The sequence below is a fragment of the Leptinotarsa decemlineata genome, unplaced genomic scaffold (assembly GCF_025532065.1).
Source record: "Leptinotarsa decemlineata unplaced genomic scaffold, Ldec_3_MD MMD2_P_RNA_scaffold_5, whole genome shotgun sequence".
Taxonomy (NCBI): domain Eukaryota; kingdom Metazoa; phylum Arthropoda; class Insecta; order Coleoptera; family Chrysomelidae; genus Leptinotarsa; species Leptinotarsa decemlineata.
Window position 1 is genome coordinate 720,856 of NW_027412532.1, and position 143,479 is coordinate 864,334.

The 143,479-nt window shown below is 36.5% G+C and overlaps 11 protein-coding genes across 25 annotated transcripts in view; 4 read left to right on the forward strand and 7 right to left on the reverse strand.

Annotated features, from left to right (window-relative positions):
- Positions 1-218: 218 nt before the first annotated feature.
- Positions 219-71,060, forward strand: LOC111517143 (laminin subunit alpha-2). Of its 7 annotated transcripts, none has more exons than XM_074186833.1 (25): positions 219-451; positions 3,159-3,964; positions 44,807-44,913; positions 46,286-46,466; positions 47,509-47,648; positions 47,934-48,161; positions 51,422-51,601; positions 51,771-52,069; positions 52,151-52,400; positions 53,447-53,612; positions 54,795-55,016; positions 55,181-56,129; positions 56,815-57,056; positions 57,117-57,395; positions 57,448-57,623; positions 57,828-58,069; positions 61,251-61,469; positions 61,523-61,679; positions 63,260-63,664; positions 66,626-67,023; positions 68,238-68,547; positions 68,791-69,069; positions 69,156-69,306; positions 69,959-70,318; positions 70,494-71,060. In XM_074186833.1, the coding sequence occupies exons 2-25, from the start codon at positions 3,286-3,288 to the stop codon at positions 70,640-70,642; spliced, it is 6,768 nt and encodes a 2,255-aa protein (XP_074042934.1). In that variant the 5' UTR covers positions 219-451; positions 3,159-3,285; the 3' UTR covers positions 70,643-71,060. The 7 variants fall into 7 exon arrangements, with proteins under 7 accessions (XP_074042934.1, XP_074042938.1, XP_074042936.1 ...); XM_074186837.1 differs by having other exon boundaries at positions 69,962-70,318; XM_074186835.1 differs by having other exon boundaries at positions 3,243-3,964.
- Positions 71,061-73,447: 2,387 nt separating this feature from the next.
- Positions 73,448-74,825, reverse strand: RpII33 (RNA polymerase III subunit RpII33). Its single transcript, XM_023173196.2, has 4 exons — positions 74,643-74,825; positions 74,398-74,569; positions 73,834-74,221; positions 73,448-73,683 (listed from the first exon to the last, which is right to left on the reverse strand). Exons 1-4 carry the CDS (start codon positions 74,726-74,728, stop codon positions 73,499-73,501), a joined length of 831 nt encoding a protein of 276 aa, XP_023028964.1. The 5' UTR covers positions 74,729-74,825; the 3' UTR covers positions 73,448-73,498.
- Positions 74,826-75,590: 765 nt separating this feature from the next.
- Positions 75,591-77,999, forward strand: LOC111517139 (uncharacterized). The gene is made up of 4 exons (XM_023173190.2): positions 75,591-75,871; positions 76,022-76,252; positions 76,395-76,583; positions 76,870-77,999. Exons 1-4 carry the CDS (start codon positions 75,827-75,829, stop codon positions 77,902-77,904), a joined length of 1,500 nt encoding a protein of 499 aa, XP_023028958.2. The 5' UTR covers positions 75,591-75,826; the 3' UTR covers positions 77,905-77,999.
- A 1,576-nt stretch (positions 78,000-79,575) lies between these two features.
- On the reverse strand, positions 79,576-104,977 carry LOC111517146 (uncharacterized). Its single transcript, XM_074186840.1, has 6 exons — positions 104,818-104,977; positions 83,714-86,275; positions 82,960-83,097; positions 80,661-80,862; positions 80,300-80,515; positions 79,576-80,064 (listed from the first exon to the last, which is right to left on the reverse strand). Exons 1-6 carry the CDS (start codon positions 104,902-104,904, stop codon positions 79,976-79,978), a joined length of 3,294 nt encoding a protein of 1,097 aa, XP_074042941.1. The 5' UTR covers positions 104,905-104,977; the 3' UTR covers positions 79,576-79,975.
- Positions 104,978-109,717: 4,740 nt separating this feature from the next.
- Positions 109,718-112,504, reverse strand: RpS18 (Ribosomal protein S18). Its single transcript, XM_023173176.2, has 3 exons — positions 112,347-112,504; positions 111,871-112,158; positions 109,718-109,926 (listed from the first exon to the last, which is right to left on the reverse strand). Exons 1-3 carry the CDS (start codon positions 112,347-112,349, stop codon positions 109,759-109,761), a joined length of 459 nt encoding a protein of 152 aa, XP_023028944.1. The 5' UTR covers positions 112,350-112,504; the 3' UTR covers positions 109,718-109,758.
- An 817-nt stretch (positions 112,505-113,321) lies between these two features.
- EndoB (SH3 domain containing GRB2 like, endophilin-B) lies at positions 113,322-118,812 on the forward strand. 4 transcript variants are annotated; one of them, XM_074169172.1, is made up of 7 exons: positions 113,327-113,530; positions 113,592-114,025; positions 114,114-114,177; positions 114,381-114,416; positions 114,652-114,842; positions 116,219-116,330; positions 116,914-118,812. In XM_074169172.1, exons 1-7 carry the CDS (start codon positions 113,468-113,470, stop codon positions 117,013-117,015), a joined length of 1,002 nt encoding a protein of 333 aa, XP_074025273.1. In that variant the 5' UTR covers positions 113,327-113,467; the 3' UTR covers positions 117,016-118,812. The 4 variants fall into 4 exon arrangements, with proteins under 4 accessions (XP_074025274.1, XP_074025275.1, XP_074025273.1 ...); XM_074169173.1 differs by lacking the exons at positions 116,219-116,330; positions 116,914-118,812 and adding an exon at positions 115,939-116,184 and having other exon boundaries at positions 113,322-113,530; XM_023173154.2 differs by lacking the exon at positions 114,381-114,416 and having other exon boundaries at positions 113,330-113,530.
- A 1,645-nt stretch (positions 118,813-120,457) lies between these two features.
- Positions 120,458-136,334, forward strand: LOC111517126 (acyl-coenzyme A thioesterase 9, mitochondrial). 5 transcript variants are annotated; one of them, XM_074169168.1, is made up of 7 exons: positions 120,489-120,599; positions 132,747-132,817; positions 133,168-133,413; positions 133,578-133,693; positions 133,758-134,027; positions 135,237-135,455; positions 135,607-136,334. In XM_074169168.1, exons 2-7 carry the CDS (start codon positions 132,772-132,774, stop codon positions 135,946-135,948), a joined length of 1,239 nt encoding a protein of 412 aa, XP_074025269.1. In that variant the 5' UTR covers positions 120,489-120,599; positions 132,747-132,771; the 3' UTR covers positions 135,949-136,334. The 5 variants fall into 5 exon arrangements, with proteins under 5 accessions (XP_074025270.1, XP_074025269.1, XP_074042942.1 ...); XM_074186841.1 differs by lacking the exon at positions 120,489-120,599 and adding an exon at positions 132,344-132,593; XM_074169170.1 differs by lacking the exon at positions 120,489-120,599 and adding an exon at positions 132,578-132,593 and having other exon boundaries at positions 133,173-133,413.
- On the reverse strand, positions 120,970-123,499 carry LOC111517110 (uncharacterized). Of its 2 annotated transcripts, none has more exons than XM_023173151.2 (4): positions 123,311-123,499; positions 123,118-123,232; positions 122,115-122,344; positions 120,970-121,535 (listed from the first exon to the last, which is right to left on the reverse strand). In XM_023173151.2, exons 1-4 carry the CDS (start codon positions 123,344-123,346, stop codon positions 121,143-121,145), a joined length of 774 nt encoding a protein of 257 aa, XP_023028919.2. In that variant the 5' UTR covers positions 123,347-123,499; the 3' UTR covers positions 120,970-121,142. The 2 variants fall into 2 exon arrangements, with proteins under 2 accessions (XP_023028919.2, XP_023028917.2); XM_023173149.2 differs by having other exon boundaries at positions 123,287-123,498.
- On the reverse strand, positions 124,342-127,978 carry LOC111517112 (dolichyldiphosphatase 1). Its single transcript, XM_023173152.2, has 5 exons — positions 127,791-127,978; positions 127,588-127,688; positions 127,361-127,539; positions 127,074-127,301; positions 124,342-126,888 (listed from the first exon to the last, which is right to left on the reverse strand). Exons 1-5 carry the CDS (start codon positions 127,888-127,890, stop codon positions 126,759-126,761), a joined length of 738 nt encoding a protein of 245 aa, XP_023028920.2. The 5' UTR covers positions 127,891-127,978; the 3' UTR covers positions 124,342-126,758.
- Positions 128,717-131,884, reverse strand: Vps52 (Vacuolar protein sorting 52). The gene is made up of 4 exons (XM_023173148.2): positions 130,826-131,884; positions 130,620-130,775; positions 130,324-130,563; positions 128,717-129,466 (listed from the first exon to the last, which is right to left on the reverse strand). Exons 1-4 carry the CDS (start codon positions 131,801-131,803, stop codon positions 128,837-128,839), a joined length of 2,004 nt encoding a protein of 667 aa, XP_023028916.2. The 5' UTR covers positions 131,804-131,884; the 3' UTR covers positions 128,717-128,836.
- Positions 136,335-137,968: 1,634 nt separating the features above from the next.
- Positions 137,969-143,479, reverse strand: part of Neurl4 (Neuralized E3 ubiquitin protein ligase 4) — a 12,496-nt gene continuing 6,985 nt past the window's right edge. Inside the window, exons 11-19 of the mRNA XM_074169190.1 lie at positions 142,709-143,044; positions 142,045-142,400; positions 141,258-141,487; positions 140,470-140,872; positions 139,972-140,157; positions 138,982-139,234; positions 138,832-138,924; positions 138,552-138,677; positions 137,969-138,494 (exon numbers count right to left, since the gene is read on the reverse strand). Of these exons, the coding sequence (XP_074025291.1) occupies positions 138,247-138,494; positions 138,552-138,677; positions 138,832-138,924; positions 138,982-139,234; positions 139,972-140,157; positions 140,470-140,872; positions 141,258-141,487; positions 142,045-142,400; positions 142,709-143,044 (2,231 nt within the window). The 3' untranslated portion in view covers positions 137,969-138,246. The remainder of the gene's footprint in view (positions 138,495-138,551; positions 138,678-138,831; positions 138,925-138,981; positions 139,235-139,971; positions 140,158-140,469; positions 140,873-141,257; positions 141,488-142,044; positions 142,401-142,708; positions 143,045-143,479) is intronic.

A 143,479-nucleotide genomic window follows, 5' to 3' on the forward strand; every position in this document is an offset into this window, starting at 1 on the left:
ACTCAACGCCCACCTAGTACCATAACACCGGGTACTATCCTAATGAACACATTTTCTCGAGCCCAATCAGTCCCAATTAGCCATGCTAATCATCCGTTTGGAAAAATCGCGTGCCCGCGACACCTACCTGTCGAAGTACCGCGTAGGTACAAAAACAGTACCCGCTCGCGGGATTGGACGAGATAAGGAGCCGCGAGTTCTTCGGTACACGCGATCCGCGGCTTAGTTGATTCTCGCGCTCGAAACTGTCTAGTCGATCGCGTATCGGGCCGGGATAAATCAAGTGTACACGCGAAAGTGCGAGTGACAGTTCGTGAGAACGTGAGGGGTGGTAGTACGGGGGCAAGTGGTTGGGGTAATTGTTGGCGTGAACGCCCTTACTATTGGTCGCTTGGTGGAGCAGCTCCTGAGGTCTTAAGTGGAGCATCGGAGGTTAGAACTATAAATTCCGGTACAAATATCAGTTGTTTTCTGAAACTAGTAATTTGTGGAGATGTAATTAATGATGTGCGAATCTATGAGAGCGAGTAGTTGACGTGAACATCTTTACTAATAGCTAAAACAGCCCCTGAGGTGTCAGATGAAGCATTAAAAGTATCCACTACTGAATGTTTGACTGGTACAAATAATAATATTTGCCAATAACTGAAAAATTGAAGAAGAAATGTCACAGCAAACGATAGAATAGAGGAAATGCTGTACATGAATATAAATTTGAATGTTCTTTCTAATAGTCGGGTGGAAAAAGAGCCCCTGGGGTGTTAGATGAAGCATCAAAAGTTGAAACTTTTGAATGCTCGCCTATAAATCGTGCCCTAGTAGAAGTTCTAGTACAATGGTTCACATGATATTCAACAGTTCTTTGAAATATTCCATCTTTCCACATTATTTATAAAACTGGATCACATAATAGCATTGAAAATCATCGAGCTATTTGAAATCAATCTGAACTACCTGGGTTGTTAGATAGTCTTATAATAAAAAAGCTATCATGTGGTATTAGACATATACTCATGAATCAGCAACATGGACTCAGTCGTGATAGATCTACTAGTACAAATCTGCTCATTTATCAACGCTTCATAATAAATGTATTCGAAAATTGACACCAGATCTATTTACACACATTTTTCGAAGACATTCGACCGAGTAAATTACAATCTGTTGTTGCATAAACTAAACGCTTTAGGTATTCAGAAAAACATTCTGAAATAGATTGAAAATTATCGTACCTGCAGAGTCCAATGTGTAAAACATAGTTACTCATCTGGTGTAACGCAGGGATCTCATTTGAGACCATTACTTTGCAACCTATTGAATGTTATTCTCTATGGTGAATTGTTTCTCTTTGCTGAAGGTCTGGAGGTGTTCAAAGTTACTCTTGACTCATATGATACTGAATTATAACTTTGTACTGGTGTGATATTAACTTATTGCAATTGAATATATACAAATATCTTGAATTTTCTTTTTCCGAAACAAAAATCTCATGGATAGTTTACATAAAATCAAGCAATCGGAACTGGAAACATCAAAAACAATCAAAAATTCAGAAATGAATTCAACATGTCTCTAAACAAGTTAGCATCATCAGGAGATGAGAAAAACTGAAACTTATAGATATGTTAATGTTTTTTATACATCTTGACGATACCCAATAATTTTCTGTTTTCTACCGGTATTTTTCACGTAAAAGAGTGTAACACAAAGAACTATTTCAAATGAGAGTTTTGCATCTCTAATTACACAAAAGCATCCAAAAGTCTGTTGTCATGTACTGGTCCTAGCAATTTGGAGCATTCCCTGCTCATTATATGAACGTTATTTGATGCATGTTGAGTGACATCAGACTCCTCTGGTCCATGGAACCGAATATGTGAAACATGTTCATGGTAACGAGTTTATTATAGTCCGCCTATATAGGAGCAGATTTTCCTGCCCAATTACAACATATGTTTTGAAATCTGGTATTTTGTTAAAATCACATTTAGCATTACATATGTTCTATTATTTGCCTCCCTTACAGTTTTATTGATCTGCTCGTTGTGAAGACTTCTGATTTCTTCACTTTATTACAAACATAACCAGAATAACAAATTCGGTAGCCCTTCTCAAAGGCGATAGCCTTTCCCAGAGGCGATAGTCTTTCCCAAAGGCGATAACCGTTCCCAAAGGCGATAGTCTTTCTCAAAGGCGATAGTCTTTTCCAAAAGCGACAGTCTTTTCCAAAGGCGATAGCCTTTCCCAGAGGCGATAGTCTTTCCCAAAGGCGATAGTCTTTCCCAAAGGGGATAGTCTTTCCCAAAGGCGATAGCCTTTCCCAAAGGCGATAGCCTTTCCCAAAGGCGATAGCCTTTCCCAGAGGCGATAGCCTTTCCCAAAGGCGATAAACTTTCCCAAAGGCGATAGCCTTTCCCAAAGGCGATAGTCTTTTCCAAAGGCGATAGCCTTTCCCAAAGGCGAGAGCCTTTGGTTATGTTCATATTCACTGAAATGGTACTTTTCAACATAGAATACGAGCTCTACAAAGTTTGACAGATCCAAATTTTTGCACCAAAAAAACCAAAATCACTTTCTCTGTAATAGTTTATCAGCATTTTTTCAGTAAAGGTGCACATAGTAAAATTGTAGAGAAAAGTGGTAATTTCCAGAAGGAAACAAAAACAAATCCCCCATAAATCCCTACTTAGAACTTAATTTTGATGATTAATGTGTTGGAAACATGAATTCTCGCCAAGCCAATCTGAAAGTTCATCAGAAATTTCAGTTTTCTGTGAAAACAGCAAACTAAAAATGTTATCATCAAGTGTGGAAGCAATATCAGCAGATTATTGCCAAATTGCGTAAATAATAATCGTCCTTGGCCCAACTAATATATTGATTTTGATCTCATAATTCAGTTAAATCCCTTGCCTTATCAATATTTGATTATCGATAAAAACAGACAAATAAAAACCCATCTTTCCTGATAAGTCATCAAAAAATAAATTGCTCTTTTTGGCACTTTATATGTGAAGCACTGAATTGGCTTCTCCTCATCATCGTTGAGAAATTAGTGAAAGCAAATCCTAAGAATAAACGAAGACTCGTAGTCATTTAAATTTTGAGTGACATTGGGTTCAATGAATTAGATGACAACTATCTCACTTTTTTTCCAGTTCCGTTTACCTTCACTTGGAATAATATTGAAAATTAGCTGAAAAATTTTCCAATAATCATTTGCTCCGGTACTAAAATCCCAGGCTTTCGTGCGATCAAATATGAACTTATCGTGACGAAGTGAAAATGAGAAAAAAACTCATTCTGGTGATCCTCACATCGTGGATGGTCACATGTGATGTACACACAGAAAACAAGAGTGCGGGAAATGCAACGAAAGAAGTTACGAGTCGCAATCGGATAAGAGATGACTATCCGTTCGGGTTATCTAGTGTGCCAAATAATTCCAGTACCTTCACGGACACCTACCACAAAACAGAGAAGCATAAGCGCAGAAGAAGACACCGGAGATGCCGGAGGGAGATAGAAAGCTTCTACAGAGTACCTAATTTCCAGCCGAATTATAACAGGCCCTACCAGGTGCCCCCGAACTACATACCACAAGAATATATACTGCCTTCCAGGTATATACCAACGAGGTGTCATAACTTTTGCAGGGTATGTCCCCTACCAAGCTGTGCTAGAAGATGCCCCGTGGTTACACCCACTTTTAGACCACACCCAACCAGCAGTAAGCGGCCTTGGCCTACTACAAGAACAACACCTAGAACGAGAACCACGCCCAGCACAGGTAGGACGAGAACCACAACTGCATCAAGGACCACTCCTAGTATCAAGACAACAACTACTAGGACCACTCCTAGTACTAGAACTACTGCAAGGGGTACGGTTAATGCTTCAAATAGTGTTAGGCCTAACGCTTTGATTAAACTGCCAAAGCCTCCTCTAATGCTTAACAAAAACCGTAAGTAGCACCTTTTTTGGCACTGGTGGCGGTTTTGAATGCATGCTGAATTAACACTTGACAAATATTTCACTGACCTCAACAATCAACAGTTCTTGATTCTTTTCGTGTTGTTTATTGTAAGCTCAACCTCAACACCCTCCCCTAATTCTGTTTCTTCCCCACCTAATTCGAAGAAACCCCATTGAAATCTCTGGTGTAAAATGTAAAGTAGAATTTCTCTATCTGGATCGTTGAATAATTTTTGTTCATAGTTACAATTCCACAATTTGTCTTATCCACAAAAAAGATTTTTCTAGATCGGTCAGACAGTTTTCTGATATTTGATAATGATAATATTAATAATAATGAACGAAAACATTATTATGCAGGTGGGAAACAAAAAGGAAAGACTTGGAATACAAATGAAAAAATCAAACTCGTTTCTTGAATTATTTTAGAAAGAAATGTAAGCAAAGCAATAAAACTCGACATCGCCAGCACTACAATCAGAATAAACTTTCATCTTATCACCTTTAGCAGCATGCCTAGATTTATATTGCGGAATAATTATGTCAAATAAGGTATTTTGTAACACATATTAGACGTGACATCATCTTCCTTTTATATTTCTACGAATTTTGATAACGTATATAGAAAGATAAGACGCTTTATAGAAGTTGTGCAACAGTTAAAGTTTTTCACTATATTTTAATTTCAATGACTCATATTGAATATTCGGGTCTCCCAACTGTATAGAATTAGATATCTGACCATGACTATATGATACAACTACAAAGTAACAGTTGAAAAGTTGAAAACGATTATAGCGATCATACAATTGTTCGATACTCAAAATAGGCCTCAGATTCGACGATTAACTCTTCATCAGCGCGAAATGTCTTTCCAGCTAACATTCGTTTGGGTCTGAGAACAGGAAAACTCGCTGGGGGGGGGCAGATTTGGAGAATATGGTGGATGCGAACGCAATTTGAAGCCCATTCCATGCAACTTTGCTATCGTTTTCATTGATTTGTAGCACTGTGCTTTGAAAAAATAATGAATAATAATAATAAATCGACTCTATTCATCTAAAGAAAGGAATGTGGGCACAAGTGCAAAAATAAATTAGATGAACAGGCGGATTATAAGATCCACAAACCCAAGTCTTTACTTTCAGAAGTGCCTTCTGGAAAATTCGAGGATCATCAGCGTAGTTATGAATAGTGCAAAATTTCATACTTTTACAGAAACTTGAGATATAGATGTTGAATGAAAAAGGTCCAAGGATGGGACCTTGTGGAACACCAAATTTGGTATTCATAACTGCTTATTTGGATTGATCAAGGCTGATACACTGAGTTCGGTGTTCCAAAAAGCGTTCAATAAGATCTACGGCACATTTATCCAAACCAAAGTGATTTAGTTTATTGCATAAAAGATGGAAAGATTGTCTTGATGAAACAGAACTTCCATTTTCTTGAAATGGAGCCGTTTTTCCGCCTTTTCATCCTTCAAACGCCCGAATAACGCAGTGTGATAGTCGCTCTTTTCAAGATAGTCGATTAATATTATAAAAGGCGTATCCCAAAACTTTTTTGATCTTTTTATCGGTAAAAGCTCATTTCACCTCGTTTAAACTCGGCAAATAACTTCTCTTGGTTACTTTTCCTGGTGTACTAGTAGCATCCATCAACAAAAAACTGATTATTAAAATATGTAAGATCGTCTTATCTATCTATCCGCACTCAGTCCCAAACATTATTTATTATAATCACCTGCAGAACGTAGATTCAATAGCGAATGTAATATGTGCAGACATTTTCATAATGAAAAACTTGAACTCACATCCTACTTTCTCAGTGTCCATACAGTATTTTTTGGTCCGCTAATGTCACATTGGACATAGATTAGATGCGGTCTATTTTGCTGTATGAATAATAGCTTCAAGTTGAGAATAAATTACCGGAGCTAAAGCTATATGGCGTTATTTATTTTGTAAATGTTATGTACAGAGTGGAGCGTTTTAGAAATCTGGAAGTTTATGACAGTTGGTGAAATCGTTTTGATTTTAAATTCATCAGCTCATTAGAAACGGTATACTCTACTGAAACTGGAAATCTGTTTGTCAGTCCTGAAACTGAGGAAAGTGAATTAGAGTATTTCTTGTCGTCTTTATACAGAAAAAATACCAGATATATTCCTATTTACTTCGATCACTATGTACAACAAAAACTGTTTAAAATCTGTCGCTGTCGCACCCCTACGAACGACAACCCTCAGAAGTCAGAGGAAGATCCTTCAAATATCACCAAGAAGATTGCACTGCAGCTGGAAGTCACCCCCAAAACTGTATAGACAGTTCCAAATAGAAACATTCTACATCCTTATCACATACAGCGGGTCCAAGCTACTGAACGTTTGGGTAGGAATGTTTGGTGACTATCTAATTGTCCGCTTCTTAATCTATTGTTGACAAATTAATTTGTAGGTAGTAGGTCCACTAGTTAATTACCGAAAAATCAATTAGGATAATCATCATTCAACAAACAAAGTCCACATCGGACCAAAAACCTTTAGGTATTGAAACAGCTAACCCTTGTCTTTAGATTCAGTATCAATTTGCTTCTCCTGAAGATGCTAACCTTGTTAGCGAAACGCGCGTCGAGTGCAAAAATATCAGTTTGGTGTTAGGGTAATTGATCTCTAGAAAACGTTATCGTAAATCGGTTTGCAAAACTACTCACTACCTCACCTAACCCCACGAACACACGGCACTGATGAAGAAATATTGTGAAACGGACAAAAAATTAGTATTCAGCCACTCCAGCTAGCCGAGCCTTTATTCCTCAACTATATTTGAAAGCAGGTTTACCAACTATCTGGATGACTAAGGGCCACAGGCAAGAAATGTTTATATCTGTACTCTTATTTTTATTGCCGTTCCAATTGGGAATGGATAGACTATACTCAATATTTCCAAAACCATTTCGATTGAATTGAATAGGTGTATATGTAATGGATTTTGAAATTTCCAATAATTAATGACACATTCCCAAACTTTTACTTCATAGTACCGTACTATAATGCCTCTAATAAATTCCTAGAGCGTTTAGTCGTTATATCACGGAGTGTTGTTGATTAGACCGTTTATAAATTAACCTCTGATTGTTCGTGAGAAATATGGCATGAATAAAACAGCAAAGAGTTCGACCCATACGGAACATTCAGCATACACATGAATAATTACATGGGTATGGATTCTTCGATGTCAGGCGAAATTCCATCTATGTGGTCTAGGTTACAAGCGTAGAATATGTTGAAGATTCCAATCTATAGCCAGAGATGTGTATATAAACTTGAAAGTGTTGGCGAAAGTATACTTTTCCATCTTCAAATGAAATGTTTTTCCTACTTAACAAGGCTTTTACGAGTTGTAAACATTTTTTCTGAATCAGAGTACAGTCACCGTATGCCACTGCCAATATTTCGAGTGTTTTTTAGTACTCAATTCTATTTTTCACACAAAATTTGATGCAAACTCTTTGAGTCATTTTTTTCTAAAGCATTAATTCGCCGAACACGCGAAATCATCTAACTTTTATGCCTCTCACGAATAATCTAAACATGCTAACCAGCTAAAACTGTAAATATATTTAGGAGATGGGTGTATCAACGTGAAAAAATAAACTCAATCATAAAAATATCGAAAATTCTAGGGTTGCCTGTATATTTTCATATTTGATATTCTAGGATCGCCATTGTTGAGAAACTGTAGGTGATGGTAAACATTTGAAAAACGCACTTCTTCAAATATGGGGCCCCATAAAGAATGCGTGATAAGATAAATTCAGGATTCTGATAAGGGATTTTTTCAACATTCAAGATCACAAAGGATTTTGTAGTGATCTCGTTTAATAGTTTTTTTTCTCATTTTGTGAACAATCAGTCTATTAAAAAATCAGATATCGTGTATTGAAATCAATTGAACAAAGAATATCATTCTATAAAAGACAACGACACAAAATTGTTGATTAGAATTTTTTTTTGGATTCGGTTTTTGTGATCGTTGTGAATATTGCGTATAAGGCGTATTTTTGTTACTACAAAACACACAATTTTGTTAATAATAACATAAAATAATATGTTAAGAAGCGGGTAGCTACAGTACAATAAAAATATAAACATAGAAACCTCATAGGTATTAACTAAGTTTATAGTATGAGTTGACACCTTTTTCTTCAGTTACTGAGTCGAATACGAAGCAGAAAATAATATTTATAATAATAATGGAATTCCCTGAACGTAATGCATATATACATACACAGGTAGACACACATATATACACATACACAATATAACTATACATTCAGACCTGCGTTGCATTTGATATACTAAGTAATCATAATTTCGTTGAAGGACATCTAAGAAGATGATTTATTACTTCAAAATCTGTGTTCAATAAAAAGTTTTTGAAACGTTTTATGAGAAGACGGTAAGAATTTATGTAGTGAATTTATAATTTGTAACGGGTGATTTTTAGAGGCAATTTGATTTTCAAAACAACACCAAAAATTTGAAAAAATTGATGAAATCTTCATTGGAATCTATAGAACGATCAATATGATTTGATGTTTGAAGGTGATTTCATGCAAATGTTGTCCGCGGCTCCGCTTTAGATGGCCCATGCGCAAGGTCCAATTTTGGCACACTCTCTCTAACATATCGACCGTTATTTCATGAATAAATGCTTCAATATTGACTTCCAGAGCGTCAGTCGTTGCTAGTCTATCACTGTAGGCATGAGCCTCAATATGACCCCACAAGAAATAATCCAAAGGCGTTAAATCACACGATCTAGGCGATCAATTTACGGGCTCCAAACGTGACATAAACTATTCACCGAACGCGGCTCTTAATTGGGCCATTGTTTCGTCGTGTGGCTTCAATTCTTGCACCAGCTGTATCTTATAAGGTTTTACACCCAAATCCTTTCGCAAAAGTTTCCACGTAGTGGAGTAACAGAAGCCCAATTGCTGCGAACGGCGGCGAATCGACGTTTCACGGTCATGACGAACACTGGCGGATACAGCTGCAATATTTTCTTCGCTCCTCACTCTACGTATGCGTGTTGGTGGTTCAATGTCTAATAATGTAAACTGGGTTCGGAATTTAATCACAAGCTTCCGATTAGCTCCCTCAGTAGGTCAACGAAACTACCCATGAATTGGAAGAAGTGCACGATGCACTTTCTTCACCGAGCATGAATTTTGATAATAAAATTCAATATTTGCAAGAGTTGTTCATTCGTAAGTCGATTCATGGTTAAATTATAGACCAAACTGAACAAGTTTGACAATGACACAAGACACGATTCACGCGTGATCTGTCAAAAACAGTGTTGCCAAAAAGATAACAGCAAAAAATCACTCATTACATCTTTAGTAGAAAATTGAAAATTTTGAGTGATATAGCGGCAAAACATGATCTATCAAAACTATATTCTTCTATCAAAGTCAATCTCATACAGCACTGGAGAAAAAAGAGTTTATTGTTTAATTCAATGTTCACATGACAGTATGTGTTTCGGTTTTGTATGAAAATAGAAAAGTAGAAAGCCAAAACATACCTTTCTTAAAAATAAATTTTCCCTGAAAATTTACAGTTTGCAATTCAATATATCTAAGAACTCCAAAATTGGAAATTTTTCAATCAACTTCATTTAAACGGGGTGAGTCAGGAATATGCAGGCACTCATGTTCATGTTTCAAAATCATGTTTCAAATATTCAAAGTTTTCCTAAAAAATGTGTATCAGATTTTTTTTTATATACAACACTCCATTTCATATTCAATTCACCAAGAGGATTTTCATCAAGTTTATCCACACTTAAATGCAGCGCTTTTTGGCTTTTTTTTCTCCATATTCATACAAAAATTGTAAGAAGATAGAGAAGGAGCAAGTCAAAAAACGTTTCCAAAGAAACTTATTTTGAAAACTTACCCCTTTCATTATGAGTCCTGTTCAGTTTCAAACATCAACATGTTAGTCCCATAAAAAATATAACTTTGAAATAGTATACTTTACAGGGACAACCTGTATATTTGAAGATACTTTTGAAACATGGCCTGAAGTTACCTGTATTGTGCCATGAAAATCCATTCAAAATTTGTCTAGTCTAGCTTCTAGTGACGACATCGTTAGTTGTGACTCACCCTGTATATATATATATATATATATATATATATATATATATATATATATATATATATATATATATTCATATTCGTCACGGACAAACTCTGTCTAACCATTATTCATTCGGCTCTTCACTTCTATCATACCTTTATTTGTCTAAATGATAATTCAATCCAATAAATCACAAATTTCTCAACACAATGGGCACTCGAATAATTTCATATTGATGGTGCTTCACATTTGAATGCCTTCCACATGGTCGTATATGACTTCGATTCACTATTGTTTGTTTTGTTGAATGCTCCTCGATTGCAACACACGAATTGTACCGTGGGATGACCGTTTCGGGACTTCCGTATACGTTTTGTTGAGTGCTCAGAATACAACGTGTCAAAAACTTCAATGGTGTTGCTCGATCCCATGTTTGATTAATACAGGCTGATGCAGAAGTTTTGGCCGTATTAGTGAGTCCACTTTGAACTATAATATCTCTTGCCAACGTAACACAAGTCCATTATTTCCGTCAGCATTAAAATTGGATGCTCGGGATTCGATGAAGACAACACTATCCTGAAACACATCAACAACGTAAGTCCTTCCATCACTTTAACAATGAAGAAGGAAGTCCAAAACGAATTGCCTTTCTGAGACGTTTTGGTGAAGAGGACCGACACTAAATGGGAAACATCAGTATATCGAAAACCCACTCACACAGGACAGTATCTGAACCAGAAATCCAACCACTATCAATCGACTAAGAGAGGAATCATCAGGACTCTACTAGACCGTGGTTTCGGGCTCTGTGATACAAAGGAAGGTCTCGAAAAGGAACTAGGCATCATCAAAAATGGCCTTCAACGGAATTGTTACTCCAGGGTGATAGTGGAACAGGCTTTAGCTAGAAGACAGCAAAAGCTCCACAAGGAAGAAAAGCCGCCACAATCAGTACTTGTACTTCCCTACATCAGAGGATTATCGGAAAGGATAAGAAGGATTGGGTCCAAGTACAACATCAGGATCTGCTTCAGATCTGGGATCACTATCCGTAGCAGCCTCACGAAAACTTTCGTTTATGTGTAGCACTTCCATCTGGGCTGGGTGAAAATTTAATTATCTTGTCAATTCTCAGCATTCAGCATCAGTAACGTCTCCGAACGTGATTCTAAAATGGGAAAAAGCTGATTCCCACGGAATCAGTACCGTAAATCGATAGCTCATGAGCATCGTCAAAAAGTAATCGGTCTATCCTCAAATAACCACCGTATCAACTGATCAAACTATAAAAGCCGAAAACATCCCATATCATCACTGCGATTTTGATCTTTCTCAAAGCCACCGCATCGATCGGTTACAACAAAGATCGATAATCGAGAATCCAGCATCGCATCCCAATGCATAGTGTATTCATACACTTCAATCAACTTTTTTGATTGCCCATACATGCCAAGCCTTGAGGTAGCCAGCGGGATGATAGCCGGGTCATCGAGGAAAAAATTGAGTCATTGCAAGGAGAAAACAATCCGTTGAAATCAGACATCTGTCAAGTGTCTAAAAGGAAAGTGTTGCCAACATATGAAATTTATTTACTTGTGTTGCACTGTTTGGAACCTTTGGTGTGGAAGAGGTGTGCAACAGGGATCTATTTTGGGGTCGTTGCTCTTCCTGTTCAACAATAATGATGTGCTCATGAACATAACCTATAAAAATATCTCAGTTATATTTGCTGATGATACAAGAATCGGTGTAAAAGTTCTGAATCAAGCTGAATCCCAGTTCAAATGCAATGACATGTTGCTTGTTGAGTGCAAAACTGTATTCTGGAACTCTGATATTAATATATGAACAGCAGACTATAGCACTGCAGAATATTATTGGAATTTTTTCCCAACCTTTAACACCTCGACATCTATTTCAAACAACAAGTGATCATCTTCAAGAGAAAGATCAAACTAACCAAACCAGTGCTCTTGAAATTTCAACTGAATATTCCAAGGTTTCAAAACAGATAAATTTCACAGTTTCCGTAGCATTTTTGAACTGTCTGGCACACTAAACAATTTGGAAATTGTTCCTCGGCCACCAATAAAAAGACCAATGACTCATTTACCATCAGTTTCATATTCCTCTTTGAAAAGAATTCAATGGTTGGTCCATAGATTCCTTTCTGCCTGTGTCAACTTCAGCAGGTTGAGAATTACCCTTTTTCGAATCTTATTGTTGTATCCAATATAAATGCTATAATGTCCATTATTCTAATGCTACCATTGGAATCTGTACCAACAGTTGACTTCCTCATAAACTTCAAATTTAGCAGATAATGTTGTGGCTATTAGGTAACGAATGGTGTAGTGTCTACTGTTTATGAGAAGTGGACCAAATGGACAAGATCCCAAGACGTGAAAAAGGGTTTCAGTCTCAGTACAATATCTGGGTTCCGTCATGGAGTTTACCGGGTATTCCTCTTAGGTTCGCTACACATCCTATCTACTATCCCAGGGGATAACTACAGTTATCCGCTAGGAACATACACATCCGTCTTTCAGGCGGAAGTATATGCTATCTTGCAGTATGACATGAAAACTGGTATGGGAATGCCATAAAGAACTGAATGAACTTGCAAATAGGAACAAATTAACTTCGTACTGGGTGCCAGGGCATTCAGAAATCACAGGTAATGATAAAGCTGATGAATGCGCTAGACACGGATCATCAACTTCATATATAGGTCCTGAACCAGCTCTGGGGGTACCAAAATCACTGGTACGAAACCAGATTAGGACATGGACCAATAAGAAGCACACAGAGTACTTGACGAAAGTACCTGGCAACAAACACAGTAGAACCTTCATTAGGGAACCGTCCGAGAAATAGAAGTTTGGCACAACGACGAGGCATGCTTTCCACCAACTTTCTAGTTATTTGTTGTGGTAACTGCTCGTAAATCGTCAAAAAAGAGCATCTGCAACTTGGTTCAGATTTTGGAAGGGTTGATGATCCTCCAAACGTCTTTCCAGTTCATGCCAGAGCTGCTCAATAGGATTTAAATCCGGACTAATAGCTGGCCATCTCCTGACATTAATATTGTGCTCCTGTAGGAAATTTCTCACGTGTTCTCGTAGCTTCTATAAGGCGATTTTGCATTGTTCTATCAGAATCGGTGCGACCCCTAATTGCCAAAGTCGTAACAAACGATCTTCTTCACAGGTTGTTGTTCTTTGTCGATTGAGATAAGGGGTTCTTTTTACTATGCCGTAAATTTGGTAGCGATTCCAAGCTCTGGAAACCGCAGAATGAGTCACATTAAGCATTTAGGCTACACGACGCCTTGAATACCCTACTTCGATCAATGCCAATGTTCTAGCAACTTGAAATTCGTTGAGGTACACCTTCATATCCTCCTTCTAGCCAATACATCAACATTCATTGTTTAAATTTCAAAATTTAGTATGGAGTACACACGAGAAGTTTTTATCATGAAATAATACATATTTTTTTACTTATTGGATTTCAAGGATGTGTCTCTATTTTCATTTTGAGTAGTTTATTTCGTCCAATCGTTCACAGCCATCTCTGGCTCGTTATCTCTAAGCAAAGTGAAGTGGGCAGTAAATATGAACGCTCGTTATGTAACTCAGAATTACGCACAGACGTACGATATTTCATTGAGAATTATTAGGTTTCGATGTAGTATTATATTAAGCGGTCGATAAACATCTAGAAGAAAGTCAATAAAAAAAGAAGCCGTTGCATTCAGGTAATAAATCTGTGGCCTGCATCACGGTGGCCAGAACGAACAATTTTTCATTTTTATAGATCACCATTCGTCTTCTTCTTTTCTATTTAGAATGGGCATAAAAGGTTATACCTCTTAGCAATAATGACCTGCCTGTATATTTCAAGTAAACGATATAGTGCAATCTACCTTCCAACAGTTAATTTTTTATAATATAGTTAGGGAACTCACTAATTTCGTTATTTCGTGTATATATATATACTTCACTATATATATATCTATATATATATATACACTTCACTATTCTCTGTTTCTCTGTTTCACTATCAGTGTCGTCATTTAAATCAATAATGAATTTATTTCCACCATTAATATGGAAATGTCCAAATTCATATAGTCTTTTTCAACTGAAATTACTTTTTTAATCTTTTTCTGCCAGTCTTCTTCGGTAATTTTAGACACTTCATCTTTAGGTAGCCCTATTACCTTCTTATCAAATTTTGGAAAATTATTTTCACGCCTGGTGCTTTGTTTCAATTTTTCCCAAATCAACTCGATAGGATTGAAAACACAAAAATAGGGGGAAAGTCTCAGTATGGTGTACATGCTTTTCAGCAATACCCCCAAATGTTTTTGTCTGTAAAACTTCAAGTAGTTGGTTTTTGGTATACTAATCTTCAAAATACAAATTGTTATCCATTGAAAAACTTTGTATTTCATCCTCCCACTAATTTTTATTCGGTACTTTGATGAGTTGTCGCAAAAGATAGAAAGCGTTGTCAAGAACTATTACACTATTGGCATCCAAATTTGGAATCAATGTGTTTTCAAACCGTTCCATGTTCTTATGATAGTCAACATTGCAGATCTCAAGTTTTTTCCACATAATTTCAAAGAATTCTTCCTCCACAATGCACAATGATTAGTCGTGATCCTTTGTTTGCAGGCATGTTAGGCGTACACGTTCTCGAACCATCAGTCCACCCTTTCGTAACTGTGTCGTGAGTGTCTTACAAAGTTTCGTCCAAAAAGAAAATTTGCCGTTGTTCTTGTCTATATTTAGTTATTTGTTCTAAGGATTTGTCACGCAATTCCACTATTCTTCTGCTTCCCATAACTGCTTGACGTTCGTTTATTATTTTAAATGTAAATCCTAGTTTCTTTATCAAATTCTGAAGATTTTTGTCACAGCAGCTCACGTTATGGTAGGAAGTAATCAAGGTCTTCCTTATGATTTCAGTTGTAGGAATCCCATTGCTTTTGTAACAGTCGTAATTTGTTTTTTTCAATGATTTTCTTAGATGAACATCTAAAGGTTTTGATAATCCTGTATCCATTAGGTGAATTATAATCGTATATATTATTAACATTTATTTACTTTAGAAATATGTATATTTTACGATTTTGGTATCTGTTCGATATGTTCCATATTGGTTCTTGGGCAATGTTCATATTTTTAACCAACCTCGTATATCTACGACTGGAAGATTACCGAAGGTTAGCAGAACTTCTTATGATGAATAACTCTTTCCCTAAATTCAATACTGAAAACTTTTTTCATTTTGTCCTAATTCACTAAAACATATTTCGTTAAAAAACTAATGAATTCGTCAAAAAAACAACTGATTTTGACATCTAATGAATATTTCTTCAATAAAAAGTTAGCTGTTGTAGTGAATCAAAGTGACTTTTGATTTCTTACTATTAATTTGCTTCTAAAATTCAATTTAAATTCACCGTAGTTAAGTATGCGTTTGCTTCGCTTCCCCAGACAAAAAATTCTCCATAAATCCTGACATTTTTCATCCTGCAATCCCAACTCGTTTCCTGAAACGCTTCTCAACATCAAACGTCCGCGTACTCTCCATTAAAACCGGTAAAAAACAAAAAGTACAAGACAGCATTTCTACATTTTCACGTGTTTATATCATATTATATTCCGAGAACACGGAAATTCAACATTAAATATAGCAGAGCATGTTTCACTAGACACAAGCGTTCGAAGTACATTATGTGGTCAAATGTACGTAAAATATCGTGAGTGTGGTATACAGGGTGATTCGACCTCCTGTAACACTGCATGAGATTGCTTTGTGGAGGATAAATCACTCACAATCAGTTCTATGGATCACTTGTATGATCGCCAATACTGAAATATGTGGTTTAATTTTTGGAAGTGAAAGTTTTTGGCTTTCTACTACAGCATTTTCATACAAAAAAATGCGAAGAAGTAAGTTTCAGACACAAACTGGAAGAAAAAACCCTCCTGAAACAGCTACTTTCATATAAACAGTGAATTACATGAAAGAAAAATTCTTTCCAAACAAATACTTTTATATGAATACTGCATTATACAAAAATAGGCTTTTCTCTACTCAGTTTGTATTCCAAACATTCGTTATGGAGCTAAATCCGATATCATTCACAGGATTTCTACAAAGTTTCATAACGAATGTTTGGAACACAAAGTGAATAGACAAAATCTGTTATCTTTAAAGAATAGAAGAATTATTTTAGATGTATGTTTTTTAAACAAAATTTCAACTGACAACATCAACTGGGAGGAGATTTGATCTTTAATATATTTGAATAAAAACAGACAGACCAGAGTCAGTACCGAAATACTCGAAATACCGTTCCACTCCACAAATTATGTTTTTTTCTCTCCTGTCACTCGAATGCTCACTTTGATGTATAAACATTTCAAAGTATCATGGCGTTGCTTGTGACGTCACGTTCGAGTAGACTACATATAAATACTAGAAGCTTTTCCATTAATTTGGTGATATTTGGGAATATTGCCCAGTACTCAGCTTTATTTTCATAAAGAACACTTTGACGTGCGTATTTACCTATATTTGTAGATTATAAACTAGTATTACTTTGTCTAGGATTGGATTCAATGATAAACAAACTTTTTTCAGGTTAGGTTTCACCTCTCGTATCTTTCACCTTTGTTATTTTACTTCAAATTTTCTTTTCTCTTCAGGAAATATTCATATCTCTTTCCTTTTTTTATTACTTTCCGAATAAATTTAAGTAAATTCCGTCAAGTAATTAAAAATCAAATAATAATTACAATTTGGGTCACTCTGTATTCGAGACGATATGGAGGTCATTAATTTATATTATCGATTCCTTAAAAGCTTCATATCCCATAAATTCACGGATATGAGTAAATAGAGAAGATAAAAAATGATGTAACTATTTCGGGCAGATAAAGCAATAAATAGGTTTATTGTGGTCTTTGACCTAATTTCTCTCGAACAGCAAGAAGCTAGAAACATTAATAATCATCATCGCTCAATATTTTTTATAGCCTAATGATCTTTTTTTCGAGTAATTGGTTATATTTTGTTTTCGATGTATCTTCTGTAAGTCAATGATTCCATTATTCAAGTAATTGATTTCGTTGCTTTCGATGGATCGAATGGTTTAATTTATTTGAAAAAATTAAGTAATTGTTACTGTGGAAATTATTATTTGGTCGGAGTTCACTAAAAGAACTGAGGTGATTCCCTTATGAAATTTAGGGCATGGTTTGAATATGTCGATTTTAAAAAAAGTTTTTATTTGGAACGAAACGAAAACAAAAATTCGACAGTTATACTTCAAATCATTCATTCTGAGATCAGAAAACGGATGGAAAAGAATCATAAGTTCACAAGTGAACCAGAATTTTTTTTTTCATTCAGTGACGAACAGAAATACAACAAATCATGTACAAAAAATAATAAAATGGAAATTTGTTTCACGAACAACTAAGAAATGAATAACAACGATGTACGCATACATGGATGAAGATCAAGACTGGAGAAGAAAAACTGGACAGATGAAAAAGGAAAATGATACGAGCAATATAAGGGAGCAATATAGAAAAGGATTAGAGAAGAAGAACTAATAAAGAATTGGAATCTATGATAGTGATTTGAATATTTTCCTTGAGTTCGAGGCTCACATTATTGGACCTAGATGTCGCTACCACTCATGGTTCTTCCGAATACTTATCCTGGTTTTTCCCAGGGTTTCCCCTTACATGAGCTGAAGGGGATTCCGTGACGTGATTTGAGAAAAATGAATTTGAGCATAACGGTGATTCTGAATAATGCTTAGTTATTCAAAAGTAATAGGTCAATATTGGATTATTTTTGAATAATAAATCATTCGTTTACTGTAGAATTTTCTTCAATGATGAATGATTTAAGGCCTTTTATGTTTCGTGCCTTCAATGTTCGTAGTATTCATTGTGCATCTGGTATAATTTATAATAGCAATGTTGAATATATAAAAAAGATGATGCAAATCCTTACCCAAAATCACCATTAAAATGTATGCGTGTAGTGAACACGTATCGTAGTTTTGTGAACCATCTATAGTGAATGTCATCAACGTACTTCAGCATTCTACCACAGTGGCGCGAAGCGCATATCAATGTTCACATTTGGGAACGATTCTTGTTTCTTCTATCAAGATGTGTGTGCAGAATCGAAACAATCTCAATTCTCACGTCGGGAGTTTTCGACAAAACCAAAGGCGAACGGATAAAAACACCAGACTGTCTATACGTCTTTTTCAACTAACTCTGGGTACAATCTCAGTTTCATGTTGACACTGGCGCTACCTGGCGGTAATGGTCCTGTCGAATATCGCACACCAGTTTCGTCTTCTTCTTTTTTTCCATTACCTCGTCGTGACTGGCTCGGTTCCCAATAATTTCCCATTCATCACCCGGTAGGTGTAGACACTTATCCGCCGGATAGTCTGCCGTTGAAGATTTATTCCGGGGCAAAAACGTTATGAAGAAATCAATCAAAGACATGAGAACCGGGCTCGTTAAAATAAAATCTTCGCATGGACTGCACTCACCCGTGAAAACGATTTCGCCAAATGGAGCAAACCGAGTTAATGAATTCAACCTTTCATAAATCACCTCGTAGTTCGATTAGTAAAATAAGGTGGTGACAACACCGCAGTAAATAACGCTCAAAGTGGCTTCGCAACTCCTTCGCAATCACTTCCTTATTTCTAGTCTGTGGTTTATCTGGGTCCTTCCCTATTCACAGAATAACCTGAAATTAGCTGGTGTACGATAGACCAGGTATTCGATTTAGTTCAAGAGGATTCTGAGTTCTTGGAAAACCAGGGGCGTACTGTAATCGTTCTCAAAGGGTTTTTACACGAGGTAAGACCTCGCACAAGTTTCGACTTCTGAGGGTTGTCTTTCGTAGGGGTGCGGCAGCTGATTAACGGAAAAACAGATTTTTAAACAGATTTAAACAGATTCTTCTTTAGAATTATCAAACAACAAAAATGAAAGTTGATATCTGAAGAGGAACCTAAGAAGAATTAATATTAATTAGGAATCTGTCTTGATGTGAAGTTGAAAAGAACTTAGAGTTTTGAATCGAAGAAAAACACCGACCTTTCATGGGTCTCTTCAATCTTAGGAACAGGAAAAAGTATCAGGGAGCTACATCTGGAAAATATGGTGGCTGATGTATGACTAACATTTTTCACTGCCTAAAAGAAACGTTTTAGCGGCTTATCCTGACTGACTCACTGACTTACTGACCAACCGAATGAATCTCTGACCGACTGATTCACCGACTAACTCAGCAACTGACTGACTAACTCACTGAGTCAATGAGTGACTCACCTACTGACTGACTTAAATACTGATTGACTGACTCACTGACCGACCTGGTGAGTGACTGACTGAGTCACCGATTGACTGACTTACTGACTGACTGACTCACTCACTCACTGGGAGATCCACTGATTGACAAACTGACGAGTTGACCGACTTACTAACTGACCGACTGACACTATGACCGACCTACTCCCCTACTGACTCACTGAATGACTAACTCACCGAGAGACTCACTAATTAGCTCACCAAATGACTCACTGACCAAATGACGGAATAATTAACTCACAGATGAGCTGACCGAATTACACACCGACTGACTTATTCACTAACCCACTTACCCACCGTCCGACTGACTCACCGACTGACTGACTGACTCTTCGTCTGATTAACTAACTCATCGACTGGCCCACTTACTGATTGGCGGCTTATCCTTCATATTTTTCATCTTTTCATTGGTTCGAAATAGACCAAAAAGATAAGGGATAATCTCCGGTGTACTTGAATTTCAAATATGTGTTTTGGCGATTCTGGGTCCATAGGAAAGTGAGAGGACTTTGTGCCAACTTTTAAAGGTTTCCTGGAATTCTGAAGTTTCGTTTTGAAAGCTATTACTACGTATAACAGAACAAGAAGTATATTTTTGAATAGCAATCTCTCTCATAAGTTGGGAACGCCACTTTCTTTCCGCACCCTGTAAGAATATCTTCTTCAGTCGGAATCTGAGATCAAAGCACCGGATCCGAAAATGAATAATAATAAAACATTACTCCGAAATCGATACTCAATAAGAAACGGTTTCGTTGCCATAATAGGAATAATAGTTTGTCAGTATTTCTTACACTGATGTCGGCATAAATCGGTTTCGTTCTATTCTCATGATGAATGTGTATTCTTATCGAAAACTGAACGGTTGTTAATCGAAGGCGGAACTTTGGAAACGATCCGAGAGCTCCGTATACAGGGTGATGAGGTTTTGTTGGATTGTTGTTTCGTATGGAAAGTTTAAAGTCAATTTATATGAGCTTCTGTCAAGTCGGTACAAAATATTTGTTTTAAATGTCATTGGCGACATATACCTTCAGATGGTAATTATATTTCCATAATACACGTTTTTCTATTGTCGTACATTTCTTTGCTTGAGGAGAACTTGACTAGTCCATGGCTACAAAGATCAGAACCTTGTGGTACCCCAGACGTAACTACGTACTGAGCCGATGTGAAAAATTCATAGTCGACGAATTGTTTTCTGTTAACTAGATATGATTCAATTAGAGCGAGAGTTGGTTAGAGAGTCCCAATTTTGTCAATTTGCTGAGAAGAACATAATGGTCTATTTGATCGAAGGCTTTTTGAAAGTGTAAATGAACAACATCGACTTGTTTTTGCTTGTCCAGGTACGTACAGAGATATTGATTTAAACATGCAAGATTTGTCATACATGATCTTTGTTGTACGAAACCATGCTGAGTAGAAGAAATAACTTTTTAAATATGGGGGTACGTAACATTCTGCACACATATCTCGAAGAGTTCAGAAAAGTTAGATAAAATTGAAATTGCCCTGTAGTTTGTGATATCGCTAGAGTCGCCTTTTTTAATATCGGTCAAATTCTGCTCAGGGAAGGCACAAGTTGATAGAATTAGATTGAATATGCCTATTAGAGGTATAGACAGAACGTCCTTACAGTCCTTCATCACAAGACTAGGAACATTGTCAAGCCTGCGGTGAGTTTATTTCTTCATTTTTTTGAAGCAGTAGGTGGACAAAGGCTCTCACGGCTCAAAACATTGATTCAATCAACTCTTCGAAAAGTATAGCAGTCAAAATTCAAAGCATAAACCCTCCTTTACATAAAGGCCCACCCTGTCAATCTTCAGCTTCCATTCGGGATACCAAAACTCTGATAATCGTCAGCGCAACTTCTGTTCATCATCCATCAAAATCACTCTTCATCTACCTCAAAGACTGATTTACATTCAGACACTTCCTCACACGTGAGTACATCAACAAACTAAATATAATGAATGGTCGCACACGTTCGTTTGCTTGTTTTTTAAACGCCACACTGCCAACTGTTTCTATTTCGACTTTTCTATTGTTAGGAGTCCGTTGTCACTATCAGGAACATTACGTAAAAATCTTGGGCACTTGTTCTCTCATCATGTTTTCGAAACGGACACGGATGTATGTAGCTATTAATCATGTCGGCCGGAGATATAATCTCTTCTACCTATTCTGAAATTCTTCAACTTCTGGGGCCGACAGTAAGTCTTAAATGGTACTATTGAGCAGATAATGTGAATGTTTGGGAGGCTGAGGATGGCAGATGTGAAACATCAAATTATTTTGTACAAGTAAATACGCATGAAAAAACAGAGTATGGTGAAAACCATTTTACCATAATAATACTGAATTTTTCCAGAGAATGGTGTTTGTTTATTCGATAAACATTTATTTTCAACAAATACAAATATTAAAAATTCAAACATTCATTTCAAATTGTGACAAATAACTAACTAACTGACTGACTGTCTCACTGACTCATATACTGACTGACTGACTCACTCACTGGCAGACTCATGACTTACTGGTCAACCGAATGACTATCTGGCCAACTGACTCACCGACTAACTCAACAACTGACTGACTCACTGAGTAACTCACCTACTGACCGATTCACCGACTGACTGACTTAAACACTGATTGACTGACTCACTTGACTCACTGACCGACCTGGTGACTGACTGACTCAGTTACCGATTGACTGACTCCCTGACTGACTGAGTGACTCACTTACTGACAGATCCACTGACTGACTCACTGACGAGTTGACTGGCTTACTGACTGACTGACTGACTCTGATCGACCAACTCACTGACTGACTCACCGGCTGGCATACTCAATGATTAACTCACCTACTGACTCACTGAATGAATAACTTACCGACAAACTCACTAATTAGCTCACCGAATTACACACCGACTGACTCATTCACTAACCGACTTACCCACCGTCCGACTGACTCACCGACTGACTGACTCTCCGTCTGATCAACTAACTCATCGACTAGCCCACTTGCTGATTGACTCACTGACTGACTCTTCGGCGAGTTGACCAACTTACTCACTGACAGGCTGACTCTCTGACCGACTGATTCACTTTGACTCTCTGACTGACTAACCACTGACAGACTCACTAAATGAATCACTGTCTAAGTAGCTGACTAACTGTCTTACTGATGAGCTGACCGAATTGCACACCGATTGACTTATTCACTAACCGACTTACCCACCGTCCGACTGACTCACCGACTGACTGAATGACTCTTCGTCTGATTGACCAACTCATCGACTGTCCTACTGACTGAATGACTGACTCACGTACTGTCTGACTGACTCGCTTGCTGACTGACCCACTTACTGATTGACTGACTCACTGACTCACCGGTGAGTTGACAGACTTACTCACTGACACACTGACTTTGACCGACCAACTCACTGACTGAGTCACCGACTAACAGACTCAATGATTAACTGAATGACTGACTGTCTCACTGACGAGTTGATCGACTTACTCACCGACGAACTAACTTACCGACTGACTGAATCACCGACTCATTGACTGACTGACTGACTCACCAACCGAAAGGTCATCGAAGATATCAACCCAGGATGTATAAACCTCTGAAACAGCAAAACGCCAGGGAGAAATCACGAAAATCCACAGCCTTCAATCCTGAAAATTGTTGACACCGAGAATTAGATAATATTTGCCTACCCACCTACCTAAGAACCAACTACAAATGTACTTTCCACTGCATATATATCAAAAATTATTAAAATTCATACAGGCAATTACCGTCAAGTTCGACACCATCCGTCAACAGGTCCCGGAGAAGCTCTTCAAACGGGGAAATAAATTAAAATTCCAACACAAACACGGTCATTCATTAGAACCGTCGATCGAGATTGATTCGCGTGGCCACGAGCCGTTCCAAGAACAATGGGGCCGATGTTTTGCCACACAAAACGATCGAACATGAAATCGCGATAAAAATTATTGTGAAACGAGAACAGGAAGGAAGAAGATACAACAAAGAAGATAACTATTCACACGATTTACGAGCCTCGAGGAGCGGTTTTCATTCAATGAGATCCATTCAATTCGATGTTTTGTAGTTGCGATAGTTGTCGTGGGATGTGATTAATTGGTGCAGCTGTTGAATGATCCGCGTTGAGATTCAAGTCTGTGAAAGTTCAAAAATGCCAAAAACTTTCGAAGTGATAACTTCTCATGAGAAGGTCAACCGTTTCGTACCTTACTCCGATTCTCTCACACATACGTCAGCTCCTACTCTCTCGTCGAATAGATACTCAGTATTTAGTGGGCGATAGACATATACCGTTGACAGTAATATAAAAATCTAACCAGCAAGCACGTAATATTTGCTATTGTGTGAAACGTAGCCCAAAAATGATGATAGTAATTTTGTGTATGCACATTATTCGTACCATATCTCTTCGAGATATGTGTTCGAAATGTTATGTACTCCCATATTCAAAAAGTTGTTTCTCCTACTCAGCATGGTTTCGTACAACAAAGATCATGTATGACAAATTTTCATGCTTGAATCAATATCTCTGTACATACCTGGACAAGCAAAAACAAGTCCATGTTGTTCATTTAGACTTTCAAAAAGCCTTCGATCAAATGGACCAATATGTTTTTCTCGGCGAATTGACAAATTGGGACTCTCTAACCAACTGCTCAATCTAATTGAATCGTATCTAGTTAACAGAAAACAATTCGTCGAATAGGAATCTTTCAAATCGGCTCAGTACGTAGTTACATCTGGGGTACCACAAGGTTTTAGTCTTGGGCCTCTTTTATTTTCATTTTTTATTAATGACTTGGCACCCTCTTTGAATATTCCTAGCCTACTATTTGTAAACGACCTGAAACTATATTATAAAATCGACAACGTGTTCAACATGGATTAGTTGTAATCAAACTTTGGTGTAATAATAATCGTCTACAACTGAACGAATTCAAATGTGAAATAATATCATTCACAACAAAAAAAGCGAACTTTAATGTACGATTATTCAATCAACAGTACTACAATCAACCGCTTACATTAGATAAAAGATCTTGCCACTAACGCTAGCTTCTTCATTATTGAAGATAACAAGCTCGGTTGAATTAAAGAAATAGTAGGTTTTTTTACTGAACATCGCGTTTTCGATTTATTTCAGGAGACACTCTGTATATTTCTAACCAAAATCAACTGTGAACTCTTCCCTGAACTTGAAAGTTCAATATGTATTCTATTCGAAGATTGAAAATAACAGAGTTCAACATACTACAAGGTCTCTTCGAAAAATAGGGTGAATTTTCACTTCAAAAAATATAGACTCAATCATCAAGTTCCATTTTGTCTCCTTCAATATAGTTGCACCTGAGTTTTTTCCATTTCACGTATGTCCTTAAATGCCTATCACCAACAAACTTAACATGCTGAACAGCTGAAATTGTGTATATATGTTGGAAACGACTCTACCAACATAAAACTATCAAATATACGTAGCCCGCGAAGTTTAAAACAACAAGAGAAACAGGGTGGTGCACGTCCATGTCCTAGGCATACTTTCCCCGAAACAAAACCATCATTCATTGCACTGTATTTCCATCTAAAGCATTCGGTATGGTTTGCATCGCGATTGTCTTCCGTTTCGCGCCTTTGATTGAAATCTCGCCGAAGACTTGATTGATGATTCTGTCAATTCGTCCGGCGATGGGTGCAGGTTTTGTATATGAAATTTCTCTTTGACAAACTACGTTGGTGCGCCATGGAAATGTCGAGGGGAGAGCATTGTTTGGCACGGTCAGTCGAGGGTGCTGATGAATCTGTCAGATTTTGGACGGCTTGGCCAGTAATTGGACCCGGGTGAGTCATGAGAGGCATTCATTGGGATTGAACGTAGAATGAGTTTAAAATTTTCAACTTGAATGTAGAATATTCGGCTGTGACACACTTCGTATTAGTATGTCAAAATAGTAACGGAAATTGGTCAGTGAAACTCAAAATATGTATTATCCATCCACATCTATTGTATCGCCTTCAAATTAGGCCCCCTTCGAAATTATTCACCTGTTGTACTGTCGGAAACATGTATCATCAGGCGACCTTCTATAGTATGAGACCCATATTTGGAATCACAAACATAGAGAGTCAAGAGCTCTTGCACTCAATATTTCTAAGGCTCTTGACCGTATGTGGTATGAGGGTTTGCTGGCCAAACTTCGATGCTATGGATTGTCAGATCATTTTTGTGTATGGCTCTCCAGCTTCCTGAAAGAAATTTCCCTGCAAGTGGGCGTTAATGGATATCTCTTCAATACTTTCACCATCAACGCTGGTGTTCCCCAGAGATCCATATTGTTTCCAAATCTCTTTTAATTGTATATCGACGACTCATTGGTGAAAACAAGAATCCAATATACAGGGTGTAACTAAATAAGTGTAATACATTCAAGGAGGTGATTTCTCACCAAAAAAAGATAGGATCTTTCATATAAAGGAATTTCATTGGAGCAGCACTTGTTAAGATACAGCCCCTTAAAGGGGGTACATAAAATTTGTATAACACTTTTTTTCACAAGCACTGAAAAAGTTACAATATTAAAATTAACCTGACGTTGTACTACCAAAAAGACACTTAGCCAGAATGTTATTTGGTTTACGCCATGGTTGTGAGGGGTGGAAAACGCAACCCCTAAAATTCATTTCCAATGTAACTTTTTGTCTTATTATTTGTTTACCATTTAAATATTTATTTCCGATAGCATGTTTCATTCTAAACAAAAACTGTCTCTCGGGTTTTTTGCCCAAAATAAACCAGTTCGCAGCAAAAAATTATTTTAGAAACAACTACAGAGATACATCGTCATAAATGCGAAAATACGAAACTAATCTATCTAGTAGGTCGCTATTAGCGATAGTGACAATTAAATTGGTATGACGCTGTCAGTTTGTGAATTTTCGAAATTGAATTAATACTAATTGTGAGTTGTTCTGTTCTTGATTTGTTATTTTAATAAGTCACTGGTTATTAAAATGGCATACACAAATGAGGAAATGTATCCTCAACGGCAGCATCCTTCACATAGAATATTTGCTCGACTTCATCAACGATTACGAGATTATGGTTCATTCGACAAAAGAACGCAGGATTGTGGTCGTCAACGAGAAGTACGAACACCACAGCTTGAGGAACCAGTACTTAATTTGATTGAAGAACAACCTACTACCAGTACTAGGAATATTGCTTTCCAGCTAAATGTTGATCATATGACGTTATTTCGAATTTTAAAGGAACAACTCTTGTACCCTTACCATCTGCAACGAGTACAGGCACTGTTACCGCGAGACTTTCCGAACCGTTTCGAACTTTGCAATTGGGTGCTGGAAATGATTAGAAGAAATTGTGACTTTCTGAAAACGATAGAATTCACAGACGAATGTAGTTTTTCTCGGGACAAGATTATTAATTTTCATAATAACCACATATGGGCTGATGAAAACCCTCACGCTATTGTCGAAACTAACCATCAAGAACAGTTTTCTCTTAACGTGTGGCTCGGAGTTATTGGGGATGATTTAATTGGGCCTCATTTTCTACCTTCTCGATTAAATGGTGAGGCATACGATCAATACTTAAGAGAAGTACATCCAGTACTGCTGGAGGAAGTTCCTTTGGGCGTCAGAAGGGATATGTTTTTTTATGTATGATGGGGCTCCCGCCCATTTTAGTCAAATAGCATGTTAGCATTTAACTGAAACATATGCAAATCAATGGATAGGTCGAGGAGAACCACAGAACTGACCCGCTCGATCCCCGGATCTCAATCCTCTCGATTTCTCTATTTGGGGCCATTTACAGCATTTGGTTTATCGTACTCCTGTTCGCGATGTAGAGAACTTAAGAAACCGCTTCATCGATGCGTGCAGGGTGATCAGAGAGACTCCTGGAATATTTGAGCGAATACGTGGCTCAATGCGTCGACATCTAGATGCTTGCGTGATGTCTGAAGGTAGACATATTGAACATTTACTATGATTTCTACATGTTGTGTGTTTTGTTATTAATAAATTAGTTTTGTACATTACCCTTTAATCGTTTAATGCAGGTACTAACTATAAAATAACAATAAATCCAGTTCGCATTTATGACGATGTATCTCTGTAGTTGTTTGTAAAATAATTTTTTGCTGCGAACTGGTTTATTTTGGGCAAAAAACCCAGGAGCCATTTTTTGTTTAGAATGAAACAGGCTAACGGAAATACATTTTTAAATGGTAAACAAATAATAAGACAAAAAGTTACATTGGAAATAAATTTTAGGGGTTGCGTTTTCCACCCCTTACAACCATGGGGTAAACCAAATAAATTACTGGCTAAGTGTCTTTTTGGTAGTACAAAACGTCAGGTTAATTTCAATATTGTAACTTTTTCAGTGCTTGTGAAAAAAATTGTTATACAAATTTTATGTACCCCCTTTAAGGGGCTGTATCTTAACAAGGGATGCTCCAATGAAGTTTCTTTATATGCAAGATCCTATCTTTTTTTCGATGAGGAATCACCTCCTTAAATGTTTCACACTTATTCAGTTACATCCTGTATAGCTTTGCTGATGACATCACATTTGTCTCGTCATTCTATTTGGATTCCAGGACATCGGTTGCGGATGCACATCTTCACCGGCAGCAGGATGTTGCATATCTCAATGAGGATCTGGAGGTGATTTCCAATTGGGAAAATTCCCCTTTCTGCTTCAATATGTTCGTTAGGGGTTAAGATGCACACCAATATGTTTCAACACAATCATGTAGCTGGAGTTGCAAAGGTTGCTTCTCAAAAGCTGGAAACATTGTAGCGAACCAGAAAACTGTACACACCTCAGCAACGTTGCTTTCTAAAGCTCAAATCAAACCTTCTTTGGGGTATTTTTATGACCTAAGCACATCCTGAAGCTACTGGATTCCTTCCAGAAAAGAGTCATCCACCTGATTGGAGATTGGATTCAAATCCAAAGTGAAACGCTACTTCCCCACAGGCACCGCTCGTAGAGAGCCTTGAGGATTCTTCTGTAGTGCTTGTGTTTTGTCCTCGAAAAAAATACCAACGAACAACTCAATCATCAAAACGTTTTTGGAGTCGACTTCAGTACTTGAAGTCTTGAATTGGTAATTTAAGTTAACGAAAAAGTGAAAAATCGACCGGAGGCGTATCAGGTGAAGGAGGTGGCTGTTCGATATGGTTTGTTGAATTTCTGGCCGTTTTTCCACGGTTTCGTCCTGCAAATGCTCCATTAACGCTATGTAACAGTCGCTGTTGATAGTTTTTTCATTTTCAAGGTAGTCAATGAATATTATAACATGCGCATGCCAAAATACTGATACCATAATCGACTGTTGCGTCTTTGCACGCTTTGGAGTCGATTCACCATGTGCAGTTGACTCAGATGCCAATATTTTTGATTCTGGTGTGGAATTATGAAGCCATGTTTCATCCGATGTCACGAATCGACGCATGAATATGGTTTTTTATGGTAGAACAGCTCAAAACACTGTTCAGGATCATCAATCCGTTGTTGTTTTTAGTCGTTTATGAGCTCGCGCGGCACCCTCTTTGAACAGAACTTTTACACACCCAAATATCTATGCATGATATGTCCAACAGGTTCCTTTGATACCTTAAGAGCCTCAGCTATCTCAACCTACTACACTTTGTGGTCATTCAATAATATTTTGTGGACTTTACTTATGTTATTATTGGTAACAGTCTCTTGCTCATGTCACTTCGTTTAAACTTAGCAAACCGCTTCTCAACGGTTGATTTTCCTGCTGCAGACTCCGAATAATGTTTATTAAACCAAGTCTCAGCTTCAACAATTTGCTTTTCGTCGAAATCAATGCTTTTTCTTCAAACTATCAAAAGTTGCTTCACTCAGAATATTGTATCCCACGAACTAATAGTTCGATAGCTCTAGAATTTGTGAACGTGTCTTTTGAAGGTTGAGGTTAACTAAAAACCATATGAATTTAATATTTGTAGCGCCATCTCTTTGTTAGCATACGAACATTTCAGTCCACATAATACAGGTTAATAACGAAGTATATGATATACAAAAATGGTCAAATCTATCTATATGTGTTGAAATTGGATTTAGCAAAGCAACGGGATAATCAAATTCAACTACAACTACCTAGGCGAGCGACGACGGGAAATCAGTGTGAGAATGAACAGAATTTTTCAAAATTCAAAACCAAATCAGGTATCTTCCCATATGTAGTAAAAATAAACAGAATTCATCAACTCATCACAAGCTTCAAAAGCTATAAATCTTCAATGAAAATCACTCAACGTCAACCATCGATAATCATACACAGAAGCTGGACCGAAATTCCTTCTTGATGACTTAATTCATCACTGGAGATATGGTTATGCATTCTAAACTCGGCATCAAATTGGTTTTTTTCTTCAAATTAATTACACGACGATCCTTGCCAAGCGATTGCGTTACACTCGAATTTCTGATAAAGAAACCTGTGCTGTCAAAATTGATCAAGTCCCAAATACAGGACCAGAGTTTCCAATGGAATCAACAGCTGAATCATTACTAATCAAACACAAGCATTTCTGTGTGTATTTTGGTCATTCATTAAAGGATTGCCTTTACATGAAATGAAGCACAGCACAGTTTCCATCATTGTATAGTTATTTTAGTCTGATACACACAGACTGAAAGAACTATACAAGGAAAAACTTCAAATATCACTTGGAAAATTACCTTCGGAGAAAACATGCTTATTTGGACCCTTAAAAAATATCGGTGTTCCACAATTGAAAAGTTATCTGTATTAAATGGAATCTGAAATAATGAAAACCTAGATCTTTCAGAGATAGTGTTGAATACAGAATGTATATATCAACTCAAAACTCAAGGTGCAAAGTCAGATTGATGTTAATCAAGCAAAGTCTCGGCTTCAACAGACTTATTAATCAACAAAAAATGGTTTATTAACACACGAAATTCTTTTTTATTCATTATCTTCAAACTAACAAAAGTTGCTTCACTAAAAATGTTCTATGCCACAAACTGATAGTCCGACTGATGTGAAATTTGTGGACGTGGCTTTTGTAGGTTAGATTTAATTGAAAATCGTATGGGTTGTATACTGCATATTGAGCAGACATATTCAGAAGATATTTTGTTCTGGAATAAAGATAAATTCAGATTATTGCGAATCCAAATATGACTGATGAAACTAAATCAGTGACAAAAGGATTTCAGAACAGACGAATGAACAAATTGGTCTCAAAATTCTTCCTTGTGGAAAAATATTTATGATTCGTGTCATTTATTTCATTACAAGTAATTGGATTGAGATTGTGAATGTACATATAGCTATGTTCCAAACAAATTAAATTAATTTATTGTTTCTATGACAATTGAACGAATGATGTACACATACCTATAATTTCAAAGGAACTGGAATTGACTAAACGAATTGCAGTTAACAGAAACTTCACCTCAAACATAATTCAACAAAACCAACTAAGTATACTATCACATTTTGAAAAGATTAACACCTAAAAACACAAGTGAAACATTGACAAGGGCCACAAATTAGGTATCTACAAGCTAGCATGTGGAACGTACCCAAAAGTTTATGTAGGAAAAACATCTTGAAGTTTCTAAACGAGAATTTCGGAACACAATAGACATTTTGAGCTGAAAAAAATGTATGTGCTTGCCACGTTTCAGAGAATAACCACGATATCGACTTACATAAAGGAACTAAATGACTGACATTGAACCTGCTAGATTCCCTGGTAATCAATCAACGAAAACAATAGAATTGTGTGAATTTTCTCGCATACGATATCAGTATAACTATTTTCACTAGTCATATCAATATTTATATTAATCAGTTGATAGCAGTAATTTTCTAATAAATCAAAGCTAGAACGAAATACTACTTACACTTGTTTTTCTGTACTTCGCATATCGTCACGTGCTGCACATGACGATCCGACTATTATTAACGAAGATGCGGCTTAGTGCCCTTCTGACATGTCACCCTCTTTAATTTTTCTTCGATGTCACTGTGGAACTGACATCATCACCATCTCTCTCATATACACATACATATTTCATCGTATAACTTTTACACACGTCACGTTAGGTATTCCACAAGGTTCCGCTCGGAGGTCCGAAAATGACTAAAATGAAGTGTCATAAAAAACCAGGGGATTTTGTCCCAGAAGCAGCATAGCTCATATACTTAAGGTAGACAGCTATTTCAGTCTATTGGGCATCGTCAGTATCGAGCAGGCGGTCCTCGATTGAAGACAAAATCTGAATAACCAAGAAAAGTACTTAATAAAAATAACTGCGTAAACGCAAGCGAGACATAAGTGAAACCACCTATTGGTGTGACATATAAGTCAACTTGCAAAGTATCGTAGCCAAGACGATGTCTATAGACCAGAAAACAATAATTGAATTGTGATAAAGCGAGAGACTCACTCAACATTTTTTTATGGGTGAATTGAGGTATATTTCGTGAGTGTATAACAATGTTAGTGCACGATATCAATTGAATTGAATTACTTTTCACTGAGCAATGTACTCGCAAAATGATTTCGTTCCACCCTGTACCACTCGGGAACAAATCCCCGTGACAAAGCTCTGTCGCTGGAGGAAACACAACAATTAAACAGCTCAGAACCAAGTAAGATTCCAAACATGCATTGTTATCCTCCATTAAGCATGTGAACACAATTTTAATCTCCGGAATTAGTAGCTAATCTCTCGAGTAACAACAATCCCATGCACGGTCGCTTGCGTAAAATATGTGCACGTATGAATGACTAACAATCGCTTTCCATTATAAATAACTCGGCAAGCCTTATTTTCCTCAACAATTACCACCGTGATGTCAATGAAAACTGTCTAATTTGGCTCTTGGTATAAATGAACAATGAAACTTGACGTTGTTTGTAGATGTTTTCGTGTGTTTGAACTGCTGCATTTTAGAATTCGTGATGTAATTCATTTCACACCTGTTGCGCGTGTATGTATTGACTGGTGATATGCCGCAGTGATCTCAACTTAGGCCATAGATAATGATCTGATCATTTACTTGAAACTATAGATCAACAGATAGATACGAACCGTTTTGTAATATTGATATATACCGCATGGAAAATTCTACCATATCCAGTAAAGGTTCTAGATTCTAATGCAATGGACAGTTTTGAAGTAGTTTTCAATATACAGGGTATCCAGTAGAAGCATGACGTATCAAAGTTAGAATTTTTCAAATTGAGAGATACATATTTCTTTCCATCTTTGGATTCAAATATAGAAATTGTATTGGAATAATAAAATTGAAGAATTGGATTCTATCAGGAAAACATTTCTGAAAATCATGAGACTATTTGGTTATATACCAAGAAGTTCCAAAGTTATTTCAGAAATAATATCGAAAAATGCATCATCCGTCCCTTTATTTTTCAAAATGTTTTTCTGAGCATGTTAAAAGCCGAAAACAATTTTTTTTCTTGTGTTTCCTTCAAATGAATCATTTTTCAGACATTATTTTCAACATAACTTCTGAATCGCTTGGTACATAATTACATAACACTAGTTTTCTTAATAACTTTTCCAAGAAATCCGAATGTGGAAAGCAATATGTTTCATTTCATTTAAAAACCTAGCATTAACTTCAATCTTTCATCTCAAACCCTCAATAGAAGCTCGATGTAACACTCACTGTATGTTAAAGTTTGTAAATCGTTCCCAAAATTTCAGCAAATGAGTAAAGACGATGTTAAAGAAGTTGTTAAATTCAAAAGAACCAAAGTAAATATGCTGTATGTACTAAATCGACGCAAAAAGTCGTCTTTTGATGGGTTTTTTCAATCTTGGGGAGAGAAAAAAGTCACAGTGAGGCAAATCTGATCATTATGGTTGCTGAGAAATGATTATGGTGTTGTTTTTTTTCGAAAAATTACAAACAAACAACGTTGCAGCAATGCAGCGATATGCAGCTCTTGATTTGTACATGTAGACCATCTTCTGGAATGTCTGGAAGAGAACCGTCCCATATGAGGGCATCTGCAATTGAGCTGATATCAGCAATTTCCCGCTCTTGAATCGTACCTTCAACCATCTTCTATAATATCTGAAAGGACAACTGCAAGTCAGCTGGTAGCAGCTATACATGAGGACACGATATCTTCAGCCGTGGAGGTCTTTTTGCCTTTGGTTTGGGTAACTCATCGTTCCAACGTGTTTGAAGACCAGTGCAGTGATAATTTGATTCCTCTTCTGATGCAGATTCTGCTACTGCTGCTGAAGAATATGGTGCAAATCGGATTCATAACATATCCTGCTCGGCCTAGCCTCCTAGGTTTGTTGATAGGATCAGAAGTGGGATGTTGAAGGTACTTTGCTTACTTTAGGGTCAGTAAAGGGAGTAGCAAGAAAGAGAAGCACAACCAGTGCAAATTTCTCCCAAACAAATGTCAATTTCGATTATAACTACATTTCCTATTCTTACCTCTCGCTGATACTGTTTCATTTACCAAACGGCACACGAACGATTATAGCATAAGGTTCACTTGGCATCGAATGAATATGCGGCACTATCTTCATCGCAAAAGTGTAATAAAACGTGCCTCTGTTGGTGTTATTCAAACATTTGAAATTCAAACAACGCGAAACAGCAAAATAGAATACTCTAATAAATTATTTCAACACGTTTTATTGCAGTTTCGTTTATAGCATCAACTAATTACTAGCCTAGCTACGTTCTCGTATAACAGCACGTAAGACCACACAAAATGAATTCCGCTTGTGGTAAATTGAGAGAAAAAGATGAAACGTCTTACTTTTTTCTGCATCTCAGTTGTTGATGCAACTGATGCAATTGAATAAATATATCTTTTTTCAAAGTATATGTTCACAAAAAATTCAGTACTCCGACAAAATGATTTATCTTGAATCGTTAATTTCAACAATGGTGTTTCTTGTTGAAACGACAAAGGAAGCAACGTCAACAAAACGAAATATAATAAGAAGATGTTTTCTAGGAATGTACCAACACAAGTTACAAGAATGCTGAATGATCTTTTTTTGCTTAGTATGAGATGAATATATTATTTAAGTTGATAAAATAGGAAATTGAAGTTTCAATAATCAACATTGGCTGTAATTGTTCTAAACAGGTTGAAAATCTAGTAACCAGCTGTTCAATATATTCTTCTTGTTCATGAAAGATTTTGATTAATAAAATCCAATTTTTGGCTGTACATTTCTCACCCCTTCATTCATTCGCCGCCCGTTTCTGATAGAAAATAGATCAATATTTGTTATTCTTCCAACAAATTATCAACGAAAAAAATACACATACCCCAAAAATGAGTGAGGGAGTGAAAATATGTCTGCACTGTCAGAAACTATTTTTTTTTCAATAATTATCGTGAATGAATATTCAATCACATAAGAATCACAACAGTGACGTCCAGTTCACGTCCATAGATGTTCAATATCAGTTCCAAAAAGTCCAGATGGAGCCCATTTTATGTCCAAGTTGTGTCCACTCAGGGTCCATTACATTTCTTGTTGTATCGTCCATCTATGATAAATTTCATGTCCAAAATAGGTCCACTTGTGATGCATAATGGATATTCTTTGGATGTCCAGATTGGTGGCCTATGGATATCCATGGGTTGTCCATTGGACGTTCTTGGTCCACCAATGGGCGTCCAATAGATATCCTTCAATGTACCTGTCGAATATCCATCGGACGTCCAATGGATGTCCGTGTGTTTACCGGGAAAGGCCCCGGTATAGCATAATTTCAAGAATAATGCGTGTAATGTGACAGTTACCAAGCTGCTCAAGAGTTTTGTGTGAAAACGTTTATTGAAGTATTTACGTTCATAAAAGGTCCACTCAAGCTCCATTAGAATTTTTGTGCTACATCTACCGTCCTTTCATGATACATTTCATATTCAAAATAGGTCTACTTGTGATGCTTATCGAATATCCTTTGGGTGTCTATATTGGTGGCCTATGGATTTTCATGGGTTGTCCATTGGACGTTCTTGGTCCACCAATAGACGTCCAATGAATATCCTTCGATGTACCTATGAAAGTTCTACTCAAACTCAATTACAATTTTTGTGGTCCATCTACCGTCCACTCATGATACATTTCATGTTCACTTATGATACATATCGAATATCCATGGGTTGTCCATTGGACGTTATTGGTCCACCAATAGACGTCCAATGAATATCCTTCGATGTACCTATGAAAGTTCTACTCAAACTCAATTACAATTTTTGTGGTCCATCTACCGTCCACTCATGATACATTTCATGTTCACTTATGATACATATCGAATATCCATGGGTTGTCCATTGGACGTTATTGGTCCACCAATAGACGTCCAATGAATATCCTTCGATGTACCTATGAAAGTTCTACTCAAACTCAATTACAATTTTTGTGGTCCATCTACCGTCCACTCATGATACATTTCATGTTCACTTATGATACATATCGAATATCCATGGGTTGTCCATTGGACGTTATTGGTCCACCAATAGACGTCCAATGAATATCCTTCGATGTACCTATGAAAGTTTTACTCAAACTCAATTACAATTTTTGTGGTCCATCTACCGTCCACTCATGATACATTTCATGTTCACTTATGATACATATCGAATATCCATGGGTTGTCCATTGGACGTTATTGGTCCACCAATAGACGTCCAATGAATATCCTTCGATGTACCTATGAAAGTTCTACTCAAACTCAATTACAATTTTTGTGGTCCATCTACCGTCCACTCATGATACATTTCATGTTCACTTATGATACATATCGAATATCCATGGGTTGTCCATTGGACGTTATTGGTCCACCAATAGACGTCCAATGAATATCCTTCGATGTACCTATGAAAGTTCTACTCAAACTCAATTACAATTTTTGTGGTCCATCTACCGTCCACTCATGATACATTTTATGTTCACTTATGATACATATCGAATATTCTTTGGATGTCCATATTGGTGTCCTATGCACTTTCATGGTTTGTCCATTGGACGTGCTTGATCCACCAATGGACGTCCAATGAATATCCTTTGATGTACCTTTCGGATATCCATTGGACGTCCAATGAGTGTCCCTGGTATACCATAATTTCAAGAATAACGCGTTTATTGTGACAAATACCAAGCTGTGCGGAAGTTTTATGTGGAAATGTTTATTGAAGTATTTGCGTCCATAAAAGGTCCACTCAAGCTTCATTACAATTTTTCTGCTCCATCTTCCGTCCACTCATGATACATTTCATGTTCAAAATAGGTCCACTTATGATGCATATCAAATATGCTTTGGATGTCTATATTGGTGTTCTATGCACTTTCATGGTTTGTCTATTGGACGTTCTTGATCCACCAATGGACGTCCAATGAATATCCTTTGATGTACCTTTCGGATATCTATTGGACGTCCAATGGGTGTCCCTGGTATACCATAATTTCAAGAATAACGCGTTTATTGTGACAAATACCAAGCTGTGCGGAAGTTTTATGTGGAAATGTTTATTGAAGTATTTGCGTCCATAAAAGGTCCACTCAAGCTTCACAACAATTTTTCTGCTCCATCTATCGTCCACTCATGATACATTTCATGTTCAAAATAGGTCCACTTATGATGCATATCGAATATCCTTTGGGTGTCCATATTGGTGTCCTATGGGTTGTCCATTGGACGTTCTTGGTCCACCAATGGGCATCCAATAGATATCCTTTAATGTACCTTTCTAATATACGTTGGACGTCCAATGAAAGTCTGAGTGTCTACTGGGAAAAGTCATGGTGTAGCATACTTTCGAAGATAACGCGTATATTGTGACAACTACCAAGCTGCGCAAGAGTTTTGTGTGAAAATATTTATTGAAGTATTTGCATCCATGAAAAGTCCACTCGAGCTTCATTACAATTTGGTGTCCACCTTCCGTCCAATTCATGATACATTTCATGTTCAAAATAGGTCCACTTGTGATACATATCGAATATCCTTCAGATGTCAATATTGGTGGCCTATGGATTTTCATGGTTTGTCCATTGGACGGTCTTGGTCCACCAATGGACGTCCAATGGATATCCTTGATGTACGAATATTCATTTGACGTCCAATGATTTTTTTTGTGTATTTTTGATTTTATCCAAACTTTAAGCTTTTCATAATTTCAGTATTAATGTGTTAACTTGTTTTTGTTTTTGGTGATTTATAAATTGGTAAAACCTCATATAGTGATTGACCATTCTACTAGACATGTGGGTTGCCCATAAATCTTGAAGCATGAAATAGGGAGAGCAACTCTGTAGTTTTACTTCATCTCAGTTTTGAATACCTTCCTAAAAGAATTACTCATAATTTGAGACAAACCTAAGGAAAATAAACATCGATAGGCGTTTTTCAACCATTCCAGAGGCAACACCCTGTACGATCATCTCTTCTGATCCGATGAAAGAATCGCTTATTCATCTCGTGATCTATTCATTTGAAGAATGTTAATTCAAGCTTGACCAAAACGGGCACGGGAATCTGATTTCGATGTCGCGACTTTACAAAAAGTTGACCTTGTTCGCAACTCAATGAAGCCTACACACTATTTGCGAGAAGAGAAAACTGGTCTCTGGTTCGATTGAGGAAATTATAAAACTTCTCAGATGTTATTCTATCATCTTCAGGTGTTTCTTTTAGTCTCTTGGAATTCAGCAAACTTTTTGTCAGGGATTATACAAAATGACAATTTTTTTTTTCTATATTAATACACAGCCCTTTTGGAAAGTTTGTCCCAGTTTGCCTCCGTCACGATATTTAATCGGTTTACTATTCCAGGCACGAGCTCATGATCTGCAGCAAGACTAGTAATCCATTTAAATTGTGGTCTACCAACCACCCGGCTACTTGATCTATTCAGAATTAATAGGCCTAATCGGAAAGTAAGTTGATTCTAACATCAACCCACTTCGTTATACAAGGGTCACTAGAAAATTACTGGCCGACGTAGACTTGTCCGTTATTTACTGCTCGACAACAACGAAATTGAATAAGTAATTAAGTAATTTTGAATTATAATCAAAAGACATATCCGTGGGCTGAACGATGTTATCCGGAGGCTAAACATACGAGAGGGGTCCATGAAGTACCTGGCCTAAGAAAGGAAACACGAAAATTTCAGTTGAAGTTCAATAAGTGATGCCGTTTTTATAATAAGAACTATCTTGTTCATCAACTGCCAACACTACTTGTTTATCGTTGGAAAATCTTTGACCACTGAACCATATTTTCAAGTTTGGGTACAGAAAATAATCCGAGGGGCCTAAATCTGGCGATTAGGGTGCTTGAGGTAGCAATTAGAACTTAAATTTGGTCATCGCAATGATGGATTTGTGAGCTGGTGCTTTGTCTTGATGTATCAACATTTCTTAGCCAAGTTGGGCCGTTTTTGCTTGTTTTATTCACTCAAACCTTGCAATAAGTTCGCATAATACTCGCAGTTGATAGTTTAACCATTTTTGAGATAGTCAATGAAATTTAGCCCAACCGCATTCCAAAACACCGATGCCATGACCTTGCCTGCAGATTAAAAGGTCTTCGCCTTCTTTGGAGCCAGTTCTTTGGAGCCTACCAAGTCTGATAGCTCCTGAACCCTCAGTTGACGATCATTCGGTACCGCTTTGTGGATTTTCTTCACCGTCTCTGGAGTCTTCACCCCATTTGGTCGACCACTGCGACACTCGTCTTGGCAGCTCATACTGCCTCGTTTAAACTTTGCTACACAGTATTTTACTGTTGTAAACGAAGGATCAGAATCACCCAGAGTAGAATCCAGTTCAGATTTCATATTGGTTGGGCTGAGGCCTCCATTTTCACACATTTACCGAAAACGTACGGTGATGACTGTCGAACAAGGACTAAACAACGCAGCGTCTTCAAACTTGAAACATTTGCTATAGATGGTGTACTTTCTAATACTTTCTGAAACATTTGCTATAGATGGTGTACTTTCTAATACAGTGATAGCATAAGTTTGCAAAATAAACTTTTTAACAGATCTTTATGTAATTTTTTGAGCTGATTTCAGAAATGACATTTGTTTTTATCTATCACGTAAGGTTTGCCTACAAAACAAGGATGAAATAATTGAAAAAGGCATTTTTTTCTTTTATTTCCATTTTAGTGACAAAGCTTTCATTTTTTAAAAGGTTTCTTATGTCAGGTCCAACGAAGACTCCTTTTGGTTTAGCATCGGATAGACCAGAAAACTTTTCAGAAAGATACTTGAAACAATCTCCTTCTTTGTCTAATGCTGTCACAAACTGTTTCATTAGCCCCAATTTGATGTGGAGTGGTGGAGGTAAGATTTTTCAGGATCAACATTTTGAACTCCAGGAATAAGATCCTTTCTTATTGGCCACACCTGCTTGAGGTGTTGTTTCCTGTCACGGCTATCCCACGAACGTATGTTGGTGGGGTATGAAATATCCTTTCTGCCTGCAAGTAAGGTCACGCTTGGCCCCCAGCAGACAGTTGGTTTAGGGAGGGGGCAGACAGACTGACACATACATGCCTTGTTCCAGTAAGAAATGGATTTTCCCAGTTTAGATTCGCTTTGTTATTGAAATAAATAGATTTAAACCGTATTTTAGCTTAGATATACACTCACATTGTTTAGTAACTTGTTCATTATGAAAGCTCCATAATTCAGACTCAATTTACCGCTTATAGGCTATATAATACAGAAACATCGAACCCATATCGAACCTAAAAACCCATTGAATAAGAAAATTTCAGGTGAAATTTGTGACCAATCAATAGGTGATAGAATTTTTTCACTATTTTTCCGTAATCTGCACACAAAATACTGTTGAAATCACTAGTTAAACATCCTAGAATTTTTTCATGGCAGACCTATAGTTTTCGAACAACTACCGCCATCTCTTGGTCAGGTCGGGTACTTGTAGGACCACCCTGGTATCTATAGTAATGTCGGTGAAAACCCTCCTCCTTTTCATGGTAGAAAACTAACACAATTCCTCAAGTTTGTATAAGTACTTCCATCAATTTCTGAGCTCCTGAAAAATGAGTAATATTCTCTGAAAGCTTATCCCGACTGATCATGATTATCCTGACTGATCTCACATCACACCGGCCCTAAATACTTTTGCGAAACTGAGAATATTCAACAACTACCGAGAGACGTAACTCGACAACTAATTATTCAAAAGATAAACGTATACAATTCCATCACTTCTCTCATTAAATATCAATGAAGCCTCATTAAATCAATTCACTAACAACCGCGGGAGCGTAATGGACTAAGTAATAGTTTGGATACTTTGATGATGATGGAAAAACATAATTTATAACAATATGTTTGTTGAACAAATATTTACCATCAACTAACGAGACGAGGCCCGCGGCGGTTTCTGAAAATGTATTCAGTTAATATGCAAAACGTTCTGTTATGGCATGAACCGAGGTACTATAGGTGGGGAATTTGCTACGAGTTTGGTTCGAGTAACCAACCACCTGTTTCCTTTTTTTTAAACGACAAAATGATGAGCAGCCACAGTCTATATAGCATGAAAAAGATAATACAAGAGAAATTAGTCTAATCGGTTAAAAAAGAATACTATCAAAAAAGGATTATTGAGTCTAATAATCCAGCGAAGTCTGTATGGCAAACCATATCCGAACTATCAAACAAAAAAGTTAATAGGAAAGCTGATCTTTCAATCTTATATAATGATAAGCTTTATGAAGATCCAGCACTAATAGTCGATTTATTCAAAGAATATTTCATTGACGTTCCCAAATGTCTTACTCAGAGTTGTGGATCTAACCATACGGATCACAATACATTTTTGAAAAACATTGATTCTCCATGTGACTCATTATGTCTTGAAAACTATGAAGAGAATGAAATATTCGAATTGTTGCCAGTCAAACTGAAAAACAAAACCTCATCAGGGTCCGACGAAGTGCCAATGTATTTGGTGAAGAAAAGTTGACCAGTGTTATTAGAGCCCCTGGTATTCCTTGTTAATCTATCCTTCTCAACAAGGGTTTTTCCAGATCTGTTGAAGATTGGGAAAATTACGCCTATTCATAAAAAAATTGTGCTGGTACCGAACTCGTACCAAGAAGGCGAATTCACCAATGAACATCACGCTTCGGTTTTGTTTTGTTTTACTCTATCTTGTATTTGGATAGACTTTAGACCCGTTGAGATTGCAAGCAGTTTATCCCCAATTCTCTGATTGTAAAGGTCTTTACTTCCATTTATTATAGTTTTGCAGCTGTTCCAAGCATTAACAAACCTAGTTCGGTTTTTGGCACTGTATTTGAAAATAACTTTTGAATCTGATATCCTTTTAATTGCATTTTTGTTTTATACAGTAACCTTATTCGTATATATGAATGAATTCAAAATTTTTTACCTATCTTGTCTGCTGTTTGACAAATTCCTGATTGGTGTACACTGTAAACAGATGTGTTAGTGTGTGAGACACTGGAAAACACAATGTATCGGTCAATAAGCATCGCAATCTATCAAAATGACTTTGTAACTCGCTTATAACTGTTCCTTTCCTTGTAATTGACTAGTTTGTATATTTCACCCATACAATGCTGAATTATTTATCAGTATAAGTCGTGAATAAATGCGCAACATGAACAAAAATGCTTCAGTATCGACATGCCCAGCTCGTTCAGATGGAAAATGTGACAGATTCAGGTCGGAAAACTGACGGCAAGTTGATTGACAACTGTTTTTTCATTCGAGATTGATGTATAGAAGTTTCTAACAGTTTCACTGAGCAACATTCGTTGCAGTGTTGAAATAATAATAATAAATATTAGTTCTTTTGTTATGTGCTGAAAATCCATAACACATTATTCGAATCGACTTTAAAACGCTAAAACTCAACAAAAAAATTGTACTTAGGGATTTGTTGAATAAAAGCTCATTAGAAGCATCACAAAAAAGAGCGAATGCATTCCATTTCCTTAAAACATCTGCAATGTATGCGGGTGACGATAAAATACTTGAAAATCTATACAGGGTCAACTGTAAATTATTCCAAGCAAGAATTTCAAATAGAACTCTGTATCTTTTACCGCTTGGGGCTTCTTCCACGAGATGGAGCTAGTTTTACTGTTTGGGTCGGACCTTTCCGGCACTGATGAGCGATAAAACCTCGAAACTGTGGACTGCCGGTGATTTTCTGGACTAATTTCAGCATGGTCCTGCCGCTGGATGAACGAGAAACAGTCTCGAGGCTCACCTCTGTGAGGTATCTTTCATAAATGCCCGTCGTGGTATTAGCCGGGAAAGTAGTGGTTATCCGGAAAGCATTTAACAGGACCTTCGGTGCAGGTAGTTGAGAGAGATTGATATATTTCGATATTTTATTTTGATTTCTTTCTCCTCGATACGGTCTTCAAATATAGAATTGTTGTCAAGCAACCCAACGTAGGGAGATATAAACGACGAAATGTCACCAGTTTTTGAATAAAAATTCAAAAACTGGCATTTTGCATTACCCAATCCACGTGTTTTTCTTTATTCTCTCTCACATGCCATGTTTTACTTCATTTATCTGGAAAATCTCAATTCGAAGTGTACCTCTTTCGCTGCTAAAGAATGTCAACCTGTCAAAGCTGCTTTATATTACTGTTAGATCAGTTACTGACTTTTTCACTGGCAGAAAAAAATTAATAGCACTTCCTATTAGAATTTTCGAGATGAAAGTAGTGAAATATATCGTTTGAAAAAAAAAATAAGGAAACGTGGATTACTGAGAACTTTCAACAAATGAATGGCAAATGATTTCGTTGTCGCCCGATATACATATTCATCATCTCAAAGTCATATAAATATACAATTCGAAATATTGGACGCAAAACTGAATAAATCAAATTGAATCACTTCGAAAAATGAAAATGTGGAGTTCCTACATCAATTCATCACAATTACAGAAAGGAACTGCTGGGATCAACAATCACGAAACCGTTCAAGAGTGATATATATTCTCAGAGCCTCCTTTGAAAATTGTAGATTACCGTTCCTTCGTGTCTACAGATCGAAATCATCTAAGACGGAATCAACTAGCTTTTTCGATCTTCAAAGATTTCTCCAATCACGCCTCTCAGTCGATCGCCGTTTGTTCTTTGCTTAGAACTGATCCATATCGACTAAAACGTGATAGAAATGTTTTCCGGCTCTGTACAGGGTGATTTGAACATGAAAAGTCCTGAAATCTGAGCTTCTTTCAACCCTCAGAACTGCCTGACAGTCTTCAGAATAACCCTGTAACTTTTTTTTTGAGCATGATGAAGTTGAGACAATGGGGAATGTTCCTCAATTTGGGTTATTACAGCAAATGCAAGTTTGAACAAAATGAAGTTGAGTTCAATTCATGAGTTTTTCAAATCCACTTCGGAAAGTATTCAAATTGATGTTTCAAATGTTGGGTTTCGATTTTTAAAGGGATTTGTTTCTAATTCACATATTGGCAACAACGCCTAGAATGCTAGATCGGAGTTCAGGTTAATAGTATGCTAGAAGAAGAAGAATCATGTCAATAGTGTCAAATTATGGCAAAATATAACTTATAGTTCAATACCACCTCCACAAGCCACATAAACAACAGTTGTTTTGTTATTTATTTATATAGAGGAAGATAGGTTAGGTGCACAAAATGTCATATGTCACAGAATGTCTCGGAACTCGGAACATAAGTAAACAGAACAGCACGCCTCTGAAATATGTCATCTTTGTTTGTCTCATCCAGATAACAGATTCATTGTGCTTTATTAGCTATAACCGATGTTGCCAAATGATGAAATAAAAACGAATCCTTTCAAATATTGAATGCATCATTTCATTTCTCTTCTTTGAGTATTTAAATGATTTTTTAAAGAAAAACGTTGAAATTATAAGTTCAAAATGCGTTGTTTTAGAGCTCTTTTATGAAAACGTCAAGAGAAACATTCCCCATTTTAATGCTGTTTTGTCAAAAGGTGGAGAAAAACAAGAACTGTGGTTGATAGATTGTCCATTAATACTTACTGTTTGTATATGAAAAATGAAAACGGTTTAATTTTTCAGCCTGTCTTTGTGATCCTGATGGTTCAAAGTATTCCTCTTGTAATGCAAGAAATGGGGCATGTGTTTGCAATCCTCACTTCACAGGAATCAGCTGTGCATATTGCGAGGTAAGTCTTTTTCATAGTTCAAACGGTAAACTAATTTCTCGAATTAAACTGTGTGGAAAAACTTACTGGAAACTTCTGGGTGTTTCAAGCCAATAAAAGCTAATTTATCTATTTATCCGTTACGTTTAATTTTTCAGTACATTTCATTTAAGTAGTTGGAAGTAGAAAAAGACTATAATCTCTGAATTCTTTGAACCTCCATCGATTTTCATGTGAAATTCAAAATATCCTCGACTATTTTTGGTTTCAAGGATGTGAGAAGTAGATCTGCGTGAAGAAATTCTGGTTTAAGCATCCTATGAATTCATTTACTCGTTCGAATAACAGGTTATTGTGAAATTTCCATAAAACAGTTCACAAAATCGCAACACGTGTTTCGGTATACAACGGCGATATAAGATAGTTAAAACAGCGGAATTTTAGAATATGAGGGAAATCTTCTAGATCCTCATTAAGACATGCAACCTCCTGCTGCTGGTCAAAGGCTTTAGAAATACCAAAAGCAACAGCTTTTCATTCTCCATGTTTCTCGATTAAAAATGAATGGCTGAGAATAACAATTATATTAACCCAAAATAAACCGGAAATGAAATAATAGTGAAATAAAATACAAGTAAAAATAGAACAATTGAATAAATTAAAATAAAGAAATGAAAAAAGAAAATAAAAAAAGAAAATAATCCATCTAATCCAAATAATCCCTCCATTTTTAATTTTATTTTCTTTTTTCATTTCTTTATTTTTATTTATCCAATTGTTCTATTTTCGCTTGTATTTTATTTCACTATTATTTCATTTCATGTTTATTTTGGGTTATTATAATTGTTATTTTCAGCCATTCATTTTCAATTCTTCTTTATTTGTTTCAGGGATTTCAAATCATTTTTATAATAGACAATGGAAGTCCGAACTAGTGAAACTTTCTCCATGAGTTCTGATATCACTGATAGCAAAGGCGGCGTGTCTAAAAGACACTTCCGAAGAAGCCATTGTATGGCGAAACACGTGTTGCGTTCTTGTGAAACTGTTCAGTGAAAATCTCACAATAAAGTATTCTTTGATGAATCGGCCAAATCCATCATATTTCTTGTTCTATAATTTCTAATAAATTTGCTTTAATTATCATATTTTCTGTAAGCCACGTCTAGGTGTTCCTTTCTCGAAAAACGAGCGATGTTTTTGGTTACCCACTCATTCAATTATGCAAAATGAAAGTTATCACAAAAAAACAATAACAGGCTGGCAGAGGCACAGACAGAGTCTTGTGGAACACCTTCACAAATATTTTTGACGCAGCCAGCATACTTCTCAAGTTCTTTTTCAGTGATGATAAAGTTTACTCTTTGACATAAATGGTGTGTCTGTCTTCCAGAATGGATATTGGAAACAATCAAGAAGGTGTGTAGAGTGCAAATGTAACAAAAATGGAACTTCTAGAGGCACGGTCTGCGACAGGAATACAGGGAGGTGTCGTTGCAAACCTGGGGTGACTGGTTACCTTTGTGATTCTTGTCTACCACACCATTATGGAACTGTTGAAACCGGCTGTAGAAGTAAGAAAAAACAGATGTTATTTTCTTCGAAAGTTTTTGGTTAGGGAAGAAGTAAATGAAGGAACAACAACACTGATAAAATTTTGGAAAATTAACAAAATTTGTTTGTTTTTAGATCCCATAATTTTGTTCAGGAAGAAAGATCACTTTGCATCATATTTTATAATATAGTTTGCTTTTCAATTGGACCAAGAATATTTGAATATGAATATACAGTGCATTTCTTCAATGACCCTCCCCCTTTTATTTTTTGAACAGGTCAACTGAAAAAATTGAAATTTCGAATAAGGAAATTAATGCATGAATACCACCCCATACAGGTATACCAACTAACAATTTTGCCGTATCTATTATTTTACAATATTTTTGTCCAAATGACAAAGTCGAGAATTCGGAAAAGTCTGGAGTTTACGAAATTGAATGTAAGGACTGCGATGCAAAATATTATGAACAGACAAAAAGATCTATTAAAGTAAGATATAAGGAACACATATCACACTTAATATGGAAGACTTGAAAAATCAGCAGTCGCCCATAAATTTGGATAGGCAATATTGTGAAATTAATTTTTATATAGCTGAAAATTGTTTATATAAACATATAATGTAAAATAATAGATAAGGCAAAAAAGTAACGGGCGGGCAATAAAGAAATGCACTTTATAACTGAATAATGAATTGCCAATGTGAATCGGGTCTTTACACTCAAGAAACTAATCATGTGTTCTTTAACTCGTTAAGATAAGGTTCTCCACGTTTGACCAATATAAAGTTTTAGGCAAGGACTAATTATTATCTGTTCTGTAAGCTACCTCCAAAACTTTCTTAAAAAACGAGCGATGTTATTGGTGAATTCACCAACGTATGTAAATGTCCTTTGATGCTCATTATGGTTTCTTGTATAAGTGTAACTAACCTGGTAAATGACTTTTTTCATAGTTTGAGGAGAATGGACTCGATAATATCTACCTTTCAACCGTTATTGACAGAATTGATCATTCAGTTCCTGTCAGTACCTCAAATTTTGATGTGACTACTTTCAGAATGTGACCCTTGCAACAAGAAGGGACATTTTTGTGATCCCACAAGTGGAAAATGTGTCTGTCCATCTTTCACTACTGGAATAGACTGTGAGCGTTGTACGGAAAATGCTTGGAAATACGATTCTGTCACTGGCTGTGAGGTAAGACTTTTTTTGAAAAATACCAGAAAAATCTAGAATGAACAATATCATACAATGCTCAAAAGACAAGCATATTTCAAACCTGGAGAAAATCAATCTCAGAAATGAATAAAGGTACTGGTAAATATGTTTTTGTCGTCCTATCCTTTATTTTTTATTTCTAAATCGCGCTGAAGAGCTGTAGTACCATTTTTCAATCAGCATAATTAACATTTTCTGAAGCACCCTGTACACATTTCAATTTTCGAAATAGAAGACTGCAAAAATCAAAAATCTATTCTTCAGGCTTGCAACTGTTCAACTTTTGGTAGTGTCACTTCACGCTGTGATCAGACCAGAGGAATATGTACTTGCAAAGTTGGCTACGGAGGTGTTAAGTGCAGCAGATGTAGCTACGGCTACTACGGATATCCTAACTGTAGAAGATGTAGCTGCGATCCAAGAGGTACTGAAGTGGGACAATGCCGAAACGGTATGTGCAGATGCGAAGAAGATGGAAGTTGTAAATGTAAGGTGAGTTCTTAGTTTATTCCTCTAATTTGAAATTGAGCTGTATGAGGTATTGCATTATTCGTAATAAATCGACCATTACCAATTTATGCGCATTTAGTAACTTTGTTAAGAATGGAATAAAAAATGGCTATCAAATAGACGTTATATACACTGACTGGCCAAGGCATTCGACAGAGTTAACCACGAGGTTTTGATCCTGAAATTAAAAGCATTCGGTTTCACAAACAACACACTTGATTTCTTTCACTGCTATCTATCCAACAAAATACAGTTCGTACAGTTTAACAACGTATCTTCCTTCAAATTCACCGCTACTTCGGGAGTTCCGCAGGGCTCGATTTTGGGACCTCTCCTTTTCGTGTTATTTGTTAATGGCATTTCTCGGTATATCAGGCATTCTCAATTTCTCCTATATGCCGATGATCTCAAGCTGTTTAGAAGAATTGAAAGCTAAAACGATTCTGATAAGCTTCAAGATGATCTCAATAGTCTATCTACTTACTTTTCAGTATCTGACCTATCTCTCAACGAAGCTAAATGCGAAATGAAGAGTTTCACACGAAAGAAGTCACCCACTATCAAGGAGTATTTCATTAATCAAACCAATTTACAGAGAATAAATGAGATGAAAGATCTCGGGATCATTTTTACTGGTGTGTTCAGTTTCTCTGGGCACATTGAATACTTAGTATCTGGATGTTATAGAAAAATGAGCTTTATCTTAAGATCTAGACGTGAATTCAATCACGATACTTGTTTGTTACTCTTTAACTCCATTTTTCGTTCTAAGCTGGAATATGGTTGTGTCATTTGGAACAGTTAACAAAATGGCGAGGAACTGTGAACTGGATATATTCAGTATTACAGAGTGACAACTCCTCCGAATGCTCAAATTTGTCTGAATATTGTTACGACCATTTTATTATTTATGTACTGTTTTATATTGTAATATTTTATATTACAATATATTGGTCGGTCGGTAGCCAAGCGGTTCGGCGTGGGTAATTTGTTCACTCACTCGAATTGACTGCCGTGTTGGTCGGTGGTTCAAGCCCTAGTCTGAACGATCGATCTTCACTTGCTATCGTCCAACCCGTGTTAGGAATCACACGTTAAAAGGTAAGACCTCGTTAATCCTTAGCTCGCACAAGTTTCGACTCCTGAGGGTTGTCGTTCGTAGGGGTGCGACAGCTGGTTAACGGAAAAACAGATTTTAAACAGATTTTTTAAACAGATATAGATTTTAACTGTATCAATGGTATTCAATGAATACTATATGTAAGGAACTTTCGATAAAACTGTACATCATGTAAGTGGAAATCATTATGTGTCAGCTTTCTACACTGAACGACGTGATCACAACTCTGTCACCGTTTCTTTTGAGAATATCACTGTATCAGAAAGTACACCATTCATAAAGCATATGTTTCAAGTTTGAAGACGCTGCGTTGTTTAGAATTTGTTTGGCAACCATCAATAGCGAACTTGTTCAGTTTGGTTTATAATTCAACCATGAATCGACTTACGAATGAACAACGCTTGCAAATTATTGAATTTTATTATCAAAATTCATGCTCGGTGAAGAAAGTGCATCGTGCACTTCTTCCAATTTATGGGCAGTTTCGTCGGCCTACTGAGGTAGCTATTCGGAAGCTTGTGACTAAATTTCGAACCCAGTTCACATTATTAGACATTAAACTACCAACACGCATACGTAGAGTGGGAACCGCAGAAAATATTGCGGCTGTATCCGCCAGTGTTCGTGATGACCGTGAAATGTCGATTCGCCGCCGTTCGCAGCAATTGGGCCTCTGTTACTCCCCTACGTGGAAAATTTTGCGGAAGGATTTTGGTATAAAACCTTATAAGATACAGCTGGTTGTATTATTTCTCTTGGGGTCATGTTAAGGTTCATATCTACAGAAATAAACCAGCAACGACTGACGCTCTGGAAGCCAATATTGAAGCATTTATACGTGAAATACCGGTCGATATGTTAGAGAGAGTGTGCCAAAATTGGACCTTGCGCATGGGCCATCTGAAGCAGAGCCGCGGACAACATTTGCATGAAATCATCTTCAAACATCAAATTATATTGATCTTTCCAATAAAGATTTCATCAATTTTTTAAATTTTTTTGTGTTTCGAAAATCAAATCCTATACCTACCTCTTAAAAAATTTATAAATCACGCGTTACATGCGTTTTCCCTCGCTAGGTTATTTTTCTTATGATATCCATCGAATACAACTCATGGAGTCATTGTCCACGTTTGCTGACTTGGTATTAGTGGATCTGCTGCAGATGGTGTGCGCGAATATGAATCAGACTCTAATATTGTTTTGGTACCCTGTTGGTGGTTGAATTTGGAACTGAAGTTCACTATCGTCAATGTTATGAAAAGTATCGCTATCGAGGAGTTCTGTGTAGCTGTGATTCCATATCTTCAACGTATCACAAACAGAGTCAGGGCTCCACATTGGCTTCTTCAGTAGCTAACATTTCACTTCATTCCATGCCGTAGAGACGATCCATCATCTAGCGTGGAGAGTTCGTCTCCCAACACAAATGACTGTTGGAGAACTATGGGTAGCTGAATCTTCAGAACATCCTTTTGTGCTATGGTTTCAAGACCTAGTTTCTATCGATACAGTAAAATCTCGGGATATTTTTGTTTATAGCTCTTTCTGAAGAACGTCTTTGGCCTTCTCGACCATCTAATCAGTCTAATCACCCAGGAAACTGAATGAAGCATATTGAGTGGAGTCTATTAGGATTTTGTGAAACATTACAGCCATACTAATTAGAATGTCTCTTCAATCATTTCTTCAAGTTTTATACTCGTTGGTTATTGTCTACACACTATAAAACAACTCAGTAGCACTTGTGTTAACTGAGATGAACTCCACCCTTTTGTGTACCAGCAACTAGCTCTGTAATCTATTAAAATATATGTATGGAACTAGCAAGCGCAGTGAGCCAAGAATGACAGCTTTCTGCATCTGTCCTGCTAAGATTTCTGCCTTAGTGCGGCAAGCCGCTATGATTTTGAGATTCAAGAGCAGAGAGAGCATAATTCCACTAAGGACTCCAATAATCAGAACAACCATCTTGACAGAGAACTCCTGTAATATTCTGTGCTCATAGGTTACAAATTTAGACTTTAGTTAGAACCCAATTTCTGTCTCATGTCAGTGTGAATCAACTCAGCTTCATGTAATACGTTATTTTATGTACGAACTCAAGTTGTTTTTTTGACAGGAAAACGTCCAAGGCAAACACTGCGACAGATGCAAAATGAACAACTACGGTTTGGCAAAAGAAAATCCGGAGGGTTGTTCAAACTGCTTCTGCTTTGGAAGAACCACCCAATGTGAGGACGCTCTTCACCGCTGGAATGAAATCACAAGGATGAAGAGAAGTTTGGAAGATGATAATGAAGTAAGTCTAGCTTCAGCAGTAGAAAAACTTCATCAATTCATATCCTGGATGTTCAAAGTCAATCTCCAAGCATGTTTCTAAAGACAGTTTTAAACAATGCATTCGTGTTTCATACTAGCACCTCTAATAAAACATGTCATCTACTTCTCTTGTTGTTTGTTTTGTTGAGGTTAATGGAGATGAGCTGATGCTGCCAAAAACCTTTATGGGAGATATCACGTCGTCATATGGTGGCAACTTGGTCGTTGACACCGATGGTAGAGATTTCGAAATTTTGCTGGAAGGAAACTCCGTTGAACTCCGAACTGCGAGCCATTTCAACAAGCTTCAGTTGGTGGAGTCTGGAAATTGGCGAGTGACATCTAAGAATCCATATTTTCCTAACAGCTGTATAGACCGTCTGACCAGAAGTTGTTTGATGGTGGTTCTGCAGAAAGTAACTAGGATTCTAGTCAAAGCTAATAGCAGGTGGGTTGATGAAGAATCACTTTGTAAGATGTTGACGAATAACTTCTTTTAATGACAAACTGAAGTATCAATCATGTGTAGGATAATGAAAGTGACGCTGGACAAAGCCAGTGGCGGGGAAACTAATTTTCCAGTTACGCACACCATAGAAAAATGTCGATGTCCCAAGGAGTATACAGGACTTTCCTGCCAAAACCCTAATAGGGGTTACTACAGATATTTTCCGAGGGATCAGCAGAGCTCCTGGATAGATCGAGTCGTAGGAGTGGCGAGAAAATGCGAGTGTGGCGGGCACTCAAGTGAGTGTGACGCAGAAACGGGGTTTTGTAAGGTAATTTCCTGAAAATGTTTTTGTCCAGGTATTTCGAGTCAACAATGAATTATTATATGAGAAACATCTTTTTATTACTCTATATTCTCTTGAGTTTCACACAACTCTTGTGCTATGCCAAAATCCTAGAAAAATAGTTTGTCAATGACCATTTATTGTTGGGTGAGTATCTTAGTGTTCAAATTGTTCTCATTTACATATAAATTATGAGAATTTATTTACTTTCAAAATCCAAACGTTGTACATGATCACTAAACTAACAGGTCGTTTCTAGAAATGTAGTTTCTGACGTAAAACAAACTAATACAAAAGTTGAAAAACCAAACAGCTTCATGTCACACTGATTTGTAATGAAAAATAGTTGAACTCCGAGCTTAAAGACCAATGATCGTGGGTTCAAATCACATAATCTGCAGCTTTCATATTTTCCAAACTATTTGTGATCAAACAAAAATAAGATAAATTTCTGAGTGTTTTTCCAATTGCTTCTTGTTTTGAGATTTAATGATGATACTTCCATTCGGGATTGTTTCGAAACAGTCACAGAAAAAGTATAGTATGCTACTCGCGAGAAATGGTCTTTACTCGCTTGAAATATCCAAAACACAGTCAATTCTCACGAGAAATAAATACATTCCCTTTTCATTCAACAAGCAAGAAAGATGTGTAGATAACAAATCTGTTGAATTGCGAACATTATTCTCCTGTTATATTCTTCTTCTGAGTAAAAGCGTTGAGATCAAATAATATAGCTCTAAAAAACTAGTCGGATAATGGTGTGCCTAGAAGAACAGTGCTAGGCTTACAATTTTTCTTGTTATGCGAGTATTCAAACGATGTTCTGAAGACTGAGTGTAGGAAGTAGTGCTTACTCCTAGACCCAGAAATGCCTGTTTTCAAATACAAAAATTGTCCTCACATTCATTTTAAAGCACGCTATTCACTCCAAAAAAAAAAGCTGTTATTGATTACCTCTTTCTCAGATGACTGTTTCAATCGCTTTATCGTTTCAAGGGGTTACTTTCTCATCTTCTTTATTTTTTTAGAACTGCGGCAAAAACACCACAGGTAACCATTGCGAAAAGTGTACTGAAGGACTCTACATGGACAAAAATGGAAATTGCGCCCCCTGTCTCTGCCCTTCTGTTGAACAAAACAACGCCAAAAGTTGCGCCCAGACGGAAGAAACCTTCAGATGTGAATGCAAAGAAGGTAAGCAGTTTCATTTTTGAAATTCATACAGCTGAAGGAGTGGTTGTCGTTTCAAGAGTTGTTTTAGTGAATGCTGATTCAAGTCTATCGAGATAAGCGCCATTTGAATCAATGCACGTTTGCCAACGAAACATAAGTTGATTAATTACGTCAGCATAAAAATTCGTGCTAAGGATTCGATGAAGTCGACGATGGCCGTTTTTGCGTCTCCAATACATTTTAAACCATCAAAAACCGCATGAGATCTGACGTCCAGTTTTTCCCAGACACCGTTTGTGATGGGTCAGCCTTCACCAAGGTCCTAAAATCCTCGTCTTGGGTTACTATTGTTGGTTGACCACTTCGGGGCTCACCTTCGAGGCTAAAATCTCCAGAACGAAATTTTGCAAACCAACGTGGAACACTTCGTTCATTAACACTATCATTGCCAAATTCCTGGGTAATTTTTAGGGCTGTTTCGCAGCTTTTTGAAAAATTGAACAGCATCTACACAGTAGACTAAATATATATTTATTGAGATATGAAGTTACAAAAACCTGTATAAATAAAGTAGGAAGGTAAATAAAGGAAAATAAAGAAGTATCAAGTAAACAAAAGACAAAGAAGACACAGGAGTTACAGAAAGGAATACTATAGCATTGAATATTAAGAGCAGATAGTTGTTGGTTCACATCAAGCCTGATACCAAACAGTTGTTGGACTACGATGTCTAACAGGCCTTCTCACAGGTCACTGTCATTTGAACATCATTTGCAGAGAGTTCGGCAGAGCCGTACTTTTACCATCTGACCTGAAAGACAACTCACCTTACAAACTAATCATTTGGTTCATTTGGTCGAGTGTGATTAGTTGTGACTCACAATAAACTCTCAAGGATTGCGGTGGAGGGTTGTATAGACCCACTCACTTTGGATCTAACCTAACCCAACTATAGGATTGCCACACGAACGATGCTATCTAAGTCGAGTTGATAAAACTAGCCTCAGATAATTTTTTACATCTTGAGTTGTGAAAATGCACTTATGAATGTTTCTAAAACTCTTTTTTTTTCATTCCTTCAAACAGTTCACACAGTATCTATTATAAAAAATAGGTTGGTATTCGACATTGATGAACTAATATGATGTGAATGAATATAATATACAGCTTGTCAAATCTAGGAAGTACTCTATTAATTTTCAGGTTACACCGGAATATTCTGCGAGAAATGTGGTACCAGTTTCTACAGGAAACAAAACTCTACAGTTTGCGAACCCTGTAAATGTAATCCACTGGGGATTATACCAGAAACACAAGGAAGTTGTGACAATTTCGGAAAATGCCGCTGTAGAAATGGTTTCAACGGTGTCAAATGTGACCAATGCACTGGGAACAGAGAATATTTCATAAATGGATTTTGTGAACGTAAGTTTTCTTCCAGAAACTTCGAATAATTCCTACTAGGCTGTGCTGGTTATGTTTCCCCGTTAATATATTATTTTTCTTCTCAGAAGACATATTTCATCATTGTCAATGTTTCATTCAATAGCTTTTTAAGCTAGCCTTCACAACTAATAATTTGGTTCCAGGTTGTGACGAATGCACCATGAAACTTCTGGACTTAGTAGATATTCTAAAAAAAGATGTTGAAAATGTTTTTGAACTGTTCAAAAACGGAACGGGGCCTCCTTGGAAAAACTTAACTGAAACAATTGACAAATTAGACGGACTATCAGAAAAACACTACGACAGACTGGAAAGGTTCGATACGCTTCTAGAAAAAGCCAACCTCACAGGATACAGAGCCAAAATAACACAAATGGAGAAGAAACTGAATAGAAATAATATCGAGGCTAATAACAATTTGCATGAAAGTGAGAAGCTGCTTGAAAACTCGACCAGGTTGTTGGAAGAAACTGAAGATCTTGGGGAACAGTTAGTATCCATCATAGAAGTCCTTGGAAGCTCTGGAACGAAACAAATGAGTCTTGAAGAAGCCCTGGATAGAGCACGTGGTATACTGGAGAAAATTGAAGAGGCTTCGAAAAAATTCATCAACTACAGCAATGACACTTTGTCGTTCTGCAGTAAAGTTGCGCAAAAAGTGGCCGCTCTGTATACAGGCCCGTCAAATATACCAAAGAACAAGCTTGAAGGACTCAAGAAGAAACTAGAAGATCTTTCCGATGTAATTTCCTTCGTCGAAAATCTGGCAAAGCTAGCAGAAGCAAAAAACAACGAGAATGCTAAGGGAATAGAAAGGCTCAAAGGAAAAATCGAAACACTGAATACTGAGAATGAAAATCACGAAGTTGCTGTTGGCGGTATCATCAAGAAGAGCGATGCCATAACAGATATGCTGGATAAGCTTTCGGAAGTCTATGCTGACCTGGAAACTGTATCGGATTTTGAGGAGTTCAAGGAAGTTGAGAACAGAGTGAAGAGGCAGATGAAGGAAATTCCCCAGATACAACAGATTTATTCTAAAGCCGTGCAGCACGTTAAAGAATTGGAGGCCAAAGTCAATGAGTATCACAGGTTAGTTTCTTCTGCGTTTGAAATTGTACTTTTGCTTAGTCATTCAACATTGCTTAGTCATGTACACGAAATTGCTCAACATTACATAAGTGAAAACTTGTTATTTTATCTGCAATTAAAAGTGATGAAATTACGTAACGTATCATGCAATAAACTGTTGGTATGTAAATTCATCAAATCCATTAAAACTACAAACTGAGTAGATGCTTGAAAACCAGTTCAGGGACGAAACGTAGCATAAAGAATTGGTGCAATACAACACAGAAATTACTTGAAACATAATTTCCTAAGATTTTCAAATGTTTTTGATCGCCTTCTTTCATAGAATAGGGACACTAACAAAGTTGAAGAACTGTACATTTTCCTTGTAAGTTTCATATTGTCTGTACGATGTTGTGGAAACAAATCTGGTGAATGAGAGGCACAATCTTCGAAATTTCATCTCTTCAAAAATAACTCGTTCAGGTATTGACAGTGGATAATAAATTGAAAAAGCGTAAGGTTGATCAAACAGCAAACATGATTCTTTCAAAACCTTATTGACATCAACACAAATTTTTCAATGTTGTGATAGAATTGACAATTTTGTAGATGAACATTTTTTTCACTGGTAGCTCGAGTTCCCAACAAATAGAATTCCATTAATTCTCAGTTGTATTTTATATAACATTCAACTCATCCACAGTTTATTCAACTTCACCAAAGATGAATGGAAAAAAATTAACGCTAGCGGAGCATACGAAGCTATAATAGCCGGTATCGAGGAAGCCAGGACATCTATGAAAGAGTCCAAAAAAGTTTTGAAAAATGCGATTACGCTCCTAGATCCAAAGAACACAGATGGTCTGGATGACAGAACAGATTTTGCTCGTGCTTATTCTGACAGGCTGAAGAAAAAGATAAGCAATTTGACCGATATATCAAAAAGTAAGTAACAGAATTTAGAGTTTCTATGAAAAACTTGGAGATTTTCCAACATATCCGTAGATTTGTCCGAACTCCAGAATAAACTGGTTGAGCTGAAATACGGTATTTCAAAAAACGGAAAAGCAAACAACAACCTGACTCAAATAGTCCTCAGAATCAATGATGATATCACATCTCAAACCAAAATAGTCCTTCAACTGGAAGAAGCTTTGAAAAATATGTCGAAGATTTCTAAAGACATGGAAAGCATCCAGGGCGAACTTGAAGAAATGAGTCTGGAAAGGCTGACCGATCTGTTGAAGAAGTACCAGAATTCTGCTGAGCTTGCTGTGCCAAAAGGTGAGTTTCCAAACGACAAAAAATAAGTACTTTCATGGTTATTCATTTTAAGAAATAGCAAGTGTCATCGGTAATGTGTCAGATGTCAGAAAGAAATTACAAACACAAGCTGTTTTGCCTGAGAGAGAAGATGAATATCAAGAAAGAACGAACAGGCTGGAGAAACTCAGAAACGACATGGAACTGTTACAAAGCAAAATCAAGCAAGCGAAGCAGCACGTAGACGCGGTATGTTGATATTTCACGCAAAGTACCAAAAACACAACTTTCGAATCGAAAAAACTGTACAATTATCATCAACACAAACAAAATAACAAACCAGAAAGGATTCGATAGTAGCTACCGTGGAAAAAGACACATTGTATCTGATATTCAAAAAATAGTTGTCAATGAGATATCTGCACGTTCACAAATCCATAATTTCATTTTCAGATTGAGATTGCCATGGATCTCAACAACTGCCAAATGTCTTACAGACTATCCGATCCACAGCTCTTCCAAAGTCTCGCCATAACCTTCAAATGCCAAGAGTGTATGCTTTTCAAATGGTCCAAAAGCAACAAGGAAGTTTTGAAACTTGCCGCCCAGAACCAGGCAGTGACGGTTTCAGCTGAAGGAAAAGCATTTGACATTCCTTTCGACATCACCAAGGAGACAGTAATCCATCTAACAAAGTCAGTATATGACCATGTAACACATCTGTTTGATGATAATTTCAGATTCTGGTAGCAAAATTAGATTTTAGTATTGCCAAAAAAATTCCAACGTCCGTTTTCTGGTGAAGATTTTCAGAGTTCAACAAAATCACAACCTACTTGTCGTAGTATTGTTCAACCACCTGCATATCAGCCCTGGACTCAAGAGTGGTCTCAGAAGTACCAGGTCCAACAAATAAAACACAACAATTTATGAAAAAACATTATTTATTTTTCAACATAATCACCTTGCGGCTCTATACTCTTTTCCCAGTGACATTCAATAATGTCGATACCGTTTTCATAATGAAAAGGTCTCCACCTTCTTCGGAGCTGGTTTTTCCTTTTCAGTCCATTGTTTTGATTGTTCTGTTGTCTCGGAGGTAAAGTGATGAACCCCCCCGTGGGTTGGGCTTCCTATCGGGCGCGTCCCCAGGTGGCAGGGAACGGGAGGCAGGGAACGGAAAGCCAATGTGGCCTTACGGACGGGGTCGTCGTACTCCTGGTCAGTGGCAGAAATAAGTATGGTGAGGGGAACTAAAACTCCCCAAAAGCCTTTGCAAAACATGTCACCGTGGACCAGCCTACCCAAGCTAAGGTGTAAGGGATCGTGCTGACAGCTGAATGGCCGCAGGGTGATATGCGGTTATGAACGATCTCCTTGTGGAACTGGGTGAAACCTCATTGTAATCAGCCTACCTCTGGTAATGCGGACCTCTGCTAGAGGTGACCAACACGAAAACAGAAACAACAAAAACCAATCCCGAGGCTGGACCGAGGCTGGACAGAAGTGCTCCCCCTCAATCTAAGGCGGTGGCTGGGGATGAACAGAAATGTCCACCCCAATCTTCCGCTTGGAATGAGAGGCTGTACATAGCAGATCACCTCGTGATGTAATACAAAGGCCAATAGTCTAATCAACAAGTTCAAAAACATGAAAAATAGAGATAAAGGTCTTAAAAATATGAGCGATAGCTCATTCGATTCGGAATCACCTTTAGAAAAATGTTTTTGAAAGATTTTGGTGCAGGTGAAAAATTGCAATTGTTATTAACAAAATAAGATAAAAAAATGGTATTCAGTTTTTCGTTAATAACTCAAAAAATATTAATTTTTAGGCAATTTTGAAAAAAGCTCGTTGAAGAGGAGGAAATTTTCGATAAAAAAGTCCTAGCTCACGAAACTCCATCTCCATTATTTATAATTTTAATTTGACGTTGAAAATAGGGTTACGGCATGAGCGCGCTGCCGCTAAAGAGAGTTTATCAAAAGAAATAATTTTTTTGAAACATAAAAAGTCATTTTAAAAATTTGAAAAAAAGCTAGCTAGTATCTTCTTAACACTTGAATGAATCGAGTCCCGTAGAAAAAAAGTTTTATCACCATTTTTCAAAAAGTTATTCAATTGTTAACTAACAAATTTTTTCCCATTCTCCGTTGGCATAAATAATGGGATAAAAGGTATAAATAATTGGCCTACAAATTTTAAACTTCGTGGGGCCTTTTGATATATATATAGGTACTCCATGCGATCCTGCGATAAAAGTTCATAAAAATCTATTAATTTGTTAATTATGATTTTTTATAACTATTGCAAAATGAAATATCTAAAAATTGTGGATAGAATTTTTTTTCAATTGATATTTAGCTATGCCTGTTTTCACATTGAACAATGGCAGTTATCAAAATAGGATATGCATTTTTTACGTAATTTGTTTATTAAATTGTTTTAAACAAATGGAGAAATTCAATATTATAGAAAAAAATTTTTTTGCTATTTTTTTGTCTAGAGATAAATATGATTAAAAAAAATCATCCCAATTTTAATTTTTAATTGTTTCAAATCGATTTTTTAATATTTTGATTGTTTAAATGATTAGTTAAGAAATAATTTTGCTTCCAAAAATCATAATTTACACTTTTGAATAGTTTGGCAAAAAAAATGTATTTATTATTTAATTATTTATTAGTTAAACAATTTGTTATATACAAGTAATGACCAACGTTATATTTTTTTCTGAAGCAGAAGAAAATTATAAAAACAGCTATATATAAAAAAGTGACATAATTTTTTTTTATTTATTATAATTTTATAATTTATTTAATTGTATGATTTTTTAGCACTTTTCTATATATAGCTGTTTTTATAATTTTTTTCTGCTTCAGAAAAAAAATATAACGTTGGTCAATATTTGTTTAATAAACAATTAAATAATAAATGAAAAAAAATTGACAAACTATTTGAGAGTGTAAATTATGATTTTTGAAAGCAAAATTACTTCTCAACTAATTATTGAAACAATCGAAATATAAAAAAATCGATTTCAAACAATTAAAAATTAAAATTAAGAAAAAAAATTCTTTTTTAATCATAATTATGATACCAAAAAAAACCTTTTTTTCTACGGAACTCGATGCATTCAAGTGTTAAGAAGATACTATATTTTTTTCAAATTTTTAGAATGACATTTTATATTATAAAAAAATTATTTCTTTTGATAAACTCTCTTCAGCGGCAGCGGCAGCCATAACAGCCCCGCGGAACCCTATTTTCAACGTCAAATTAAAATTATAAATAATGGAGATAGAGTTTCGGCAGTTGAGACTTTTTTATCGGAAATTTCCTCCTCTTTAACGAGCCTTTTTCAGAATTGCTTAAATATTGACATTTTTTGAGTTATTAAGGAAAAACTAAATAGCTTTTTTTTTCTTATTTTGTTAATAACAATTGCAATATTTTACCTGCACCAAAATCCTTCAAAACATTTTTCTAGAGGTGATTCCGAATCGAATGAGCTATCGCTCATATTTTTAGGACTTTTATCTCTATTTTTCATGTTCTTGAACTTTTTGATTAGATTTCAAGGCGTAAGCACATTTGCGGCGCCGAGGTTATGAAACGACGCAAGAATTCTACTTTGTTGCTGTTAAACATCTTCACAACACTGTTTTTGCTCAAGTGTGAGCAAACTAAACAACACAGCGTCTTCAAGCTTGAAACATATGATTTATAGAAAGTGTACTTTCTAATACACTGATTTTTTTCAAACTACCGCCATCTCTAGGTCAGGCCGGGTACTTCTGAGACCACCCAGATATCTGTCGTTCCAAATCATCCCAATTCACTGCATCAGAATTTCTCTACAAAAACTTTTTTCAGGGTAGGTGCCCTTTTAAAAGCCCAGATTGACGATGAGGAAAAGAGCGAGATAGTAACAGAAATGCCCGTCATAAGCCCCGAAGATATTCTTGAAATCGGATCCCTGACAACGAAGTCTGTTCCAGACAAGGAATATGTCGCCAAAGTTTTGCTAAACGAAAACTACTTCGGTATCTGGAAATTCACAAATAGTTCTGGTTCTTGCAAAGGATTGAACAGGTAAATGAACTATTGAGTGCGTGAGTTTGTTGATGAGTACGTTCCTATTTCAGAAATATAACTTCCGTCGACACTGGCAAGAGAAGTTTCTTCAATGGGAAAGGATACAGAGAGTATGGGATCAACCAGTTTTTGAGTCCCAGGGAGCTAGCTTTGAAATTTTACTTCAATACTTTCGATGAGAACGCAACTATCTACGTGAGCATATATGTAAGTGTTGTGACGGAAATAGTAATGAGTGTAATTTTTTTGCTGGTATCTTTTTGGCAACACTGTTTTTGACAGATCACGCGTGAATCATGTCTTGTGTCATTGTGAAACTTGTTCATTTTGGTCTATAATTTAACCAGAGTTCGACTTACGAATGAATAACGCTTGCAAATTATTGAATTTTATTATCAAAATTCATGCTCGGTAAAGAAAGTCCATCGTGCATTTCTTCCAATTTATGGGCAGTTTCGTCGGCCTACTGAGGGAGCTTATGACTGAATTTCGAACCCAGTTTACATTATTGGACATTAAACCACCAACACGCTTACGTAGAGTGAGGACCGAGCACTGGCTGTATCCACCAGTGCTCGTGATGACCGTGAAATGTCGATTCGCCGCCGTTCGCAGCAATTGGACCTCTGTTACTCCACTACATGAAAAATTTTGGGAGGGATTTGGGTGTAAAACCTTATAAGATACAGCTGGTGCAAGAATTGAAGCCACACGACCTCTCACAACGTGTAACATTTGGTGAATGGGCGTTGGCAAAGTCGGAGGAAGATCCTCATTTTTATCGAAAAATTGTGTTCAGTGACGAGGCTCATTTCTGGTTGAATGGATACATTAACAAGCAAAATTGCCACTTCTGGGGTGAAGACCAGCCACAAGCATTGCGAGAGCTACCGATGCATCCCAAAAAAGTCACTGTTTGGTGTGGATTATGGGTCAGTGGCATCATCGGGCCGTACTTCTTAGAAGACGACAGTGGCCGGAACGGTAATGTAAATGGCGAGCGCTACCGTATGATGATTGATGACTTTGGACATGCCTGACATGTGAATAGTTTATCTCACGTTTGGGGCCCGTCAATTGGCCGCCTAGATCGTGTGATTTAACGCCTTTGGATTATTTCTTGTGGGGTCATGTTGAGGCTTATCTCTACAGGGATAAACCAGCAACGACTGACGCTCTGGAAGCCAATATTGAATCATTTATACGTGAAATACCGGTCGATATATTAAAGAGAGTGTGCCAAAATTGAACCTTGCGCATGGACCATCTAAAGCGGAGCCGCGGGCAGCATTTATATGAAATCATTTTCAAACATTAAATTATATTGATCGTTCTATCGATTTCAAATTGCTTGTGTTGATTTGAAAATCAAATCCTATACCTCTCAAATAATCACCCGTTATAATCCCACTATTCTCAAAGGCACCGAGGAGTCTGTTGAACTGTTCTTGAAAGCACCAAGGAGTCTGTTGTGCTATTCGTAGAATAACAGGCTTTCTATCGAACACAATTGAACTGATTATGTGGAACAAAACGAGCAATTTCTCTTTCAGGATGATTTACACCTGTATTATAGACCAGAAATTTCAAAAATAGCTTCTGAAGGCGTTCAAGTTGGATACAATGTTTGCTGACAGAATTATTTCGTGCCATAAAAGTTGATTTATGATAAAAAAATGATGCTTGTATTGTTTGCTCAGCAATTTTTTCTCTGTAAAGAATTCGTTATTTACCTCATCAATTGAATAATCGGAGAGATTATCTCTGTTATACATTATTATTTTCAGGAGAAGAACTGCTCGTACATAGCCTTATTCCTGAAAAATGGCCACGTCAATTTCGTCACAAAACACAGTAACGGCCAAGAGGTTCTTCTGTCAAAGAAACTCAGAGTCAACAACGCGTTGAGGCACAATATTGAAATCGGTATGACCTTCGAGAAAGGGATCCAAACGTACAGTCTCGTTGTTGACGGACAAGAGCCGAAAATTGTAGACGAGCAGCTGAATAAAAAAAACGTTTTCAAGATCAAGGAGGCCAGACACTACCTTGGAGGTGTTCCTCCGACTTTCAACAAAGCATGCGTCCCCATTGACACTGCGTCGCTTTTAGGATTCTTGGGGCAAACTTCACAGAAATACGAGCTAACCAATGAAACTATTTCTTACGGTATCATCAAAACTTCCAGAGATGTAAGTATGTTGGTAAACACAGAAAATTAAAGTCAGTTGTCATTTTTGGGAACTTCAAACAGATATGCGTTCACTGATTTCCAGAGATCCCAGCAGGTTTAATTTTTGTCCTTTATTTTTTATTTTTGTGGATTTCGTTGTTCATCTTACCAGAGTTTCGGAACTATATTTGTTTATGTTCCCATTCATCCTATACTGAAACCAATAATGATTGAGAGTAGAAGTAAGCCCAGTTGACAGTAAATCGGGGGCGTGCTTATTAATTTTTGAGAGGGTTAATTTACCTAATCGTTGTAGTCATTAGGTGGGCCTTATGAAAACGGAGTAATAATCATGGTAATTATAGTAGGTACCAAATGAATTAACAATATTAATAAAAAACACAATATATATAACTTTTTTTCACTATTGGGTTGCAGCAATTGATAAGTGAACTCTTTATAACTATTCTCAAGCTTTCGAGTAACTTAAACTCATCGTCAGAGGTACTGGAAAATACAAATTACACATTTTTGATAATAGAATATAATATAAATGTAAATGTACAAATTTTGGTCTAATCTTCAACCTCAGATTCGTCACTGTTGCTACCGCTATCATCAAAGTGAATTATGATTGGTTCAATATTGTGTTCAATTCGGTTGTCTACGTCCCATATTTTTTGCTCCTCTTTTAAAACATGCTGCATGCATTTCTTCCAGTCTTCTGCAGAAACAGTTCGAATAGCTTCTTGTAGGTGATGTTGCACGTCCACTAATTTAAATGTTCTGTTTTCTCGTGCCACATATTCTTTTACTTGCGCCCAGATTAATTCTATTGGGTTTAATTCGCAGTGGTATGATAGTAACCTTAAAACTGTAATTCCACGACTTAACGCCATTTCATCCACTCCGAATTTTTTATATTTGTCTGTCTGTAATTTTGTTAGCTGAAGTAGTTTTGCCTTTAAACTATCTTTGTTATATTGGATGTTCTTATTAAATAACCATTCTTGAATTGCTGCTTTTTACCATGATTGTTTCGGTAATGGTTCTGAATGTCAACTATGGTATGGGGCATTGTCCATGACGATGACAGACCCAGGTTCCAAAAGTTGAATGATGCCTTCAAACCATTTTTCAAACACCTCCGCATTCATCTCTTCATGATAGTCGCCTGTTTTCTTAGATTTAAATATTAATTCCCCATTTGGTAAAAATCCACTGTCGCTTCCTATATGCGTAACTATCAGACGACTACCTTTTCCAGATGGCTGTTTTAACCCAACTGACAAACCTTCAATAAAGGCTTGTCGTGCACTTGTTATATTACCATCCTGCCATACTTTTTTGACCGTATGTCCTTGGTTAACCCATGTCTCGTCCATGAAGTACAATTTTTTTTGAGCTTCCGAAATTCGTCAATTTTTCTTAGATAGTTTCTTCTCGATGCTATTATTTCTTGACGTTCAATGAGAATGCTTTTCCTGTCAACTTTTCCGTACGTAAATTTCATTTCGTGTACAAGTTTCCTAAAAGTTTCTTTACCCATTTTTGGGACCAATTCATGATCGCTAAGTGCCTCCAGAACTGTTTGTAGTGTGGGCAGCTCATTTCTGAAAAAGAAACTGTGAATAGTTCTGCGTATACTGGTTTTGGCTTCTTCATCAACTGTGATTTTTTTTCGTCCGCTACTAGTTTTTGGCGTTTGTACGTCCCCATGAATTTCTGCTTCTCTTAGTATTTTGTAAATCGATGATTTTGGTACACCGGTATAATCAGAGCACATATCAACTAATTTATCTTTTGTAATTGTGGAACTTAATGATGTAGAAATGCCCGGTTGGTTATTCGGAGGTACACACGTACAATTACAGCACATTTGCACAAAGTCATCTTTTGGTGGCTGATGATCTCTTTCAAGACAGTGAAATACTCGCAGTACAATTTGTTTTTCTCTTACTGACCGAGACTCCGACCGTTTTACCTTTTTCGACGTGGAAGGCCCGACCATGTCTCCCATTTTTTGAGTAGTTTGAGAACGGTGTAGAAATATAATTATGTAACGCTTAAACACTTATTAGCACTATTATTTTCACCAATTGTTATCACAACACGTCGATTGCTGACTAACTTAACTGTAAAACGTACAATTCACGCTGTATAATTCACAAACCAATGATACGCTCATGGCTGCAAGTACATTAGTGAGGACTGCAACGATGAGATGGAAGTTACGGTAAAGTGACAAAGACAGAAATATCGTTGCGTACAGCGTTGCCACTAGTTGTAATAAATATCTCACACTATACAGAAAATAATGAATTTTAACTGATCAGTAATCAGGAAATGTATAAGTATTACTCATTACTAGCTTGTTACTGGTTTTTGTCATAAATAATACCTTTTAATCGTACTAGTATTGTGTATTTTGATTCTGCTATAAACTGGTAACGTAAAATTCAGATATGACAACGCGCTTTACTCTCAATCATTATTGGTTTTACTATATATATGTAGACCCCTGATTTGTTATTTCTGTCTCTTTCTGACAGCTCTAGCAAGAAGCTACTAGTCTCATATACTATGCAAATATAAAGAACAACTAATCAAAAATAGACAAAGATAACAAACCAGAGGTTTACAAACTAACATGTGTATCGTGCCCAAAAATGTATGTTAGAAAAACATCAAGAAATTCAAAAAAAAGAATTTTGGAACATAATAGAAGTTTTGAAGTAATTTCACCTACACTTACCACCTTTTAGAGGTGGTGAGTGTGTATATGGACGGTATATTACATACAGAAAATACAGGACAAACATTAAACCTGCTGAAATGTCTGGAAATCAACATTATTATAATAATAATACTTCATTTTCTTAATGGCATGCCGATATATGACATAATCTTATAAGAAACTGTTCAGTAGATTTCGATGCAAGTTTGTTATTTTCATTGTAAACCTTTCCATTGATTTCAGGCAATAACTTTCAACAAGGCATGGATACACCCCAGTGGTCAGATCTCAATTGAAGCAGCCTTTGGAAAACTCCACAGCATCAGCTTCATCCTCAGACCCGTCAGTTCTAGCGGGGTTATCATGAAATTCGATAAACTCAACCAAAGGAGTATCAACACTATAGCACTCAGCGATCTGAAACTAGCCATTAATGGGGTGGAATATAATTTCACTAGTCTCACATTGAACGATTATAATAACGTAGAATTGAAGATGACTAAAGAAGATAAAAGTTTGACGATCAATGGCAAGACAGAGAAGCTCGAGGATACCAAGAGAATGGTCATGGATTGGGTTCAAATCGGGGAAGAGACCAATGGTTTCTCTGGAGGTATCAGAGAAATCGTTATAAACGAAAGGTAAGCTGAAAATAAATTGTCCATTACAAGAAACTACTATTGGGAATTTGAAACGTAGCTACTGGTTGAGAACTGGGTAACAGTTGTGAATTCATGAACAAAACGTCAATTGAAAACATATAAACTGCCAGAGTAATGTGTCAATTTTGTCTGTGAAGGGAAAAAACTGTTGCAAAACCTCGTTTCAACCATCCATCCGAAGTAGTTGGAGAGTTTTTTAATTCTCCATACACTTGTGTCATATGTCACTAAAGTTGACGTTTGACACACGTCATAAGAGGAGACTTCAATGAAAACAGTCACTGTATATTAAGATTTAAAAAATGTAACCTGAGAAATTGCGAAATTTTGAAACTTATGAATGGAAGGATGTCACAATATCTGTTCGCTCCAATTGAAATATAAATTTATAGAAACGTCAATGCATAACATAAACAAGGAATCATTGATATAACCCACAATTAAAATCACATCATATTAGAAAAAGAAGTTTACAAAAAAGCACATCCTCACACCATCATAACAACCTACTGCGCCGCTCCTTCGGCTTCCCCCACCATCTCGTTTAGAGTATAAATATAATTTTCGATCGACGACACAACAGTGTACCCGTTTGTCCTTCTGGCAAACATCAGTTCAAAGGGTAAGGGAGCCAGGCTTCAACCTGTCTGAAATCAAGACGACGTGCAGGACACAACAGTACGCTTTCAACATGAGGAATGAAGGCACCTCTGAGAAAGGTAGCCATGCGTGCTAGAATCACCAGGAAGAAATCCTACATTACGACCTCCGTCAAACCTGATGAGAGATACTGATGTAGTGATACAGGCTATCTTCAACCCGTTGTACATTTTAGAGGACTTCTGATGTCACTTCGAGACATACACAGGCCTTTCAATAATTCAGGGAAAGTTCGGTAAACTTCGTGAAATAATCTGAAGATCTCAAATCAGGTAACTGAAGTGGCCACTCAATGTTTGTCCTTCGTCCTATTCAATGACCTCGAAACCCTGTTATTCACTTAATTACGTACACTTTGTGAGTGAAGTGTAGAAGATCCTTTTTGTTGAAACATCATTTTTCCTTCATTGTATGCAGGATAGTACTCTATGATAATATCAAGAGTTGTTTTGATATAATTTTCCAGTGAATTGATAATAATGTACTCAATAACTTTTATACGTTTTTTATTGTATTGAATCAACCACTTCCAGGTTATTGGCATTCAACGCAACAACTGTGAAAAACTTCTCAAACGTGGAAATCGGCAAAGAAAAACCCCTACCGAAGTTAACCAGTTCCGCTCCCAAACTGAGAAGTCTCTCCATTCCAAATCTGTCGAACTCGATGCAAAACACTGAGAGATGCATAGAATTCAACAGTCCCAATCCAATACAGGGTGCCGACAAATTCCTTGGTAGACCAGACAGCTACGTCCATGTAAAAACAAATTTCTGGAGAAAAGACAGGGCGCTGCAATTCGACTTCAGGACCTTCAGTCCAGATGGCTTGATTTTCATCACGGTGAGAGTTCTGGGCCACAAAAATCGATATCATTTCCCCACAATTCACACTCATAACTGTGAATTAACTGTAACAACTGTGAATTAACAGTTGAAAGCGTGAGTTCACGGTTACAACTGTAAATTCACAAACTTACAGTCATAAATGTAAATTCACAGTTGCGAGTGTGATTATCGTTTTTTATAGTCCTTTCACGCTTTAGTACATGAAAATTTCTTGATATTTACATTGATTTTATCACAGAGAGGTAGGCGCTCGAGATATATATCCTTGGAGTTGCAAGATGGTCAGTTGTGGCTAAATAAAAAGGCTGGAAAGAAAAAGTTCAGGTCTCTTCCTGTAGCATCCAACCTACTCAGTGACGGTGAGTGGCATGTCGTTCAATTAAAGAAAACTAAAAACAAATTGCTCATCAAAATCGACAACACTCAGAAGAAAACTAGATTCAGCATAAATGTCGCAGATGAGATATATTTTGGGGGGGATCCCCACCATAAGGAATCTTCTAGGAAGAATAGAAAGGTAAGTTACTGCATTCCTTCGTTAAACTCAGAATATCACGTAATAATTGGTCCAAATTGAGAGTTTCATTTCACCTCACTTTACAGATACAGAGTTTGCATTTCTTCAGAGGTTGTATGAAGTCACATTTTTTTTCGGAAGGCAGTGATGAACTCGTAACTCGTTCTAATGTTGGTCGATGTTTTTCTAATGTTGAAGAGGGTGCATACTTCAACGGAAATTCTTATGGCACAATTAGTGAGTATACATATTAAGAGTAACGTATTTAGACTCGGCGACTGGCTGGCCGACTAACTGACTCACTGACTGACTCACGGATCACAATAACTGGTTAACCAACCCACTGATTGATTGATTGACTGACTGACTCACTAACGAGCTTCCCACTGACAGATTGACTCAGTTACTAACTGATTCTCTGACTTACGAGCTGACCGACTGATTCACAGTGACTAGCTAACTGACTGATTGATTCCCTCACTGACTAACTGGCTGACTCACTCACTGACTGACTGGCTTATTCACTGACTAACTGACTCACTCACTCACTGTCTGAATGACTGACTGGTTCACTCACTGACTGAATTGCTTATTCACTGACTGACTGACTCACCAATGAGCTGACCGACTGACTGACTGACTGGCCCACTGACTGACTGACTGCCCGACTCACTGATTGAATGACTTAGTCAGTGACCGACTGTCTCACTGACTGACTTACTGATTGACTCACTGACTGACTAATTGTCTGTCGCACCATCTCTTGCACATGGGAACCGTCGCCACTCCGGCAATCGGTTTTATGTGCGGCTATAGATGTGTCACATCTAAGTAAGCATCAAATGTAAGCATATTATTCAAAAATTCATAAAAAAAATACTGTTTTTAGCAGCCAATTTCCGAGTAGACGAAATGATGGAACTCAGCTTCGAATTCCGCACCTCGGAACAGAACGGCATTCTCCTGAGCGTTTCAAATCACGGGGACTCTCCAGCTCTATCGGTGGAGCTACAGAATGGAGCTATCGTCATGGCAGTGAACGTAGGAAACGGTGTAGTATCAAACGTTACCAACAATCTCGATTCGGCCTTTTCGCTCTGCAACAATAGATGGCATAACGTGACCGCGGTGTATTCCACTTCAGAGCTCACGGTCAACGTGGATGGAATCAGGAAGAGTTGGGTGGTGTCTGATGTCGATTCCGGCATGGGTGAGATGGAAGCGCCGTTGTATATTGGGGGATTGCCAGGTTAGAGAAACATTTTGAATTGGAAATTCTGTCGAAGCCTATCAATTCAGCATTTGTACTCGATTCGGGCGATATACTTTTGCGTCAAAACAATTTCAACGTAATAACTCATAAAAACGGAAAAAATTTAATCAGCCCAATGATTCAAATAATCCTTTTTTTATGTTTCTTGCAGATGATGCCCCTAAAGGTACCTCAAAGTCCCCAATGAACTTCAAAGGATGTTTGAAGAAACTAAGAGTGAATTCTGAGCTGGTGGATTGGTCAGAAATGAAAAAATTGAAAGACATAATGTTGGATTCTTGTCCAACGGACCACAGCTAGTAAACCTTTCAGGCACAATCAATAGCCCGGTTTCACTGTATTTTGTTTTCTGTTCAAATTTGTCTCGAGCTGAAGATTTGTAACCAAACCAAATGAAAGTCTATAGTATTATGTACTGATATGTATTATAAAACCCCATAGCAATTACGACACACTGTAAATAGTCCATGTAAATACTTATTTAATTCTGTGAAAAACTGCCATAACTTGTCTAGTGGATGTAAGTAATATGTTTAGGAAGCCCTTTGTATATATTCAGATGAAGTATTCACAGTTCCGATGAAAATGAAATCTTCAATTGTATTATTGTTACTCCTCACCTTTCATTCACAGTGAATATTTCAGAAGCCTTTGTTGTCATCAGAACCAATAAGTTGTAAATTGCAATTGTTAATGAATTAAATAGTTATTTACCCTATTAGTGTTTTTATATAGGTAAACAATACCATGATACATTAGTAGCAAAACACTCTGGACTCAGTAACCATCTAATAACTTGTTTGTCCCATATTTAAAGAAAATAATACATGTCACCTTTGGAGGAGAAAAATCTGAATTGTTTTTGGCAGGGTCGGTAGTACCCCAAGGGTCCAACCTAGGCCCATTGCTCTTTTTAATTTTCATCAATGACCTCCCGAAAAAGTGTCATCCGACTACTGGCTATATGCTGACGATTTCAAAAAGATTAGAAACATCAGACATAAATGACTATTTTAAACTCCAAAACGATATAGATAAAATAACTAATTGGTCCAGGGATAACAAATTATCTTTCAACATTTCTAAATACAGAGTTATAACGTTCAGCGGAAGTAAGCTTCAACATGACTTTGTTTATATAATGCAGAATACAGTTTTAGAAAGAGTTCAAGGAAAACGTGACCTCAGGGTCCTTTTCCAAAGTGACCCGAAATTCAACGGACATATTCAAAATATCACTGATAAAGCTAATGAACGACTAGGTCTCTCAAAACGTTCCCTACGAATTCACAGATATAAACAGTATAAAATATTTGTTTAATACAATTATTCAAAGTGAATCAGAATATGCTTGTATTACACGGGAATCAAATCATGGAAAATCAAAGCAGATTTTTGAAACAATACAAAACTAATTTCTAAATAAATATTTGTATTTTAAAAAAATATGGCAGTGCGCCAGGTTTTACATCGCATGGACCAATCAGAGACGAACTATACATAGAATTACTAGAAAACATGGCCATGTAGATAGCACCACCGTATTCACCAGATTTAGCTCCAGTAACTTTTTCCTGTTACAAAGATTGAAGAGACCCATGAAAGGGCGGCGTTTTGCCAAGATTGATGAGACAAAAACTGATTCGTTGATGGGGTTCAAGGACATACCAAAAAGTGCATATAAGAACGGCTTTGAGGCTCTAAGGGGGTTATTTTGAAGAAATTGATGGATAAATGAATATTTTTTGAAAGAATGATGAGAGAGATACGTTCAATGTCATAAGAAATACATCTTGTCGACAAACATTTTTCTGCTAAAAAAATAACTATAAATAATAATAAATTGTTGAGTAACTATATAAATGTACTAATAAACACAAATGGGCATATACACAAACAGTATCTTTGTTAAAGTGTAATCTTGTATATGGGTAAAACTACATACATACAAATACACACATATACACGTATATACAAACATACTTACATATACACCTATATACAAACATACATACATATACAGACAGATACAAACATACATACATATATACACATGAATATTATTGTGTCGAGACTATCCTTAACAAATTCATTTAATGTATAGTAAGCCATTTTGACCAGGAACCTTTAATTGGCAAGCTTGTCTAGTATTATAGTGAGGCGGAGAAGTAAAGGTACCTTTTTTCTTGTGTATAAGGCATGTTAATTCAAGAATAAACAAGGAACTTATAGTTAAAATTCCATACATTAAAAACAGTGGCTTACAAGGATCAGTCCACTTTGCTCCACAGAGATACCGTACCGCAAGTTTTTGTAATATGAAAACAGATTGAAACAGCTGTTTACTGCATACACCACAAAATGCTATGCCATTGCACCTAAAGGTGATTATACTAGTTTTTTTAGTGTTGCATGACAGCAGATTTGCATCACATCATTGTTTAGTTTTGCTGAGGTCATTACAGAATCTTTCATATGAATTCTGTTGATTTATATTATGCCACAAAAGTGTGGCATCATCTGCAAAAATGGTGAAACTACCAGAAATACGTACAGTAGCCAGGTCATTTACATATAGTAAAAAAGTATGGGTCCTAAGATCGATCCTTGGGGCACTCCTGCTTCCACATTCTTTGTACTTGAGCAACTATTGGTTTTAACAAACTGTCTACATCCTGTAAGGTAGGATTCCATAATGATGTAGCTTCCACAGCAGTATTCTGTGGTTAACACAATCAAATGCTTTTGACAAGAATGATGACTCAGCTTATTTTCAAGTGGCCTTACAGTGAAAGATAGGAGTAATGTCATCGACGGGTCAATGTCAAAGCTAGCCTTTGCAACTGACCGCCTTGGGAAGCCACACTTATCTTCAATATGCTAGAATTGTGCTCTCAGCTGATCTTCTTGATGGCGTCTTTGTAGAAGATGCCATCACTCTCACTAATCAGTTTCGGATTTTAGTTTTGTGATTTTCGTTTGAATTTTGAATTGTGATCACTATTTGTTCAACAGAAAATGTTGTTACTTTTAATAATTATATTTCAAGTCGTCTCAGCCCTACTTTTACTGAATATTAAACATCTAGAAAATAAAATGAAAACGATATCTAAAACCCAATTTATTATCTTAATAATTTATAAACATCTACCTAGTCTAAATAGCAATGGAAAGTTCATCGTTCTGCAATTCGTGACTCAACTGCGTCTGTAAGTTAGACAATTTTTCTTTCAGCATTGCAACCCCCATTGTGACAATATTCTCTGGCTTAAGTAACCCTGCAGCTTCTACGTTGAAGAAGAATTTGTTTGGCTTCAGTTCCCAATTGAATGGAGCCTCAACTGAAAAATGATTCATTTGTAACAAGATGTGATTTCCACAGCAGATCAAAAACCATAACTAAAAGCATAGTTGGACCTGGAATAGTGCCTTGTGGAACACCAGTGTCTCAAAATATGCTGTCAAACACGAAAAAATCAACAGTAACTCACATTGGTCATCGTCCAGTTCACTGAATTCGCTTTTAGGCCACTCATCCGGCTTGGGAAAGAGCGTGTGTCTCATGGCATTATCAGGATCATATTCGAAGGCAACGCCGCAAGTGGGGTTCCACTTAGCATGCTCCTTCCCAAACCCCTTTTTCGCAAACGCCCTAACTTTGAGCTCCTGTCCTTTACGCAGCTTGATCAACAGTATCTCGTCGTTTTCCCCGTACTCTGACGACTCGTCGTCTCGATGTTTGGAAGTCGCTGGAATGACTCTGGGGTCGCTGGATTTGAAATCTGCTGTCGTCACGTGGCGTGTTTGGTCATCGGTACATTTAACGTCCAATGTAAATTCCACACTGCACTCCTGGCAAAAGTCTGGACACACGCAGTCCTGGAATACGGAAAAAGTTAACCCACAAGGAACAAGCAGAGTCGCAATAGTCGGAATAATTCAAGTAGGTCCCTCTCTTACGGTTTTCTACTTTTTGGTAGGATAAACATTTGTTGCATATTGCTGCCAGCTGATTATGAAATAAAAGGATCATCTTTTGTCAGACCATTACTCACCCTGGGATACTGCAAACGTTGTACTACCTCATCCGAAACGAGTGGAATGAGCCCTATTCGATGTGCCAAGAACTCGTCACTCAATACAGTGGAATTAGCTTCTAGTTTAACCCAATCTATTGCTAGTGTTGGGGTTTCGGCAATAAGGACGCGGCGAATGCTGTTAGCAACACTGAAAGTGTAAAGCATGTAATAAAAAAAAAAGTTGGATCACTTATAGAACACTATAAGGAACTGAAACTCACCTCAAATCGGTGTCCTCGATGAAAAATTTGCAATTATCGTCGGTCAGATCTGTTATATGAACAGAGGGTTGATTTGCGTACGGCATTTTTGCAGTCAATTAGAAACAACGGTCATTAACTTAAATGAAGATAAAAGAGTCAAGTCAACTCACATTATAGAGCAGAAACTTCAAAACATGAAGATGTCACATGTCACTCATAAATCTTCTTCTCAAACTCAATTCGCTACCTGACGTGATATATCGCCAGGTAGTGGAAATATTCAGCTAAATGTTAACGAAATCTATAGTTTCCATGTTCTATTCCAATTGGAAATTCAAAACTTGATGCTAAGGCCACGATGGTGAAAGTGCGGATGTCTACACTGAATCTACATTGTACGTTCAATTATATCTGCAAAGTAGTGATGCTCCTGATGTTACTTCATTTTCAAAATGTTACTGTTCGACAAAATATGTTACCAAATTACCTTTTTTCTTATTTTGTCAACTTTTAAAGATGTTTCAGTTCGTGCGTTGTATAATAATAGAGGGAAAAATATATTTTCATCAGATATAATTCTGTTTCATCTCGGACATAGATTCGGTCACAAAATCACAGAAAATCTTATAGAAGAGGACCTAATATTGAGGCAATTCGATTTTGATGGTCAAGTTTCTATGAACTATAATCTATGTTGATTCCTTTTCATAAGGTACTGCTCGTAGTAATTAACAAACTGCATGGTTTTTTATTCGCAGATTACAATAACTCACTTTTTTCATTTTCTTATCGATACAGTTTTCAATATTTGTGTCAAGATGATTAGCTGGTTCGTTTACAAATCATATCAATCACTCAATAATTCATATTTGATTGTCATTTCATGTCAATATCAAACTTGTCTGCAAACCCATTGACTTGCTACGAATGTTCACCATGTAATGTGTTTAAATAAAGAAAAGAATCTGATGAAATTCAGTAGAACCAAAATTATGTCGGTATAACGTTAGTTTAACGATAACGTGAAAAGTATGTACCTAATTTCACCAAAGGGAAAAGTAAAATAAAGAAGAATATAGAAATGAAATTTGACAGTTAACACTTTTAACCTCAAAACTACTTTTCAGTGTGGTGGTTTAAGCTTTATTTATAAACAATTAAACAGTTTTTTTTGTACACCGGTATTGTTTTGGTTAAATATTATGTCTGGAAACATTAGTGTTCCATATGTGCTGGAATGGAAGGAGGTGAGGTGCTAGGGGACATTATAAATCAAGTCAACTTTCCAAATATCTTGTGAACTGCTTTTAAAATGTTGATGAAAATAAGTTTTCACTGTCAATAGTATATTAATTAGTTATTTCAGTAGTTCGTTACCAAAGATTTATTCATTTCAGAATGGTTTACATCTCAGAGAAGTTGAAGATTCCAAAAACACAGATAAATTTGCTCAAATTTGCTTTTTGCCAAATGCCACAAAGGATGGTCAACAACTGTATGTACAGTCGGTAGTGCCTGTTGAAATTGAAGACCTTAACACTCTGAGTGTTTCAGAATCTCCAGCGAATTATGTGTTTGAAGTAGTCCAAAATCAACCAAATGTTGAAGCAATACAGCCAAGTATACCAGTAAGTTATCAAAGATATATTTTACTTTGATGAGAAACATGACATATTCTATTCATTATCTTCTTGAGCAAATTCGTTATAAGGAGTCCCATTTCGTAGATGTAAACAATCAATTTTAATGACAGGGAACAATTTGTTTTAGCCTGTACTCAACTTTAAGAGAGGCAGACCAAAGAAAAAGAAGGACCGAGTCACAAATTCAGTTACAAGTAAGGAAACTAACCACAAAGATCAAGCAAAAGTACAAAAACAGGATCAGGCAAAAGTACCAAAACTCGCACCCAGGACAAGATCCGGTAGAGTGGTCAAAATTCCCAAACATATAGTCAATGTAATTACGAAACATTAGTAAGTAGTGGTAATATTTCGTTATCCAGATAGAAAATTTTTGTTTTCAACTCAAGTTATGAATGAAAGCATGAGTTTGATGAGCTGCAAGTGATAACGCAGTGAGCGAATGTTTCTATAAGATATTTTCAATATTTTTGGCAAACATGGCTTTTCATATTCGATTTCAATTCTTGTTCTGAGGAAGACATGAAATTTTCAAAATTTTGTCCCGCACTGGATAACGAATTACTACCCAAATACCTCAGTTTCAATTCAGATTGTTGCAGGATTTTGAAAAGCTAGAAACCAATGACAATAAAAACACAGATGTGAAAACGACAGAATTCCCAAAGTTCCTCGAGCCTCCCGCTGAAAGCAAGCCGAGCCGCGTACAGGGCCTGGAATTCCACCAGCAACGAAGAACAATAGCAGCCCAGTACAGGTGCCCCAAGTGTCGTAAAGCGTACTTAGGCAAAACCAAGATGATGCAGCACATTCAGAAACACCCAGACCACGGACCCATGCCCCAAAACGAAAAGAAGGCGAACTTCGACGTGTGGAACTTCTTGGTGGACATAACCCAAAAGTGTCCGCAAGCACAGAGGGGAGCCAAGTTCTGTGAGGAGTTGACGAATCTGATGCACAACTTACTGCTTCTCACGAGCGCCTTGTTCAAGAAGGTGGAGCTCAATAAAAACTTCGTCGAAGTAGACAAAGTGTTGGGTAACGCTATAGGACTGAAGCCGGGGCCCTACTGCTTCAACGACAATGAGTTATACAAGGACGTTACAGTTCTGCAGTTGCTGACAACCACAGACTTTTTCAAACCTTCCGATGACTCAGGGAAACCTCCGAAAGAGAACGTGAAAGTAGCGGAAGCTGTAGGAGAACCAATTGAATCAGTTGCTGAAATCAATCCAGGAACTACGTACCTCCAAGTAGAGACAAAAGATGCCTCCAAAGACTCGCCTGACCAATGTATCCCAAAAACAAAACCTGACCTAACACCTGAGCTCAAAATCCCACCTGAAGTTGCTGTGGAAAAAAACGAAACGCCCCACATTGACAGCGAAATGCTGTCTGATAATTCAATCTTGCACTTATCGAATATCAGGACATCAGTGGATGAACTGATGATGACCAGTGTTGACACGGGAGGGACTTTATTAGACAATTCCACTAGTTCCGATGAGGTTATGAACGTTGACCAATTCGTTAATGAGAGATTTAAGAAAATAACAGAGCCTGATGTGGAAATGAACAGCGCTACTTTGAACCTCGACCTGCCTAGTTTGGATTTATTCCAATTCCATACAAGTTGATCAAGTAGAAGGTTATGCATTGTTTCGGTTGTTTCTTTGAAACTATATTGTTTTTATATGCAATGAAATCATTAAAAATACTTTAATGATCCGGAGTACTTGACTTTTATTTCAATATTGCTAAAAGGTTGGCTGAAATTCGTGTGAGAAGGGTTCATTTTAAGTTCCTTTCAGAGTTGCCAACCGTAGCGGAATTACAATCAATATTGAAAAAAATATAGAAGAAGAAGAGACAGTGGACAGCACTTGAATGCACAGTCAATACGTTAATAGTCTTAGTAGCTGAGGCCATTAAATGACGGACGAGAAGAAGAATAATTTTCGATAGTTTCATTCATATCACAAACCATATAGCCTCCAATAACTTGAAACTAAAAGTCTAGTATTATAAATTATATGGAACAAATTACAGTGGAAATAGAAGATAGTTCATCTGATTGTAGCTCGAGCGATAAAGCTACTGCAGTTGAAATTGACGGGAACGAGACATGTTCCAAAAAAAATACAAAAAGTCTCGCAAACAAAGTTTTTCACAAAATTGGTTGTCTGATTCCAACTTGAAAGGATGGATTAGATCTGTCGCGAATGATCGTTCAAGAGCTCAGTGTGATTGTACGTAAGTGAACAAATTGATATATATTTTTACTTTTCAAAATCATTATTTCAAGCTAAGAAATATTTGGTCGAGACGACTACTTTCAAAAATTAACTGTTGTAAATTTAGGAAATTAGGTGCCATCTATTGAGTTGCGCGGTTAAAAATTAGCATGATCCCGATTCCTGGCGCTAGTGACAGTTGAGTTTTGTGGTATCTGAACGGTACACAAACTAAGTTTTGTGGTGTTTAATTTTAGATGGGGCGCGTGCACGAACTGGTTCCGTCAGCGTAGCGGAATATGAAGCAGAGTAGCGGAATTTTGGTTCATGTGTAGCGAATTTATAGTTCATCCAGTTGGAAACATTGGTTCTTTTTGATAGAAAAGATAATAGTCTTGCATCGCTAGTTGCGGAGGTAGTTCAATTCTCGTATAAAAGTCGAGGATATTCATCAAGTTATGGTGAATTCCACCACGTATTCAGAAAATGGTTTCACTGACGTGCCATTCCAAAGTAAGTTGCGTTTTACTGCCATCTATCGGGCAAACGATGTATTTTTAGTTAAATTTTGTACGTGTTCGTTTGACATTTACTTACAACATTGCATATAGGCAAAGTTGCATAAAACCTCTGTATATAGACTATATACAATGGTAGAACCCTTGTGTTTAAACAGATTCGCTTCTGTTTTGTCAAAAACTCTGGACGCTAGAAATAAGATTGACCCAATTTGGTACAGTTGTTAATAGATGGCGTAAGAATCGATATCTGAGAGTAAATTCGGTGAGAAATCTGGCATGAATGTCTGTCAGATATTGTTCAATATCCAGCGTAGTATTGGACGGGAAAGTAATTGTTTTCCGGCAGGCATTTACCAGCACTTAGGGTGAAGGTAGTTGGAAAAGATGAATATTTCGAAAAGTTTATTTTCTTATACTTATGTATCTCTCCTCGATACAGTTTTCAGACATGTTATCAATAAACTGATGTGAAAAATTCAATGGCTTGTTATGAATCAAATCGAACGTGTACCACCGGAAAAAGAGAAATTCAGTTGCCATGAAAAGACGCAAATAATATTCAAAATAAAATATATTACAATAAAATGTACAGTTCTTAACCTAAATTAAATAAAATATATAGCTATAATTTAAGATGTACGATGATTCCATTTTTTGTGTAGAGATTTGCACAAAATTTAGTCTTAAAAGAAATTGACACACCAACAAAACTTGAACACGAGAAAAATAAGTGAGAAAAACAAATATGAGTCGACTAAAAATGATCTGAGAACAACAATAAAAACCGTTTACTCTAGCAACCATTTGAACAATAAATACTTTCCCCTTTATCTTCAATTCCCATTAAGGTCCTAGTATTCCTTTCACACACTGTATAAATCCAATTTTCGATGTATCAAAATATGCAGTGACACTGATGTTGGATAAATAAATTAAAGCCAGGCAAAGACACGTCAGAGCAGTGAATCTATCGCATGTATAACACCGTTCGTCGTTGGAATATTCTGAGTCACAAGCTGGTAGTTGTTCACTTTTACCTTTCCTGAAACAGAAAAAATAGTTTTCATCATAAATAATCCGAAGAAAAGGCTTCAAAGTTGCGTATCACACTTCAAAACAATTTCACGGAAAAAAAATCCACTGGATATAAATCTGGTGAGCGTTTTGGCTACTCTGTTCCCTTGTCAAACAACTAAGACAGGTAATTACTACAGTTTTCAGTGGGAACTTGATAATGGAACATCAACAAAACCATCACTACAGAAAGCATATCTTACCCGACTGTTTACTGAACGTGAGCTGTTTGTCTTGCAACAAACTATCTTTGATTTGGTAGTACCGCATGCCGTTAGTGTACAGAGTACCCGACAATAGATGCCTTAGTACCAGCTCTCTCGATAATACTTTATCTGTAACGATTTTGCTGAGATCTGCGGAAGACAATCCTGCGAAAGCTTTTTCGGTTGGGGCGAACAGGGTGAATGTTTTGGTACCTGAAATAAAAAAGTTTATCGAACGACTAAATAGATATAATACTGATATGATATCAAATGTAAAGTAGAAAGTTTTTCTGAGAGCATAAGTGATAAAAAAAAGTCGACTAGATTCCAGACCAATATGCATTCGGGTGTTTTTTACCTTGCAACATTTCGTTGAGTCCGGAAGCGAAAACTGCTCTCAAGAAACTGGTGAATCTTCTCTCTCTGTCTGACTGCAGAGTTTGTACGATGTCACCAACAGGCAAGGGAAACATCACCCTATCTACGGCGTGTGCTACCCCTTGAGGGATTTTTATGTCTTTTCTCTCATCCAATATTTGGGCCCCATTTACGGTAGTTACCTGAGAAAAAAATATAAATTAACTAATTAGTTTTTTTATATTGTTTCCGTTGAATACCATATATTGAGATATCTTCGTTCAGTATCTAGAAGTAACAATAATATATAGTAATATATTATCTAAAATATTACAGAAATATGTATATTCAGCAAATAAAAGATTTTTCCAGAATTTTCATGAAATATATTATTCCCTTTGAATAACATTTTTGTTGAGGAGTCAATGTTTCATGATGTTTTTTATGTTATTATCCTTCCAGAATCCAAAAAATGAATCTGGATCGATAAAGAATCTGCTGAAGTGACAATCTAAATAGTTACCGAAAAATTACCGTGTAATGTGAAACCCACATTTTTCGAAATGACCAACGTCTGAGAAATTATTCCCTTATGGTTTTCAAATCCTCAAAATTTATAATTGTCCATTTATTTGTTATTATTATTATTATATTACATGGTAAGTTTTTGGGGAAACTCTCCTGTTTGTCCATTATCACACTTGTGTATTACTTATTCTTCACCATTTGCAATTTGGTGATTTATTGTAAATAATATAATTTTTGATTTTATCTGTCCCTTGAGCGACAGTTGTGACATCTATAGGTAAAAAACAGGCAAATTTATTTCACACATATTTCGAAACAATATACTCGTAGTGCAGATATGTGAGTTTTATTCATGAATATAAGCTCACAACTCGATATCCCATGTCAAAGCCAGTCTCACAAGACGTTTTTATACTACAAATATCAAAAGTATTTGCTACTATCATGTACATGAATTAATATTCTGGAATCAGTTGGCAACAGTTTAGTATGAAAGGTTGGTAGTGACATGAAGTGTCGATGGACAAGGTATTGTCTGTCAAGGTGCTGTCATGTGTCATTTTCCTGTATTGTGTCCTATGACTAGTACAGGGTATTGATACAAAACTGACCGTACAGAAACATAACAGCTACGACCTCAGGATTATATTTAAACATATAGTTTCTAATGTAGGTTCTTTGTTGGTCTGACTGGTTTTTAATGTGCATTTTAGTAAATATACTCCATTTATTTCATTGATACAGATACTACTGATGGTTCACCATGTTTGAAAAATTAGTTTTGATTACTTTTTAATTGTTTGGATGCACTTTTGAATGTAGGGACTTTTTCTACCTTCCAAGTATCCCCAAGTTCACACTACTCACAACAATTTATCCTAATAAACATTTTAAATTCCCCAACAAAAAATAAATGGGTTCATCTCTTCATGAATTTCTAGTAATGGATTCTTACGATCGACTTACTCGGTCGAAAATAAACTTTTCAGAGCATAACAATGAAAATGCCTTGACTAAGTAAGACGTCTATCTTTGAGTAGGGTAATTAATTTTAATTCTTTTCATTATTTGTTATCGTACACCGATCGTAATGACAATCATTTACACGATGAAATTAACAATAAACAATGGTTATTCAACTCTGAATAATGAGGGGCACACTGTATGTAGATAAAACGGTTCAGTTGTGCAGAATACCCATATTATGGCCTCATATGATATAATCCCCAAGAGGTGTTCTATTTAGAATATGTATTCAGTACTGTCGTCTTTATAAGTGGAATCGGCAACCTATGCATTCGGGACTGATTTCTAAAGTATTAAGTGTTTCAAACATTTTGTCCGTTTTATTGTCATGTGTTTTTGTGGCTCTATATCTCAATAAATATTTAATCTATTATGTCGCAGTACATATTGATCGATAGAGAATTTTGTATTCTACACATTGATGCTGTTAATTTTTTCCAAATTTTAACGTTTTGCCTCTTCTCAGCTCATTACTATATGATGTCGTTTAGTGATTTTTGTCCAATTTTTCTCTACGAATCAAAATCGAACCAATGGGATGCCGAACAGCCCAAAAAATCAACCAGGCATTTAATAATAGTAATAATAATATAGTATTATTGCCGAACAGAAACCATTCACAAGGCAATTTTTAAAGGATAGCAAATACAATATAATTAGAATTAGATATAGTAACAATGTTACAACGAATGAAAGATGACATGAAAGATACCTGAAAAATATGATCCACAGGCATTTTCACTCACCTTGATGTCATTCCATTCTATGTCGTGCATGTCGTACTGATTGACCCTCAATTGCGTTCCAGCCAATGATACACCAGTCATTTCATCTTGTAGCGACTCTACCTTGAACGATCCGGGTATGACATGATGCAAAAGAAGCTGTAAATAAGACAATAGTTATTATTTTTGTAGTACTCGTAAAGAACATTAATAAAAACTCAAATTGATAGATATTAGTTTGGAAAAGAGTTTTTAGCTTTCTACTTCATCATTTCACAGAAAAAATAGTAGACTTCAAAAAAAAGAAGAATATTTTCATGAATACCATCATCAGAATTACAAGATTTGAGTTTGTCGTCCTTTGAAGTTACCCATAGTGGTTCTGATTCAAAGCCAGTCTCACAAGACGTTTTTATACTCTAAATATCATTTGAAGTATTTAGAATCAGTTGGTAACACTTTAGTATGTAAGGTTGGTAGTGAAATGAAGTGTCGATGGACAGGGTATTGTCTATCAAGGAGCTGTCATATGTGTCATTTGTCATTTATCGAATTGAGACGTCCGGTATTGTGTTCTATGACTAGAATAGGATATTGATTATTATTATTGATACCCACGAAATCTCTAATAAGATACACCAATCGATTATTAAAAAAAACACATCGAATTGATGGCTCATCCTCATTGTCACATTCTTCTGATTCATATCTTATTTCTATGTTAAAGAAAAATCTCGTGACAGCAATATTCATCACCTCATCAATCTAAACTCACCCCACTCAGCAGTCTTGGATTATCCTTGAACTTCTCCTCTGCCCTTTCAGGTCCTCCAAGTTGAATCAACAGAGTCCTGAATGCTTTGTCGCTGGGTACAAACACCGTATAAGGTCCTGTTTCGTTCAAAATTGTATCCAAACCAGACTGCCGCAAGAACTTAGCCATGGCGTACAATCCGTTCTTCTTCAAGATGTCTGGAAGCTCCAGAGCTTTTGGAGCTGTTGTGGTAAAAGTTTCCTGAGTGGGAAAAACGCTCTCATGCGAGATGCTTTGCTGGATGCTCACAGAAGACGTTGTCGAGTATGTAGGTTTTGGGGAGGTGTTTATTGAGTTTTGGTTTGACGAAGACACACTAGAGGCCTGATTCAGTTGGTCTCCTGGACGACTATTCAGGATGCGAGGAGTCCTGGATACTTTTCTTGTCGGAGTTGAGACCGTAGAGGTGATGATTGGCGAGTACTGCTCGGTAAAAAAAGATGTAGCAGGTGTTGAAGATGCCACGAACTGAGTTCCGATATTGGTTTTCAAAATTGGTACATTTGCGTCATCTTCAGAGTTGAAAGTTCTCAGAGTCGACAGCGGTTCATCGTCTTCTTCCTCTGTGGCAAAAGAGTTCGGAGTGACAGTAACAGACACACTTGGTCGATAGGTGGTCACGATTTTCGGCTGCCTTGTGGTGGTCGTGGTAACCGTCTGGGTATTGGGCAGTTTGATCTCGCCTTGCTTGATTTTCTTCAGAATAGAATCTACGTCTACGTCCGGTTTGTCTTTGCCATTCCCTTTGATTCCCTGAACCTTCAACGTACCATCGCTTTGCTCTTCCAAAAGCACGAAGGTGACCTTCTTTTCTTTCGGAAGATTGTTGCCGATGGATTCCAAACTACCGCTAGCCCCGGTCTTTAAAATTTCATACTCGTTCGAAGGCACGTTTTTGGTGAGTTCCTGCAAAATTTCCTTTGGAGGTTTAATAGTAGTTGTGGTAGTTGTTCTCGACAGAACCAGTTTTTCTAAATCGCTACCTGGTTCGAGCTGGACTCCTCCAGGAACCAAACTAGGATCCGAAGTTTTTATCACCTCCACTTTTTCCCCGTTAGGTAACGTTATTTCCTCAGTTTTGAACACAGCAGGTGTGGACGGTGTGGGTTTTGAACCCGTAGACTTTACTAGTTGTGCCTTCTGCCCGTTTGGAAGCGTTATCTCTTGAGGCCCGTCCGAGTCTCCAAAGGGAATCGATTTGGGGTCGGTAGTTCTTATAATTTGAACTTGATGACCGCTTGGCAAAACTACCTCTTCATCGCTTTTGTTGTTGGGATCATCAGCTCTAATGACAGTGACCTTCTTTCCATCCGGCAGAGTTATTTCTTCCTCTTTACCTTTAGGAATCTTGGTGGAGTCATCAGCGGTGATGAGCTGCACCTTCTTGCCACTAGCCAAAGATATTTCCCTGGAGGAAAGGTTCTTCTCCGGCTCACCCTCTTGGCTTTTCCCAATTGCCAAACGAAGCTGCTCCAGCAAGTCGTCTTTGCGGATCCTCTGCGATCGGTATTGCTTCTGCAGTTGGTCCAAGTCTTCCAAAGACTGGATAGTTTTAACTTTTGTCTGGGGTAGCGCAGTTGGGGCGAACGAAGAAGAAAGCTTTATCACTCTGTTACCATTTTTAGTAGCACTGGAAGGTTTGGGGGTTGTGGTAGTTGTGGTTGTTGTGGTAGTTGGATGTTCTAGGTAGTACTGCTTCACAGCCTGCTCGAAAAGACCCACTTCGTCTGGATAGATTACCCTGGTACGGCTGGATTGGAAATTTCGCGCGTTATCATCCCCAGCAGATTCGTAAACTCTTTGGTATAACTTTCTCTTCTGTTCCTGTTGTTTTTTTATGAACTCTTCGTGTTCCTCTTGAGCTTTTTTCAAAGACTTCTCGTACTGTTTCTCAACGAATTGATTGTGCTTCTCTATTATGGCCTGCTTTTCTTTCAACTCCTTTATTTTCTGCTTGTTCTTCTCGGGATCCAGAGATCTTATTTGTTGTTCTATCAAAGCAATTGGGTCTGTAGTAGGTCTAGGAGTGTTCTCTTGCTGCTGGATATTTCTTGACCGACCAAAGGAATAGGCAGGTTGAAAATTAGTCTGTGTATGGTGCTGTATGACGGTGTTTCCGGTATTGATACTTTGGCTAGTTGGGAAGACAATCTGGTTGTTTGTCTGTACGGCAGGCGAAGTCAACTGCTGGAAGGATTGTTGTGGGGTAGGCACGATGTTACCGGGCAAAGAGTTGACCAGTGGTAGAGTGTTCAAAAACTCTTTCTGACCAAAGGTTTCTTGGCTGTTTATGCCGAATTGCTGCTGTTGCAACTGGTAGTTTGAAAGCTCTGTTTGCTGGGTGGATTGAATGGTGGGGTTGATGGGAGTGAATACATTCTGGGAAAGGCGAAAGTGTTGGGGTTGGAAGTGTTGCTGGTTTTGTGCCAAGTCGAATCTGTGGTGTTGTTGAATGTCGCTCAGTATTTGTCCTTGCTGCTGGGGAGAAAGCTGTTGACTTCGATCGGTGTTTGGGGCGAATTGCTGAAACAAACAGAAAACAAATCAGTTGGCTGGTTGTAAGGAGGGGAGTGCTTTTAAAATTATTCGAAGTGAATGTGATCGTTTACATGGTTCGTTCAATGCACAAAGAATAATTAAAATATCAATTTCAATGAGCATAACTCGAGGGTATTGCATCAACTTGTGGGAATGCTGCTTTGTATCATTCAAGTATGGTGTAATTTCATGAGAACTAAAGTGATCAAGGAAAAACTATGAGATTGAACGATTTCATTCTAGTCTGATCTAAATTCAAAGTAAATTCAAAGGAGTTCAAAATCATGAATGAGAATATGTGGAAAAAACATGAGTTAGATCATAGATCAACGCCGATAATATTCTACAAAAGTTATGATAAAATGGTTATAAAAGGTGAAAACATGACATGGATAATCATTTTTCAACTGAATATATTGAAATAAAAACAGTATAACAAAGTTATTGTGAACTACATCAATTATAGCATTACATAATATCCAGCCATACATGATTTTGATGGATAAAACAGGAATCTTTGACATAAAATAAATCTAGTGAAGACACTTATGGCCTGTGAGACCTAGGTTAGGTTAGGTTAGGTTAGAGAGTGGCTAACACCTAACTCGGCCAAATAAACCCGGCTTCTTGAGGTACATATAAGGTGTATGCTAAAAATATATCAATATCTTCCGCAAAACTTCATTTACGTGAACCACATATAGAAAAGGTCTCAAGATCGAGCCTTGTGGAACACCTTGAGTCTATAAGGTATGATTGATCGAGTTTGACAGAATCTGTTCGTTTTTTATGAAACTATGGTACGTCAGCAAAGAAAGCGTGCTATTAGTTATTCATTCTCAGCTCAAATAGTTTTTAAAAGCTGGAAAGAATTCTTATGCACCTGTAGTTATTCAGATCAATGCAAAGAAGAGACCTGAACATATTTCAACTTCTCTGGAACTGATTCCTTTTGTGTTGACGACTCAATTAACAGTATTGAAGGTGGACATACAGAGTGATTCAAAAGTACTTTGACAAACTTCAGGAGGTGATTCCTCACAATATTCTAATATGAATTGTCCGGAAACGCTTCGTTTCCAAGATACAAGATGTTGAAGTTTTATTTTTATTAGCGTTTTTTTTTCAAATAACTTTTGAAATACTGAACTTAATTAAACGAAACTTGGTAATAGGAGGCTTTTGAGGTGTCGAAATCGAACCTGATGTTCTTATTGCTCTTACTCGTAGGGGGCGCCACACACCCACTTCCAACAATTTATTTGAATACAATTTAGTTTCGTTTATTTTAGTTTATTCTACATATTCAAAATTTCCTGAAATAAAATGTTGACATTTCTTGAACATTTTATTAAAACAAATACTGATTATGCACCCTTGATACAAAAATAACTATTTCGCTTAAGGATGTCATAAAGGAACGTACCCAACAGTAATGCCCTCTTCAAACGAGTAAAACGTCAAATTAATTTCCAAAGCATTCTTGTGAAAAAAGCAAAATATTCGTAATAACTTCAACATGCATCGATTATCAAATAATCGACTTGAAGTTTTCAAGTCCAAATATTTAGAAAACGGTTGCTTACAGCGACTTGTAACAAGGGTAGCTTATTTACGTAGATATGATAGAGGAATCGATTTTTTTGCTGAAAAATGTGCTAGAAGTACGCCCAAAAAAGTTATGAATCTTTAAAAAAGAAAAAGACGTGTGGGTGGCGCCCCCTACGAGTAAGAGCAATAAGAACATCAGGTTCGAATTCGACACCTCAAAAACCTCCAATTACCAAGTTTCGTTTAATTAAGTTCAGTATTTCAAAAGTTATTTGAAAAAAACGAAAATAAAAATAAAACTTCAACATCCTGTATCTTGGAAACGAAGCGTTTCCGGACATTTATTTATTTAGACAATTCATATTAGAATATAGTGAGGAATCACCTCCTGAAGTTTGTCAAAGTACTTTTGAATCACCCTGTATACTGGAACCGATTCGTTTTATCAAGTTCATCCACGTCAAAGGATGTTGAATTTTCAAAGTTAAATTGATTCCAGGTGGCCCCGTTCTGTTATTGGGGATGTATAAAAAGTGTTGGAGTCCCTAAATACTTTCCCAGTCGGGAACTTCATGTTATGAAGTAACTTAGCAACAGGTACTTTGGTACTTATATCGTCAGAGGCAAAATATTTGCTTCGAGAACGCTGTCTACAAAGTTCAAACGATCCTTTCATTTTTTTACCGTAATTCACACGTCATTATAAGCCAGCAGTGCAACAATTTTTGCACCTAGATATTGAAAGTAATAGTTCCTTGTTGGCCCCACGGCTAATAAAGAAGTGAAAGTACAACCAGTAGTACCATCTGATATTGTGTGTGAATCTAGTGGACTACGGTCCTCGCTTGACGAGATTATGGAATAATCGGCGTTGCGACAGAATAATATATATGTGCCATGGACGTTGTTCAAATAGAATACAGGGTGATAACTCACGGGAGTCATTTTATGCCACTGCTCTAAAGTGATCTATTAGTGATAAGTCTGGTGGGCGAGGAGGCCATTGAATTAGTTCCCCAATGAAAGCTGCGGTACCCCTTATGAAGAAGTATTTGAATTACAGATATTCTTTGAAACACATTCCAGAATGTGCCTTTGATTCCATCCCACCTCTTTAGGGATTGAGCATGGGTGTGACGTTTGGCTAGTTCCGCAATTGTCGAAGTCATCAGGCCAGACAGATGAACAACGAAATTTATACCTTTTATTTACGAGTGTTGCTATCTTCACGTTGAGGTCGGAAACTTGATCAACTTATTCAGTAGATGTCATTAAGAAACGTATTTTTATACGTATTTCATTTGCTTTGAAAGTTTTGTAACTATACCTTTATGTTCTCACCCCACAGGAAAAAATCTAGAAGCCTCAGGTTGGTTTATAGTAAATGACTGAATCTGTTGAAGAATTTTCATTTCACTAGAGTGGAATTCATTTAAATAAATCCAGAATCATGGGTTTGATTGATATCTATTCTCGCTTTTCTGGAACTGTCAGTTCTCCAATCAACACGCTGTATAAAGCAAGAATGATGTTTCGAATTGTCTGCTGGTAAGAGCAAATGAGGGCGGATGAATGGATGAGAATTTATGCAATGCAATAATGAAAGTAGTAGGTAACCGTTCAGCGAGATAATAATAAAGTCATCGGTAAAATAATGCAACTTCATTACATAAACATTTATCATTTTCCAGCATGGATCATTTAGCAAACAGAGCATGATCACAGGCATGATCTGATAGTAATTCTGTTGTCTGTCGATTCCACGAATTTAGCAACTCATTGATGGAAATTAATGAATATTTAGATGTTGCAAAACGATCCTACATTATTAGTTCATGAAATCGTGCTGGAGGACTAAATACATTTGTGCAACTGTTCTAACCGAACATCGATAGTTTCGATTCGCAATTTATTATTTTAATTAATTGTTTAATCCTTTCATCAAGAGTAAACCGAATTGTTGGCTCACTTTTGGTTGAGTTAATGGACTTTTACATGGAAAATGATTTTACACAATTACTGTTGAAAAATTATATATCTTTATAAGCTGCTTTAATGTTGTTACTCAAGTTTTTTTGGGAGAAACCCACAAATGATGTTCTTGCGAAACCAGCCATCAATTTAACAATCTCCCGGCATAGATTATCCTAGATTTCTGATAATCATTTACTCAATTTGTATACGGGGGATCCAAAAGTTAATATACTTTTTTAGTTGTGATTCAAAAACCAGGATGTTATGACGGCCCATAATTTATTATAGTTCCCATGCGTAAATCCATGTCTGAATTAGGTTTTTATCTCTTCAATTATCGCGAAACACCGTTCTTTGATGGGTCTCTTGAATCTTGGGAAAAGAAGAAATGGTAGGAAATGAAAACGCTGAAAATCGCTATTGATGAACTGATTACAGCAATCATTTAGTAGTAAAATTACAATATAACTGTATTTCCATCTGTCATTCCACCAGAACTTTCTGGAATACTGGGTTGACACTTAATTTCATCATCAATAACCATAAATATACGAAACATCATTTCTGTTTAATATTTAACCGAGAAGAGAAAGCTCCACTGCCGTCGTACATGTGTGTTTTCTCACACACCGCGAGACAAGATGAAGATTCCGCATCGGTGAAATATGCCTAAGCAACAGCCGAATGTAGCATAGTATATAAAGTTTGTAATTATTGGAAAGTGGAATCTGGGATACCCCCTTTTTGGTTGACTCGTTACGGGTTATTCACTGATGTTATGAAATATTGTTAGGCCTAATACGGGGCGTGGAGAATCTCCAGTGCCGGATTTGGGAGCATGGGAATTTCCGTTTTATAATTCTTGTATATAGTGCGGACCAAATTTAATCGATTTCGATTGAATTGATTGAATATTTACTGAGATTTCATTATTTAAAGCAGAGGATCCCAAACTTTTTTTATCATACACCACTTTCAAAATTTTTCTGGTTCTGGTGAAGATCAAGTCTAAGTATGAAAATTTGCATTGCGGCTGAGTTTCAACCACGAATCAACAGTTTTCGAATACGAGTAATAAGATTGGGTAATTAATTAATTGATTGCGAGTGTATGTCAAAATCGAGAATGTTGTATCATGTATTTCGTGCTCCATGTTCTATGTTTTTTGACAGTAGATTGTCGTCTTTTGATTGACTGAGAGTCCATTCCGCTCGACAATCTTGATATGTAAGGTTATGTCCTGATTAAATGATTAAACATTATGAAAACTAGTGTGTCTTATTAACCGAGGATCCATAGAGAATATAACAGAAAAAATTACTCCATGCAACTTCATTTTTTGACATCAACTCACAGCACATGAAACCAAGAAATTCCCACTTATTTCATTTAAAAAACTCCCTGTTGCGAAAATGTTGAGAAAACTGTTTTGAATTTTATACCAAACCGCCCTGTAATATTTTTTCATATTGAAAAAGCTATTGCCTGTCAAGAGAGTTTTCAATTTTCGCCAATGTACTAACGTCAATAAAGAGTAAAAACGTTTCGCCAAAAAAATGTACAGTTCAGAAGAAAAAACTACCCCTTTAACTCCCGTTCTCAAACAAGTTCATGCAGGTTTTATTTCGTTTCCTTTGCACGTCTGAACAAGCGTTGTGGCGGCCCATTGCAAGTCTCGACACGTTATACTCAATATGGAAATTGCAATTTTTACATCCAACAGTAGCTGAGCTTCTTAAAATATTATCAGCCAAATTGATGAAGTCAATCCACCAACTACTGAAATTTTGTGTTCTGTTTATCTGGTTCATCTAAAATATAAGTACCATGATCAACATGGCAATCTAGGACGTGATACTGCATTATAATCAGAACATCGATTAAAAACGAAAGTGGAGATGTAGGATGTTGTTACACCGGTTTCCATCTTGGGAAAACGAAAAGGTAAATAAACAATCATGCACATTCCTATTCCGACAAAGTAAGTAAATTCGCTTGTATGACAATTGAGATTCTACTTTCATTAGCCGCATTAATAAAGGCCGTTCCTCAGTAAACTCAGAAACTGTTTTTCACATTTGTTGAAATCGGAAACCTTTAGAAGCGGAAACACAAATACTCATAATATTTATTGAAAATTTAGTACTTATGACATTTATAATAAAAATGTTTGCATATCTAAACCTGAACCTTTGTTAAAATTATTTCTGTTCTTGGGCAAATCACCATTTCAATGTTATTCAAGTATATTAATTTTCTAAAACAGCTTAACATGTGCACACAGAACACAGACTGATATACATGTCATCGGGGCTGCGTTCAAAAATATCCACCATAAAACATACTGAGACGGAACGCAGCCTATAGTGTGTCGCGTATCGTTTATTAATTATTCAGTTTTGACAACTACAGCTGTCATCATTGCAATTTCATTCCTCATCATAATAGTATAACTACTTCTGTTGTAATTCTGTTATTAAGTAATAAATAACGTTACAAATACCATCACTGCCGAATCACACACTTCAAAAATCATAAAACATATAGTAGTATTGAAGCGCAAACATTAGTGAAGGATTTACAGTCATCTACTTAATATAAAACCAATCGCTTTGCGGGCTGATGTCGCTACTGTCAAACAGAATTCGTAGATCCCAGACCGAATCTTCTCTCGAGATTATTTCACCGGTAAATTCGCTTTTATGACAATGAAGATGCTACTTTCGTGGCACTCTGAGAGAGAAAGTAAAAACCGGGCGAGACCGTAACAATTAATAATTTTTTCGACTAAGCGACGAATAATTCTTGTAATTATTACAACACCTCGGTTATTAATGGCCCATTCAGGTCTCATTCATATACATAACTACTGTGGTAAATCCTCAGAAGGATGTTCCATTGTTAACTTCGAGAGATGTTTACTTTTCACTTTCTCATCGATTCTGCGGTACAGTTGTGACATAACGAGATGAAATGTTAAAGCATTTGGAAACAATAAATTGAATAAATGTGCTATTTTGCAACGAGTATTCGCTACTTCGGGTTTCAAATTTGAGAACAGTGTAGGGAGCCAATTCACTGAAGATTTTGATGATTTTAGTGAAAATTTTTTCAAGCAGCTTTTTAATGCTTAGGTACTTCTTTGATTGACAACTTGTTTTGGGAACTGGGTTATAGGTTCAGTTCCCAAACCTTGCATTTTATAATTTTGTTTTACTTATGTACGGTGGTTTTTGTTATGTTCATCGATAAATCGATATATATATATATATATATATATATATATATATATATATATATATATATATATATATATATTAGGTACCAAATTATTTATGATAAGATAGGCAATGTAGGTTAAAAAACTTGTAATCTAATCGTATGTAGGTATAAATTACTCAGAGTTGAATGTAATCTAGTTAATTTTGAAAATGGTGTAAGAACGGAAACTTAGTCAATAAATATAGAACTATCGTAGAAAATAGACAAACGTGTGTTTTAATAGTTTTATAGTGTATACTCAGTTTTTAATGCTTACTTGTGATAATATTGAAGACAATATTTGATGGAATAGAACAATTCCAGAAGAAATAAAGAACTAGGAAAATCAAGGATGGTTACTTGAAAAACTGGATTTGATTCGAGATTTTCATCAAGTTTCCGGTGAAAAACGAACCAACGTCAAACAGTGCGTCAATTAACACTGTCATTACCAAATGGCTAGTTGATTTTTCGGGCCGTTTCGGCAGTGCTTTGGTTCAATTTGAATTCATATAGTAATAAGCTGAAAAGAGGCAAAAAATTGAAATTTGAAAAACAATCAACAGCATATCATTGTGTAGAGTACAAAAATCTCTATCGATCAGAAACAACCTCATAATCAGAATAGAATTACAAATTTTAATCGTTCTTTATTCATTCATATAACTGAACCAAATAAAAAAACAATTTTTCACAAATAATAATTATAAACACGAACATAAAAAAATAAATAACACAAGGGTATATTTGTTGACTTGTCTTTTATCAATATCTTAATCTGAAAATTGGATTTATGATTATAACTATAGAAAATAGTTAAAACTTTCTCACTGGACATGATTTTTCTGTGCAGTTGGTAAAGTCCTGTCTGTTCTACGGTCCCAACATAACAACAATACAATACAATTAATGCCCCAGTTCGGTTTCATCATAGAAATCGTTATTTTCGATGATGTCACCGTTTCCAGTATCCAGGATACGGAACCATTATGAAACATCAACTTTCTCACATCGAACTAAACAAAACGCATCGCAGAAGAAGAAATATTTGGTGGTCCTCACTCGACAGAGATGTCACCCAGCCTCCTATACATCGCGACCTCAGTGAAAGCGATCTTCTGCAAAGGTCACGAATCTGCGGGTTGAACCACCTACGAATGCGTGAATCTCCGACTTTCTCAAGTTCATGAACATGCATCGGTAAAGAAGAACGAAGAACCGTGTTTAATCGTGAGGTTTTGCTCGTGACGGAGAATAATATCGAAGAAAGCGAAATTTGTGCAAGAAGAGAAAATGAAAGCGATGATGGACATGATGGACTTTATTCCCGGTCACTGTTCAACTTCAAATTTGTGAGACGTAAACCCAGAAATACTAAGCCCTCATCAGGTCAAATTATTTACCTGGAAAATATCAACTTTGCAAAAACAGTCCTGTTATCGTGCTCCAAACAAATGCTTCACGTGGCCACACACAATATCTTGTAGTATTACTAATTCTGGGGCCACACTAACGGCTAACGTCAATGCTCATTATCGCGATTATTATCGCAATAATTTTTAACGCGCTAAAGTGGGTGGCTACACTTAATACTGTCAACGTGAACGTCAACGGTCAAACGGCGTTAATTTTACTTGGAAGGTGGACACTGACACTGACGCGTTAATCTCTTTGATGTACCGCCACTTGAGCGATCGCCTAACGCCAAACGGCAATGTTACTGCCGTTGTCAAATTATCGCGTTAAGTCGTGGCTACACCTACGGTTAACGTCCATTATCGCGATAATTAATAGCATTTCTCGTTATTGTGGCCCCAACATAAGATTGTTCACAAGAATTAGCAAAACCAATTGATTATAACGGGTGATTTTTTAAGAGGTAAATGATGGTTTCATGCAAATGTTGTCCGCGGCTCCGCTTTAGATGGCCCATGCGCAAGTTCCAATTTTGGCACACTCTCTCATGTAGACATGAGCCTTAACATGACCTCACAAGAAATAATCCAAAGGCGTTAAATCACAGGATCTAGGCGTCCAATAGACGGGCCCCAAACGTGAGATAAACTGTTCCCTGAAGGCGGCTCTTAATTGGGCCATTGTTTCGCGGGCGTGTGGCGTGTGGAACCACATGTCAGACATGTTCAATTCTTCCATTTTGGCAACAAAAAGTCGTCAATCTTCACACGGTAGCGCTCCCATTCACAGTAACGTCCCGACCATTGACGTCTTTGAAGAAGTACGGCCCGATGATTCCACCGACCCATAATCCACACCAAACAGTACTTTTTTGGGATGCATCGGTAGCTCTTGCAATGCTTGTGGCTGGTCTTGACTTTTGCTTGTTAACGTATCCATTCAACCAGAAATGAGCCTCGTCGCTAAACACAAGTTTTCGATAAAAATGTGATTCTTTCTCCAACGTTGCCATCACCCATTGCCAAATGTAGACGTTGTGGGAGGTTGTGTGGCTTCAATTCTTGCACCAGCTGTATCTTATAAGGTTTAACACCCAAATCCTTTCCCAAAATTTTCCACGTAGTGGGGTAACAGAGGCCCAACTGCTGCGAACGGCGGCGAATCGACATTTCACGGTCATCACGAACACTGGCGGATACAGCCGCAATATTTTCTTCGGTCCTCACTCTACGTATGCGTGTTGGTAGTTTAACGTCCAATAATGTAAACTGGGTTCGAAATTTAGTCACAAGCTTCCGAATATCTCCCTCAGTAGGCCGGTGAAACTGCCCATAAATTTGAAGAAGTGCACGAGGCACTTTCTTCAACGAGCATGAATGTTGATAATAAACTTCAATAATTTGCAAGCGTTGTTAATTCGTAAGTCGATTCATGGTTAAATTATAGACCAAACTGAAGTTTGACAATGACACAAGACACGATTCACGCGTGATCTGTCAAAAACAGTGTTGCCAAGAAGATACCACCAAAAAAATCCCTCATTATAGTGAATTGATCCTTCCATATTGGGTTTTGTCATGGGAGGTTCACAACAGCAGGGATGACAGAACAAACTTAAAATATCACTGACCGTTATCAAGTATCTCGACCTAGTGCAAAACTGTTTAATAATGCATATTTCATCGCCTTAGCAGTTTTGGGAAAGTTGAAAGTGGTCCCCCTAAGTGCCTCTCCAGCACCAATCTGAATCACATTACAAGATGAACCAGTTTGAACGTATGTGGTATGAGGGTTTGCTGGCGAAACTTCGATGCTATGGCTTGTAGTATCATTTTTGTGTATGGCTCTCCAGCTTCCAGAAAGAACGTCCATAGAAATTTTGTTCAAATTGGAAGGGTTATATTTTTAGGAGAGATTGACTTTTTAGAGAAAAAGGTTTCGGCTTTTTACTCCTTCATCTTCATGGAAAAACTGTGTGTATCGTTTAGATTTTTTTTTTGTATGGAGATGCAAAAGCCAGAACCTTTCTTAGGTCTGCTTATTTTTTCAGGAAATGTATCTGCGTATTTCTAGCGTCCTTGTAACTCATTTCCTATTTGAGTAAACTTCAAACCGGTCCTTTTTCGGTTACATAAAGACGGATAGTTATCTCACACATGAGTTACCCAAGAGCTCTTCTTCATTACGCGCTGAGATCAACAATTAGCGGTAATTAATATAATTCCAGCGTGGTTTACTTTTATCTCTGTATCCGCAAGGTTCCTTTATTATTATCATCAAGCCATCGAGGCGAAGGTCTCAGAATGAAACGTAGTTTCGAAATGTTTGAACTGCTGTTAAAGATGAAAGCAAAATGTATGGTTTTTATAATTGCCAAGTATAAATATTGAATAATATCCTAAATTATCGATTTATAAAAAAAAAGTTCATTTTTAAGTCAAGGGAACGACAGTGTCGTTAACTTTTTTAGGTTATTTTGTCCTGAAAAGCAAACAACAGTTGTGGCGATAACAAAAATTAGTTGAAAGATTTTTTTCGATAAAATTTGTAACTTCTCAATGGCAGACATCAATGTTTTACAACATTACAAAGATGAAGTACGCATGTCATCGATAATAGTACGTAATGACATCTATTCGCTTTTTTTATTTATGCCCAGGCTTAGGAATCTTATTTAAATTCATCATTTTCAGTGTTTGAGAAGGTCCCATTATTTATTTTATCTAAAGACAAAATTTATGAATACGGCAAGATTGTGTGGGGGTTAATAACCCAACAAACATCAAGGAACATTGTCTCTTCCACAGAAAAGAATGTTTGAAAGAATATAAAACTGGTGATTGCTCAAAACCAATTCTCAAAGAGTTTATAGCTCCCTCTCCGCAACAAGTCAAAAAAAATATTGTTTTTCTTGAATTTAAAATGATGTCTTTTTACTTAAACTGTATCTAACCTCGAAATTTTGACCCATTCGAAATCTAAGACGAAGAGACTTTTTACCACCCACTGTATACATTAATTATGACCTCTTCGTTCAGTATTCTGTTTCTAGTTATTTTTTTGTTAACCCATTCATCTTCTGCTGTATTACGTTAGTTTTATTGTTTTAATTTTAAGTTTATTGAAATTCACTTTTTGGATCACCCTGTAAATATATTAACTTTATAAATAAAACATGGATGGTTTGGTTGAAACGGAAACTTTCTTAACAAATTCCTAGTTTCTCAGTAAATCCACTAATAGAAAAATGCACTTGCAAACTGGGGTCATACTGTATGTATGTTTACTGACAATTTCTCAATTTGGATTTTCAATCAATGAGGTTTTTAGACCATCGAACTATTGAGTCTGAATTGCATACTTTACCCGCATATAACGGATAACTAGTTTTATTATAAATATATTGAGAAAATCACATAAATATCATGCATAAGCTTGCATAATATGTTTACAAAGTTTAAAATCTCTTCATGAAGAATAAGCCTACTTTGCACCATCACAAATTGATTCTAGAAAAATGTTTGATAGGCTTTTTCAAAATACATGCCACAATATTATACAGTGCATTTCTTTAATGCCCCCCCTTTTATTTTTTTAGCGGGTCAACTCAAAAAATTGCAATTTGGGATAATGAAATCAATGCATGAATACTTTATTTTGAAGTGAAATTGACAGATGAAATTTTCAAGAAAAAATTAAATGGAAAGGAGGTTTTGTGAGGTTGAAGTTCCAGACGAATACTTCACAACTCTATAATATGAAGTCAATATCTTCACCAACTACAAAATGGCGGAACATTTAATAATTTCCTGAAGACAAACACATTAATATAGATATTTCTAGAAATATTCCTTTTTATCTGCCATATGGCAATTCCAACAAACCGATATGGTTTGCTGAGTTATTATTTGTTTATAAAAACAACAAAAAATACCAGTACGACAATGAACATCATTGTTCAGTTAGAATATTCTCATTTATTTTTCGGTTTTCTCAATATCCAGAAAAAATTAACGTTTGTGCAGGAATTAATATTGGGAAACCATGTTGTAGGACCTCTATTTATTGATCGAGGTCCTACGGAATAGCCAGCTGGCTCGCCAGATTTGACACCTTTTGACTTTTTTATGGGGCTATTTGAAGCAGTGTGCGAAACTGAACCTGCTTCATTATTGGATATACGGCAGAGAATAGTAAATATTTGTAGGTATATTGATGTTACTGTGATCGAAAATGTTCGCGAGAAATATCGCTGTTCATATGTCAAGAAGTTCAAGGCAATCATTTCAAGCATCTTCTGAACCGACCTCAAGCTTATTACATCATATTATGTACTTTAATGTCAATGTAATCAGGCAATTATTAAAAGTTCCGCCATTTTGTAGTAGTTGAAGATATTGACATTATATTCTAGGGTTGTGAAGCATTTGTCAGGAGCTTCAAAACGATGTGTCACAAGACCCCCCTTTCAAAATGGCCTCCAGCCGCCATCTTGTTTCATCTGTCAATTTCACCTCAAAATAAAGTATTCATCCATTAATTTCATCATCCCAAATTTCAATTTTTTGAGTTGATCCGTTAAAAAAATAAAAGGGGGGGAAACTAAAGAAATGCACTGTACAATTGAGAGAAATTCTTCCTGAATATCAAATTTTGTGTCATCAGTTTTTTTCGAATTGTTAATACTTTGGTATGACGAAAAAATTTACAACAGAAGGTGAGATAAGAGAAAAACTTGTTGACATAATGAAAATGAAACCAGTGAAAGTTATTAATTTATCAAATGATGAAAGTGGTAACACAAATACATTAATGCAAAGAGAAATGACAAAAAAATATGTAAGGATCAGAAATAAACTGTGGGGTCTTCAGCAGCGTTTGAATATTGGTAAATTGTTTATATTCTTGTTGGATAAAGTGGCCGAAAAGTTACAGAAAGTGATAGATTCTCATTGACAGTAATAGGGTTTATAAAAAATGTAAAAAAAAAGATGTGACTTACTTTACTTTACTTCAGGCTATATATTGCACTGTTCAAAAAATTCTGGAATTGCATACCATGGAATAGAATAAAAAATAGCTTTTTGAGGATGCATGTAATAAAAATATACTACAAATGGTACATCTTATTTGCCAAGCTGTACTAGTGAGAAATTTTCAAGTTTGAGCTTCATCAGATTCTCAGTCATCTCTGTGTGTTTTTCAAAAACTTCCTGCTCACTAGACAAAGGCATTATCACACCGAACACAATCTTTCCAATATACTTGTCTTCTATTACTTATAGCACAAAAGTATTAGTGAAGGATTCTATCCAGTGAACTCTTTGTTTTCCATGTCTCCATATCTTGAAGAATATTTGCGTATTTGCTTTCTTTGAGCTTTTCCTGTACACTATATTACATGCTTTATGTTGTTAGTTAATATTTTTATCAGAAAAATTTGCCACTTACCCACTTCATTAACTTAAATTGTTTCGTTATATCTCAAAAGGATAAGATGTATTCTATACGTCCTCCCTCAAATACTCGACATAAATACATGTGTATAAATTGGTTCACATGTAAAATAACGCAAATCAAGGCCCATAATCTCGTATACCAGACTTTAAAATGACTATTAATGAACTAGAAGATAACATTTAATTAGAGAAGGTGTTGATTTATAGTACCGTGAAAAATGGGGCGGTTAATAGAACCAGTCCGTGAAGTATATACTTCTTGGATGTGAAAATTTATAATAGGAACAACTAAGATTTGGGAAAGCAAATAATTGTTTTGAAAAAGTCTTCAAAAATAATGCGAATTTTAAGTTGGACAATAAAATTACTCTTACTCATTTTACATATACATTTTGATCTAATAGGGAATATGCAGACAATTTTTTAATTTTTCTTATTCAATATTCACTTCATTTCGATATAGAAAAAAAATAAACATAGCTGTAAGAGTAGTAATTATTTTTTCATGAAATCTTAAAAATATTGGTTTAATTTGACAAGTTCAAACGCTTCTATTTCTCGCGCGCTTGAGGCGTGACGTCATAGGGCACGTCCTGTCAGTTTATTGTTTACATTGAGAGTTAGTTTGATAGTTAACAAGGTGTTTTAGTTTAAATATCGCGTAATAATCATGGAAGAAAAAAAAAGCCATTTCATAGATATTGCATGGTACCAATGTGTCCCAACACTATAAAAAGTACACCAGATAAATTTTCATAACCTCAAAGTTCATAACCTTATTTACGTATGCCATACAATGAATGTAAACACCATTTGAGGTTATATTGAGGGAAATAATGTTATAAGTGCATGTATGCATAAAAACAGATTTACTAGATTAAAAAAATACCATGTTTTACAATTGAAGTGATATATATTCATAGATAATGGCATTAGAATACGAAACATTTTTTGAAATAACGGACAATAGATTAATTAGTAAAAAGTTACACAAATCAAACTAAGGATTCTGTCTTTCAGTTTTTTCTATGCGCAATATTTCTATTGTTCAAATTTGAATATGTTGCCCACAAATCTCATTTGAATAAGATTCATATGAGCGAAACAATACAAATTAAAATATGACCTTCATTTATTTCAGTTCGTTGATGGCAATTGCATCAAAATCACAGAAATTTGATTCTCAATCGACTGCCATTGATACATTTTTTATGTATAAAAATTTATTTTATAATTATTCCTGTAAATGTGTTCAATGATAATTCAAGTGTGTCAACCTATTCAGAATTTTCAAATCTACTGATTGTCAAGCATTCCAAAAGGTTGAATTCTGAGCTTTCATCTTCTATATGCAATACGTCATAATCGTGGTTGAAACAGTTTCCCTCTGTCAAAATATGGTTCGGAAATGCTGAATTGGTATTCCCATTCAAAAAAATACTGGTATGTTCTTTTATACTTTTGGAAAAAGTTTTCCGGTTTGTCCAATATACAATTTTTAGTACCTTTTTTGATATGCAAAATTATCATGTATCGCAACATATTTGTACTGCAAATTTTGATTAAGAGAAGTTTACTTTCATTTGACTCAAGCTAGTCGAACACCGCTAAATCAAAAGCCTTTTCCATAATTCTATATGTCAGTATACATTCTCCGGTTCAATACATTTTCCTGTATCGATAACCCAGCAGCCGCAGCGTAGAGACCATCACCGCGAGAATAATCAAACACCAAATAATATACTTTCTCTTTCATGTTTAGTACAGTAAAATTAAGCAAAAACGCGTTCCCTAAATAAATGTTGCTAGTATTAGCCTTTTCTCATTTGTTGGCAAATATCTAGAGATTCATAAAATTTGTTATCACTGTGCACTACAAAAAGCCACATTAAGATGGTCTATGATACTCCCGTCCTCTGGGGGAAAGTACTTTTTCCTCATTTAATGTATGTTGTAAGTGATTGAATTGAAATATGACACTACCATAACAGTTTCCGGAAATACTGTGGAGGAGCTAGAAAACAACATTAATTCAGTCATGGATGACATGGTTTCTTGGTGTGACAGAAATCAACTAAAACTGAACGAAAGTAAAACAGTACATTTAAGCTTCGCGTTAAGGAAAACAGTGAAACTCAACAGCATCCAACTTTCGGAAACAGCCAAACTCCTTGATATGTTTATAGATAAAACCTTGTCTTGGGAACCCCATATCCATTATGTCTGCAAAAATTTGAACCAAGCGTTATTTGCAAGACAGATCAAAGACGTGCTTAGTTTAGATGGTATCAGGACTGTTGACTATTCATTGGCGTACTTACATATGGCTCAAAATGTATTAATGTGGGCTTCTTCTGTGTGGACAAAACGTGTTTTTATTGTTCAAAAAAGAATAATTAGAACTATCTTTAATATTGCACCCAGGGATAGCTGTAGACCTGCTCTCTGCAAGAACAAGATGCTAACGTTACCTTGTATCTATATATATAAAGCTCTGCTCCATGTGAAAAATAATGTACCTAATCTGAGAGATGAATCAATAGTTCATAACTATATGCAACACGAAATAGACATTTATTAACTATCCCAAAACATAAAAAATCGACACTCAAGGAATCACTTGCATATAATGGCATAACATTATTCGATACGTTGCCTCAAGATATTAGAGATTTGCATATTATACCATTTAAAAAACAAATAAAGGAGCTATTAACTAAAAAGGGATATTATACCGTAGAAGAATTCTTAGAACGGGATACACTGTTATCATAATTATTGCTTTTACTGCATTTCTTTCATCCTAGTTAAAGATAAATTTACTTTATGTATATTTATGTATGTGTATACATATATGTGTGTATGTGTGTTTGTGTTATTTTTTATATATGTATATAGTTAAGTACCTGTTTCAAATGTCCGATCTATGTTATACTGTGTACCTTATTATTGTTTTATATAATTTTCATATATATGTATATATATATATATATATATATATATATATATATATATATATATATATATATATATATATATATATATATATACACGTGCAAGCCCAATTCAGATATAAGTAGTACAGTGCTATCTAGTACTTGACGCAATACAGTGGATTAAAAGTAAATTGTAACAATAATACAATTCCGAAGTAAGATAAAAAATAGATTATTTAAGAAAATTAAAATGTATAACAATATGAATAATATAATTCTTACAGGCAAGTAACACTAGACATAATACAACAACACAAGCAGAAAGTATTAGACGGCTAAGTGAAGAATATGGTTTTTAAAGCGGGATACTGATGTATTAAAGATTTGAAGGTTATTTGGGAATAAAGCCGTTATATGAATAATCAAATCTGTGAAAAGAAACGTAAAACGTTTGCACCTGTCTAGTTGAACGACTGGGGAACGACTGGGGACATGTAAAGATATTTTGGAGAGAAGCTCGAGACTGATACTCAGTCCGTTGATGATTTTGAATTGAATTATTGAATCTCTATGTTTTCTGCGAGCCTCAAGAGAAGGTATGTTCAAAATGCATTCCAATGCAGTATAGTCATAGTATACACGCATCTTGAAGGCAATATATCGCAGGAAATTGTGCTGTACGGCCTCGAGTTTCACTTTTTGTGTAACTTAATGAGGGGACCAAACTGTGGAACAATAATCGAGATGAGATCTAACCAGGGAAAAATGAAGAGATTTAATAGCGGTGATGTTGGTGAAATCATGAGTGGTTCTCTTCATAAAGCCAAGCATCTTCATAGATGCGGAAATGAGTGATTTTTAGCTGTGGAGTGTGGAGGCTAGGATCACACCTAGATCTTTGGTGTGATCAATCTATATCGTTTTGTAGACAGCTTCACTTTCAATTACTTTGAAACATTTTAAATCGTCGGCAAATAGCAAAGCTTCGCTTTCATGGAAACAGCTGATTAGATCGTTGATAAAAAGGTTAAACAACAGTGGTCCCAAATGTGAACCTTGTGGAACCCGATGTAACACCCGATTATATTCAATTTGTTTCCGTAATTTCTAGAACATCTTATACAGGCCCTAGTAGCCGTGAACAGACAACGTGTTACCTCACGGCTAGTACTAGAATGCCTAGCGAGGCTTTGGCTAAATCTTGGTGGGATTAAAGGGCACGGTAGGAGTAAAGGTAATCGCATTTCCGTCTCTTTAGCCAAGGAAGCGGCTGGACTAGGAATTTTAGGACCCAGTGACATCTGCGGCCTGATGACTCAAATATTTTTTGATGCAAAATAAGTTTAAAGACTGTATCGAGGAGAGATGCATAGGTGAATTTTGATTTCAGCCTGATCATGCTGCTGGATGAAAGAGAGGCATCTGCAAGTCTAACCTCTGCGAGATATCTTACATAAATGTCTGTTGGATATAATTCAATATCCATCGTGGTATTAGCCTGGGAAGTGGTTGTTTTTCAGCAGGCAACGTTGGGAGAGAGAAACGTTTCGGGATTCGATTTCGAAATATTTATTTTTTGATGCGTTCAACTTTTTAACAATTTACGTCTTCACTTTGGTTCATCTCCACAGAACTATTGATAAAGTTTGAAAGATGTTTGCAACGATGTTTACGAGATTATTGAACGATTTTCGATTATCGACTCACTAAGCTCAGAGTTGAATCATTGCCGAAATGTTGGGGCGAATAAATGATGAAGAAAATTCTGTGGCCCCGTTTCTCCACTTTCATAAACCGGGGACTTTTGACTACTATCATAGAACGGGCTCTCAAACAGTTATTACAACTTTCAAACTTGTTCAAATCATTTTCGGGATTTGACCTAATTTCACTGTACTACGCCCATATAAGCGGTACCCTCAGTACTTACCGGTTGCGATCCGAGAATCTGCGCGTATGTACTACAGATGCACGCGGAAAAAAAGTACCACATCAAGGAGTTCTTAAAGTTCCTCATCTTCACACCGTCACTGCACTGACACCACCGAGAATGGTACTAGTGTTGGTACCGAAACAGCTACCGTCTTTTACGCATCTCCCTCTTGGTGATGGGGATCTCCAGAGATGATCCCTCTCTCTTTGGAAGCGGATACTATCACTTCGTCCCCACCTGGTGGATGTTCTATTGAAGGATCTAAATGCACAATTGGAACAATTGGATTTTTTGCTTCGTATGAAGCGGCATAATTTTCTAGATTGTTGGTTCACTAATATTTCTTTATTGTTCTCACTGAGGTATGTACCAACAATGTCTGGTTTTCTACTACGGAGAGTTCGAGATTGAAGTCGGAATTTTGAGATTGAAAGCAGAATTATGAGATTCAAGTCGAAATTTTCAAATTAAAGTAAAAATTTTGTGATCAAAGTCGTAATTTCGAGTTTGAAGTCGAAATTTTGAGTTTTGAGTCGGAATTTCGGAAATAATTTCAAGATTGGAATTGAAATATCAAGATTGGAATTGAAATTTCAAGATTGAAGTCGAAATTTCGAGAATAATTTCAAAATTAGAATTGAAATTTCGAGATTGAAGTCGGAATTTTGGGATTAAAAGCAAAATTGTGAAATTGAAGTCGAAATTTCCAAATTAAAGTGAAAATTTTGTTATCAAAAGTCGTAATTTCGAGTTTGAACTCGAAATTTTGAGTTTAAAGTAGGAATTTCGGAAATAATTTCAAGATTAGAATTGAAATTTCAAAGCTGAAGTCGAAATTTCGAGAATAATTTCAAGATTAGAGTTGAAATTTCGAGATCAAAGTCGGAATTTTAAGATTGAGGCAGAATTACGAGATTAAAGTCAAAATTTCCAAATTAAAGTCAAAATTTTGTGATTAAAGTCGTAATTTCGAGTTTGAAGTCGAAATTTTGAATTTAAAGTAGGAATTTCGGAAATAATTTCAAGATTTGAGTTGAAATTTCGAGACTGAAGTCGAAATTTCGAGAATAATTTCAAGATTAGAGTCGAAATTTCGAGATTGAAGTCGTAAATTACAGTTAAAAGTCGAAATTTCGGAATCGAATGTGAAATTTTAATATTAAAGTCGAAATATTGTGATCAGAGTCCGAACTTCGAGAGTCATTTCAAGATAAGAATTGAAACTTCGAGATTGAAATCGAACTTTCGAAATGAATGTCGAAATTTTGTGATTAAAGTCAGAACTTCGGGAACAATTTTAAGATCAAAGCAGAGTAATTTCAAGTTTAAAGTCGAAATTTCGAAATTGAAAGCTAAATGTCGATATTCATGTCAAAATGTCGCGATCAAAGTCGGAATTTTGAGAATAATTTCAAGATTAGACTCAAAATTTCGAAGTTGAAATCGAAATTTTTTAATCAAAATAGAAATTTGAAGCATAATTTCAAGATTAGAGTCAAAATTTTGAAGTTAAAATCGAAATTTCGAAATTGAAAATGAAATTTTGAGATTAAAGTCGAAATGATTTGATCAAAGTCGAAATTTCGAGAATAATTTCAAGATTAGACTCAAAATTTCGAAGTTGAAATCGAAATTTTTTAATCAAAATAGAAATTTGAAGCATAATTTCAAGATTGGAGTCGAAATTTTGAGGTTAAAATCGAAATTTCGAAATTGAAAGCGAAATGTTGAGATTAAAGTCGAAATGTTTAGATCAAAGTCAAAATTTCGAGAATCATTTCAAGATTAGACTCAAAATTTCGAAGTTGAAATCTAAATTTTATAATCAAAGCAGAAATTTGAAGCATAATTTCAAGATTAGAGTCGAAATTTTGAGGCCAAAATCTAAATATCGAGATTCAAAGCGAAATTTTGAGATCAAAGTCGAAATTTCGAGAATAATTTCAAGATTAGACTCAAAATTTCGAAGATGAAATCTAAATTTTATAATCAAAGCAGAAATTTGAAGCATAATTTCAAGATTAGAGTCGAAATTTTGAGGCCAAAATCTAAATATCGAGATTCAAAGCGAAATTTTGAGATCAAAGTCGAAATTTCAAGAATAATTTCAAAATTAGAGTCGAAATTGTGCGATTTTCAAGATTTTCATTTTCAAACAATGAAATTCTGTGAACAGATCCACTTAAATAACATTGAATGTTTGTTTGTCTGTATATCACAGGAAGCAGATACATTTTTTTTCAACAAATAAAACATTCAACCGAGCTAAGCTTTCCTAGATAACTGCAGCTTAGATAAACGTTCCTTCGATAAATCAACATTACCTTTTTCAATAACTTGTTCATGCCGATAGGCGAATGCATATTGTAATTACGCAACGGTCTATTCAGTGCAAATGGTATTATTATTGGAGCGTTTGCCAGTCTGGAGACAATGGGTTATATCAAGAAGCTAATAAGATCGTTACGGATGCCGTTTTTTTCTTCTGATGAATGCTAGAGTGGATGAGAGGCGTGTTATTAAAATCCCCGATTCTTATTCAACTCAGATGAAAAGAAATATTTACGAGGCCGGTTGAAAAAATAGTCTTCTGTTATGCTTATCAATTGAAATGATTGTTGGCATGTGTGGCATTCCGTGATAGTTTGAAATATACACCTGCAACATAGTAAATCCCCACAAAATTGTTCACGTGCATATTTTTCAAACACCAACGATATTAGGCGTTTTGAATTGGTCTGGCTTTCGAAGTTTTTATATCACATCGGGCCATTACAGTCATAGGATTGCCTAACGAATTTGTGAGTGAATAACTGACGCGAGTAAATGATGTGGTTTACTGTCATTTCCTTCTGGTTTTCGTTGTCCAACACCCACGTATTGTACACGTATTGTGGCGGAAGTCGATGTAAGAAATCATTCAAATCAAACGGTTCACTGAACGTTGGAATACCTGAGACAATGTTATTCGGCATTCATCCAAAGTTAATTTCTATGGAACCGCAATTGGAGCATTGAATATTGTTACATTTTATCGAAAAATGAGGTGGTGTCACTGACGTAATGAAAAATATGGACTGGTCATTGAAGAGAACATTGAGTACGACAACTAATAAAAGAAGAAGAGATTCGCGTTTTGGCATTTACGTCATTCATAAACTTAACCTCAGATGCAGTGTCGTGATGTTTTACGTGTTGCATATTTCCACTTTGAAAGTTTTAAGAATTGATTAGTTACATGGTGCTGACGCATTGGCCAAGACTTTATGTGATCCGCAGTTAGAATATATATAAAAGTGAGTTCAAGCCTAGTCCATAATATCATGTTTGTCTGTGGGTGGTTTACTCATTAGATGCAAATGGTTTTGTTATTGTATATGCATGTCGATATTGCTTACTTTCTCACTTCTTCATCAAAAACACTGTTAATTTCGAAAAAAACTGTTTTCTGAAATGAAACGTTCCAGATAACATCGAATATGCTACAGATATTAAGTTATGGATCGCTTTTATTCAACTTATTTAATAATGAATGAGGTTTGAAAAGGGGAGATAAATCCCAAAGTAAGTGACGTCACAGTCATTTTTAATCCTTTAAAACTGAAAAATTCTGGTATTTTTTCTAGATGAATGATTTTTTTCTCATAGAACTAACGAATTATACTATTTCTAACATTTTCTTAGGAAAGTGTGAAGGCCAATTGATATTACCTGCTATGTTGTCAGAAATTTCTCCAAGGTTTTAGTTAGTATGGAGGGTAAAGCTATCTCTGGTTGAAAAAGTGTCCACAAGAAAACATTACGTTATAGTTCAAAATTCGACCAAATTGGCGCTAATATCAAGAGTGGTATATAAACTTAGGAGTCTCGTGGAGGCCGTGGACGTGCTGATAACGTCCGTCCACAAAGAAGTTACGCGGAAGCCATGTGCTATCGTGGGGCTCCGTTTTGTGTTGTGATAGTCCATTGTAATAAATACTGAAATGTGTGAAAGTTTTTAAAAAATGAAGTTCAAGGGCCCCTTTATTCACGTCGGTATCCAGACCGGGTGGTTCGGATAACCACGTAAAGGGGCCATGTATGTAAATTCAAAAATTCGAATGTCTCCCGAAGAGGGGGCGACCCAATAAATATATGTTTAAAAAAATCAAAAGGTCTCCTGATCATAAGGCAATAATAAAAAAATGCATTGTTTTTTATTATAAAAAGTGTGTCAAAAAAGGGGTGGCAGCATTGCTTCGGGCACGACCGGTGCGCCCACCCGACGAAGCTTCTGTCAAATTGATAGAAGGAGCCTGGACAAATGCGCCCGAGTGGGAAGCAACGTCCATTAATTTAGAAACAGAGAGATGTATATAAACTTAGCAATTATAGAGAACTTCAAGGTTGCTGTGTTCGAACATTTAATACTCTTAGAGTCGAGTTTTTAACGATATTCAGCCTATAGAAATGTAATTATTCACGTAGTTGAATATTTTGCCTAAAAAAAAGCTGAGAGGTAACGTTGAAAGTCAATGAATTACTGTGGAAATCAAAAAGCTTTGGCAAGTGAGGTTTTCTAGTTTTATCTAGCGCTTCATGTTGTTCAACTTTTAGCGCTTCATTAAAAATTCACCCTCTTGCTATAGTGGCGCCTCCCTGATTCAACGGCTTTGGACGGATACCTTCCGATATATAAATTTAATAATTTAGATTTGTGTTAGTAGATGGCGTTATGTTCTACATGTTTATAAATGAATATTTGTCTCTCCCAGACTTTTTTCCCATGTTTGTGTTTCACATAATGAATGTCATGACAAAAAAACAAGGAAAAAGTGTGCCTTCTCAGGAGATTGGTGAAGTCTCCAAAAGTAAGAGTATTTTTCATCCAGAAGGGCCGTTGAAATGATACAAAAACTATAGGAAATTGTTTATTGGTATTAAATAATAAAAGAGCATCTACTTCTTCTTAGATACACCAACAGTACGTCCACGTCTGCCGGTAGTCTTGGTATGCTGACCTCTCACACGGAGACCCCAGTAGTGTCTCATACCTCTGTGGGCACGGATCTTCTTCATGCGCTCCAAGTCTTCACGGAGCTTGGAGTCCAGACTCGAAGACATCAACTACAAAAGAATATTCACGTATTAAATAACGCCATTTTTCAACAGCAAGCTTTCAACTCGCAATGGATGTACGAGTAAGTATACTCGGACAACAGTCAAAATGTTACTAGCTTTTTTTTCACCATACAATATCAATTGAAAACTCTTCAAATGAAAACTCCAAAGCAAGGTTCATCAAAACAGAAACAGGCTTGTCAGAGGTTGCAGCAATAGGCCAATAATGACTGATAGCTAGACACAACTCTATAGACCATATTGGATAAGGATTTCATTTGGAGCACGTTTTTCAGAGTTGGGTAATCTATTCATCAGTCATTAGTATCAGTTGTCATTATTGTTCATGCTAATAATTCCACTGAATATCAAGAATACTATATGGAAAATGAAAACAGGAAATAAAACTGAAAATGAACAATATAAACATCAACTGGATGTGACAACTGACAGTAGTGACAAGTGACAACTGACAGTTGTGACAACTGACAGTAGTGACAATTGACAGTAGTGACAATTGACAGTAGTGACAAATAGACTGAGTAACCAGCTCATAAAAAATACATGTTCTGTAAAAAAATACTTATTGATATAGACCATGAACTAATGACTTTGAAACACTGAATGAAACTTAAAATTAGGGCACCTACAAACATGGTCTACATATAACAGTTGACACTAATGAGAAAAACACATAGCCAACATAGAAAATACACGTGCTCAAACCGGAATACCTATCCAACTCTGTTCAAAATCTGTTTTTCCGTTAATCAGCTGTCGTCCCCATACGAAGAACAACTCTCAGACGTTGAGAAACTTGCGCGAGCTAAGGACTAACGAGGTCTTACCTTTTAACGTGTGATTCCTAACACGTTCCACTATATCCAATGCCACATATTTGGATGAGGAATTGACACACCCTTCAGTAGCAATCGTCCAACCCGTGTTAGGAATCACACGTTAAATAGTAAGACCTCGTTAGTCCTTAGCTAACACAAGTTTCAACTTTTGAGAGTTCACATTCGTAAGGGGGTAATATTTTTAGGAGAAATACATTTTTGGGTTTTCTGATTCTCCATCTTTATACAACAAAATGTGGGAATCTTCCGAAGAAAGAAAACACGCAATTACAAAGATGTGTAGAGCAAAAACTCACTCAGGCTTTAGTAGATATTTAGTAAATGGAAAACTACAAAAAAAAAATAAACAACATAATAATAAAAACTGTTTCCAAGAGTTTACTTATGGGAGTTTTCCACCACTACAGTACGTATGTCTTGCTTTTAAAAACACAATTCCTAGTAAATTGTATAGAGATGTAGCAATACACGAAACGTGTTAGGACAGAGATTTTTCATGACCGCTCGATTTGCTTCATGGATATCACTAAATAAATGACCAATCCGCAACATCGAACTCCCAAACGAAAAATGCACTGCCTATTGCTTGTAATGTTGCACAGGCTACCAGCTGTATTGCCATCAAAATATCAATAAGCCGTTTAAACTGTGCTAAGACTGTCTTATATAATGGTGAATTCCACAGCTTGTGCTAGTTTTTGAAAAATAAGACTCCTGCTGATCACAAATCTGAGGTCGAAGTGTTTTTCGCTTCTGGAAGATTATTCTTCAACGTATTCGTTTTTAATTGGCAGTGCCTCCGAAAAGAGGTAAAATAACCACGTTTTGACTTCCGATAATTACCCAGTTTCGAATTTTGAGCGGATGTATCTCATAATTGTGATCAGAAGCAAAACTATCAAAGTCTAATGAAAAAATCCAAAACTAGCACTAGTACACTGCCACAAGTACTCACCCGAATCTATTGGAAACACTTCAACCTCACCAGAAAAAACCGCCGTCTTTCTGGTCCTGATGAGGGGGAAAGTGTTTCCCATAGATTCTTTCCACGCCAGAAGTTCAAAATTCTACTTATCCAGTTACAACTCACCTGGTTGTATTTACCATCGATGATATCTTTCTGCCTGTTGAGGAACCAGTCAGGGATTTTGTACTGACGAGGGTTGGACATGATGGTGATGATTTTTTCTACCTCTTCCTCTGTACATTCTCCCGCACGTTTGTTCAAGTCAACGTCTGCTTTTTTGAGGACGATATTGGCATATCGTCTACCGACTCCTTTGATAGCCGTCATGGCGAACATCACGTTCCTTCTACCATCGATATTCGTACCCAAGATACGAAGGATGTGTTGAAATTTCTCGGGTATGACCAGAGACTAGAAGAAAACAATACATTTGTTAGGTTAGGATATAATTTTTCGAGTAAATATTTCATATAGGAATCCAATATCAAGTTGAACGTTTGAATATTCACACTCAAGTTCCATTGACTTTTCTTAATAATGATTTTTCACTACGATGGCAAAAATTAAGATAGATAACGAAAAAAATTACGAAAACTCACCATCTTGTCAGATTATTGGAACGAAAAGATCCTACACAGAACCACGAACCACATAGAGAAGAATGAAAACGAAGAATAACTGAAATCAATTTCTCTTCTTCTTCTCTCAAGTTTATTTCAGCCTAAGGCATGAAACAGCCTGTCAATTTTTTTCACAAGGTGTGTCAAGTTTTCATAATGACAAATTCAATGGAGTTGAAAAAGCAAAAATAAAATGTTTCAGTCCTTCGTCTCAGCTAGAATATTGATGGAATCATTGACCTAGAAAAAGCAAATAATAATGATATTTAATTCGATTACACTTCGACTCATTGTTATAATTATTCATTTTTGTGGGTATTCGTTAGGATCCTATATCATCTTTTGACAAAACAACAACAAACAACTTTTGAGTTGTGATATTACTTACTGAAAGAGAGTAATAGCAAATAGCAAACCAGTATGAACGACGTTTTTTTACTGTTTGCGATTCGCAATAACAATGCGAATATTCGAACGAGCATGAACAAACCTTTAGTAGACGCTATACAATCTTCCTATCCAGGTTCATTGCCAATCAAGACATTGCAGAATTCAGAGAAAATGTCTAAATAATATTTTGTATAGTAATTTCTGTTATATAATAGAGATATGACATTAAATTTGCTATTGCTACAAAATTCGTCTCAATATGCCTTTTGGTGAAATTATTGTTGGCAAAAAAATATATTTTTGACTGATTATATTGGTAGAGGTAGACATTTCCTCAACGAGAAAAATGTTTTCTTCACCTACAAAATACTTTGTTGAATCGTCCCCCGCAAAAAATTAGTTTATACAATATTCATATGATGTTAAACAGTGTCGGTGACTATTGAAGTTCAAAATATCCAAATTGGAAATAGCCTACAATATGAACTCGAAGGGTTAATGTTTTCCCTGAATTTATGTTCGAATTGATAAACTTACGTCTAGTGAACATAAAAGAAATAGCAAAAAAGTGACAAAATAAATTGTGACAACTGACAACACTGTGTAAGCAAATAAGGGGCAGTAGAATGTTGATGATTGTCAAGAAATCGAATGAAAAATAATCCATAATTCACAGTTTATACAGAGGGGAGATTCAACAGGCAACGAATATGGAATTTAACGTCAAAAAGATTGTAAAGGATGCTGGAGCAGCCCTAAGCAGAGTCGTGCAGGTGATTCACTTTGCCAAATCTTCAAAAAAACAAATAACCCTCCCAATGTTTTTATTCCTAGATGACAGAAGAAAAACTTGGCACCTCTGAAAAAACGGAGCTCGATGCCCACTTCGAAAACTTGTGGGACAGAGCAGAAAACACAAAGAATTTCACTGATAGAATCGTTCGAAACACTGAAGCCGTCCTCGTCCCCAATCCAGGATTCAGAATCGAGGACTTTGTGTACGAAAAAATAGAAAAGCAACGACCAGCAAGATTGAGCAATCTCGAGTATCTCGGAGTTGATATGGTTGAAGCAGGCAACGCTTTGGGCCCAGGGACGGCGTACGGAAGTGCCCTCATCAAAGTCGGGCAGTGGGAACAAAAACTGGGTCAGAATGAAAGGGACTTCATCGGGTCTGCCGGGATGTGCTTCACACAACCTCTGAGGAGGTTCCTAGAAACGGAAATGAAGACCATCATCAAAGAGAAAAATGTACTGGAGACCAAAAGGTTTGAGTGAATTCTTGATTTCTGTGTTCGCCTGTTTAGAATTCATTACTTTCCAATAAGTTATTATTATCGACACTTTTTGTGTTAGGTTGGATCTTGATGCTTGCAAGAACCGCGTAAGGAAAGCAAGGAGTATGTTGGGACAGACCGCAGTAAGTGCTCAAGCTTTTACCTGCTTGATCTTTTCGAACCAAGATTGTGCAACAAATCAAAGTTTATACAGTTGCATTCTGAATAAAACAAGATTCGTTGCTACTTTTTTGGCTGATTCTGCACTTTTCAGTCCTTAGGACTTTAGCTGTTTGAATTTCATAACCTGTCTAGTGATTGACAAACATTTTCATGCATTCTTAAGAAGGATGGAGTTTCCCCAGAAGTTGCATTGGAACAGGTACTACAAGAAAACTTACAGCGACACACACATTCACACAAAAATTCACAGCATGAGAACAGAATATTTCTAATTCAGAGAAACCTTGGAGCTCTGTTTATTCAATTCCGTACATTCTATAGTTGTTTCTAGACTACATAATATTCAATACTTACTTTTTCACGTATTTTGCTTATATTTCATAATATATATCTGTTTTTCAAAATATATATCTGACGAATTACTTCTTTCCTAGGCGGAAAGAGATTTGAGAGTTGCCCAGTCAGAGTTCGACAGGCAGGCCGAGATCACAAAGTTGCTCCTTGAGGGTGTCAGCAGTTCACACGCAGCTCATTTGAGGTACTTACACGAATTCGTGGAAACCCAGGCAAAGTTTTATTCTCAATGTACGACTATAATGACGGATCTACAACGCGAACTGGCAAGGTATGTATGGAATATTGTTCTGTATGAAATTTGTAAGCTGTGAAAGCAGGTTCATAGGCCATTTGCTTGCTCTAACATTTTTTCTAGAATGGGAAATGTTCCTCCTGACGAAATTGAAGTAGTTTTCATAAAAGAGTTCTAAAACAACGCATTTGAACTTATCATTTCAACCTTTTTCTTTAAAAAATTATTTAAATACTTAAAAAAGGAGGAATGAAATAATGCATTCAACATTTAAAGGGATTCTTTTCTATTTCACCATTTGGCAACATGGGTTATAGCTAATAAAGGACAATGCATCTGTTACCTGTATGAGACAAACAAAGATGCCATATTTCAGAGGCGGGCTGTTCTGTTTACTTATGTTCCGAGTTCCGAGACATTATGTGACATATGACATTTTGTGCATCTAACCTATCTTCCTCTATATAAATAAATAACAAAACAACTGTTGTTTATGTGGCTCGTGGAGGTGGTATTGAACTATAATTTATATTTTGCCTTAATTGTTAATTTATAAAGATAATTTTCCTTTTTTAAAGTAGAATATCTAGGACTCATGAATTCAACTCAACTTTATTTTGTTCAAACTTGCTTTTGCTGTAATAACCCAAATTGAGGAACATTCCCCATTGTGGTGTGATCTTTGGTGCATGTTTGTGGAGCATTTTAACTTTGACCAATGTAGTTTCTGACATTTCTGATGTAACATTCCACGATAACTGGGCTCTGTATTTCAGCCTACAGGAAACCATTCTTAAATGTGTAGCAACTTTTCAGAGAATTCACAGTAGTTGAACTTTCCTGAGTTTCATAGATTTTTCAGTACAGTTCTGCTTTTTTGCAGAATGTTAGGATTAAAAAAAACTGAATCACCCAAAAGACTTACTAGTATTCGCAGGCTGAATTTTTATCGATAGTGACTGGGTCAGCGTAAGAGTTTTGTAAATGTTACAATAAATTCTAGGTTCAACTTGTTACTATTCGCCACTAAACTTATATCCAAAAACTAAATTACAAGTAATGTGATCTCAGGTTTAGTTTGACAACTGGATCTTGAACCCTCGACATACTACAGTTGTTATAAATGTTTCAGTCTCCCGAAACCGGGCCCTGTTTTACGTCTGAACAGTGAAGACTTGGAATCTCTAAATCCTAACCGCTCCAAATATTCTGACGACTCCTTCACAGCCATCAACCTCACCTACGTTAGTGACCCCGATATCACCGCCGTCTAATCGGCTTCACCTTTTTTTTCATGCTTTTCCACACACAAGTGCACTGCAATGTTTGTTGTATCGTACCTTTTCTCACACAACCTTTTTGTTTGTTTTTATTTTTTTGACGACACTGCCGTTTTTCTTTTGATTCCGTAGTACGTCTGGTAGTCTACCTACTTCCTCTCCAGATAGCGAAATGACCAGGGCCAAAGTCCTGTACGATTACTTGGCAAAGGATGAAGGGGAACTTAGCTTGAAGGCGGGCTTGGTAAGTCTTGACAAGTATTTTGCGTTATACCACTTATTTCAACTATAAATCATTTCCCTGACATATGTTCTGATGCCTAAAAATATTCAAATTGATTGTGCCACTGTATGTTGCGTATTCAGTAAACAGAACAAGGCGTGGGAAAGGATATCGTTGAGGGCATATGTATTTAAGTTGGTATTTGTCATTAGTGTTGTCATCAAATCAAAATTCATTCATTAATTCAAAGGTTTTCCTTTTTGGGGCGATCCTCAATTCTCCGAGAAAGTGGACTGTATTTTTTGTTGGTTGAAGATGACTTGGTCAGATTGTTTTTTGTACTGTTGAACTTTGCTGACGACGCTCTTTTGGAATGCTTAGAAAATTAACAAAACGACCAAAAAGAATCAGAGTTCATTTCCTTGTTACGCCAACTTTGCGAATTAAATACACACTTTGAAAAGTTTCGAGAGCATTGTTTCTTATGTTAGAGGTGTTCCTGTTCCATATTTAATTCGCTTATTCAGTTCACGTGGAAGCAGGAAAAATACATTTAGGTTTTCATAGTTCAATAACTGCCTGTACATAACTATTTCTTTCACAGATCATTTATGTAAAGGAAATATCGAACCCTGATTACTTCATAGGAAAAATCGGTACTCGACAGGGCCTTGTACCAAAAACCTTTCTAGAGGTGCTCACCTAATCTGTTATATTCCAGTCTCCTTTAATATAATCTTAAGAAAAAACCTGCACTATCGGTGTCATTTCGATTCTCGGTGTTTCTGTCTCCAAGGAAAATGTGATTTTGCGTGTATATTTGTGATGTTTTGTGATGAATAATGAAAGAACATTTCTTGAGAGACTGCATATCTGTTTTTTTTTCATTTACAGTGCAAAAATATTGAAAAAACGTAAAGAATTGTAATTTTTTAAGAACTACATTTTTTTTATTGAACATGAAAGAAATCTGGTGTCTAAAAAGTGTTCTTTCTCATGTTCTCTTTTTGTATTTTCATTCTCATACTTGTATACAATGCCTAGGCCTAGAGTGTTGGGACCAATATGAGGCCAAATTAATTGTCTGAATCTGTCAAGCCATTTATTTGAATATTCTTTTTCTCATGTCATTAGCCCTCTTTACTTTCTCAAAAAAAAAAAATGCGCTACAATCAAAAACCTATGGACAAAACCATTCTTGGAATGTTTTCTTAGTCAAAATTAAAATGCTGGTACACTGCGCCGTGAGGGAAGCCAAGACCATAAAAAAGGAAGAAGAAGAAGAAGAAAATTGAAATGTATGCTGCGGTAGAAATAGCACAAACTTCTAGTTCACCATATAAATATTGGTCTCTTCACTCTAATTGTGTCAAAAACGACGTGATTTTTTCCAGAAGATAACATGCTAACGATAACTTCTATTGCCAGTGGTATAATTTTCGAGTCATGGGAATCTTCTACCCATAGCAGTTGACGTAATTTGACATTTGAGGGCTTATGTCGATAGTTTAACATGGTCTCATGGGGAAACAATTTCCATGACTCCAAAATGAGGCCTCTGGATGGAATATTGTAGATACATCATATGCCGTGTTAACAGATATTAGTTTATTATATTAATAAAGTACATTCCAATTGTGAGCTGAGGAAAAGACAATATGACTTAAGTCTTGCAAGAGGTTATTTAATAAATCATTTTTCATTAGATGAGGTTATGATTTTCATATAAAAAACAAAGTAGAGGGTCGAAGCTTTATAACTCTTCAAATACAAGTATTCTCATATTTATTGGTAGTTTTGTATTGATACTCTGATTAATCTGTAATTTTTAATAGTTTCCAATCTTTATTATCTTGAAACCAAATAGTGTTTAGTTTTTTTTTATTCTATTGGTAAGATTATTTTTAACTCAAAAGTATCATGACAATATTATTCAAATAAACAATTATGTTCAGAAACCCTGAAGAATATTCCTAGTTTTTTCTAATCAAATACTAAATTTGTCTGTTACTTTGTTAATTATTATATAAAATAAAGTTCAATTGTGTATCTAAATATACAGGACTACAAAGGTACAGAATAATATTTTGTTTCAATATATTGTTTTACGAAATACCATGGTATTTCATGGTTATTATAATGAGCAATTGTCAGTTTTCATGATACACTAGTTTCTTTTTTTTTTGATGAAATGTCATTTTGTACTTTTGGCCTGTCCCCTGTATGCTATTTTAGACTGCAATAATTAGTCAATTTCGTATAGACAGCGTGCAATTAAACATAATATCAACAAAGCTTGTAACTCTTTTGAGTACAACTTGTTAAAACGTAGTATGGTCTACAAAGAAACCAGTGAATTTGTGATGATTAGCGAATAGAAAAATAATAGTGAGGAAGTAGAAAAATGTAGGTGAAAGTAGACCATATATCGCTTTCTAAGCTGTACACAAATTTTCAAACTGTTATCGTTAATCAATAATTATAAATAAATCAATTCAAGTTATTCAGATTTTGTTTAGTCAAGGTTCCAAAAAAAATTATAGAATAAAACCAATGGAAATCCCACACCGCTTAAACCACATTTCAAAAACGTAGTTCGCATCAACAGAGGCTAATTAGTATAAAAAAGGACTTTCGCGGTAGGAATCGCTGAATCAGAGCATTACCAAATGAAGATGATGTTATCCATAAAATTATTTTACGAGAAGGTAGGTAAGTAAAATCACTGTAATTAAACGGCGAGATAGGTAATTAATAGATATATTCATCAAGATCAGGAAAGTCTGTAGGCACAAACATTTCACATCAATAGAGAAGACAATCGATACATACCGGTGACTGGCAAATTGCTCGTGAATCAAAGCCAAAAAAATCGATAAGAAGAAGAATCGATCAGTGGCGCGCTAAGATTGCACAGCTAATCATGCTTTTCAGTGAATTCCTTTCGTGGTCATGTATTTTTCAGCGTACGTGACCTACCATAATCTTTGTAGTAAATAATCTGTTTTAAATTCTGGAAACTTCATAACAGAGTATTTATATTTCTTGAGGTGATTTGTCGATGTTCTTAGTATCTGGTGTAAGCTATGTTAAGTAGTTTCCGGCATCTTCAGATTATTGATGTTTTGCTAATAAATGGTAATTTTTCTTCTAATGAAATATATAATAAATGTTCAAGAAGTACCGAAAACTTATGTGAATTTCTGGAACTTCATCTAGCTTTTCCTAATACGACTAATTACCAGCCCATGCAAAGCTTATTGTTAAATCATCTGAAAATGGAATTTTCAACAGGTGATGATCGACTGTATTGTCAAACATGCGCCAAACTAACTGACTGTTATAAGGAAACAAGTATAGCTGAGGCACCAGTCAATCTAATAATAACACTGATGATTTTCAAACAAGACTCAACCTCTAACGGAAGCAAGAAACTCTTTGGAAGGTTCGAAATAGATGAACATTTCAACCATCAGACCACTATTATAATATTCATGCAGTCATTGTTCACTGTGGTTCTGGCGTTGAATTTGGTCATTATTACGCCTTGGTCAAAGAAGAAACGGACTGGTTTAAGTTTGACGATAGTCGTGTCACGAAGTGTTCTGGTGATACATTGAATTTATTGGAGCCTCTGGAGACACCCTACATTTTGTTTTATAAGAGAGAGGACATTGTTAGATCAAGATCTTCAGATGAAGTGGTGCTGCAGGTTTTTCCGGGTTTTCCTGCAGCTGAAAAAGCAAATGCGCCACTGGAATCAATGAAGTCGCCCCGGAGCGCCAATTAACTTTTATTGTTGTTTTTATTTTATTAAATAGGTAAAAGCAAGTGTATTTTCAAAATTGAATAAATAAATAATCGGAGGCATGTAAAAATTGTAACCATGCGCAGCAATTGCTGTCTACAGACAAAAATTACAGGTTATTTAATGAAACTGATGACGTATGATGCGTATTCGTGTGTGATTATTACATTCATTTTGACGTTGAAACAAGGACGTAACATGACGTATTCTAGATGATTCAACCCAGTGATATTGTTTTTGAAACGGAATTTGTCATGATTCTGTCATTTTGTGTTTTGTGTGGTTATGACTGTTTTGTTTTAAGAGCGAGTGGATAACAGATAACAGTGAACATTTATAATGTTAATTTCTGGAACTAAACAAAGATGCATAGAAACCCCGGTGATTTTAGCGATTCGCTTTTGTTTTGTCAATAAGTTTCGACGCGAGAAATGGGATTAACCCAACTCTGTACACGTGCAGATAGTTGGTGCAGCACCTCGGTGAGTAAAATCATGAAATATATTGTATCTTTTATTTCTTTATCAAGAGTGCTAATGGGGCATATGTTATTTCTCGTTCATTTTGAGCACTTTATACATTACTATTTAGCACGCATACGAATATGGGTTAAAAAAATATTTACATTTCCATTCGACAGTTTTGACGCGTTTCGAATGATTCTATTCTGGCGAGTCGTATTATCAATGACGTCACGACGAATCATTATCGAATAAATAGTTGAATACAAAACAACGATAGAAAACACTTTTCATTTCATGTACATATTTGAAAGATGCGATTAGGCAGTACGGCGTAATTTATCGGAAGATGAAGATGTATTGTAAAAACTTGATAGAAAAAACTCTGAACTGAGGGGATAAGTTTTAATGTAATAGTTTTGTTCAAAACCTTTCATTCAAAGTTATAATGATAATAAAAGTGCATGGAATGCCTTTTTTCTAGAATATTAAATTGTTTCTTTTTACTCTTAACTAGTATTTCTTCAGTCACTCAATGAATTCGCTAGTTTGATCAACACTAACTCATTCGTTGAGTATTTTGTCTATTTCAACTTCAATCAACGTTTTACAAAAACTAGTTGGTGAATCCTTTTCGTCACATTTTGCCGTGGAATCAACGGTGGAAAATTTGTTTTCGTCTGCTTCATCGAACACTGGTCCAATTATATCTGCAAGTGTTTTCCTTACAATTTCCGTAACATCATCTCTAGAATCCTTTTCAACACTTTCATTCGTTAAGTTTTGTTTTCTTCTGCTTTGTTTCGATAATGAGTTTTCATTTATTGAACTTTCGTCGTTACTACTGACGTCGGCGAAAGCAGATGCTTCATCGGCGTTAGATTTTCTCTTAGGATGTTTGTGGATGATTTCAATAGATGTCTCACTTTCTGTAAGTTCCTCAACGGGAGAAAGTTTCTGAAAAAAGAAACAAGTGAAAGTGACGGAAACGCTCAGGCGTCTGGTCCGTGAAAACTCCCAGAGTAAAAAGCTCTCGATCCAAAAAACAGTTGGTTCTTTGCACACAGTGGTTTGAAATAACGCCTGAGGATGGTATTGTATAGTAAAACAGGTGTTGCGATTTGGTAAAAATATTATCGACAATCTCCATACGCCTCCCAACCAAGAGGAGACGATGGAAAGTTAGAGGATGCATTTGTGAAAAATTGACAACTGCGTCAAGTAATTTATGTTGTATTTATTATATTTATAATTCAGTTTCTGTATATTTCTTCACTCGAGTTAAACCTAACTTGTATTTCTGAATAATTTTTATTTTACATCCATTTTCACAAACTTGACAAATGACAATCTTCGTCTGTGTTCCAACCATAGAGCACCATTAATAGAAGAGACACACTACCTCACAAAACTATTTTGAAACACTGTAGGACCCCCAAGATATCGAATAAATAATAAATGACATGCATAATAAAAAAGCTCATCGGTTTGAAGGAATATCTGGAAAAAATATGAAAAGACCAACTGTAGACTTACCTGCTTGAAGCAAGGTTTCTTTCGATGTCTGAGTAAGGACATTTTAGGTTTTTTCCCGACCAATAGCTTTGTTAAAGTTCTCGTAGATATTTCTCCTTTCACTAGAGGCACCTGGATTTGAGAGTCTTCTTTACTCAAATCGGGAAAAAGCAAAAGTATAGGAGGTGTAGGTTCTTCATTCGTGACATCGCAGTCGATGATTTTTATTTCAATTTCCTCTTCGGGTATATCTAGAAGAAATGAAAGGAGGGAGGGTCTAGGCTATTTCATTTATATACAACAGGGTTGCTGACTATTGAAGAAATGAAATTTTGTCATGAACATCATTTGGCACACTTCAAGGTACGAAGTAATAGAGTTTTTCCATCAGTATTTCGTCACTCGAACGTTCAAAAGCTATAGATAAATCACAAGATATTTCCAGTGACAATTTCTTTCACTTTTAGTATTCTGTTCGATTAGTCTATGAGGTAGATTGTTGTAACAGTTGTATTGAAATTCTGCTAAAAACCAAACTAAACTTCTGGTTCATTCAGCTAACGGATGATTATATATGCAGACACCATTGTATCAACTTTGAAATTCATACCACTGAAATGCTTCGATTATTATTAGAAATGTATCTTCTTTCTTGAAGAAATCGTTCTGTGGAACTTGAGAATTTACAACATTCTAAAGATAAATTAAAAAAAATTAATGTTTTTTATAAATAATACGTTGAGTGTACCATTTAGATCAGAACGGATACTAACTCGAGTTAATCAAAGTGATATAGTTGAAAATAATCAGCATATAGTGCAATTTTAGCACAAATACTTCGGCAGAGTAACACTATAAGTAAAAAATAAGAACTACTAAGTGTCCAAAAAAAAACAGCTGCGCCCTCGAACGAAGCTTCTGTTTACTATAGACAGAACGAGTCTGGCCAAATGTGCTCGAATGAAAAGCAAAGACCATAAAAATTAGAGACAGAAAGAGACCAAAAAGATTTGCTTTCTGTTACCTTGAGTATGCTCTTGAGTAACTTGTTCCGGTTCCCTGAAAGCTATTCCACTCCATGCCGAGTCTAGTGCAACCACCGGAATGAAAAAATTTTCAACAGATGTACAACTCACTATCTACAAAATACAGCATTTTTATAAATTAAATAATACAAATTCCAAGACACGTACGGGCGAAACGGGAGACTTTCTGACCTTGATTTTTTTCTTCGAAGTCTTTTTCTTTTCCATCAAATGATTTGAAGTTTTGAGAGCGGCATTTTGGGTTTGGGTGAAGAGCGAGATTTGAACTGAGCAGTTACGCCGCTTGTAATGTTACATAATGATTTTGGTTCGTTGTATTTTAATTGACAGGTAATTTATGACATAAATGACAATTCCTTTCAACTAACTTTCACTCAAGCAAATATGACGTCAATTTTATAATACAGTGAGTTTTTATGATGATGCAGGAATATATGCCTTTGTAGAAACAGCATTTCCAAAACTACGTAGTAATGAATGGTTTCTACTTTTATGCATATCCAGGTAAGTTTTTTTTGAAGTCACTTCAATTTTTCATAACACAGTTAATATATTTTTGGGAATGCTCCGAAAAAATATGAATCCAGTCCTAAATTGAAACTAGAGTAATTGAAAATAATTTTTTGTCGATATTTGATGTATTTTTCAAAATAAGGAAGGCCAAACATCTCATAATAGACTAATATTTATTCATTATATATTTGAAAACGATTCAGTTTCAATATTATAGAGGCAAATAATTATCCGGACTGAAAAGTTCCTAGGCTAACACATAGATGGCGCCACTAGTGTTAAATACAAATGATTTTTAGTTAAGTCTAACCTTCAAAAAATGTGTACAAATTTCACAGCTATCGAACTATTAGTTTGTGGGATAGAATATTTCGAGTGAAGCAACTTTTGTTAGTTTGATGAAAATGGATAAAAAGGACTCTTGTGTTAATGAATAATTGCTTTTTGGCACCAGCAAAATCAACTGTTGAGAAGTGCTTTTCATACGACTTTCTCCAGACATTTTGAAGGAAATTGCTGGTAGAGCTTTTCGAGTTATATGAAGCTTCTGTGTTGTGAAACTTTAGTCCAGGTGAATCATATCAGCTGTCTTTTTTGTAATGTTTTTTTTTCCACTACCATTACCTGGTGTACCAAAATTTCTAGTGAAAATCAATAAATAAATGATGAAAACCAGTAAAACCGCCCCAAGCTATTCAACAGTTTATTTCATAATGGTCAAAATTGTCTCTTCACATCCCTTACACAAATAAAATTGCTACTCAAAAAAGCACACTAACATTAATAAAGGATCCTAATTTAAAAAATGTCACATCGTAAGCATAATTTCACATAAATTACACCTACAGTTATCGTTTAAGTCTATCCAACTAGTTTTTAAATCAGTCGACCATTATTAAGTATATTCTTGATTGCTAGAGTGAAAATTCAAATTGTCACACATACATCTTACGCTAATTCACAAAGTTTCCCAATCGCTTTGTCAGAAAGTAAAATGGAAACGACGGAAGCCTGCTCAAAGATTCTTCTCGAAACAGGGTGAACGCCAAGTTAAGAGATTTTGTGCCAACTGGACAATTTATTTCAACGCTAATTGTCATTCTGTGTGATGAAAATACTGCTCAAAAGAGCTCGAGACAGGTGGAAAGATCTTTTCAACTTCACAAAACTTTAAAGGACAAGAAGAAACATTTTATATCTGAAAATTCATCAGATATCGTGATATTGTTTCATTAACACATGAAATATCGCAAGGATCAGTTCGTCCAAGTTAATTTCAAAAAATAGTGAAATTTACAGACTTTTATAAGCTTATTTGAGTAGTATTTCACCTAAACCTACATATCTGAACGCCCAATCCAAAGCCTCAGTACAAACCCCTCAGAGGTGTACAAAAAACTTCAATCGTTACCGAAAATCAATGCAAAATCGAAGATTTGCATTTGATTATATTTTCGAGCGAATAAAATAATAAATTAATTAAAAATAACAATAAATAAAACAACAAAGTAGATAACAAATAATAGATAGCAGAATTATGTTCATGTTTAATAGATTGCACACAAAGTTTTACAAGAGTATTAGAATGGAAGAAAGTAGAAAAGTTTCCTCAGAGCTTGCCAATTTCCAAAGGTGAAAAAAAAAACAAGCTGCCAACTCAAAAGGACAGTGGGGTAGTGAAACCATCTGGTCATGAATTCGCAAACATTGTATTTAAAGAAAATAAAAGTTTCAGAATGAAATCTCGAAATATTAATCTTTCCCTACTTCTATAATTCAATGTCCAGCGTGGTATTAGCCGGGGAAGTAGTTGTTTCCCGGCAGGCATTTACCAGAACCCACTGTGTAAGAAGTGTAGGAAGTTGGGAGAGATGAATATTTAAGATTTCATTCAAAAGTATTCATTTTCTTATATTTTGTCATTTGTTAGAAGTCAATGAGCATATTGCTTGAGTAGGTTACTCAAGAAGGTTCTGGGTCACCTCCCACCCTTTTTTTGTTAGAGTGTGATAGCTGCTTCTTTGATGGTTTCAGATTACCTTCGTTAACAGTTGAAGGTAATCCGGTCCGTCTCCACCAGCTATCATAGTTAATTTCATCAACTGGAAGTAGGTGAGCAGGTTGGTCTAAGGTGAGAGGGACTCCGCCAAATGTTGAAAATCTGCCACCCATGAAAATGGGAGGCAATCAACTTTGGAAGGTCTCCAAAACGAAGAGTTTGCAGTTAATTAACAACAGTTGACCGTTTCATTACGGTTTTGAACCTCCATATCTGTCGATTTAAGCGTCTGAACAATTTACCTGCACTTCTCATTGCAGACAATATCAATAATACGAAACTATTTATAAAGATGCGTGGTAATTATGGCAAGGTTGAAGAAAATCGACCCCACTGTGGAAAGGAAGACATTTGTACTAAACACCTAAAACAAAAAGTAAAAAAACTTACTTTAAAACAAAATGGAAGATAAAAACTATACTATTCATCAAGATATTTTGACGCACTTCAAGGCTTCGAAATGCTGCGCTGAATCCTATAGAAAGAGACAAATAATTTGGCAATTTTTCCTGGAATGTGTCTTAGAGGTGTACCAAAGAGAAGATATACAAAACGAATTTGACGAAAACTACTCTAACAGAGACCACAAATGTTCGACAATCACACTGTCAAAAAACGTATTCATACAATTACAACTATTACAACAGAGGCGACCGGATATTCAATACAGAATACTCTCTCGATCGAAATATCATCGACAGTTTCCCGAAACGTACAAATTGACAGTTCTCAGATACACACAATTTTTCGGCAATGATTTTGAAGGCAAGGAAAATCCGAGGCGGAATTCTCCCGTGGGTAGAGTGCCGGGTCGTAAAAAAAATATCTTTTTTCACATACTCCACCATTTAGCTTGCCGCCCCACCGATATTTTCCGTCATTGCCTCGATGAAAAGCTGCCCGTTTTATAAAAATATTGATTGTTATCGGTTGATGCCACAGTTTCCGTTAGAGTTACCGCTGCTTCCTGGGCCAGTAGACGAACGATCTGAAGAAGTAGACCACAGGGTAGGGCAATGTGAAACTGAAACTGTCGTCCAAAAAACGTCATTGGGACTTCATGCTGACCAGCTTGCGGCTTCGAGCTCGCACCTCTTGCCGGGTGTTGGTGTACTCGAACCAAAGCACGTTCGGAATGAGGGTGGTGTCTCGCAAGAGAAGTATTTCCGATATTTTCCTGAAAACAACATACATTCAGTTCTACATTATCGTGAATGGACGATTGTCAAAGCAGTTGGAGTGATCTTGATTGAGAACACTTCATTTTGTTTGCTTGCTTTGTTTAACTACTTAACCTATAAAGATTGCTTCTATTGAACCCCAAATTTTTGTATTTCGTAAGAGTTTATTGTATATGCTTACCAAGAAACGATCTGTGGAAATAATGGTGTCAATACCAGGTACGTTAATGCAAACCAGAACGTTGCAAATAATATTCCAACCACAGCTCCACACAGGACCTGCCAAAACGTGTGATACTCCAAATATATCCTACTTATACTGACTAAAACAGCCATCACTAGCGATGAAGATATTATCAAAAACTTGGAAAGATTTTCGATAATTGTGTTATTATTCATGTGGTAAAGCCTACAACACAAATCATCACGAAAACTTCATTGAATATCCACTGAACTACATTTGCTTACTTTATGAAGACGAAATAGATGATGTACGTTGCGAAAAACCAGACAAACTGTGCGTGGGACGACGGCATCCCGTATTCAACATGAATCGCATCTCTATGTACAGGCCTCGCTTCGCAAATTGTGTGCTTCAGTACATAGTTGAGTATCTCTGAGAAGAGGGTTCCTAAGAAAAATGTGATCTGGAACAGAAACTGTCACTCAAAGTCGAAAAGATTGCATAAACTTACAGTATGTAAGTCTCGCCTAAAGAGAATTAAAGCTATAAAGCCCGAGCCTATTCCGAAGGGTGCCAAGCTGATGAGAGCCAGAAACTGACCTATAAGGTCACCTAAAACATTATTTTTTAGAAGGGTTCAATTTATTGGTCCAGTCATTTTCATAACAGTGATTCCTGCCACAGAAAAAGACAAGGACTTGTTAGTGTACTCACCTTTTTGATACTCCACTAAAGTTAGTGTAAGGGGAACCCATTCTGTTTTGTCAGATCCTATAGGATCTAGAATATTTTCATTGATATTATTCGTAGCCATTGTGCATTGTCAAATTTCCAGCTTACGTTTTCACTTCTGCCTCAACAAACGCAACCATTTACAAATTACAACTGTCACTGTCATTTGTCGTTAGCTACTTTCGAGTTGACGTCTGATCGAGCTGTCATTGTTTATTATTCTGTGGTCATGCCATTGTCCGGGCTTTTGATTCGTTATAGCTAATGAAACAGATTTCACTCCGAGTTTGAAAATAAATGATCCAAGGTCATTGAGAGTACACCTCGAGCATTCCGGGTGTTAACACGAAATCTGCAAGAATTATGATTGGGTCACAGATTAATATCTGTGATTGGGTCCACTAAAGCTGCATTCAAGTTAACGCCCGTTCGAGCGGACAATGCTTCTTACGTCGTTGACATGGTGTTTCGTGAATCTATTACATCTTGAAATGAGGTTCTTCTAGCAAAAAGGGAATTACATTGTCACTTCTTTTGTGAAGTACATATTGAAAAAACAGTCGTATTTTCAATGTTATTTTTGTCCAGTTTTTTTTATTTTTGGGTTTAGTCCAATTGAAAATTTGATGTAAGATCTCACGAAAAAGTAAGAATTGTAGAATTTATTTGTATCAATTTTTGAAAAACATAAGTTTTATCTGTGAAAGAATTGTCAATGTTCCAATTTGTTTTGTGAATCATTCATTTAGTTTCTATAGATTTTTTTAAGCATTTTCTGTCACTTTTATTTGTCAAATTTTGGTCAGAAACTCGATACCAGTTTTTTTTCTACAACTAAATTTTGTCAATACTGACAATGATGATGGTTCAATTCGGAGAGGAATTTAAAATAAAACTTCGATAACAAATAACAGTTGCAATTTTTCAATATATTAAAATAAATAAATAAATTTCGATATTATAAATACAGGGAATGAGATAAGTACTTGATTTGGTAATCTGTTGAAGCTTCCGAAACTCGCACTTCTTCAAAAAGAAGTCTTGTACTTCTTCATCTCTACCATGATGAGATGAATATTAACAAGCTGTGACCTGATAGTAGGGCCTAGGAGCTTGTGAAACCTGTGATAATACTGCACCAACTGCGTGAGGGCAAGCTGTAGCAGACTGGAACCGGTAACCAAGTTGGGGAAAGACAGCAGTACCTCCCGGTTGAGATCCTCCAGAGATTTCTTCCAGTTTGCCGTAAAGTTCTGCACAATATCGATCGACTTGGGCTCCATAGCTTTCAGTTCCTTGATCTTCCCCTTCTCGAAGTAATGCTCGCACTCTTTGACATACTGGATCATCTCGCCGAAGTGCGGGAACAATATCTGCTCTGCATACTCCCCGCTCTTGGCGGCTAGACGGGATTTGAATATCTCAGCCTCCTTGGAGTTGTCTCTCGTTCGCTCCATGATGATGTTCAGTATCATGTCGTAGTTGTTGATCAAGAAGATGAGCTGGTCTTTGCGCTCCGTGAAGGCACCCGCCATGCGGAGTATAAACATTTCTACTTCTTCCTGGAGTTCGGCCAGCAGCTTGTTGACCAGCTCGTTGGGGAAGTTTTCGCTGATGCTCACCAGAGCGGCGCTGAATTCCGCGTAACGCCTGGCAATCTGGAAAAGGAGTTCCTGAATTTATATCTTTGACAACGGTCCACAAATAAATACTGTGCGTGTGTTGTGTGGGTATGTGTTTGTGTTGACTGTATGTGTTATGTGTATGTTATGTGTGTGTGTTTGTGTTGACTGTATGTGGTGTATGTATGTTGTGTGTATATCAGTGTGTGTGTTTGAGTTGACTGTATGTTGTGTGTGTATATTGTGTGTATGTTGTGTGTGTATATTGTGTGTATGTTGTGTGTGTATATTATAGGTATGTCAGTGTATGTGTTTGTGTTGACTGTATGTGGTGGGTGTGTTTGTGTTGACTTTATGTGGTGTGTGTATGTGTTGTGTGTATATTGTATGTATGTCAGTGTGTGTGTTTGTGTTGACTGTATGTTGTGTGTGTGGTGTTTGTGTTGACTGTATGTTGTGTGTGTGGTGTTTGTATGTTGTGTGTGTGTGTGTGTGTGTGGTATTTGTATGTTGTGTGTGTGGTGTATATTGTGTGTGTTGTTGTGTGTATGTCAGTGTGTGTGTTTCTGTTGACTGTATGTGGTGTGTGTATGTTGTATGTATATCAGTGTGTGTGTTTGTGTTGAGTGTGTGTTGTATATTGTGGTGTGTGTCGTGTAAATGTTGTGTGTGTCAGCATGTGTATGCTGTGTATGTGTATTTTATATGCATGTTTAGTATGTTGTGTGTGTGTGTGTTGAGAATATGTTGTGTGTGTGTGTGTTGAGTATATGTTGTGTGTGTGCGTTGTATGTGTATGTGTGTGAGTGTGTCAGTATGTGTGTCTTGTTCGACATCTTCAGATTCAATTGCCTTCAATGTGACTTTCGTGAATTTCTTTTTTCCCAACTTACATAATGGGGTCCTAACTCCAGATTGAACTTGGTAACATCGCAATCTCTGATGCTTTTGATGTTCAGCTGAACGATGTATTCGAACCTCGAGAGCAGTACATTCTCTAAAACTTCCCAATGCTGATCTAGGGCAGGTACGCACCTCTTGTGGCACATGATCTTGTATCTCAGCACCAAATGGAAGCAAAGAAAAACGGCTATGGAATCGAAGCAACTCGACATGTAGGTTTTGAAATTTTTCTATAAAAAGTAACAGATTTTCATCATTCTCAAAAGGTGGCTGTTTTGAGATTTACCTGGAGCAGCGTGAGGGTTTTCTCCATGATTTTATTGAACAGATCCAAAGCAGCTTGGTTCTTAGCCATAAAATATTCGCTAATGAACAGATACTCCCTACAGGCGTTATCGACCAAAGCGTACTGCACACTGCGAAACAGGGCTTCAAAGGGATACTGAAAGAAAACTTTTCAATGTGCAGTAAAGACACTCATGAATAACATACCCTGTTCTTTGTTTCGGCATGGGGCACAATGATAGGGGCTTCCAATTGCTGGTTCAAAATATCGCCTCTGTTGCCTATCGTGAAAACTGTTGCTTTGTGCTTCAGAGATTTGTTGAAGAGGCTTCTCGTAGCAGTGTCTTCTATGCCCATGAGATCATCCATTGTGGTCGTCTCTTCGTACTGTAACTTCATGATCCGACTGTCATAAGATTTGAAGTAGGAGTAGTATATTTTACTCATCGTGTCTATATATTCGTTGGCTATTTCTTCGGCTATGTTCCTCTCATTCGACAGTAGAAACTCGTAGTGACCCTTGTGTTTCAGCAAGTTATTCTGAGGGATTTGGTAGTTGGTCATCGGTTTTCGGAATTTCGATACCTGCTCGAGAAGGTAATGCCTTATCTTCGCCATGGCCTTGTTCCTCAGTTTTTCAAGAACGTCTTTAACGTCCTGGCATGATTTGGTGTCTTTGAAGCTCTGCTCTTTCAGAAAGCCGATTTTATGGTTGAGAATTTGTAATTGCGTCAAAAACTCCTTGTCAGTGACCGACAGATCCATTATCCCTACGATTAAAGTCTCCGGAACTGATATATCATCTATGAACTGGCTCAGTTGACCTCTAATTGCTTGCCTATTCGTTAGTTCTTGGCTCATAGATATTGACTTTCTCTGCAAAGTCAATATTTCCGTGCTGATGCTCCCTAGATCGGTTTGGAAATCTAATAACATGTTCTCCATCCGTTCCAGTATTTGGTCGCAGGCTGTTATCTGATTGTGTAGACTCGCTATGTTCTCGCTTTCTTCCATGTACACCTTTATGGACTGATTTTCGGTGGTTTTGAGTTCATTTTCGATCTCCCTGGAGTAATGCCTGAGATCCGTGAAGGTGTTCAGAATGTCTTGGACCACTTTGTCGCTGCTTGTGATACCCGCCGTGCTCCCTGCTACTTGAATATATTTATTATTGCTTAGATTCATGTTTCTTGTGATATATTAAAAGTACTAGAAGATTTAACAATATTTTGATTGACACAAAAACAAATGAATGACAAACGTCATCAGTGTCACGGTAGTTCAAATGTAACATGAACTTTATGGGGCACGAGATTCTTCAACAAATGGATCTGTTTGAATTGAAGTTGAATTGTGTTTGTGAGATGATGTTGAGTCCCCAAAAACACCGAGGTCTATGCAGCAAAATGCTGTTGAAACATCGAGAAACAATGAAATATATGAGATAATCTGAAAGATTCTAACAAATTGTACCTTTGCATGATACTTCGGGATCTAGTGACTGAATTCTCGAAAATTCCTACAAAAAGAAGTAGTAGATAGTGATACATATTTAATTTTAGCTTTCTGAACATATAAAACATTTCAACTATACGTTATTATATTCGAACGTCAAAAGCCGCTCGCGACCAATGTTTTATAGATTTCTGTTGAAAACATTAAAAAGTTCAGTTATTCAATAAAAGATGGCACTACGGTATCGTTTTTCCGAATTTAGGGAATTGTTGGATCAAATGTCGCAATCCAAAAATAAAAACTTATATTGTGAATTATTTTTTCCCCTCTACAAATTAATTTTTTTGCTATCTGTTGTTTACATTTCTCCCAACAATGATGTAATATCACTCAAGAAATCGTTATAGGATCTGTCAGTATTATTTATATTAATAAAAAAACACATCGTCATCAGTAGGATGTCACCGAAAATTTTTGCTCGATTGCTAACTTCCCGTTACCTTCTTGGAGCAAACAGGAGGTGAGTAAATTTCTGTGTACATTCCTGACCTTTACGATGCGGAGAAAGATCGCCAGTTATAAAAGTTGATTTTATCAGTTTACGATTTGAAGTTCTTGACCTTTGTAACCCGTAAACTGAGATAGTAATTAACACAGATATTTTGCGTTATAGTATCTTTGGAGTCGATCGGATCAAGATGTTTTCAACCACCCCAGAGCCTGTGTATCCCACAGTAACGCAATGTAAGTGAAAAATGCCTGTCTCAATTCCTAATCCACAATGAAAAATTCAAGGTGAGTTCTTGTAACAGTCTTTAGTTTTGAGTCACAGGAATTCATGTTTTCCATTAGTGAGGCGGCAAAAGATTCAGGGGTTTTATTTGACAAGAAGCTGACTTTTGTTGAGCATATAAATAACCTTTCTAGTTTGAAGAATTTCGAGTCCAGCGACGTTTTTTTGAAATCCATACATTTCAAGGTTGATGGTAGTTATCTTGCAAAATGAATTGATCAAACTCTTTCATTACGAGGATTCAACATACCTTCTTTCATTTCTTCATGCAAATCTTCAATTTGACTTTCTCTTCCACAAGTAAAGTTGAATATGGCAAAGGACATGGGAGTCGACTCGGGATATCATCCTATACCGAAGGACCGTTCTCATCTGCTGAAATTCCTGCCCAAGACGCAAGAGGAACTTCCGAAACGGTCCATGGAAGACAGTTACCTGGCTGGAATCATCCCGCTGTCTTCGGATAAGGTGTTGCAGGACAAATATGTAACGTTTCTTGGTCATGTGAGAATCGGCAGGTTACTTGAAGATATGGACATCTTTGCCGGTAAGTAAATATCATTTTCAAAGATTGGAAACTCTACTTCCGGGTCTTTATGCCTAAAGTTTCTTCTACAACTGAGGTAGATAAAACATTAGGCCTAATTGCCACAGAGATTACAAAACGTGGTCTTTAAAAATGTGCAAGTCAACTTTCGATGATTTTTTCAGTGATGGTCGCTCATAAACATATCGTGAACCCGAAGCAGCCTCCGAATGAAGTGTCTCCTTATACTTTGGTCACTGCACTAGTAGATAAAATCGATTTCACAGACTTCACACCGAAGGTAACGACACCCAAGATGACAGGCTTTTCAAACTCTTCCACCTAACAATCTGCCCCCCTTTCAGCCTCAAGAGGACATTAAGATCTCCGGCCACGTCAGTTGGGTTGGCAAATCTTCGCTGGAAGTTGTGGTGTGGTTGGAACAACGAATGCACGGAGCCTGGCATCGTGTCACTAGGGCTTTGTTTTTACTGGCGGCCAGAGACTCTAATAACAGTAAATCGGCAGTGGTGAACGCTATTCAACCAGCGAATGACAGGGAAATACAGATTCTGTCGGGAGGCGAAGATAGAAAACAGAGGCGGGTCAAGTTACAGCAAAAGCATGTATTGAAGGTGAATTTTTATAATGGTTTTTCTGAAGAACGTTTGGGGTGGTTTTTATGAAACGAAATAGCTTCTGGAATTTGTTTTACAAGTGGAGTAACTAAACTTTCAATGTTATAATATAAAATAGAAAGTCTTCCAGGTTAAGATATCTCTAACTCATTAGTGAGTCCTTTATTCGTCTTCTGAAAGGTACGATATGCATGTGTTCAACGTCTTAAGATATGTATTGAATAGGGGGCCATTATATGCAAGAGATTCACTGAACGTAAAATTTTTGTGTTTAAAAATGGTCAACACATTTTTAAATGTTCGCTTTTTGTTGCCTAATTGTGCAATTCTTATATGAGGTTTGGTGGAGGTCTGGAAAGTAGGCAGATTGAGATTCTGATAACAAGTCACAAAACCTTTAATGTGTATCTCTACCTGATTATTTGTCAGATTGAGACCTTGACGTCAAATCACAAAACCTTCAATGAGTATCACTAACTGTTGGGTTGTCAGATTGAGACCTGGATGTCAAGTCACGAAACCTGTTTATATATCACTACCTGATTAGTTGTCAGATTGAGACCTTGACGTCAAATCACAAAACTTTAATGGGTATCACTACCTGATATGATAAGTTGACAAATTGAGACCCTGGTGTCAAGTTACTCAACCTGTAATACGTATCACTACTTGATGAGTTGTCAGATTGAGATCCTGACGTCAAATCACAAAACCTTCAATGGGTATCACTAACTGTTGGGTTGTCAGATTGAGACCTGGATGGCAAGTCACGAAACCTGTTTATGCATATCACTACCTGATGAGTTGTCGGATTGAGACCCTGACGTCAAGTCACAAAAACTTGAACGTGTGTCACTACTTGATAAGTTGTTAGATCGAGACTAATATAGTCATACTTTCCAGTTCTTTGAAATGCTTCAAAGTCTATGTCAAAACGTCGAATAACTATAACTATAAAACTATACTGGAACGCCAAACCTCTTCTAATAGAAAGTATGTGCTGTTGAAGGAAAAGTTAGCTTTGGCAAATTACGAAATTACTAATTTATTCAAGGCCATTGAATATATTTGATTGTTAAATATCCCGCTGCGCCCAGTGGCGGCACATTGCCGGCCAGTGGCGTAACCTGGGTGAATAGCTTAACAGTATGAAATCCAAACAATTAGGAAACTACCACATACTGTTATTTGTTGTATTTATTTTAGGTAATTCCTGACAGTGAAGAACAAAAGATCATCCATGACATCTACTTGAGGACAGTTAACAAAGAAATCAGTCACAGAAACAGGGTTCTTCCTCCGGGTTGCGTATGGATGAACTCTGCGTCGATCTCAAATGTAGTATTCTCCCATCCCGAAGAACGTAATATGCATAACACCGTGTTTGGAGGATTCATCATGGCCCAAGCTGAGGAATTGAGTTGGGTAAGTATAATTTTTCTCTAATGCAAGAAATAATTTCTGCCTGTAATTTCAATCGTTTGCAACATTTTTAAACGACTTGTTAGTATCGCTTCTGAACTCGCCGCTTGTCTGTACTCCCGAACAACTTCAATATAGTTCGTTTTCCATGCAGGTTTTGGGCTACATGTTCAGCAAATATCGTCCCACTCTCAAGAGTATCAGCGACATCCAGTTTCAACGGCCCATCGCTGTCAGTTCTCTAATTCAAATGCACGCCCAAGTTGTGTACACGCAGATAAACTACATCCAGATATTGGTGCACGTGGAGACCTATAATCCCATCACGGGAAAGAACGACTCCACCAACACCTTCCATTTCACGTATCAGGTCCCGGAAATGGTCAACGAGGTTTTCCCGATGACCTACCATGAGGCAATGATGTACATCGATGGCAGGAGACATTTTCAGGACGTCATGAAGAAATCCCCCGGTATTTTCCCTAACAAATTGTGATCTTAGGAATATTTTTTCAAGTATTAACCCATTTTATGTTGTTTTTAGATTGAATGGAACCTTTGTTGCCGAGCTACAAGTATTTTAAGCGCAACTACCTCTCTGCCTTCGGTTAGCTGTTTGATTTTATCTGTTGAGGTCCCAGAATTTTATTTTTTGTAATTTTTATATTCAAAGGTGAATTAGTGATTATATGTTGTTATAATTTACAATTTAATGAGGTCATTGTATGTGTGTATCAGCTCTGGAGTTTAAAATTTGTTAATAAAATAAATAAATAATTTTAAAACTAGTGAGAAACTTCCATTACAGGCTAATGCTATTTATACTTGATAATATTATATTTCTGTTATAATTTATTTCTGAATAAATCTTTTTTTTAGTAATCCAGAATTTTATTTTTGAAGTGTTTCTTTTGCTAGAATTGTAGTAATTTTGAAATTTGTTCAAACTAACGCCATCTGTTAAGCGATAGTCAAAACTGAAGTTGAGTAGAAACTTCAAAAAGAGTTCGTAATATATTTAATAGATGGCGCTATTGTATGATGACATGTTTGGCTTGTCCTGCCATCTACATTTCAAACTGTGATCAAAAAGTTTGAGCTTCTAAAATTACTTATCAGATGGTACAAGTATGCATTGGAGCATTCCTGATCTATTTTGATTTGGCATAACCGAAGTCCGAAAGAAGAACCTTCATAAAATTTATATTTTGAAAAGCTGCATTCAATAAATCGCTGATTTTTCTGGTGATCACAGCAAATTTTTCCAAAAAATAATGAAAATTCAGAAATGTCCGATAGATAGCGCCACTTACTGATCACTATTTCGTGCCCAGCAATAGTGTATAAATTGAAGTCGCCACTGTCATTGGTTAGTTTTTTTTTTCAGAAAGGGGGGGGGTTATGTAATTGCTTTCAGGAAAAAAGTGATAAATAACTAATCAAAAGTATTGGTTATCAACTTCAGCAAGAAAAAGTATCTTCTCTGGAATAATTGCTTGGGACCCTCCCTCCATCCCATCTTAAAGCATCTTAATTTATCATTAACAACTGAGCATTCCACTGCTATCTATAAATGGCGCCACCTGTTGGTTGTCTGAACAATTACACTATATCAATTAAATCGTTTTGAATTTTTTCCAAAAATCATATTTTCCCCCAAGAAAAGCTTTCTAAAGTTTATAACAGAGCGCCATTCTTGAAACTTTTTCCTCAACATCAATGCACATATTAGCCCTTAGAAACGCTGGATTCATCAGTTACAAAGATTAGGAAAAAATTTACACAACTGAATTTTAGCCGTAATTATTAAAATCCAATTCGATATGTTAAGACAGTTCACGTCTGGGGTGGTTAGTTTGGGACAAAATATACCTTTCCGAAACAACTAGTGCCATCTGGCGGCATTTTGAAAAACATATTTGTATATAAAAAGATTTTTTAAGGAAACTGTAATTTTTCGGAATTCACTTTTGTCCAATGACCAACAGATGGTGCCACTTACCAATGAGTCGTGCTGCCATCTAAACTTAAACCTTTGCACTATCGTGTTGAGCTTTCGTCTCTGGTCAATAGAGGGCGCTATGCCATCTAATTTTATTATCGAACAATTTTTTGAGAGCAAATAAAAAGTTCTATTAATTGTTTAGTATTTATTCAATTTTCGATTGAAATTACAAAATAAAAATTCAATACATTTTACTGTTGGTCTCCGTTGATGTCTAGAAAATGAAAGTATGGTGAGTCAAGGTCCAAAAGAAAAAAGGTTTGCCTATCCACATTATGATATATGGACCACAGATGTCACCGCACTTTAGTTTTCCAGTAGTCGACCACTACAAAATCAGTGTAATTGATCTTTTAATATAAAAGAATTATCAATGGGGAGATGATTTCCACCGAAGAATATGACGCAAAATAAATATTGCAGTAGAATGGTAAATATTGAAATTTGTAAACGATTTGTTAAATTTCAGGTGAATTGCTGGTTTGTTATGATTAATCGATAATTCATTGAATGTGATAAAACAGATATTCCATTTTATTTCTCACTCAATTCCTCAAACACAATTCAATATCGTTTCTAACCACCTCCCGTACAAATTAAACGTCGGCATTCTGCAGTATTTTGTGTTCTCTCATTTCAATTCTTTTGGTTCACCAATTTTCAAATTCCACCCCACTCATTCTTTCTCAAACACACCAAATAAAATCAGTGCTAATTCAAAATGATCTCAGAACAATATCAAAATACTTGAGACGAAAAAAATATCACATCCACTTTTCGGAATACACTCTAAACAATTTTCAAAAGCAGAGCATTCATCGCGATCGCCCCCGTTTCTTTAGTGCTCCACTCCACCAAATTTCCTTTCTTCAACACAGAATATGCTCCGGGTTTGACCGACAGTTGAAACGCAGCATAAACCTTTTTTCCACCTTCGATTTCAAGCGGTTTCCCCCATTGGACTGGAGGAACCGGGTAAAATACAATTTGTACGTCGTCCGCTTTTTGAGCTTTGAAATTACACCACAACGCTTGCTCTGAAATAAACACGCTACAATGAAAAAGTGCATCAAGTGTGATTCATTGTTTATCACCGTCAGTCAAAGGTTGTCCTTTATCCAGAATACATCGAACAGCGCCCAGTTTGCAAAAGTAAAATGCAGTGTGCCATTTTTCGGTAGACACACTATCAACACTCGCTAATGGAAATTTAACCCATCCTGAAATAAATGAAATTTCTCTCAGTGGTGGGGCATGAAAAAAATTGGTGTCAGCAGTGGGATAACCCCGAGTTTTTTAGAAAATAAGAACGATCAGCAGTTCCAAAAAACTCAGAAGACAAATATCTTTAAAATATAAGAAAGTTACTTGTACCTGAAATGCAACTGTCTTTATCAGCATCTGAACTTTTCACTTTATAACAATTTTGACAGTAACAGGTTGGTTCTTCGGGATTGAAATATATATCTGAAAACAAACAGAGAATGAAATAAGACCTCATCGAGAATACGAACCAATCCGTACCTGGCAGAAGCAACTTCTTCTTGAACCTCTCACATTCCTCTTTATGGCTGCACAATTTCATGGGGGTCGCAACGGGCGAATTCCTGACGACCGTTGAGCTGGTCAGACTTGTACTAGCTGACGGAATAGGGAGAGTTAGTTTCGTTTCCGACCTCTCTTTTTCACACGATTCTAAATCAGCTTTTTCGCAATCAATACCTGACTTAGGAGTTGGTGGTTCTTCTATCGCTGGCGTCACATTCAAAATTCGAACCTGACAAAAAGTGATAGCATAAAATAAGAACTAATAAAATGATATTGCATTACGAGTTTTACTTTGTTTAAATTCAAAGTGATTAGCATAGAAAGAATATCATTTATTTGTTTATATTTGCAAAATGGTAGCATTTCAATTTTTAAAATTATTAGACAATGTTGATATTGAACTTTAGACTTCAATAGTTTACTGGTTTGTCCCTCTTGGGGTTCCACAAGGTTCTATCCCCGGCCCATTAATTTTTTCAGCCATTTTTTATCGATTTTTTTCTTTTATTCTATCGTTTATATTATTCGACTTGCCACGTGTACACCGTATGTTATATTATCGAATACGGGGGTTTGACAGGATTTTTCGAGTCACTTTCTTTTTTTCTTCACAATTTTTGCTTCATCGCCTTCGACATACTCCCCTCCACTGTTCAAAACAAAGTTTCAACTCTTTTTCTGTTGCTTTATTTAACCTTCACAGCTTCCACTGTATCAAAACGGGTTCCTCTCAAGGCCTCCTTCACTTTCGGGAATATAAGTCACAAGGAGCTAAATCTGTTGAGTAAGGTGGATGTTTTCATAGTTGAATGACAACTGGGTGTAAATTATCTTCGATGTTATCTCGTTCTTCTCGCCTGACACGTATAAAGACTGTGAATGAAAGAGGGACTTGACAATATGACGTTTGACCTTGAGGATTAACATATTTTGTACAAAATGAGAGAAAAAAAACATAGAACTGACCTGCTGACACTGTCCGTAAAGATCAAAAACAGCAAAGACAGACTGCCCTTCTGGACAATCCCAACCGAGAGGCTCCTCTTCTATTCCATTTATCGACAACTGAAAACTCTTAGAGTCGGTTAAAGAAATTCCCACTGAATCGCCGGCCACCAAACTGTCTAGTCGCTGACCATAATTGGAATACGACTAGAAAGAAGTATTTGACGAAATTATTTCACAGTTACAACATATATACATTCGAAGAACTTAATATATGACATGAACATTATTTGTAACACATATGAAGTGAGAACAACAAAATATATTTTTGCCGAATACTATAAACAGCCCAACTGGGAAGAACTAAAGAGGAGATCCCAGCTTCTAGTCTGTGGGACTTCTGAAGTGGGTATGAAAATATGTGATTTACTCTTATTGAATCTAACAAAATAGGACTTGAGAAATGATGCGGTATTTTTGACGTCTCTCGAATATTGTTTCAATAAAATTCCAACACACCTTTACTCCGTTAACGGACACCCAGTCGCTGGCAACCACACAGCTAGGCCCCTTCAATCCAAGCGCGTTCACCGGCATGTTCAGCCTGTCGGGCGCTCCGGCAATCAAACCTACGATGAGCGAAGACTTCCACCGGGTTTCCAACACCTCTACGGCTATCTCAACTTTAGCGCCCGCTTCCAGAGGGGGCTGAACGACCGCTATGCCCTGATTGTAAGAAGCGACTCTGCGGGCGGTCGTCTTGCTGTCGAGTAGCTCGACGTTTCTGCCGTGGTTTTCGTGGAATTCATAGACAGCAGGATGGGGCGCTGGGGTATCGACCGGTTCGGGGGGGTGCTCCCTCGTTTCCACCAGTTCGGGCGCCTGCTCTTGCTCCAGAACCAGTTCCAAGCTGTCTTGAAGCCTGAAAGTTATGATATTAACTATTATTGGATTGGAACATCTGGCTTGATATACATTGAAGTGCCCAATCAAATCGTTAAAAACAACTGGTACTGAGTAGGATTTTTGTGCGAATCCACTGATATATTTATGTAGAAGGACTACTAAATGAAGTGAGCAAACTTAAATCTTTGAGAAACAAAACAATCTCTAATCCACCCGCTGTATCATCTGAGGAAACCTTGCTCTTTGAGTGTCAAGATCGCCATAACCTGAAAAAACCATCATAAACATGCAGAGGTTGCTAGAGCGCTTAGAGTAACGATCAAGTCTACTTTTGAAACTCAGAACATTATGAGGAATAGCAGCAAACTTGATCCGAGTGAAATTATGAGTTTCTCGCTCACCTGACGCTGTTCAGAGGAGACAGGCTAGCCTTGTGACTAGTTACGGAGATTTCGCAGCAGTTTCCTTTCATATCGAAAACAGCGTACAAGACATCTGGTAACGGTGGGAAGTTAACTGCCAACTCTTCTCCATTGATGAAAACTTTAATGTTGCCATCATGAGTTCGCAGCATTCCGATACGATCCTCGCAGTTCAGCCAGTTTAGACTTGGAGTGAAAAACTGCAGAATCTGCAAAATTTTCATGAATCAGGTTAGAATTTTTTTTTACAGAATCTCTACTGTTGTTTTGAGAGATGCTTCTAGACAAACATAACAAGAGATAAAAATATAATGAGTGCACAGTGAGTATTTCAAGTTTTCTGAAATCATTCACGCATGAACATCTGTATTCAAGTGTCAATATAAAAAAAACCACGAGTCACAATACATATGAAAGTCGCCGAACTATACACATGAACGTCGCTGAACAAAAATACATATGAAAGTAAGTCGCTTGACAATAAAATACATATGAAAGTCGCTTGACAATAAAATACATATGAAAGTCGCTTGACAATAAAATACATATGAAAGTCGCTTGACAATAAAATACATATGAAAGTCGCTTGACAATAAAATACATATGAAAGTCGCTTGGCAATAAAATACATATGAAAGTCGCTTGACAATAAAATACATATGAAAGTCTCTGGACAAAAAATACATATGAAAGTCGCTGAACGAAAATACGTCATTCTGAGCGAAAATACACATGAAAGTCACTCTACGTGAATAACATTCCTCACCTTATTATTATAACGCAACTCATTCCCCGTGAGATAGTAGCACTTGTTTAAAAGGCTATTGGGACTCAGTGCGGGTGCGACTTCCGTAACTCCTATGGACAGGGTGCCTGCCATGTGTCTCCACATTTTCATAACTGATATCTCGAACATCTCATCTTGCACCAGAGGAGTCGCGCTGAAAAGAACGCAGCTGCTGACGTCCTTGGATCTGATGGCGTGTCTGCGTCTTTCGTCGAGCGTCACTCCTTTGCTGTGGAAGTCCGAGAAGTGGTGGAGATCCGACTCGACAGGAGGCTGTACCACGCTGGTCGCCTGGGGAGACGCTGACGTGTCGGAACGATGGGACATTTCTATTCCTACAATGGATTACTGATTCTTCAGGGCAGATTTTTAATGAACTATGAAGGGTAGACATAAAGAGAATATTTTCATATACTGAATAGTGTAAAGAGACATACTGAATTTCAGGGTTGGCCCCCTGCTGTGTTTACAATGTCTAACTGAAAGATCAATTCTGGAAAAACTATACTTTTCAACTGAAAAGCAATTAGTAATTATCATTGGTTCACCGACTCTGATATCTGAAGTTTCTGTATAAACACAAATTCAAAAAACCAACACTCAACCAGTAGTTAATGGAACTACTCCGTAATGAAAATCTTACCTGTGGACGCCAATGCAGCCACGGGAGAAGCACAGGGAATGCTGACCTGCGCACATTGTCCATAGAGATCAACAACTGCGTAGATGCTGGCATGCGGGACAACACAAGCGACACCTTGCGGAACGCCATTTTTGTAAAACTCCAATGACTTGTCGGCTGATCTCATCACGCCGAGTTTGACGCCAGACGTGAGCGAATCCAAATCAAAATTGTAATTATTTTTGATGGTCTTCCCATTTATCATTATGGAGGAGCCGCTGAGCATCCACGTGTCGCGGCACAGATCTGTCGCTGTACTAGGAAGATCTATGTCATCAGGTCGAACAGCAGTGACACCTAGATGCAAAAGTTTATATTTATTTTATATACATTGTTTTTTATTTCACGTCAATAATTTCAGTTGAATTACACCAATAAAGTATTTGAAAACTTTGGAATGTTCTCGTGATAACCATTTTCTTAACAATATATATGAAAATCGCTGGCATGAAATTGATCCAATAAAAATCACATCAGAACTGAAGTATCATCTCTGGGGGGGGGGGGGGGGTGAAAATACATATGAAAGTCGCTCCGAGTGAAAATACATATGAAAGTCGCTCCGAGTGAAAATACATATGAAAGTCGCTCCGAGTGAAAATACATATGAAAGTCGCTCCGAGTGAAAATACATATGAAAGTCGCTCCGAGTGAAAATACATATGAAAGTCGCTCCGAGTGAAAATACATATGAAAGTCGCTCCGAGTGAAAATACATATGAAAGTCGCTCC

What these genes read in the sequence shown, in the direction of transcription:
- LOC111517143 (XM_074186833.1), top strand. Translation starts at nt 3,286, where the DNA reads ATGAGAAAAAAACTCATTCTGGTGATCCTCACATCGTGGATGGTCACA. An exon ending in TGTTGAAACCGGCTGTAGAA is followed by an intron (nt 46,467 to 47,508) that starts GTAAGAAAAAAC and finishes GACTACTTTCAG; the next exon opens with AATGTGACCCTTGCAACAAG. An exon ending in CTAGTCAAAGCTAATAGCAG is followed by an intron (nt 52,070 to 52,150) that starts GTGGGTTGATGA and finishes AATCATGTGTAG; the next exon opens with GATAATGAAAGTGACGCTGG.
- RpII33 (XM_023173196.2), bottom strand. Translation starts at nt 74,728, where the DNA reads ATGCCGTACGCAAATCAACCCTCTGTTCATATAACAGATCTGACCGAC. An exon ending in ATCGAGGACACCGATTTGAG is followed by an intron (nt 74,570 to 74,642) that starts GTGAGTTTCAGT and finishes TTACACTTTCAG; the next exon opens with TGTTGCTAACAGCATTCGCC. An exon ending in TGAACTGGACGATGACCAAT is followed by an intron (nt 73,684 to 73,833) that starts GTGAGTTACTGT and finishes ATCATTTTTCAG; the next exon opens with TTGAGGCTCCATTCAATTGG.
- LOC111517139 (XM_023173190.2), top strand. Translation starts at nt 75,827, where the DNA reads ATGTCTGGAAACATTAGTGTTCCATATGTGCTGGAATGGAAGGAG. An exon ending in CAATACAGCCAAGTATACCA is followed by an intron (nt 76,253 to 76,394) that starts GTAAGTTATCAA and finishes AATTTGTTTTAG; the next exon opens with CCTGTACTCAACTTTAAGAG. An exon ending in TTCCCAAACATATAGTCAAT is followed by an intron (nt 76,584 to 76,869) that starts GTAATTACGAAA and finishes AGATTGTTGCAG; the next exon opens with GATTTTGAAAAGCTAGAAAC.
- LOC111517146 (XM_074186840.1), bottom strand. Translation starts at nt 104,904, where the DNA reads ATGAGGAACTTTAAGAACTCCTTGATGTGGTACTTTTTTTCCGCGTGC. An exon ending in AGATTCTCGGATCGCAACCG is followed by an intron (nt 86,276 to 104,817) that starts GTAAGTACTGAG and finishes TGTTTGTTTCAG; the next exon opens with CAATTCGCCCCAAACACCGA. An exon ending in ACTCAACGAAATGTTGCAAG is followed by an intron (nt 80,516 to 80,660) that starts GTAAAAAACACC and finishes TTTTTATTTCAG; the next exon opens with GTACCAAAACATTCACCCTG.
- RpS18 (XM_023173176.2), bottom strand. An exon ending in TCGATGGTAAATACAACCAG is followed by an intron (nt 109,927 to 111,870) that starts GTGAGTTGTAAC and finishes ATTCTTTTGTAG; the next exon opens with TTGATGTCTTCGAGTCTGGA.
- EndoB (XM_074169172.1), top strand. Translation starts at nt 113,468, where the DNA reads ATGGAATTTAACGTCAAAAAGATTGTAAAGGATGCTGGAGCAGCCCTA. An exon ending in CCCTAAGCAGAGTCGTGCAG is followed by an intron (nt 113,531 to 113,591) that starts GTGATTCACTTT and finishes TTTTATTCCTAG; the next exon opens with ATGACAGAAGAAAAACTTGG. An exon ending in TTAGCTTGAAGGCGGGCTTG is followed by an intron (nt 116,331 to 116,913) that starts GTAAGTCTTGAC and finishes TTTCTTTCACAG; the next exon opens with ATCATTTATGTAAAGGAAAT.
- LOC111517110 (XM_023173149.2), bottom strand. Translation starts at nt 123,346, where the DNA reads ATGGAAAAGAAAAAGACTTCGAAGAAAAAAATCAAGGTCAGAAAGTCT. An exon ending in GAAAGTCTCCCGTTTCGCCC is followed by an intron (nt 123,233 to 123,286) that starts GTACGTGTCTTG and finishes TGTATTTTGTAG; the next exon opens with ATAGTGAGTTGTACATCTGT. An exon ending in TACTCAAGAGCATACTCAAG is followed by an intron (nt 122,345 to 123,117) that starts GTAACAGAAAGC and finishes CATTTCTTCTAG; the next exon opens with ATATACCCGAAGAGGAAATT.
- LOC111517112 (XM_023173152.2), bottom strand. Translation starts at nt 127,890, where the DNA reads ATGGCTACGAATAATATCAATGAAAATATTCTAGATCCTATAGGATCT. An exon ending in TTAGGCGAGACTTACATACT is followed by an intron (nt 127,540 to 127,587) that starts GTAAGTTTATGC and finishes TTTCTGTTCCAG; the next exon opens with ATCACATTTTTCTTAGGAAC. An exon ending in ATCTATTTCGTCTTCATAAA is followed by an intron (nt 127,302 to 127,360) that starts GTAAGCAAATGT and finishes TTTGTGTTGTAG; the next exon opens with GCTTTACCACATGAATAATA.
- Vps52 (XM_023173148.2), bottom strand. Translation starts at nt 131,803, where the DNA reads ATGAATCTAAGCAATAATAAATATATTCAAGTAGCAGGGAGCACGGCG. An exon ending in ATGCCGAAACAAAGAACAGG is followed by an intron (nt 130,776 to 130,825) that starts GTATGTTATTCA and finishes GTTTTCTTTCAG; the next exon opens with TATCCCTTTGAAGCCCTGTT. An exon ending in AAACCCTCACGCTGCTCCAG is followed by an intron (nt 130,564 to 130,619) that starts GTAAATCTCAAA and finishes TACTTTTTATAG; the next exon opens with AAAAATTTCAAAACCTACAT.
- LOC111517126 (XM_074186841.1), top strand. Translation starts at nt 132,532, where the DNA reads ATGTCACCGAAAATTTTTGCTCGATTGCTAACTTCCCGTTACCTTCTT. An exon ending in TCACAGACTTCACACCGAAG is followed by an intron (nt 133,694 to 133,757) that starts GTAACGACACCC and finishes CCCCCCTTTCAG; the next exon opens with CCTCAAGAGGACATTAAGAT. An exon ending in AAGCTGAGGAATTGAGTTGG is followed by an intron (nt 135,456 to 135,606) that starts GTAAGTATAATT and finishes TTTTCCATGCAG; the next exon opens with GTTTTGGGCTACATGTTCAG.